This window comes from Sceloporus occidentalis, unplaced genomic scaffold (assembly GCF_023333645.1).
Source record: "Sceloporus occidentalis isolate IW3139 unplaced genomic scaffold, rSceOcc1.0.p SCAF_1, whole genome shotgun sequence".
Taxonomy (NCBI): Eukaryota; Metazoa; Chordata; class Lepidosauria; order Squamata; family Phrynosomatidae; genus Sceloporus; species Sceloporus occidentalis.
In genome coordinates this window covers 133,369,571-133,491,466 of record NW_028316981.1, presented here as the reverse complement: position 1 = coordinate 133,491,466, position 121,896 = coordinate 133,369,571, and the positions used below count along the sequence as shown (strand labels likewise).

Genomic DNA, 121,896 nt, shown 5'->3' with positions numbered 1-121,896 from the left:
AGCTTCAAGTTCTGTCTTTTCATATTTTCAGTATCAAAATAATTTTCTTTCCCCTTCTCAGCTGTTTTTAAACAATCCTTCAAAGATGTATTCTGGAATGAAATGTCTTTTATTCATGATCATCCTCTTATCTTTGCTGTTCTTCAACCTTTTTAGTCTCAGTGATGTGTGTGTGTGTTTATGTTTATTGTGTAGAATTTAGACGGTTCCGTGCCCTCTCTTCAGTGGCCACTGTAAGCAAGGACAATTTTCTTCCTTAAAAGAAAGGAATGCTATGGTGGCAGCAAAACCCCATTCCGCCTTGAAAAAAATTGTAGCACATATATCTTCTCAAAATAATAGCGTGCTTAGTAATCTTCCAGCATCCGTATTAATCTTTTAAGCATGGCAGATCATCTCCCCCGGCCCCATGTCTCTCTTGTAATGCCAATGGCAGTCTTGGAAACCTCCCATTCCTCTTCAGAACACTATCCAAACTTGCAGAAGACAGGTGAGGGGCTTTTCCAGACATTGAAGAGGGGGATTTAGAGAAGAGTGAAAAGCTAGAAGACACCTTTGTGCCTCAGTTCTCCATGACTCAACACAGCACAGACGCCTTGTCCAGAACTATTAGTATGCTGAGCCATTTACAACCCCCAGACCTCCCATGGCCCTACTAAAGCCTCCCCACATAGCCAGTCTGTGTCATGGGGGTGCATGTGTCTACAGCAGCATTTGGTTGTCTCCTCATATCCAGGCACAAAGAGATTGCCTCTGACACTGAATTCCACTGTGGTCCTCTGGAAGCTGCAGTGGCTGAGGCAATGTCTTTGCATCTGGTTATGCAGACGTAGCCAAATCCTGTTGTCCCCCATTGTACACATGCACATGTCCCAAACAGAATATCAGACCATGTGTTCTTTTCTGCCCCACCAAGTAGCATATAATGCTAGAGGCCTCAAGTGTGGAACTAGATCAAGCAAAATAATAGTGCCACCCTAGTCTGCTTTGGCCAGACCTCACCTGGATATACCTGGAATACTGGGTCTAGTTCTGGTCGCTACAATTGAAGAAGGACGTTGACAAGCTAGAACACATCCAGTGAAAGGCGAACAGGATGAGCAAAGGTCTGGAATCCAAGTCTCATGAAGAATGATATAGGAACTGGGTGTATTTAGCTTGGAGAAGGGAATACTGAGAGGTGATATGATAGCCATCATTAAATATTTGAAGGGACATCATGTAGATGATGGAGTGAGCTTGTTTTTTCCCCACTCGAGAGACTAGGACTCAGACTAGAGGAAAAGAGATTCCACCTCAACATTTGGAAGAACTTCCTGCCAGTAAGAGCTATTCACAGAGTGTGGTGGAGTTTCCTGTTTTGGAGGTTTTCAAACAGAGGCTGGATGGCCATCTGCCAGGAATGTTTTGATTGTGTCTTTCTGCATGGCAAGGGGTTGGACTGGATGGCCCTTGTGGTTTCTTCCAACTCTATGACTGGCTGCATATCCTAATGCTTATACATGAGAGTGGAAACGGAAATGATGCCATTTTACTTCCTTTTCACCTCAAATAGCCTTTTAACCTGAGCGCATGAATCATCTAACCCTACCCTTACATACCCAGTACTCTTGTCATCAGATAGAACTGAGCAGATCAATTTACTTTCCTACTCCCTCCTGTTTCCTTTTTTTAAAATATCCTAACAGCTCGTGTTTTAACTGATAAAGAGTTGCACATTATGTCTGACATCTGATTTTCTTAGTGGTCCATGCACTAGTGCTGGCTGCAATCTGCAGCAAATTTCCAAGGGGGGAAAAGAAACACTTGTAGCCAACGGGCACTAATATGGTGCTTGTCCTTGGCATGGTGGGGTGGGGACTGTTGGTTCCCTACAACAGAAAACGTAAGCAGCACTGCCTTAGACTTGCTTCTTTTCAGTACAAGACTGCTGCCCATATCAGGGAAACAGAGGAATTTGGGCTTAACTCCTTCATCATCAGAAAAAGAAAACATAATGCTGGAGCTCTGTTATATAGTTGCTATTGCTATATTGTTGTCACAGTTACATCCGGTGATATCATCCCCAAACCCCTACCTTTTCAGACTGGCTACACCCCAGCCAAAGGATTTCCAAGCTGCTACAGATCAGGGGACTGGGAAATGATGTCCGTAGCACTCTCCCAGTGGGGAGACCCCTCAGGGTTCTGCTGCAACTGCTTCTCTCAGTGCTCTCCACCACTGGAAGAGTGCTGCAGATGGCCTTTCCCATTGTCCTGATCTGCAGTACCTCAAAAACCCTTTGGTTAGGGCACAGTCAGACTGAAAATGCAGGTTTGGGGGCAGGGTCACATTTGGCTACTAATGACCATAAACATGAATTCCAAAAGTTACAAGGTTGTAAGACCTGTTCATAACTGCTGAACAGGATGGTAGCTCCTGTGATTAGGCAGCACTGTGTTGTGGCACCTTTTCCCCACACCTATTTGAAAGAAACAAAAAGATGACTTTCAAGTGGCTAGTTCTAGCTCTAGACAAAAATAGGATGTGATATTCCAGAATTTTCTCTCTCTCTAGGCCAAACTGTCTTCCATATTCTGTAAGTCTTAAAACCTCAAAGGGTCTTTTAGGGTCATTACAAAAATCACTTTCTTCTCCTTAAAGATGGAATTCCATAAATATGTAGAAACTTTATTTAAGGTGTTCCCTCTTTTCATACAAACTGCTAATTTTACCTGAGATAGCCAACAGGACCAATGGAGAACAGTCCATGTGATCTGGCATGGAACTTCATCTCAGTTCACAGTAAAGAAGTCTTCACTAACTTGCTACAATCCATTACCCTATATAGCAGAATCAGAGGTAGCCCTCTTCTAAAGCCCGTGCTTAAATATAAATGTGTTATTCTTCTCTTTGAATCTTTACAAGCTTTATCTATAATGTGTTGTGCTTAGGGCCTCAATTGCTTTATAAGAAACAATAACAGATTTCCAGGAGTAAGCTGGAAATTTGGAGTTTGAACAGAATATCCACTGGTCTCCACATCACAAGATTATCCCTTGTTAATGATTTTCAGGCTATTGTATTTTGCCCAGGAGTTTGTGGTGCAGTACTGGTTGCTGTTGCTTTAGGCATATGTGAAAAACACTGGCAGGCCAGATCTGATGCTGCCTCATGTACCACCCTCACCAGTTGATTCTACAAAGATTGTAAAAAGCAGACTTTACCAAAAGCAAAATGAAAGGAAGGAAAGCGGAATGAATACACGTTAAGAAGTGTGTCTTTAATAACCTCTGTTTGGCATCTTGGGCTGTTTATGAGGATCCAGAAGGTAATGTAAAACACTAAAAATATCATACTATGTTCCTGTTAAGTCCTTTATAGTGTCCCCATTGGTTATCAGTGCATATGAGAAAGCAAAACAATCCTAATTCTTATTAGGAGCTTGTTAGTATCTCCAGCATGCTCTGAAAGATAAACTGGCACTGAAATGTGAATGGTTGACATTGAAACTGCTACTTCTTAAGCTATCCACAGAGGCAGCGTGACTGTGAAACACCACCATGGGAGTTTTCTTGCATGTGTGATTAGTGTCCCAGTGTTTAGCAATGGAAGACTTGGGAACGGAGTCGTTATAAAGTGCCTTCAGCAGCTGCTGCTTTTTCTTAGTCCATCAGTAGACAAAGGCAAAAGGTCACTTGCTTTTGCAATGATGCAGGTCAGTACAGAAGAGAAAAACAGCTTTCTGTCAATACATACCAGCATTATAGAGAGAAGCAGACTGACAATCAGAAGCCTCTGTCACTTCATACTGAAGCTATTCCTTAGGAATGGCCCAGACAAATGGTTTCCAGCTGATGGGAATGTCAGTTACAAATCAACAGACCTGCAACTTCCGCCACCACCCTCTCTACCATCAGACTTCAGACTCTAGGCTGGATATACGCCTCCAGGATCTAGATGTGTAAGGACTTGGCATCCTCTGGGTAGTAAGGAAGTCCCTCCTCTCCATCTGAAGAAAGGTTGGATCAACCCTGCTCCGGTCCCTGCAGTCTCTGTATGTGCTACCGAAGTACATGGTCCTCTGGCCATTCTCATGGAGCAAGAAATCCCTGCTGCAAGGGGACCAGGGAGCTCGAGTGAAGCAGTGCTGGGAAGCACTGGACTGTTCACACAGTGGAGGAGAGCCCTGGTAAAGGCGCCCCCAGTAAATAGGCAGATTTGTGTAAGAGTTCATGTAGGCATACTGCTTGTGCACCACTGTAGAAGAAGCCCTGTGCATGCCTGGGGTATTTTGTAGGCAGGCCTCCCGGTATGAGGGGAGCTTTGTGGACTGTGAATGCAACAGTCGTTGGTCCTTCCAAGGTAGACCATTGGCCTCCACATACTTCCTATTGCATGTATAGTTTGGCCTAAGGGCATTAGGAGAATAGTGATGGAATCCATGGTGGATTCCAGGCACAGTTGCTGGCTTGGGAGCCAGACCAGCTTGAGGGAATAGGTCTGGCACGTCCTCACAGACAGAAGCTTTTCCACAATGCTTCCAGATGCCTAGAGACTTGGGTCTCTCGTGTTGCTCCCAGGATGATCTTGGGAGGTTAGACCTGCGGTGCTGCTTCTCTCTCCTGAGCTCTTCTGTGTCTGAGTCTTTGTACACATAGGGTCTGCAAGTCCTGTCAGCCCTTGGGAAGGAATTGTGCATACAGGCATGAGACAATAAGTGACTTTCCAATTCCTTTCTTTTCTCAGAAGTAGAAGCTGGCCTTGTTACTTGGGCTGAAGAGCTTACACGCCCCTCTTCTCCATACACTAGATGAACATTCCGGTGGAATCTTTCTTTCCCATGTTCTCTGGCCATAGGAAGCTTATACTTCTGCTCAAGGGGAGGAAGCTCCCTAGGAGACCTCACTGGGGAGTGAGGAACAGCACTAAGGTGGTTTCCAAGCGGCACATGGTTTCTGAAAGGTGCCTGAGCTGTGGGTCTCACCAGGTAACGTGGAGTGCTGTTCACAGTGGAACCTGGAAGGACCTTGTCTTCAGAATAGCTACCTCGATACTTCAGTGGATGAAGTATCTGTGGCCGCTCAATTGTCCCACTCCAATTTTCACTGGCTGACACTAAAGTTTGCTGGGCTTCAGGAAGTGATGGTTGAGTAGGTCTCCCAAGTTTCTCACTTGCTTCTACAGTTGCATTGGAGGACTGAGCTGACCTGTTAGGGCCACTGGTGTTCTGAACAACAAGCTGAGGAGTCCTTAAGGAGAAGGTTGTTTGGAGGTTTTCACTCCGGTTTGACCAGTTCTCAATGGTTCGTGTAGCATTCTCTAATGAATTCCCAACACTAGCTGTTGACACCATACTCTTGGCAGCTTGCAGCATCTTCAGCACGTTGGCTTGAGCAGAATTAGCTGTGACATCAGGTTTGTGAACACGGGCAGGGCTCTCCAGATTCTGGACTCCATTAAAGCAACTGTAGATACCCTGAGGAACGGAAAGAGAAGAAGAAACACAGTGACCAACACAAGCAAATGCAGTTGGGGGTGGGGGGAGAATAAATGACAAATAGTATGTAGATAGATCTTGTAGCACCTTTGAGACTAACTGAAAGAAAAAAGTTGTCAGCATGAGCTTTCATAAACTTCCATCTACTTCCTCAGATGCTTTTGGTGGAGTGGAAGCCTGGGCTAACACTAACACACACACACACACACACACACACACACACACACGTCATAGGTATGTGAAAATGTCAATTCAAATTCAAAATCGTTTGGGTATGGAAATGAAATAGCAAATCCAGTTTTAACAATGGTCATTTGTGGACAAAGATATAGCCATTGGATATGGAAATGAGATGGCAAGACCAGTTTGGCCTTGGAAACTAGCCTGCAGGTGAGGAGAATAGATGAGTGTAGGACACCCCCATAAGGATGGGGTCAGATAATTTTGAAATGTGTGTAATGAGCCAGGAAGCCATTATCCCTGTTCAATCCACTTCTGAGGGACTGTAGTTTATGGATAAATTCCAGTTATATTGTTTCTCTTTCCAGTCTCCTTTTGTAATTCTTTTGTTCAAGGACCACTGTTCTGAGATGGAATGCCCAGGAAGATTGAAATGTTCTGACACTGGTTTTTGTATATTCCAAATGACAAATAGATATATCTTTGAAAGCCACATGATGTGGGTGTGGTTTGGCTTATAATCAACTTCCAAATTCATGTAGGACAGAAATTCCAAATTCTGAACGACTTCATTCATCAGTCTGGGGGATAAGAGACTAGTAGAGGTGACAGTGCTAGTTACTCTGACTAGCAGTTACATCATGCAGCCTAGTATATTGTAAATCAGCTGCTTCAGCCATTGACGCTGAAAGTCCAAGGAGGAGATGTTTTTCTGCTAGTTTTTTTTTTTAAAAAGGGTAGGGCATTTCTCTTTCTCTTCCCAAGCATTAGATTTGGCTGGAAGATCTTGATTCCACACATAGGATCTGAGGGATCACACAACAAGGACAGGAGAGTCCCCATGCCTTGCTGTACTCCTGGTCAAATTGATTCCTACCTATGCAATAAACAAACAGCTTTCCAGATTTAGTCAGACTTCAAGTTCTAGCAGTCCTAGCCACCATAGCCAGTGGTGAGGAATGCTGGGACTTGAAATCTGACATATGGAAAGATCCATGATTCCCAACCCTAGTTTAATGGGTTGCCCTACAAGCCCCCTGCCAAAGAGCCAACTCTGAGCTTCTTTTGGGAGAACCAGATACTTTCTTATCTCCATTTGTGGGAGATTTTAATTGTCATCTATTTTTTTCTTATAAAATAGATACATTTATCATTTTGGGACCTTACAATTTTCACTTATTGACTTTTCTTCTGTCCTCATTGCGTTTTAGGCCTTCTTTTAAAATTGTCAAGCTGCTGTCTTTCATTTTGTAAAATGCCATTTACCTGACAGTTCTAAATAATGATTAATAGGATGCAACAAATGAGGTTCTTTAAGAATTCAGATGGATTTAGAAATCCAAATTAGGTGCGAACAAATCCTCTCTCTATTATTTCATATTCACACATCAGATCAAAATTAAGTAGTTTTAATGCATTTTACTTTGAATAGTTAAAGCAGTGGAAAGAGGTGTATATGAGGAAACAGACAACACACAGCCTGGAACAGCAAAGGTAGGAGAGCAAGGACAGGCAAATCAATTCCCTGGTCATTTCTCAGGCACACTTCTAATCGGGAAGAGATTGGGTTTTTATTGGTTTAATTTCAAATACATTTCACACAAATTAAGCATCAGTGATGCATTCCTGTACAAATTGTTCTTAGAAACTGTTCCCTGAAGGTTGGTTTGTCTACATTTATTGTGTCTATTGCTATTATTGTTTATCTAGTCTGTGGTTGTTGTTAGGGTTTTTTTAACATTTATATCTTACTTTTCCTTGAAAGAGTTCAAGGTGGCACAAGTGGTCTTCCCTATCATTTTCCTTCATCGCAATCCTGTGGGGTTGCTTTGGCTGTGACAGAATGCCCACGGTCACCCAGTGAGCTACATGGGAGAGTGGGGATTTGAAAGCCAGGCTCTCAAGTCCTAGAAAGCTGGGGGCCCTCCTTCCCCTCCCATATTTGCATGAGTGTAAACAATCATTTACAGGGCAGTATACAAGTTGAGAAGCCTGGCTTTATCTAAAGTTTGTGTAGAAAATCAACCATCAACCAAGAAGTGCCCTCTTGAGACTGCCCTGTTATCTTAGCTTTGATAAATATGCGCACTTAGGTTTAGTCTCCTGCATATCAGGAGCTATTGGGGGCAGGGCCTTCTTTATTAAAAAGGTGCTCCTACAGAATGCTTCGTCTGGCTAGTGCTTTGCATTTCTCTTTTAAGCTAGGTCCAGTTTGCAATATTTGGGATGGGATGATCATGAGATGCCCTGTAGAGCACTGACTATCATAGACGAAATCATGGTTTTAGGATCACCTACAACACAGCAGGGCTTCTAAAGGCCAGAGCGCTAAGTGTGGGGCAAGATTTGACAGGGCTGGGTTCCTTCATGAGCCCTCATCCCATGAGGTGAGTGCCAAAAGAGTGGCATTTGATGGGGACAGCAGATTATACTCTTAGTGACAGCAACTGGGTTGGAATGGTCATTATGGGATCCACCTCAGCTTCCTTTCTTTTTAATTTTAAAATATGGTATGGTCAGGGCCCAGCTAAGGTACTCTGTTTAATTATTTTACTTCATACTGTTTCCCCCATCTTGTTTAAAATAACAAAATGATACTTATTAACTTAAGCAAATGTACTTAGCAACAGAGCAACAGAAGCAAACTTCTTTCTATTTCATTGGTCACAATGGTGCTACAGTTGGCATTTAATAGGCAAAACTGCTCATGCTCAGAGTTTTTCTTCTGATATCAAGGTTATCAGGGTTTTGTTTTGAGCTCTAATCTGACTAGGAATGTAGAAGTATTTGCAATGCTTGTAAATGGTGTAAAAGAGAAACATTAACTGTGTGTTTCACAAGTGCAGTTAATATACATTTCTATCTAAGTGGGGAGGGAGCTAAGAGTCTGAAATTAGCAAGTTGTACTACCCATTCCACCACCTCAGTGTTCAAGGCTGCATACCTAGATGTGAATTCTTAAACTGACAGCTGGACCTATGGCCATTTTGTGGAACTGTTTCAAATTGTGCTGCCTTCATCTTCCAGTGTCTTACAACACTTCAGAGGAGGCGTCCTGAGAAATTCAACTTGTAGATAGCATCAAGAAGTCTACCTTCTCATCTCTTAATAAATCACATGGATGTTTCATTTCTGATTGCATTTTTGACTGTATTTTGCATTCACCTCTCATTACTATTAGCTTTCTTCACAAGTTAGGAGATTGTACACAGAAAAGACAGACAAAGGCATGTATGCCAATCCTCCAACATCACTTCCCTGTGGCAGAAAGGTGGGGTACAGAGATTGTTCCATCCTTGTACTGGACTTGGGGGAAATAGGTTTCAGTCTTGCATGGATCAGTGTAGCATAGCAATTGCACCTGTGCTTTACTGAACAATTTACCACCACCCCCTACAGACCTACCATATTGCCACTGAAGCCACTCCATGGCCATTCCTGCCTGGAGAAGATCAGGTGGAATCACAGAAGCATCCAGCTATGTTCCCATAGCCAGACACAAAGCAATTACATCATTCACTGTTTGTAATCCCACCCCCCAACACAAATAGCCATGGGTGAGGGCCTTCAGTGACTCTATGGCAGGTTGGAGTGGGAATACCAACTGCAGTGGCCAAAAACAGACATATGCAGGCATAGGGTTAAGTTATGCATGTGTAAGCTACTAACAGGAAGCTAGCAACAGAGTGGCTTCTGAAAATACTAGAGTTGTTTAATTCTAATTTAGGGTCAGGTCTGCATGGGCCAGAATACTCTGGGATCAGCCCGGAGTAGTCCAGCCCAGATCAACCCCAACATCCCCCCATTACAATGCCAGGCGGCAGTTCACATGCATGTCCCACTGTGTCAGCTACATAGCTGGACACCTCGTTCTGACCTCAGAGAAAGCAGCTCACTACCACCATGACTGCATCAGACAGCACAGCAGGACACACTGTAAACAGATTCATGGCATCACAATGGAGGGCTCTGGATCTTCCAGGAAGATCAGGAGCAAAATATGAGGGTTTTAAAAAACCTTTTCAGGGTATTATAGTATTCATCTGGCTGGATGTTCACATCAGATTGTTTCCACCAGAACCAGGAATTGGGCCATGTATCATCCAGAATCACAGGGACATGTTTTGCAGTGGGGCCTAGTTATCCATAGGCTTGCTATCTGTAGATTTAAGCAAACACGGATGGCAAGCCTCCATTTTTTTGTCCCCGATAGTGGTGCAGAAACACGGCTACATCACAATTAGAAACAGACCCTGCTGTCCCCGATGGCAGGACATTGAGGGCTTACCTGAAGTCCCATTGCCCCTAATGGCAGTGCGGCCATGTGCATGCGCTGCTATGGGGGACAATGGGACTTCAGATCCTGCAGTTTTTGGTATCCATGGGGGTGTCCAGAATGGATCCCCCATAGATACCAAGGGGTGTGCAAACAGGGCACATGCAAACAGGGCCTAAGACATACAAATTATCTCACAAGGAACACAGACACCTCCCTAGAAAATGGGAGAGGTCTGATTGCCATTGGCAAGAGGCCCTTACCCTGCTTATAGCCAGAAGGAAATCAAGCTTGTTTGACTTGGGGACAGAATGCCGCAGCTTCCAATACACGAGGTGTTCCCAGGCAAAGACTAGCAGGCTCAGCCCCATGGCCACTAGCAGCATGTAGAAGACTCCTGCCATGTTGTCAATGTCTAGTTTGCTGCTCATCACCTCATTCTTTTCATTCTGGCAGATTCCTGACAACCACACAGTTTCCAGTTTCTGGGTTTCACCTGAGAAATGAGTAACATGCAAATGGACAAAGAAAGAAAGAGGGTGAAATTGTATCCAAGGAATACTTCTATTTAGCATTATATAACCACCCATTCATTGCCCTATTATGTTCTTCTGGAGCTTCACTCTTAACAAGCTGAGCACAGAGATCCACTCCGTTATATGGATTTCAAGAGAAAGAGAAACAGTGTTTCTTTGTGGCTGCTTCAAATATTTTACTGTACGTTTGACTGATGACTTCAGTATTACACAGGGGCTATTTCTCCTCTACTAAGGGTAACTAAATTGATATGTTGTGCAGCAACCAACACAAAACATAGGAAAAGTCCTAAAGAGTGTATCTGTTATAGGATGTCAAGACCTATATCCCATCATTCCCCTACATCCATTTATCCCAGGGTGCGCCTTCCAGGGGATCAGTGACCTCCTCTGACCCTGTAGGACTATGGTGGCATGCACCTCTATTCTTCCTGCTGACACAATGTGCCAAAACCATTTGACAGAAACCAACAACAACAAAAAAATCTTCAAAAAGGGTCCAGTTACACCACCTAATGTGAATGAGGAGCACACCTAGTCATTCTGCCCCACTTTGCCCTCTTGAAATGGCAATTCCACGTTGACGTAGATTCTAGGCCAGTCCTCCCCTCCACTATACCTTGTTTTTCAAAATCCGAAGTTATTCCAAGACACTTCCAGATTTTTTTCTTTGGCATTCTTTTTAGTTTTGGGGGCATTTTGTAGGGCCATTTTTTAGGGAATTAAATTTGCCCCCAGAGCAACCCCTGAGTTAGAGCTTGCATTTAAACCAGGATGTGGCCCTGTAATCATGTGTTTCAGAAGCTAAGGTTAACTATTTAAATCTCATCTCTACACATGTACAGTGCATTTCCACATGCACTTATACATCTGGGGTTGTCTGATGTGGCATATAAGCAGATCTGAACCCTGACAGTGATTTTTTTCCTTTTTCAAGGTGGGGGATGGGAGCAGGAAATCAGCTGTTACCAGTACCTGGAATGTTGTTTCAGCACTTAAGGAACAGTGTGAGAATTATATACCATACCATTGTGACTTCTTGATTGGTCCTTTAATTTGCTGTTGCCCATAGAACTCTATGGCCAATTGGTGATTTTTACAACAACCTAAGTCCTCACTGCTGGACATTGTACAAGGTAGTATCCAGCACCGAATTATGCAATGCCTTTTCCTTGGTGTTCAAAGATAGCACGGGCAGCTTTCTAGGTACAGTATCACACAACCACTGATTAGCATGGGAGCACCATGTGTCTGTCCCTGCACATCCACTGAAGAAGGAGCAGCTTTCATACCCTGGACCGCTAGTGTAAATACTCCTGGAGTTCTTGGCCAAAATGTATTAATAGTCCTTTTTCATTTTTGTACAGAGTCATGTACATCACCACCACCACCATCATCAATACAATCCCATGTGTCCCATTCTCACAGTCTCCTGTAGTTCTGATATCTCATTTAGTCCTGCTATTCATTAAAATATTTCTCCTGAACTCTTCTAAACTCCCAATCCTGTGCCTTTAAAAACAAACAAACACACACACACACACACACACACACACACACACACAGAGCAATCACTTCTTAAGGACTGCACAGTGACAAGAGAGTTTTATTTCCTATTGAAGAGAAGAGAGGGAAATTTCAGGAAGAGAGCACTCTTCAGACACCTGACAGGAGATGTTGTGCTTGATTTAAAGTGAATCACAAACAGTGTGGCAGAACAGAACATCTCTCTGAAACTTCAAAATTCTCTATAATGATGCAGAAACTCAGGTCACAGGCTGGCTGCTTGTTACATAGGGGACAGATGGCTTCCAAGCATATTATAAAAGCTCTCTAGTTTGGCAAGTTCACTTTTAAATAAGCATATTTTGGGATGCAGCATTACTTTCCTGTTTATACAGTCACCCCGCCATTCTCACAGACTTGAGATCCGTAGTTTTGAATATTCACAGAGGGGTGGCCTCCATTAAATTCAATAAGGCACTCCCCTGCAGCACACCTCCCGTAGCATGCACCTCACATGCACTCACTGGCATGCGCCCCATTCACACCTATAGGGCTTGAATATTGGTGAGTCTCCATTTTTGTGTGGGAGGGGGCCTGGAACGGATCTCCCGTGAAAATGGAGGGCCAAATATAATTCAGCAGTAATTTATATGTGAAAAATGCCTGTCCTTTCAACATCCACAAGGCTGTAACAATGAAGGGATGAAGTGAAACACTTAACTGCCAGATTGTCTGAATCTTTCTGAACTTTCAATGACAGCACAACACATTTCAAAACTGAAAAACAGAAAACTGTTAATAAACACAGAAGCACTGCCAGGAAAAGCAGAAAGAGAGGGCACAAAAATACAATGAGCTTTGCTATGTGTTTGTCAGATCACTGTGACAATATTGTTTCCTCAGCTCTGAGAAGACAGAAGTTTGACAGTTCTGTGATCCCTGGAGAAAAAGTAACAGGAAACGGCAATAAACTCCCCTTAATAATTAGGAGGAAAGGATATATTGGGGATGGAGACAGAACTACCTACCATCTCCCAGGAATTGCAAAAGGGCTAAATCAATGGCCCTCTTCCACTTGGAGTCTTTCTGGAGAGCAATGCCATAGCCAGTGGTGGCAAAGACTTTCCCACTGCCAATGGTCACCAACTTGCAGCCTTCATCTTTGCCTGCCATGTAATTCAGCACCGCAGCATCATATATAAAAGCATCCAGCTTTCTGGAATCAAGCAAAGAGACAAAATCAAATTAGAAAACAGTAGCTGTAAGACACACCAGGTAACAAAACATACTGTGTAATAATCCAGTTCAGGAGGTGAATTACAGCAGCCCCAAACACACACTGTTTTACAAGCTCCAGGCCCTTCCAGGAACCTCTGATGCCTCCAGCAGAAAATAATCATCAAAATATGTCAATATATATTAAAATAAGACACATCCACCACCTCACCTTCAGCGTCTTGTTTTGCCTCTAAACCCCAAAAGATATTTATCAAAGTGGAAGTGGATGTCCAGTCACATCTCATTTTGATTTTACCTTTTTTGGTGGTGTTGGAAATTTTCAAAGCTGGTGCAGCCTGCCGTAGGTCCTGATGGCAGGATATTGATTTATGGAGCTTGCCTAGCCCTGAAGCAATCCTGGTTGACAATCTGGCACTTTACAGACTACTCCCATAATCCAGGACCATTATCCATGTTAACAGGGGCTGATGGCTGTGATAGCTCAAAATATCTGGAGGATTTCATGTTTGCTATTCCTATCATAGGATGTCAACAGTGCAGCTCTGATTGTTTAATTCTAGTTTTAATATTGGGGAGGGGGTTGGGAAGGGATCATTTAGTATTTTATTGTAATGTATTTTTACTGTTGTAACTCACCCAGATATCTAGTGATTGGGCAGGCTATAAATAATTTATTATTATATTATTATTACAAGTTGAATTGTACTAGGGCTGGATGGGGTGGTAAAACAAACACAGAGACAAACAGACTGACTGAAACAATAATACTTCTGGCATCTTCAGAAAAAAAAACTCAGGGCACTTTAGCACTAATCTCTGTTTGAGTGTCCATGTGTGCGCATGTGCACAGCCTTTAAACAAGTGAATTTAAAAAATACTTTTAAAATCAGTTTCCCAAACAGAGCTAGAGATGAGGGATTCTGGTGTGGATCTAGTGACACCTAAGCAGCCACAGTCGCAAGGGTGGCCGATGAATCCACCCCTGTGGGGGCAAGTGAATTCACTCTGGAGCAGAAAAGGACCTTGTCCTATGGCCCTGTCAAACTATGCAATAATAGCACTATGATTCCACTTTAACTGCCATGGCAACATACTATGGTCCTGGAATTTACACTTTGTGTGTGTGAGTGCTTAGAATGCCTCTGACCAAACTGCCAATCCCAGGATTCCATAGGACAGAACCATGGCTGTAAGAGGGAAATCATAGTGCTACAACCAAGTAGTATGAAAGGGCTGCTTTCACTAATATTGTTGTACAGGTTCCCCTTTAAAATCAAGGACAGCAAGATGATAACAGATCAAAGGACAAGAACAGAGAGAAGTAAGTAATAAAGTGGATAGAACCAAAGGACATGATGAGAGGCAGTAAGCAGAAATTCTTGTTAAGACAGTATACAGTCAAAGGTGGAAAGAAGCTTCTATTCAGTCACAACAAGATTAGCTGACAAAGATGGTTGAATTTGCTGAGACAGACAAATTGACAACTTTGATTAACTTTGATCCATCTTAACTGCTACCACCCTAGCCTCAGAGGATGCAAAGAGGCAGGCACAAATCTTTGATCAGTTTTAAGAAAAATTGTTAATTGTTTATTTCTTTTATGCATTCTTGTTGGGAACATATATCAACTTTAGATTTTGTTAAATGAATTAAATTGGACTAGATAGCAGAAGTAGAAAATATGTTATGGCTTAATGGAAAGAAAAAAAAATAGAGAGATTCACCCTAGTGATTAGGAATTAGAAATAGCAAAGATTTCCCATGCCTTGGATCAAACATTGATCACAACAGAAACTGCAGTCAAGAAATCAGAAGAAGACTAGGAATGGGAAGAGCAGCTATAAAAGAACTAGACAAGATCCTGAAGTGCAAAGATATAACACTGAATACTCAAGTTAGAATAATCTAGAACATGGTATTGCCCATCACCATGTATGGATGTGAGAGTTGGACAATGAAGAAAACAGAAAGAAAATTTGATGTATGGTGTTGGAGAAGAGGGCTGAGAATGGACATTTAAAAGAAGACAAACAAACTGGTCCTTGAACAGATCAAGCATGAAACCTCCCTATTGAGGTTGTTGTACCTATGAGAAGGCAGGACTCAAAAAAGCCAATGATGCTTGGGAAGGTGGAAGGCAGTAGAAAGAAAGGAAGACCACATGCCAGATGGTTAGACTCAAGTCAGGGAGGACAGGGGGTCTTGGAGATGTCTCATCCACAGGGTCACCATGAGTTGGGGTTGACTTGAGGGCAGTTAACAACAATAAATATCATAGAATCATAGAGTTGGAAGAGACCGCAAGGGCCATCCAGTCCAACCCCCTGCCATGCAAGAAATCCCAATCAAAGTATACCCGACAGATGGCCATCCAGCCTTTGCTTAAAGACCTCCATAGAAGGAGACTCCACTACATTCTGAGGGAGTGTGTTCCACTGTCAAACAGCCCTTACTGTCAGGAAGTTCTTCCTAATGTTGAGGTGGAATCTCTTTTCCTGTAGCTTGAATCCATTGCTCTGGGTCCTGTTCTCTGGAGCTGCAGAAAACAAGCTTGCTTCCTCCTCAATATGACATCCCTTCAAATATTTAAACAGGGCTATCATGTCACCACATAACCTTCTTTACTCAAGGCTAAACATTCCCAGCTCCCTAAGTAATTCCTCATAGGACATGGTTTCCAGACCCTTCACCATTTTAGTCGCCCTCCTTTGGACATGTTCCAGTTTCTCAATGTCCTTTTTGAATTGTGGTGCCTGGAACTGGACACAATATTCCAGGTGGGGCCTGACCAAAGCAGAATATAGTAGCACTATTACTTCTCTTGATCTAGACACTATACTTTTATTGATGCAGCCTCAAATTGCATTGGCCTTTTTAGCTGCTGCATCACATTGTTGACTCATGTTCAACTTGTGGTCTACTTGGACTCCTTAAACAAATATGTATTTGTTTAAGTGATTGCATTTTAATAAAAAATGATAGGAGGGAAAACAATCCTATTAGCAACATTATAGATCCAAAATCTGATCTTCTAAAAATGGTGGAAATGAAATGGAGTCTTCTTTTGCTAAAATCAGGATGCTTTCAAAATTTTGAAGTTTGTTTGCTACATCTGTAGAATAAAATGGAAAAGGGGGAGGATGAAGAAATCAAGCATCACCTTTGAAACTGATTTAACATGAGCTTATTTGGTTATCTATCTACTTCAGTGCTCAGACAAGCATGTTTATCTCTTTGAAAACCACTGCATGTATAGAAGAAAGCCAGCAGTCAGCATATACCTCTCAAGAACATGAAGAAGCCACATGTATAAAGAAGCTAAAGCTGAGTTTCATTGATCTGAAGGCCTCAATGACTGATTCATGGGGTATAAAATTCACAAGGTCTTCCCTAAAAGAGGGAAAGCTCAAATGTGTTCCACATGATCCAAAACATCCCAAATATTGGAGATGTCTGGAAAAAAGATACAAATGTTCTGTATGTATATTATATCCAGAACCTGGGGTATGAAGTGCATTTTATAATGCAGTCAGCAGGTTTGGCACAGAAAAAGCCAGTTCATGTGTGGATAGAACATGGATGCCCAGTTGCTTCTTCACTGGCTTGACTTATCCTCAGAGGGATTTGCAGTGAGAGTGAAGAACTGAAGTAAACCATCTAGTAAACAGTGAGACTGATATTTGATAGAATTCTAATCAGCTCTAAAGTGAAGACTTGCAAAGAGCTATTTTATGTTTAAAGCGCAGGGGGATGGACTGGATGGCCCTTGTGATCTCTTCCAACTCTATGATTCTATGATTCTACACACAACACCAGATAAATTTAACCTTTTTGACACAATGGTCCTATTTGGTGACATGTCAGCCAGTCCCATGAATGCCCCAAGACTTCTGAACTCCCTCACAAGATGCTATTTATTTATTCATCATTTATTTATTTATTTATTTATTTATTTATTTATTTATTTATATGCTGCCTTTTCCTTAAACTAGACCCAAAGATAAACAACAATACAGTGCACCCATGCCATATGCGGGCATACTATGTACAGCTTTCAGCTTACACTGAAGCCACGCGGCAAAAGGGAGAATGGTGTGCATGCCGACGCTGCAAGCACAAACCCCATTATATCCAATGGGGCTGGAGCATACATGCTTTTTGCCTTACGCTGGGGGGGGGGGTCCGGAGCGGATCCCCTGCATAAGGTAAGGGCCGACTGTATAACTTTAGAAACATTACATCAGTAAAACAGTTAAAAATACAAAATCATTAAAAACATGCTAAGCTACAAGTATAAAACCATTAAAAGCATACAAAATCCAACAACCCAATAAAAAGCCTCCCTGGTTACAATTTCATATTATGGGCTCATTATGTGAGGGAGATGTGGAGGAACATTCGGCAACACTAATTGGAATGCTTATCAGAATCAATCTGCAAGAAACAGAATAAAAATGACTGGCTGACAAAAAACAACCCTGTGCTTAATAGCTAAAAGGGGCAGGACCCAAAAACCAACATCATCGTGCTTATTCTAAATTTATTCACATCTCGGTATTTTGGCTAAGATCAAATGTATACTTATTCAAAATGTTCCAGGGTCTTTCTATCACCAAAGTCTATCATGAACTCATTTTGAGACAGATAACCTTGAGGACATCTTGCGCAGGGAAATGCAGAAACTTACCCCATTTTGAGGCTGACAAGGGCATCCTCCACTGAGCGTTGGTTGTATTTCACCATGTGAGAATGCATGTCATGGTAGTTGCTCCGAATATTCCTCTCTGTGCTGCCGTTGGGAACTGTTCCAAACCGAAATGGGGGATACTGATCCTGGGGCTTCTGAAACTGAGACGGAAACCACACACACAAACGTCTGTTGCCTACTCCAGATAAGAAACATCACCCTCTCTTAAGCTCTGCTGATGGATATCTTGCAAAGGCCTATGTGTAGACTTCAGTATCACCATTTTGGCAATAATCTAATTCTGGAAACAAACATCTCTTTAAGCAATTTTTAAACTTTACAGTCTATGTCACCACAGTGTATTGGAGAACAGTAATACAGAATTCTTGAAAGAGAGAAAGCAAAGCTGTTCAGTTACGTCCAGCTTTATAATGCCAAATATTGCTGAATTATTGCATTAGATCCCATAAAAGTGCTTCTCCAAAAGTTAGGACCAGGAAGCAACATCACAGAAAGAATTCCATAATAATACACTATGCTAGTGGTAGAACTTTTTCTAGAGTGCCACAGTGATGATGAGGGAAGCCAGGCCTGTTAATTCTGAGCAACATGTTTCTCCAACACTTTTCCTCCTTCAGGACTATTATTCCCCTGCTTGCCACTACATCCATCTATGTGTAGTCATGCCAGTACGGTGCAGTAACTAAGCTGATTCTAGCCTTTATGTGAAACCAGTTTTGGCTGGTAACCAAAATCTATCAGGTTTCATATAACTGTCATTTATAGAAAGATTCTGCATCATACCTAAGCCAACCAATATAGCTGGAAATTTCTGACAGTCTTTATTATAGAACCTCAGCTATCAGCTATTCCCACCAATCCAATGTTATCAGTTCCTCAGCACATCCCCAGCTTCAGCACTTTACATTTATTACATGACCGCCGCCACCACCAACATCACTCCTCACCTTCTTATCGCTCAGCCCAGAGACAGTATCAATATATTGCTCCTGGATCATGAATGCTGCCAGATTAGCAGTGTAGCTGGCCAGAAAGATGACAGCAAAGAAGGCCCAGATGAGCACCATGATTTTACTGGTGGTTCCCTTGGGGTTTTCAATGGGAACAGAATTGTTAAAAACTAGAGCCCACAATAGCCAGACTGACTTGCCAATAGTGAAGGAAGGTCCCCCGGATTCTAGAAAGATGGAGAGAAAATCATGTGGGGTAGCAGGTTTTCCTTACTAGAAAAAAAGAAGGATGTTTTAATTTTTTGCTTTTGGTAACCAGTTTTTATTTGGTAATGTCTTTAAAATGTTTCTTGCAGAAATTCCAACAACAGTTAGCAGAACTTATTTTGGAAGAGTATTTTTCCCAGTATTTCCAAACAAAAATCTGCTTCGGTATTTAAAGGTTTAGAGGTACAGAAGAGTTTAACAACCGTCAGTACTGAATGTTTAACTTAACAAACAAAATTTAATGGAAGACTAACAAAAAACAGTGCAGGTATGAAATAGAGGATGCAGTCAAGTTCCCAACATGGTTGTTAAGAGGTCAATAAATCTGTTTTTCAATTGCAGTTACAACATGGAATCTAGTTTTCAAGTGTAAGAATCTAAAAACCTTCTGTAGCTGCTCCCTTATAATTCTCTGCTCCCTATCACTACAGGAAAAAGCTTCAAAAAACAAAACATGGGGATGGGGCTTTAATTAAGCAGATCCCAGAATTTCTAGGCATGCTGAAGGAAAGGAAGTGTTGCACAGTTAGAACATTTTGGAGTTTTTAATGTGTCCATTTACCTTATGCTAACACTTATGAGCTTCTAATGTTATTTCTAAATTAAAAATGCAACAATAATAAAACAATCAAAAAGTCTTAAAATCTGAAACAGAGAAAGGGAAAAATGATTTACAAGAGCCAAACTATAGTAGAAAAGAGATAGCAGCAAAGTCTCAGCAACCCACACTCTGCCAGGGTCTTTACAGAGTTGGGTGAAGGTAGCTAAAAAGTATGTCTGTGTGTTTGTGTGTGTATTTACCCTCCAGGCTGTTGCCTGTTCTTTCCTAGTAGTTACTGTTTTCTCCCTGATTTCCAGAATTCTTAGCCTCTTTTAGCCCTACCACCACCAACAGAAAAATTATTAAAGCTGATGGTGAGAAATCTAGATTTCTCTCTGGAAGACAAGGTGGCTGGACCAAGGTGGGAATGTCCACAGGCCAGCAAGATAACAGATTTACTTGTACCACTGAAGGAGTTTTTCATTACACACATGTCAGGACGTGTAAGGTTTAATAAGCCCTGTATCAAGGACAGGGATGGTACGACTGGCCTGGGGCTGACAGCTTCTCAAAGCAGCTGTGAGAAATCTCCCCAGCTCACAAAGACATGAAAGCTGTTAGCAGGAGGCACTGCTCATGGGTTTACAGGCAAGCCTACAAATCATCCAGGCTGATCAGGGCAGCAACTGACAGTTTAGAGACAGAGATGCTGACAAAGAACTGGGTTGTATCTGTAGAAAGCCAAGCCACTTTTGTGCAATGATTTTAAGAATGCAGGTCAGCCTGATCTGTGTTGCACTCATTAGAGAACGAGCCACTTTGCAAACAGGAGTGCTTTTCCTGTGGACTGGTTCAGAACAGAGGCAAGGTTGTGCCATTCCCAGGATATGGCCATAACACCATGTCTAAACATCTTCTATGTGCTTTGTCTGTCAGCCATCTACCAGTTGCAAGGATAGGTAGGCCTCCTGAATCTTTAATGGATGCATAGGAGACAGAATTTTGCCAGGTGATGCACCTTTGTTTGCCATGCATGTGTGAGGAAATCTGCACACAAATTTCTTTTCTCCTTATACAACTATGTAAATGTACAGGAGTCTTGTTTTCATTTCCAGCTAGCTGGTTAATCTGTGCACATGCAGACAAACTGAATACTAAGTCCAACTTGTGTATATACAGTTCCCTTAAAAGACTGCTGTTTTTTCTTGCTTCTGTTACTCATTGATATAAGACTGTAGGGAGCAAAGCTGGATATTTGGAGTACTTGACCAACAGCTCTCCTGAAATCTGAAGGAATGTCTGGATAGTGTTAAGAAAGTCAGAAAATATATTAGTCTGGTAGGTTGTAAAAATGTGACAACCACTAGCAACATGGACTTTGACAGAGTCATCAACACTATTTGCCAAACTGCCCATCACCTGTGCTTCAATGGACAGCTACTCTCATTATCTTCTTTGTGGTCCCTATGCCCATAGAAAGATGATCAGTGGCACAGCACCACAAAGTAGCAAGAAGGATGCACATAAACAACAGTTACACATAAGTGAACACTGCTGGATTGCCAGAGGGTGCTATGGGCATATGAGATGCCTCATTTTATGTAATTGCAAATTTGCCATTTGATAAATGTAATGCTTGAAAAGATCCTAACTGGAAAATTGAGGAACTGGAACAGAATGGGATTCTTGTGGGGAGCAGATGATTTGCCACTGACACAGAGAGCAATGGGCTCACTTTGATAAACACAGACTTTTTGAAGAATTGCTGAAAGCTGCTTACCCTTTGTAAACACAGATGTTCTCCTTTGTTACTGAGACCCATTCACATGCCTGAATGTACCATAGTGGGAAGGAGCACTCTGCCCTCCAAGCTCAACATGTTTTCATAACTTCATGACAGTCCCTCAGCAGTGGCTGCTCTTGGAATTATAGACAAAAGTCTAACAGGCTAGAGCTCTCTGACTTTAATTGCCTGTTCTTTTTGGAATTAAAAGGTTTAGAGATACCTATGACAAAAGATATCCAGCTTTTTGTCCACCCGCTGAAAGGCCCACTCACTGGATTGTTTGGAAACTTACTTACTTTTGCCACTGGTTAAATTCTGATTGTAGCCAACAGGACTGAAATATTCAAACATGAAGACTGTGATAGCAACGACAGTGAGACACATCACAAACATCATCACCCAAACGGCTGGACTGTAAGGTTCTAAAAGATAAGAGGAAGCCAGTCAACTGAGGGTGCCTAAGAAGTTAGGGAAGGCTCATTGATGCCCTCCCAATGTAAGCTCCAATTCCTCCCACTGATGTAGAAAGAAAGGGTGATCCTTCTTTTAATGCCTGTTGATTAACAGCATCTCCTACTGCATGCTTTCCTTTGTGACACTTCCGCACACATTACAAGAGAAAGGCAACAAAAATGCTCAAGTGTAGAATGGCCTTTCCCACTGTTCCGGTCAGTCAAATTTTGGTTAATGGCACCCCTTCCTTTCCCCCCCCTTCTCCACAGTGACTTGGTTCCATTTTCCTCTCACCAAGATTTTAATTCCTCCTTGGCCCGTTTAGTTAGCACTCCATGGCCATAATGTTAAATCCTAATATGCACACACATGCGCACACACCAGTCTTGCATTGGGCTTTACTTCTCAATTTTTTTTATCTCTCATTATTGCAGAACATGGGGGATTGACAAGCCATGGGGAATTGTGTTTCTTGTTGCTTTTATTTACCATCAAGTTGACTTTGCCTTAAGGTGATGCTATGAATGAGATATCTTCTAGAGACTCTGTTATTAACAGCCCTACTCAGATCTTGCAGGTTTAGGATTGTGGATTCTTTGATTGAATCTATCCACCCATAATGCAGTTTTTGTTTCCTACCACCTTCTGCTTTACTGAGCATTATCATTTTCCCCATTAAAAGTCACAATGTCTCATGATATGTCCAAAACACCATAGCTTCAATTTTTGCTTCTATGACTTTCTCTTAGACCCATTTAATTGTCTATGGTATTTATAGAGCTTTCCTCCAGCACCACATTTCAATGTCCAACTTTCACAGCCATACATAGAAATCACATGTAGATGCACATTTTTTTTCATTGAATCACAGAGTTGGAAGAAATCTCAAGGATCATTTTTACTATATAAGCACTGGCACTCACATCTGAATATTAGAAATATATAGGATGATTATAAAGGTAATTATGCTGATGGGTACCAATACAGATTGGTTGCAATGGGGCTATTGAATTCTGCCTCAGGTCTATTCTGAAAAAATGGCAGGATCTGTACATGATTGAGGCCCTTTACAGACTGCCCGAAAAGGGCGGTCTGCTGGCGCCTCCGCTTGCTCTGCAAGGGAGCTGCAGCTTCCATACCGCGGGGCTTCCTCACGGAGCTAAAAGCGGCTTCTTTTTGCGCCGTGGAAATGACGCTGCAAGGTGCCAATGGCACACTCACAGCGTCATTTCCGCCGCACGATGTGCGGATGCTAGGCATCCATGACATAAAAATGGCGGCGCCCGTGTAGAACGGGCGCTGCCATTTTGTACATGCTCAGCACGTACTAGGGTTAGGGGTGTCCAGAAAGGATGCCCCTTTCTAACCCTAGTACATGCCGAACACGTACTAGGGTGCCCGTCTGTAATGGGCCTCAGACAGAGAGAAGCCTTCTTCATGCATTATACTGTGGCTTCTCCTGCTGCTGCTGCTGCTGCTCTTCCTCCTCCTCTGAAAACCCAGTGAATATGTGGGGAGAGGACAAGCTCCACCATCAACCCAATCTACTGAAGAACACATGCAGACTGAGGAAGGGGAACCTGCTGCTATAATGCTCACAGGCATCTATTAATTGCATGAGTTAGCAGGAGATTAGGCTTGCAGGGATAAGTCTTATGCTGCCCTATAGATGTTTTGGCTTACAACTCCCACTGTTCCTCAGCAATCATGTCAGCTGAGGCTTATAGGAGTTGTAATCCAAAACATCTGGAAGACCTGGGCTGCCTAGTGCTTTATTGGAGTATTACAACAGCACTCTCTGATGGCTGCTTAAAGAGTGGAATTCACTTAGGGCCCTTTCATAGTACTCCATAGCACTATGTTAACTACCATGGCTTCATCCTATGGAATCCTGGGATCTGTAGTTTAGGGAGGGACATTTGGAATTCTCAGTTCAAGACTGCCTCACCAATTTAAAAAAAAGTCTTCTCTTTTTAGCTCCTTTCTTTTAACACAACATCCCACACCACCCCAGATTATTGTGCTATAGTGCATCGTTGTTGAATGAAGTGGCACTTTTATACTATCACTCTATAACTCTTAAGAATTTTTAAAATTCTCCTTTAAACCATTAGATCGCTTCACAAACCATGTCCCTGCCATTTAAAACAAACAAACAAACAAACAAACTTTTGGAATAATAATAATAAGTAAAAATTTTATTTATGTTTCCCCACCTCTCCCATTGGATCGAAGCGGGGTTACAGACTCTTTAGAAAAGTCCCAACACCAGTCCAACAAATTATTACAAGCAGCCCCAAAAGAAGGGAATTAGTAGATTCAGAGGTGAAAACAACCTGCAAAACACAAAGAACTACTGTATATCATAAGAATTTCTTAAGATCTATCCGGAAGAGTTCCCTACTGTACCCAAAGCAGAGAGATCCTAAAAGGCCATGGGCAGTAAGTGGGCACAAGGGGGGATATGAACTATAAACTCAGAAAGAAAGTGATGATGGTACTTGCACTAATTTGAACAAGTCATGAGGACATAAAAATCATATTGGGAATTACTTTTTTAAAATATCCCCATTGTTCCCAAGATGAGACTAAACCTAAGCTACATTCCTTCTATTTATAGAAAGTGTGTGTATGTGTTGAGGAGAAACACTGAATGTGTGTGCCCGGAATGTGTGTGATGGGAGGAGATGGGTGCATCCTGCAGGACTGTCAGTAAAATTTACCAGTCAACCAGGAACCAAGGATGAAATGTTTTCTGGCACGTTTAGGAAACCCAGGACACATTAAAAGTGGTACAATGTGAATAGACTCCTAACTCATTTTGATATTTTTTCACCAAACACACCCCAAAGCTACTTGCATGTCCTTATCTCAAGTCTAACAAGGGGAGAGGTGGGATACACCTGTTTCAGTCACTTTTCAAAAGTAGGCACCAAAATATGTGATTAAACTGTGTTTTACAAGACACAGGCAACCGTGAAATATCATTCCCCCATGACCATCTGCTTGAGTATTTAAAATATATTCACCTGTTTAACAGCTGATCTTTCATGAACAAAGGAATAAAACTGAGCATGGTTCCTTTCAAAATAATTATAAAAGGCTTTTCAAGATTTCAGTTTATATTCTAGTCCATATTTGGCTCCGTGTTGTTCCCAGGGTCAACATTTTCACAATATGGAAATCCTTCCACAAGCCATTCCCATTTCAAGACTTAAAAGTAATAAATAAATAATGAGGGAATCAGTTGCCAGATTACAACCTAGAGCTTTGCTTTGTGCATTTCAAAAGGCTGGTTAAGTGGGAGATGTGCCAGCTGCAATTTTACTCACCCATCATATTCCCAGTCCTTTGCTCTGCCTCTTTTCTGCCTGCTGGATTGCACAGTGGGACAGGATAAGCCATGGCAGGCAGGTGATGAGTGGGGAGGAAGAAGCAGGAGGAACCACAGGGACTACATCTGTACTCTCCAACTATCCTGATTTGGCAGGGACAATTCCAATTAATTCTTTGCATTCCCACTTTTCAGGTGGTTTAAAAATGTCCCAGTTTCTCTGTAAACTTCCTTTGGTTATCACAAACTGAATTCAATGTACAAAAGTAGGAGAGGTGAGAGGCTTCCCTGTTGGACAGCTGCAGCCGCCTCTCTTTGCTTGTGGGTTCTTCCACACTTATAATTTTTGCCACTTGGACCACACTCTGTTGTTGCCTGGGCACCAGAAAGCTGTCCCAGTTTTCATCTACAAAATGCTGGCAAGTATGTACATCTCCCATTTCACCTGTAGGTTTCAAGGGGCAGCGAGGTAGAAAGCCAGCTCTTCTCACTGCCTTCCAGAGGAAGGATGGAGTATACCAACTCAGGCTATGTGCATGAGGTGTTCTGCTGACTGAAACCCCACATCTTCCTTCCTCCTTTGCCATGTGGGCATGTTCAAAATGTGAAAGGGGGGAAGTTGCACAATTACAAAAAGGCACATGCTTTTTTAAAAAGAAGAGAGAGGGGGGAGAGAGAATGAGAGAGAGAGAGAAACAAACAAACAGAGAGAGAGAGAGAGAGAGATGGGTTTTGTCAGGTGACGGCCACAGATTGAGTGGGAAGGCAAGGGAAAGCTCCTGCATTAAAGGGCAGGTTGAAGGATGGGATTAAATTAGGTCCTCAAAATACAGCAACCAAGGCCCATTTGTCAGCTTGTCCTTCCCTGTCAGGGAGGACAGAAATTTTTATCAGATGGCATCAGATGCACTTCACCAGCATCTTGAAGCAGATGAGACAGGGAGGAGAAGGAGAGAGGAAGTAAGGAGGAGAACCAACAACATCAGCAAGAGGATCCCATCTCTTCTCCAGTTCCGCAGCTTGCCCATCATACATCTAATCTGCCTGTCCCTATCCAGTGTCTTACATATATGTATTGGCTGACAACTCCCACCATCCCCAGATGGCATGGTCGTCAGGTTGAAGAGTGGCTGATTTAGATAACTATTACAGATGGGACTAGGCAATTCTCTTCTGTTTATTTTTCAATAAATTGGGTGTGTGTGTGTGTGTGTGTGTGTGAGAGAGAGAGAGAGAGAGAGAGAGAGAGAACTCTCCTGCACTCCACACACAGGTGCTACATCTTTTCTAAAGAAAATGGTCAGGGAGCAGAGGGATTGGGATAGAAGAGGGAGCTCTAATGGTTGGACGATGTGGAATATGGAATTAAGAAAAGGGACTTTATCTCCCTCCCAATCAGGGGTCAAGGAGAAATTTATTCAGTTTGAATTTGCACTTCCCATACCAATATATCAGTCAGAACACAAGTTATCTCCAGTATTCATATTGGTTCTCCAATAAAAAGTGTGTGTACGAATCCATAAATTGGGAGGAAATGCAGGTAGAAACATGTATAAGCATGAAAGAACTGGACACAAATGCATTCTACTAGGGGAAATTGCTTGCCAATACATACATTGGATGGAATTCTGTACAAAAACAGGAGAAATATGTATGAAAATGCACATGAACTTTGATGCATAGTCTTAAAATATTTGCAAACAGATGCAGAGACAAATTTAAGACTGAAAACATTAGAACCAGATTTTCATACACCATGAGTACTCCTATAAGATCAAGGTCTTTGGGTACTATGCACCTTCATTTATTTTTATTTAATTTATATCCCACCTTCCTTCCAGTATGGCATCTTTTAATTTAGGAGTATCATTTGCTGTTTCACTTCAGGGAGCAAAATGGCTTGGAACAACCTGATTAGAGTCTACCCAACTGTTAAGGAAGTTTCAGTTTGAAGTCCTAAAGTAAGCAATCATTTGCGATATCAAAAGTCAAAAAGTCCTAAGTCTCAAGGACAACATTTCAAAAATTCTTGGAATATGAGTAGTGTAATGTTTGATCCCTTGTGGGAGATGTAAGTCACTTGCTGAGTACCACACTGTGAGCTTCTAACTTGCAAAATGTAATATATGAGCCTATTTTTAAACTATTGAATGATAGAAAGCTGGATATGTTCCTTCTTACACAGAAACATCCGCCAGTGCTCATTTAAATAGCTATGTGCCAACATTAATTTATCATTTGAGGTTCTGGTACATGTGTAGCTGCATTAACCTATTTTTCCTGTGGCTATTATTGTAAGTAATATGGTATAAACAATCCCCTTTGTTTCTGTAATGAGGTCTTTGCAGTCTCCCAAACCTTTATTCAACCTTGCACTCAGTTGCAATGATAATTCTGTTTCCACTCTGCACCCCTGTTTTTTAAAACAAATATTTGAATGCCTTAAGCTTTTGGTATAGATGATGGTTGGTGCTGAGAAAAGGCAATGAAGTAAGTGACAGCTTTGGTTTCACAACAGGAAGGAGGAGGGTGATGTCTAAGGAAGCCCTGCCTGCATACCTTCGAGGGACTGTCATGGTAGCCAATGAGAAGTCAATGTCCTCACCTGGCATTGAACAAATTATCTCCGAGGGAACTCTGCAGAGTGGAAGCAAATACATCTTTGGTGTAACCCTTCCTTTGATACAAAACCCTAGAACCAAAAAATCTAGGTTTGCCCTTGGCTCAGAGCTCCCAGATGCTAAAACAAGAAAGCCCCTTTCATACATTAAATCCAGAGAGAAAGACCATCCATACAAGGGAGGTGACACATTAGAGCACCTTTGGTAATTTCTATTTCTTTGCAAACATACAGGCAGTAAGCACTCACATTTTAAAATGTGCTTTTAAAATTGGTTTGTTTTTTTAAAACTGATCAAGGAAGAAGGTTCCAAAAGAATTATCCTTTCCCTGCCTAAATGACTATATTGCTTCTGCTAGTGCGAGTGGAACAAAGTGAAATATACACACACTAAGCACTAAACCCTTGCCAAATGTCTTGGCAGAAAGTCAATTGCAATTCCACTTTGAACTTCCAGTGGAGGATCAATTATTGGGAAGGAACTGACAGTCTCAAAGCACACTCTGTCTATCCCCTAATTGCTGTGTATCCCCTAATCTCCTGCCCCCTCATTCACAAACATACAATGTACACCTATTCCCCATCCCAAACAAACGCACAGAAATACATGCATCACTTCCAAGTCTGACAACTCTTCTATTCAAAACTTTCCAGAGATTTCTGTATCAAGAAACTGCCCAATAATTAGTGCCCATAAAGAGACATCAACTAACAATCCTAGGCCATTAACCAGCATCACTCTGACCCAAAGCCATAACAATACAATCAGCTATAAAAATACATTCACATCCCTGTGAACTGCCCTCACAGGCAAATGAATCAATAAAAGAGTAAGTAGCACCACTGCCACAATGAGTAGAAGCTATGCTTAATATATAATAATGGAATTACAGTATATGAAACTTTTTAAAGTATGTGTGTGTTATGGGATGATGTAAAGAATTAAAGGACCCCCGCTCAAAGAAATTTAGAGGACCAACATTAAGACGCCAAGAACCATTGATGAAGCTATAAGGTGAAGCTTTAACTAGTGCGATGCATGGGTTGTTTAGCACTCAGGAACTGAAAGATTTTACCAGAGGGACTGCTAGCAACTTAATTGGCCTGTGATAAAAATGAAATTTAAGTGACAAATTAACTCTTAACATTGCTGATTCAACATCCAGAAGTAATATATAAGTGTTGTTGCATCCCTCTTGGTATCTTTTCTGAAATTGCTCGAGATGTCACGATGTAGTTGATGCATTTGGCAGCTGACAAGTCCAGCCACATAGATGTGATGGAGCAGAACAGTCAGGATGAATGATCTCAGCTACAATTTCCCCCCCTAAATTTTCCCTGATGAGCATGAAGAACTCCATAAAATCATTGATTAAATTGCCCAGATGCTGGCTTTACAGGAAACATTTTGCAGATTTGAATCAAAGCAAGGGGACATATGGGGCTACAGCCAGAAATACTGTATGTGCATCCCAAACTTTTCATTTTGCAGATGGGGGAATAAATAATTGAGATCAGAGGAAAAGAGGAGATTTTTGAGGTCATTACCATCACTGCCTCCAATATTGTTTATGGCCCAAACAGTAACCACATCTTCAAGTCCCATTCAGACTGACCTTTTTGCACTAAAAGGAACTGGAAAGATTCGGTTTCCACCGCCCCCGCCCCCGAATCCCTTCGGAAGCAAATGCTGACTACCAATCAGGGTATTTTAACCCTGAATGCCCTCTCGGAGAAATTGGGTTAAAGTTGCTATCAATCAAATTTACTTCTGCGATCGTCATAGGTGACATTTCCTGCACTCATTGGGCCATCAGAAGTGTGCACCCCCCCTCCTTTTAAAAAACAACAACCAGGTGCCAGTATGAGCATATTTTGTCAAATTAAAAACCTCATATGTGTGTGTGTGTGTGTGCGCGTGTTGTGGGTATTTGGGTCAGTGCAGGTTATGATCTTCCCTTGATCCCGTTTTTAACCTCAAAATGCAAGCTAATGCCATCTCTGCATCCTTGACACCCCAGAATGCCTCATACACATATAATAATAATAATAATAATAATAATAATAATAATAATAAATAATTCCTCACCTCGGAATGCCAGAAAAGGATGTCATGCATTCTTTGCTTTCCCTAGGCTACCCCTGAATTCCTTAAAGACAGTAGCAAAAGAATTCTGTATCAATTTGCCAACTTGGAAAGAGAAACGTTGTAACATTCGCATTGTAGCATTCCCAAAGGAAAAAAGCCTCTTGCAAAGTGCTCTTTGCAGAATTTCCTTTGCTGGAAGCGAGGAAATGAAAGGGAAAGTGAACAAGCAGCTAGCCACATTCTATCTAAATATGTATCTACCTGAAGCAAAAACCATGCGCATAGAATGCCAAAAATAATTAAAAAAAATTTTTTTTATTAAGGGAAAGCTCCCTGGTGCAAGAGGGAGGCTTGCTCCATCCTGTGGCCTCCTTCTGACCTGCCCTGAATTGACCCTTCGTCCTGCTTACATTCTATCTATATATCTATCTACCTATTGCTAAAAACATGCACAGTTTGTCAAAAATAATTTTAAAAAATAATAAATAGAGAAAGCAGCCTGGTGCAAGCTCCATCCTGTGGCCTCTCTCTGACGTGCCCTGAATTGACACTTCGTCCTGCTCCTTCCTTATCCTCCTCCTGCTCCATTATAAAATGCCCTCGATGGCCCCCTTCTTCCCCCCAGCTCCTTCATCCTCCTCCTCCTTCTCTGTCACTTTCTCCAGTTCCCCCTCTGACTGCCCTTTTTTGCCTCCTGTCACCCCGATTCTCCTTTTTTGCCCCCTGTCACCCTTTGCCTCCTGTCACCCCATTCCCCTTTTTTGCCCCGTCAACCCGATTCCCCTTTTTTGCCTCCTGTCACCCTTTGCCTCCTGTCACCCTTTGCCTCCTGTCACCCCGATTCCCCTTTTTTGCCTCCTGTCACCCTTTGTCACCTGTCACCCCAATTCCCATTTTTTGCCTCCTGTCACCCTTTGCCTCCTGTCACCCCGATTCCCCTTTTTTGCCCCATCACCCTTTGCCTCCTGTCACCCTGATTCCCCTTTTTTGCCTCCTGTCACCCTTTGCCTCCTGTCACCCAGATTCTCCTTTTTTGCCTCTTGTCACCCCGATTCCCCTTTTTTGCCTCCTGTCACCCTTTGTCTCCTGTCACCCCGATTCCCCTTTTTTTGCCTCCCATCACCCTTTGCCTCCTGTCACCCCGATTCCCCTTTTTTGCCTCCTGTCACCCTTTGCCTCCTGTCACCCTGATTCCCCTTTTTTCCATCCTTCCTCTGGCTCCTTCCTCCTCTTCCTTCACCCCGATGAAGGGGAGTGAATGCCCTGCCCACTGCCCTCCCTCTGACCTAAATCCCTCCCATGAACTTCCCCCAATCATGATCGGGGGCAAGTTCATATTCGTCGGATCCGTTTTTTTTCAAAAGAGATGGCTTTCCCCCTGATTCCAAATGATGCACACCAAGGGGCATTTGCCACAAAATGGTTGTGCATGCCTCGCATTCAATTATGAGAGATTCGGGGCCAATATGAACTTCACGTGCAAGATTCGATTCCAGATCCGGGGTAAAAGGTAGTCAAATGCCCCTTAGTAAGACTTTCTCTGTGGAACCTCATTAACTACATAAGCTACAGTTCTTCTTAAGTAAAGTGCCAGGTTCCTGAAGATCTTCATCTCAACTCTAAGGGTGGGCAACTGCCAGGTTGCATGGCCCCCCTATATTGCCAACACCCCACTACATCCTCCACTTTTCAAAATCTTTGCCCCACTATTTTAAATGCTAAAAATGCTCTCCACGACCGTATAGGTTTCAATATGGTTTCAGGGTCCTGGTGTTTTAGGCTTGGGACAGACCTGGCAGTTACACCCTGGTTGAAGAAAGAATTCTTCTGGGACTAAAACAGCCCAGATGAAGCCAAAAACTGTGGCAAAATCCCATGACATGTGTGTGAGGGGCATTTTTAGCACCAACAACAATAAATCACCCCAAATGTGATGTTATTGTTGCTAAAAATGAGGGAGTTAAAAATATTGGCCAAGATACTGGTGCCTCACCTAGCTATGACTCTGTAGCTATTTCACCCAATGTTACCCCACCCCCAAAACTACCTTGTAAGCCATGCAGTTGCCCCTTACCCTGCCAAACAAATTTCCAGGTTGCTGAAGTTCAAGAGGACCAACAGCAAATGTTCAGTTATTTACATATAGATGGATGTGTTGAGACAGGCAACCACAGGAGCCTCTGGGGACCAGTGGTACAACCCTGAAGATGAGGTCCTTAAAGCACTTCCAGCTAAAGGGATATAGCTGGTCACATCTCTTTACTCTCCAACAACCCAGAGATGATCATTTTGGGGGGACTGTACAGCCTCAGAGAATAGCAATGGTAAATCCCCTCTGAAGAATCTTGCCAAGAAAACCATATGATAGGGATGACTTTAGGATTGTCATAAGTCAAAAATGACTCAGAGGCACACTACCACCACAGCTGATGGGGGGGGGGGGGTGTCACTGTGTGGTCAGAATTCCAGCCTAGACAATGACTGAAAAAATGGAAACCCACTGGGTCACCTTGGACAAGTCACACACTCTCAGCCCTGGAAAACCCTGTGGTACATTTGCTTAGGCTCGCCATAAGTCAGAAACAACTTGAAGGAACACAACAAAACCAACAGAACAACATATAGCTGGTACTAGTGTCAAAATGAATTTGTTAAGGGCAAATAATACCAGCCTAAATAAATTTCCTTCACTGATGGAATAAACCCATGTGGTAGATAACAGGGTTGTAATGACCATCATATATCTTGACAGCTCTTACTCTCCCAAGCCCTGCTATCTTTCTTTTGTTGTGGGAAAGGGAATAGTTTGGAGCTATATTTCTGATAATATCTCCATGCTGTCAGCCCTTTTTATACACTTTCCATTTAGTGTTTCCATTCACATGACTTTTGCTGCCAATTCAAAAAGCAAGATAAAATGCACTCTTTCAGGTTCATTGTTGGGGTTTTTTTACTCCTGCTTACCTTCCTCTTTCGTTTTTCTTAACCTTTCAAGCTATTTCTTCTTGACAATTTCTGTACCCTATTCACCTGACTGTGCTTTACCTGTGATCTCTGATCAATCATCTAATTCAGTGGTCCCCTAACTGTGCCCTTTAACAGATTCTGCACTTCAGCTCCCAGAAGTTTCAGCCATGTTGGCCAATAGTCTGGGATTCTGAGAGCTGAAGTCCAAAATCCTTTAAAAAGCACAGTTTGCTGACCATAGATCTAGTTATTCTATATTTGTAACTATCAACACTAATTGTCATCTCTAACTGAACACTCAACTTTCTTATGCAAAGGATTATCCGTCCAGCATTTCAAACAGATTCTGGGCATCCTCTGTCTTTAGAGCAAGTCAAAACTACATTTGTTTTTGTTGTCGTTGGTTACTGTTAGCAGTGTTGAAAAACATCTCCCTTTTTTAAAATTATAGCACTGGATATTCCACATTGCCTTCTCATCTTCCAGTTCTCTGTTGACTTTACTTATCCTACTTACATCCACAAAGAGACAAATATGATATATTAAGATGTCCAATACCTAGAGTGTCACAACTCATTAGGTATGAGTCTATCATTATCATTAGGTATGAGTGCTGTTGTTTATATGCTAAAGCAGTAGCACCTGTGTCCAAGATGCAGAAATGAGCAGAACAGGAGAACCCTTGAGGCTTGCAGAGGTACACAAGATCAGTAGGAGGAAATCCTAAAGGAACTGTTGGCCAATGAACAGAGAAAGCCCCTAATCCTGCCTTGTAGGGGGAGGTATCTCCCCAACTCCTGTTCAGACCATGGGTTGCTGGTGCCTAAAGGAAGACAGAACCCCTCAAAACAGCCCAAAGAGAACTAAGCAGGCTCAGAGGAGGTGCGTGGTGTGATGGTGCTGTAAAAGAACAGTTGGGAGAGAAAACAGAATGGGAGTATTGTAGAGAACAGTATGGATGGCTGACTGGAACAGTGAATAGAAGCCCTCCACACTGCAACATTTTATTCATGACTGTTGACATTTGCTCATACCTAGAAAAGCAGATGGTGAGACGGTCCCATTGCTCCTGGCTACCATGACACTGATCCCTGTCTCCACAAAGGGTACAGAGAAGTCTACGATTTGAGAGCGCTCCTCATTGATGGTAAGGGATCCAATGGCCATGTCTGCTCGCTTGTAGTACACCTTGAGTTTTGAGAAACAGAAAGAGACATAACAAATCCTTACACACACACAAAACCAGCACCACACAATAAAGCACAATGTTTCACTCAGGTAGATTCCTTCCCTGTCTCTTGTTGCATCTTGGAGACCAATACCAGATAGGTAGTGCCAGCAGTTGCCTTTTTCCAGGGGTGCACAGCAGAAGCACTGAGGGAAGGTTTGAACATCTGCCACCTTTGAACATCCTATTTCTCCAGTGCTTTCCTTCCTATGTGGCAGCTGCATCCCTGGCCTTTTGCCTCTTGCTGTCACTGCCTCACTAGCATAGCACACCAACAGGAATCAGGTGAGTAATGTTTCTTGAATTACTTGGACTTATTTCTGAGTAAGCATGCATCAGCACTTTGAAGGGGCCTAGTCACATGAAAACCCCAGATAAAATATGTTGCCACTCTCTATTTCACACTTTGATTTCACTTTATAACACGTTGATTCCATTTTATTTGGTAGTTTTGGCTCAGTCCTTTGATATCCTGGGATTTGTAGCTTTGTATTTAAAATTCTCTGCCAGAAATCTGTAAAGATTCACCAAACTACAAATCCCAGGATTCCTTAGGATGCAGTCATGGCAGCTAAACTGGCTGCTCCTAGGTTCTGGAACTCCCTTCCTAGGGAGTCAAGGATAATCCTTCCTCACTGTCCTTTCATCCAGTCAAAGGCATTTTTAATTCCAACTGTTCTTTTTTTTTCAGAACTGAAGATTAAAGGAAACACTTTTAAGAGTGTGTTGTATTACACTAATTGTACTTTTTAAATAATTGCTTTTTAATAGTTTAAATATATGGTTTTCATTGTTTTTAGTGTAGTAGTAGTAGTAGTAGTAGTAATGTATCAAATTGCTATAACTGTGTAGTATGCAAAAGAGCTTAGTCTCAGCTCAAGTGTGAACTCTCTTCTTTGGCCAATCTTGTTTCAAGTAGTACCTCTTCGACCTCTTTCAATGAACAAAGGCAATCCCAAGCTCAAATACCTTTTTTGCTACTTGAACTGTAGCCCAAATGATGCTGTTCCATGCCTGGTGCCAAACATTTGAGAATGTTTTGCTATACCATTCAGAGACCAACTCTTGTCTCTTTCTATCTGCTATACTCCACTCCTCCCCATTGGCACAGCTGAGAGTCAATCCTCAACTGAAGAAATTCCATAACCTGAATGTTTTGAGGGATGGAAAGGGGCTTGGTTGCATCAAAGGACTACTTCAACTTTCCCAAAAGCAAAGAGGAAATGGCTTAAGAATTTGACCAATACTGCTCAGGAAAAAAATGTTTCTGACGCTTGTCCAATTCACTGTCATGTCCTGACTTTTCAGAAGCCTTAGCGCTTCCTCTGTTGTGGAAAAATTTAATAGCTGGAATCCCGAAGCAAAAATAATTCTCATATTTGTGACTGGGGGAAATGTAGGGCTATATATCTAATAATACCCTTTGCTTGATTTCTGCCCAGCTCTGCCTTTTCTTTTCCTCTTACGGATACTTAGCCGTATTTGCCAACACACAACACAGGCAGGCAGCTTAGTGCTGCTCTGCTGACTCACACTGACTTGAAATACATCAGAGGCAGCCAATTCAGATGGATTTATGACTTCTTCTAAGGCTGTTGCAAAGTGGCTGGAGCACACTAAAGCTGAATTTGCTGTAATGTCTCAATATTTCTATTCCATTCCTAACAGCTCTGATAAAACTGTCTTCTCTACTCCCTGGTTATAGATGTCTGCCTGCATCAATTGAGAAACACAAGTTCTAATAGATGCAATGGGATTATTACCAGGGTCAAACTACCTGGTTTGGTAGCCTTCAAGGATTAAACTGACCAGGGTGTTTTGGCACTACACAGTTATAGCACTATAATTCTACTTTAATTGCCATGACAATATCTTATGGAATCCTGGGATTTGTAGTTTAAGGAGGGGCATTTAGAATTCTCAGCCAGAGAGCTCCTGTGGCACCTTTGACCATACTACAAACCCCAAAATTCCATAGGAAGTTGCCATAGCAGTAAAGTGGAATCATAGTGCTTTAACTGTGTAGTACAATAGATCCTCAGCTCTAAATTCCAGTCTGCCACTTCCTCCAGATGTACCAGCTCCCTGGAAAAGTTCCAAAAATATGGGGTCCTTTTGTGAACATGTGTAAGCTATTCTATGTTTATAAATAAATAAAATATTTTATTTATATAAATTAAAATAAAATAAAAATTACAAAGTACAATAGGTAGTAGCACAAAAATCTTCAAATGTGAACCCATTTGCACCCAGCCAACTTAAATGTGAGCATAACAGCCTGTTCATAATGTATTTTACTCAGTAACCCAAGCAGTCTACAAAACATGGATGTTAATGGAAGTTTTGGGAGATTCATAAAGTGACTGGACAAAGTTCTCCCCCTTTTCTGTTTCAGTACGGGCGCCCTATTTAGTGAGAGGCCTGCAGGAAATACACCAGTTCAACTAATTATGATCCAGCCCTGGTCCCACATCTGGACTCTCTTGGACACTGGGTGACCTATCTATTCCTCACATTATGCAAATGGCATGTAGTATTTTAAGAGACTTTGATGTTTGGGATCTCTATCCCCTTACCTCTCCAATCATGCCATTCCAGAAACCGTCCACTATTTTCCCATGCTTCCCATTTGTCACAAGGTAGAGATCATAGGAGAACTTGACAGTCTTGGCTAGCTTCTTTAGGATATCAATGCAAAAGCCTTTGCAGCAGAGTTTAGTATAGGGGTCCATAGGTCCATCCCCACTGAAAGAAAGATATTAAACACATAGATCAAAACTGATTTAGTCCTTTCCTTTTCTTGCTATGGTCATGCCAAGGCCACAACCTTTTAGATAAAGGAAGGGGGACATAATAAACGTTATAAATAAATAAACAAATATCTCTCTATCTCTTGAAACACTTAAGTACCAAAACATTCTGAACCAAAGTCTTGCTACTCAAAGCAACACTATATCTATTGCCTCCATTGCTCTGCTTCAGAGGAGTTGTAACTCAAACGCCAGATGGACTTGGCAGCCTCAGGTACCTACAGTCTGCAGTGCTGCTGTCTTCATAAAAGCACAGTAACGGAGAATCAGAAAGAGATTAGCATGGCACTGAATAATGGCACATCTCCCAATCAGAGGATGCAATGTATTGTAAAATGAGCTGTATAACTTAATCAGTGGCAATAAAGGTTGACGTTCCCACCTTTGTTACCTCATGAGCTGATCTTTCTATGTGATGGCCATTACAGAAGACAGTTACACAGACATAAATGCTCACACACCCTCCAGCTGTCAACATGTACTTATTTCTGTTATTGCACCCTAAGCAGTTGTGAAGTTCTGGAGCAGGGTGTTTGTGGGGAGGCGGGTTAAGGGAATGGAGAAAAGGAGGAGAGCAAGAGTGAATGATGAAAAAAGAGCTCTACAAGCTTCTAGCTTCTGGGAAAACTGATGCAAATGGAAGAGTTGAGGCAATGTTTTATAAGTCACAAGAAACTGACTAAGCAAAGGGGTAACCACTGCAGTAAAGACAGTGTCTTGGTCTTATATTACCCAGCAATTGGTGATCATTGCTAAACTTCAGGAAAGATTCTCTGCTTACCACTAAGTGAATGGCTAATGGGGGGCAGGATCACTTTCAAAGAGTAAGTTGGAAGAAGAGGACATTCCTCCAAGGAATAGAGGAAATATTCACACTTCCTCCTGGTACAGGAAAAGCACTGTGTGCAGTCCTATAAGAAACCCCTGATGTCCCACCTTGAAATGAGACTTCCTTAAAATTTTGCATGGCTTGACATTCATAATGACATCTACAGTCTCAACTATTTCTGAGCCATTCCACGGGAATTTTAACATGTCTCTAGTTTTGCTATGCTAATTTCCCAGAATCATGTTCTTGTTTCCTCTCTGTTCAAAACATTTGTGGAACATGTGGGGGATGGAGTCACGAATCTGATTAAAAGACTGTAGAGACCAGCGTTATACACCGGCCTCAGGGCAGAATGAGCGCCTGGTGTCCACATGATGCATGCCCCGATGCTGCTCTGATGTTCCTGTTATGCCATGCACCTGACCACATGACAGGCAGTATCACGGCACTCCTTTGGCACTGTGTCCAGATGATACAGCACCAAAAGGAGTGCCAGAAGGTGCCGCCATGGCAGCAAAGGAGCCCTTTACATGGCACAAAAAAGAGCTGCTTTTTTGCAGCTTCTTTTTGCGCCACAGAAATGCCATATCAGGGCCACAGCATGTAGTGGCCCCGATCCGGCACTGAAAGGGGCAGCTGCAGGCTATCTCTTAGGGGTGGTCTGTTCAGCCCCTAATTTTGCAGTTAGACAGAATTAGATTACGGCTTCAGTATGAATGTAGAACAGGGCCCCAGTACCTTTAATAGTATTTTTAAACTAAGATGTAGTGTATGTTGTGCCATATGAAACAAGATAACATCTTCCCCCTCATGCACCTTTCAGCTGCTGAATCTCCCTCCTAGCACAGCCATTTCCTAGCTGGTGAAGAGCTGGGTGGTGATGACACAGAATCATCCTGTTAGATCACTATAGCTGGACACATAGCACTGACATCATTCTTCAGTATCGTGTGTCCAGCTATGAGACACTTCTCTGCTGGTCTTCCCCTGGTAGCCTGTTCCACTCAGGTGTTGTAAATAGCACCTAGAAGAGCCTTTCAGAATTCCTGGAAGGAATTCTTGTAACAACTGAGTGCTTTCTGCCAGTTCTCAACTGGTATTGATTTTAGAAGAAGAAAGTAACTGTTCTCTCAGCCAGCAGGTTGGCTGATGATACAACCTTGATTGGAGAACTGCAGAGGTTAGCAAGAGACAGGTGATTAATAGCAATGGGCCGACTTTTCAGGTTGGGTCCCAACAGGGTTTGTGGTGGCCAGCCTTACTGCCCTGATCACTTTTCCAGCTAGCTGCCTCTCAGGAGCAGTCATAGCCTTGAAATCTGCAGGCTGGGTTGCCACACATAGCCTGCCCTGACAATATAATTGATGAACCAGTTCACCAAGCAGCCAGCTAGGAAACACTGCACTTCTAAAACATAGCACTGGGAGTGTGGACTCTGCTCCAGGGACTTTTCATGGTGTTAGGAGTTCCAACTGTACATGCAAGCCAGAGGCATTGTACCGAGGGTAGTAGCCTTGGAATAAAGCTGAGCTCTGGCTAAAACCACCCACAGCTGCCAGTGTTGAAACAGTACTCTGCTTCCAACCCCCAGAAAGTGGCCTTTTCTGCTGGCACACTTACTTCTCTAGGGGTTGCCACCATTTTCTTGGGGTAGGGCTGTTCTACCTTTGACCGATTCAAAGAAAAAGTCAATGAATGAATATTTTCCCAGCATGCAGATACAGTGATAGGAAAAGATGCACTTAACTGAATGTCCTCCTGTCTTGCAACTGTGATCTCCAAGATTCAGCTAGCTAGAAATCACTGGTTTGTTAAAGCTAACTACCTTTTTCTTTGGCAGTACAACATTTTCCTTGATAATCAGCAGTACAAAACTGAAAATCTCCATTGACTGGTAATTGTTTCCCTCAATCAAAGTAACTCCCACTTCTGATACACTTTGGGCAAGGAACAAATGGCATTTCAAACTAACCACTATGATACCATGACCCAGCAGTCATCATAGTTGTATAAAGTTGTTAATGTAATGAAGGTGAAAATGTTTAGATGTAGCAATGGTTGCAGAAGCCTAAATTGGCTACAGCTGGAGTCCAGAGCAGCAGCCGGATGCTCAAGGTCAACTGAGCTGAACTAAATGTAAATATGCTATGTCTTCAGTCTGAAGAGGGATTGGTGTTTATGGTGCATAGCAACTTGTATAGGAAGAGGCTGGGCTTAGTGGTCGCCTCATGGTAATTCTGTATATAAGCAAAATGTTGTGCTGTGGGATTGTGGGAGTTTGAGATAGTTTGGTGTGTCGGTTGGTAAGAGATTTTGTATAGTGGTGATTAGCTCGTGTTATTTGAAACAAAGCAATAAAGCTCTCTTAGGAGTGAACTGCTAGAGAGTGATTCTTTGATCTAGCAGCAGTTTCTCCAGGCATTCTTCCAAGCAAGCCAAAGGCTTGTGTTTGGAGCTTTGCTCTGTTCCTGTGTTGGAGAGATAGCCAACAACTTCATCCATCAGCCACCAGACTGGAATCACAAGAATATCACAGGCAAGGTTCATCACCCAAATATCAACAAAAGTTTATACAAATTCAATTGATTGTGTTATCTAAATTAAATTGTGTCTATTTAGATTCATTTTTCTTCCAACTTCTAATGTGTTTTTAGCATGAATGAATCCTTCAGGTGTTGTCTTTCAGATTCTTGTTCCCTTCCCAGCCCAAGACACAAGTACATGTACAGTGCTGTGCAAATTTACAGTGCTTTATAAATATAATAATAATAATATTGAATCACATACTCACTAGCAATAGAGAGAGAGAGAGATGGAGAGAAATGTGATATAAAAAGAGGACTCACAACAGCAGCATCTGCCAGCCTGGTCTCTTCCAGATGTAGTGGACTACTGTGCCCATCTTTCCCAACTAGCACTGTCCATGTTAGATGGGGTGATGGGGACTGTAAACCAACATGTCCAGAGTATGCCAGATTAAAAGTATGCCAGATTGCCGGTTGTGGACTTTCATGCCCATCCTTTGAAATGAGAAAGTTAGCAAAATGTCCCACACTGATGCTTCTTTTCTTCTCATTCCTCCCATCCAACATGCATCCTACTGTAGGGGGCACAACAAATTTGGTCCTCTTACTTTACATAGACTCTAATAGAAAGGGCACCTCTTCTCCCCATTCCAGATGTCCTCATAAAGTCAGAAGATTGTACCTGTTATGAGGCACTTTCCTCACCATTGTAGTGCTGATGGAATGTGCAGTTCAACAACATCTGGACGGCCACAATAGCCCACCCATGGCAGTAAATTTACTTCCTGGCCAGGTCAGCATACAATCCTGGCATTACTTGAGCCAGTCAACTTGTAACTAGATTGTTTTAAGTGCAAACATCCAGTCCAAGTACTAGAGTGAACAACACCTGAAAGACTCATTGAAGTTTGTAGCTTATTCTTCAGCAGTGGGACTCCCAGTAAAGGAGACACTGGTAGACAACTGTAGGAAATGTCACCAGTGTAAAAACAACTGAGTCTGTTTGCCCCGTAAGCTATGGAGCCATCCTCAGTCACAGCCCAACTGCTGAACTCTCGGTAAAGATTACCTATCATCCCCTTGTCTGAATTCTGGGAAGATGAGGATATGAGGGGTCCATTCACACTACACAATTATAGCACTGTTGTTTCACTTTAACTGAGAAGGCTCCATCCTATGGAAGACTGGAATTTGCAGTTAGGAAGGGATTTTTTAAAATTCTCAGCCAAGGAGCTCTTCTGGTAACTCTGATGAAACTACAAACCGCACAATTCCAGAGGATGGAGCCATGACAGTTAAAGTGCAATAATAGCACTACAACTATATAGTGTGAATGAGCTCCAGATCTCCACTTCTCATCCTGTTAGATCATAAAGTGATAGATGTAAATTGTGCCTGCCTGTCTGCCTTCTTTTGCCTTTTCTGTGAAGAAAAAGAAGGCATATAGATATACTGTACCAGTTAAAACATAATAGCCTGTAAGATGCACATATTTTTCATGGGGAAGGCAACAGATACTGGAGAATGTATATAGGTTTACTCGAAAGCCAGCCAGGGGAGAAATTGTATTGTTTTATAGTTCAAGTAAACCAACTCTGAACATGAATACAGTTATATGCCTTTTCTAAGTTTGCTCCAGAAGTTCCTTCAGTTATCCCATCTCTGAATTCCATTTCCTTTCCCACTTCCCCCTCCTTTACCTTTCAGTGTGGTTAGGCTGCTTCCGGCAGGGGACAGTATTACGGACACACACGCCTGTGGTTGGGTCTGTGTTCTCCACAATCACAAAAGGTCTTTCCTCCAGAGTGGCAACTGTGAGGTGGCGATTGTCTGCCATGGGCTGCAGGAAGGATCCATAGCGTGGCCACACAGGGTATTTCATGTGGATGATCCCCTTCTCCCATTTCCCTACCTGTGCAAGAGCAGACAGTGCAGGAGATCACATAAGAGGAGTGCCCTCGGCAAGTCCCCTACCTTTCTCATCCAGACTGTGAAACATGCCATGTTAAATTGTACATAGTCAAACAGAACATTTTTATCAAATGAAATAGGGAAGGAAGCCAGAGAGCCTAATGTCTTTATTACTTTATGGTTCGAAGACAAACAGTACCATGAAATGGGCCAAGAAAACAAAAGGAAGCAAATAAGATTGCAAGCCAGGATTGCAAGCTGATGGCAACCCTTGCCCTTTCTAGACAAAAACATCTACAGCCTCCCAGCAGTTATAACCTAGAACAATTCACTAAACAATTTGATGATAATGATAGGCCAATGGGCAATGGAGGGCAGTAAACATTCAGCCTATTTTGTCTGGACACAGAAGACAGATGTTTTATTTCTTTCCCCCTGACTGAATGCAGATCATTTTTGGACATTTATTCCTGCTGCAGGGAACTATACGAGATAACACTTATTATTTTGGAAATAGATTTGGTGATATTCGCTTTAAATGTGTTGGATTTTTAAAAGTCCTAGTGGAAATTGGCTGGATAGGATATTTATTTACAGAGACTAAACATAAACTGGATCATAACCTGCAGGCAGAAGGGATTTGGATTTAAAATAGAGAAAGTGGGGAGTGGTTTCCTTTTGCCTGGTAACATTTGCCCAGTTCCATTAACTAGGTGGAATACAACCTAGCCTACTGCTCACCCCAGGTCTCCTGCTCCCCATCTGCCATCTCATTTGTAACCCTGTTATTTAGGCATTGCAGCCAACAGCTGAGTAATGTACTCACCAGCAAGCTTGGGGGCTAGTATTTGAATTGCTTCCCTGGAGAAACCAAACCTTATTCCTTGTCATATGCAAGAGCAAAAAGATTATCTTCATACTTATTAAAATTACTATTCCATTTAATTTTACACTGAAAAGAAAAAAAATGTTCTGCCCTTTTAGAATTCTTTATTTCCCCCCACCTCTGTTGCATCAGAAATCAATATTGGAGTATGCCTAATAAGCAATAGTTAAAGCTTGTGTTTTACTATACCAACATTGCAAAGATAAAATAAATTAATACAATAAAATATAATATAGTACAGTGGTGTTTTATTCCATAGCATGTACAAAATTAATATTGGTTCTGATTTTTTTAAATATTTATTTTTTAAAAAAAGAAGAATACAAACTACAAGCAAAACACAAATAAGTGCAAAACAATCATACATAACTAACGACAAAACCTAATGACCACATACAGACCTACAACCATTTAAATCCACAACTAATAGACTACCTAACAAATAATAAACAATAAAAACAAAATTACAAATATACACATGATAAGAGATATCGTAAATTGTCCTATTCCATCACTTCCAATAATGTTACATTAATGATATTTTTAAAAATATTTTTAAGATTACAGTGGACCTTTGGTATCTGCTGGGGTTTGGTTCCAGGACCCTCTGTGAATACCAAAATCTGTGGATGTTCAAGTACCATTATATAAAATGGCATAAAAAAATAGTGTCCCTTATATAAAATGGCAAAATCAAGGTTTGCTTTGGGGGCGGTGGTGATGGTGGAATATTTTCAAGCTGTGGCTGATTGAATCCGTGGATATGGAGGGCCAATTGTGTTATTGTTTTATTAAAATTATGTGTTGGTTTTCTTTTTATTTGTTCTGATCAAACTGGGGTCCTGATGGAAAAAGAGCACTTAACATGAGAGAAGTTACCAAGACTTGAATTTTCCTGTTCAAAAATATGAATCTTGGGGTTCACAAAGCTCATCTAAAATACAAGATAACAATTATATCTACCCTGCAACACACACACCTTGGATTTTAATCAAGAAATATGTGAAAAACCAATAACTAAAGATAAGGGCCAAGATCTTATTTGATGCTGGCACAATGTATAGCTTTGCCAACATATTTATATACTGGTGGTCCTGAGAATATTGGCTGCTTATTTCCCAGCTGGGCAACTGCAGCTGTACAGGGCCAGAATACATTCCACAGTCAGCCAATGGTCAGCAGCAAAGCTATGCCCTGACACTAGCTGGCTGCCACCTTTGTTAATAATAATAATAAAATTTATTTATATACCGCTATTCCATAGATCATAGCGGTTCACAACAATAATAAAACCAGTTAAAAACAACAATGTACAACAACAATCACAGTAAAACGTAACATCAACATTTATATAAAAGGCTAAAAGGTGGAATACATCACAATTTCAGGGGAGAAGAATGACAGCAAGGTTCATGGGGGGAAAGCCTGGCGGAATAGATAAGTCTTCAAGTTTTTCTTGAATACATCAAGGGAACTGGACATGCGGAGCTCATTGGGGAGAGAGTTCCAGAGTTGAGGGGCTGAAACAGAATATGCCCTCCTCGCAGCAGCATAACGAAAATCTGGAACTGTTAGGAGATGTTTCTCTCCCGACCTAAGAGTGCGGGGCGGATTATATGGGGAGAGGCAGTCCTCCAAGTACCCTGGGCCCAAGCTGTTGCTGTTGCTGTTATTGTATGCTTTCAAGTTGTATGTTGTTGTATGCCTTCAAGTCATTTCTGACCTATGACGATCCTAAGGCAAACCTATCCTGAGGTTTTCTTGGTAAGATTTGTTCAGAAGAGGTTCAACATTGTCTTCCCCTGAGGATGAGAACATGTGACTTGCCCAAAGTCACCCAGTTGGTTTCATGACTGAACTGGTAATCGAACCCTGGTCTCCAGAGTCATAGACCAACACTCAAACCACTATGCCACACTGGCTCTCGGCTGCCAGTGTGCAGTTGGAAAAATACAGTATACAAGGAGATAATTAATATCTCCTTGTACAACATTTTAAAAAGTATTCATACTAACATATGAGTATGGCACCACCCTATGGAATCCTCAGATTTGCAGTTGAGGGAAAGGCTTTTACAATTCCCAGCCAGAGAGTTCCTCTAGTGCCTCTGACCAAACTACAAACCTCAACTACAAATCCCAACATTCCACAGCCATGGCAATTAAAGTGGAATCATAGTGCTATAACTGGGTAGTATGAATGGGCTGCAGGTCAGCCTCCTTGAAGACAATGTTCTGTTACCAGGGCCTTGCCACTCAGAAGGCTCTTTCCTCTAACACTATCCACTCTAATCTATGATAACACAGACCCTCAAATTAAGTTCACTAAAGATGAGCTGAGCATACAAGTAAGTTCATATGCTCAGTTGGCCAATTTTTGAAGACGGAAGCTCCCCAACTTTGAAAAAGTGCTGGCTGAGCAAGGCTTTGACCTGGGATGCGTCCGGGTGGCAGCATCACAGCTAGATAAGTGGTGATTTAGGTACGATAACCTCCAGGGGCATCCTGGATCCTTAATTCAAGCTGGAAGAGGTAAGAGCTTATTTGTTAATGGGATAAGCTCCTGGGAGAGGTTGCCAGAAAAGTATATTCTGACACTGCAGGTGCAGTCATATTTTTGTCTGTACATAACATTCTATTTTTAAGCCCTAACAGAAGTACTGACAGAATAACAACAATCATTGTTATGATACATAGGAGAGCATTTTCACAGCCCAAGACAATCATATCATAAAGAGGAAGTGTCAGTGAAAAGCATTTACATAAACAACATGGCATACTTAATTAACACCAGTATTATTCCACTAATAGCATTTATCTCCTCCAGAATACTTATGGCAGTCTTCCAAACAGAATGGAAAACCAACCAGAACTATTTAGCAACACATAGTTATGAGATAGGATAATTATATTCACATCCAGGGCTTCCAAGAGAAATTTTTGCTAGACAAAGCAAAACTGTTTTTGGACTGGGGTGGGGGCTAATCGCAAAATTGAGGATTTGAGGTCCTCAATTAAGTCTTTTCAATAAAGATAATGGAATGATATGAATTTAAAGTTGTAGTTTTTCTTTCTTTGTAGAAAAATATGGTTATGATAAAATATGAACAAAATAGACAGCTTTTGGTATGTGATTAAGAAAGCATAATTGAACATGATGGCTAATCTTAGGCTATCTGAATATGACCACTAGTAAATTTTTGTAAGTGGTTTATTTCCTGTGCACCAGAATAACTAGATAACAAGATACTTTATACTTCATACAAACTAACAATAATCCTAATCAGCTAAAGAAATGAACTTCCCTGGCTTTTTTTAATCTGCTGAATTTCTAATACTATCAATATCCTTTTCTCTGACAAAGCCTGATTCACTACTCAGCCTTGCTAAATCAACAAGCCGAGTTTCTGATATGCTAGACTTTGAGTGTGAGTCACACATACCAACAACAACAATACTAGCACTGTTTAGCTGTCACAAGCAAAAACCTATTTTCCTCCCTGAGTTTTTGCCACTTGTGAAGACAGAAAATAATTACTTTGCAATAGTGAAGTAACTGGGGGTACAGAGGAATGCAAGTGCTATCCTCTTATTATTCATAGTATTAATGGACTCTATCACAGTCCATTAATGGACTCTATCACAGCAGTTGGGAGTCAAAATATTCTAACATGATCAGGTGAATGTCACAACCCAAAGGCCAACAACTTCCAAAATGTTCTGTCACAGCTGGGCACATGCTGCAGTTCAATATGGGACCATTCCTAAGAGGCAAAAGCCAAGCAAGAAAGAATGAATGCCATTTTCCCCACAGGAGATGATGCTAAGAGCAGGAGGCCAGCCCAAGACATTTTGTCACCTGAGGCTGAACAGCAAATGGTGCCCCTTCTAGCATCCACAAGGCTCTAGCCCCATGTTAAGCTAATTATGTAGCATGAAGTTGCTCCTCTACCTTTTATTTCTTCACAAGTAATTAATGTCTGTAAGGTCACTACCTAGATTGGAACCAAGGTTTGAAGGGAGATTTAAACATTCAACCACCCAATATTCTCCCAATATTCACAAATTAGGGGGGAAGAAACACTGTTGCCAAAGAAGGGATCTTTTTTTAAATTCCCACCTGGGACAAGTGAATACCAGGGGCTCTATTATATTCCACAATTATAGCAGCATGACTCTAACCGCCCTCACTGCCTTCTATGGAATCCTGGGATTGGAAGCACCAGGGGAGCTCTTTGATTGAGAATCTAAGGAGTTTATCACACGGGAGGAACTTCTCTTAATTTCAAATGAAAAGAAAGTGGGGCCAGAATGCATTAACGTGAATTTGCTAGTTCAGTGAATTTACAGTACGTGAATTCGAATTGTGTTCGAACGGACTTCCCATTGCCCGAAAATAGCTTGCCATTGCCCAAAATTGCGTGTGATCACCTCTCACGCAATAACGTGAAACCCCATGATTACGTTCGGACTGACTTCCCATTGCCCGAAATTGCATGTGGTAGTCTATCACGCAATAACATTAAATCCCTGATTGTGTTCGGATTGTCATCAGATTATACTTCCAATTTCCCGTGTCTGATAACGTCCTAAGTGTCCCTCCCTCAATGGAGAAACACAGGATGTAGCCAGGGCAGTTGAAGTGGAATCATAATAGTATAATACAATGTAGTGTGGAAGGGCACCAGGACAGGAGCAGGTGAGAAGGGTTAAATTTCTATTCCCCCTATGCACTGATCAGTGTTTGATACACTTGTGTAAGAAGTAGATGGTCAGCTGTCAAGATGAGTAATGCTGAGACTTCATCAAGTTATTTTGCACTTAAGCCAGGAAAATAAACATGCTCCTCCTCAGCTCCTTGATAGTAAAAAAAGCAACAAAAATATGCCAATATGCTGCTCTTTCAAGACAGAAAATCAGTTGTGTGAAGTGACAGCTTTCCTCTGTTTCATAGAAGACAATGACCTTGAGAAGTATGGGCTAGGCAGAAGAAAAAGACTTGAGAATAGTGATGTATATTAGTCTGGAAATTACATTCAATCCTTGTGGCAGGGTATCTAAACAACTAAAAACAAGACAGTGCTTTATCATTTCCCCTTTATCACTGTAGGGTTGCCAGACTGAAAACTGGAGAGAGTTCCTGTTTTTTTATGGTTATACAGAAGATGACATTTCACCAGGAGAAGCTCGTCATGCAACCAGATAATGAGCAATGCCTGCCAAAATTTTGTCTACCACACAGCCATTAAAGTCACAGGAGCCTCTCCACTTTTCACTCTGGCAACCCTAATTTGGGGCATTTTGAAAAGGCTTCACCATACACTTGTGCATTACCACAGGATCTCAATAGTTTTAGCATTAGTTTTCATTTAGAATTCACCCAACAAGATATCTCCCCATGATGCCCCCAGTTTGTTTTCTACATTTGAAGAATGTTTTTATTGACATGGCTTCAAATTTGCCTCTGGGAACTTCATCTCCAATACATAATTTGCTTAAGACCATTTGCCTTCTTATCGTGTGTCTGTTTTTATTTTTTAAATTCAGTTCCATGTGAGTGAAAGGAAACTACAAAGTAATCTTGCACAAACAAGGACATCTTGGTGCACTCATCCAACTGAGCTATGTGCCCCGTAGCATGTGATACATTACCAAAGCATCGCAAATTAAATAAATTAGTTGTATAACACTGAATAAATGAATTCAAAATTTCATTTCATGGTGCTTCAATTTGTTTATGAAATCAAATTAAATTACCATGCAGATTTGAAGAAAGCTTCATATTACATTTGGAATCATCCAGTTTAAGCCATCCCCACAATGGCAGGGGGAAGAAGCTCCACTGACAAAGGACAACAGGAAAGGACAAAGAGGGTGGGGGGCTCAATCATGCCATTTTTTCAGCTTAAAACAAGGGTGAGAAGTTGCACCTTTCAACAGCCCTCATCACCATAGCTAATAAGTAAGGAGTGGTGTGTGATACAGCAGTGATTCGAAGATCAACACTTTACTGATTCCAGCTGAATAGTATTTCTGCCTGAAGCAAAAGACAAGATGGCAATTCACCAACACAAATTCCACATACAGAAACCAACTGGCCTAGCAGCTGACTCTTGCTTCCAAGTGTTAATGTGTCAGAATCCTCTCTTGCACCTATGGGGAGTAGGCTAGCTTTGGGATCCCAGATGAGGCAATGAGACATAGAGAGGTCCCCAGGAGAGTCCCTCCTTCGGAATGGCTGGAGAGACTCAGAAGGAATGTCTAGTATCTCCTGCTTAGTTGCCTCATTCCACTCCGTATAAAGGCAGAATAAGGCTATATGCTTTCCACCCTTCCTCCTTCTCCCCTCATGCATCCATGATAGCTATCTATTTAGACCACCAGGAAACCTTAGCACCAGGGAGTCCTGGGTGTGTACGGTGGAAGACCCATCTACAAAATGAAGTAGATGTATTTCATAGCAGCTGTGCCTGCACTCACACACACAAACAAATGCATACACACACACACACAGAGGGAGAGGGAGAGATAGAGATAGAGAAAGGCCCTCACCATCTCCCAGAGCCGATGCCGATTCAGTGTAATTACCACCATGGTGGGTCTCACCAAGTAGCCGCCTTCATTGAAGGACAAATCTCTGTCTTCCCAGGTCACATTGAGCAAATGCCTGTTGAGAGTAAGCGAAAACTGCTTTGAGCTGCTGGAAGGAAACTGGAGAGTGTTAGGTTCTCGGTTTTCTCCATGTAGCATCTTAATTTCTGCTGCCTCTGCTACCAAGAGTTCTGCCCATCTTGATCTTTCAACAACCATCCGGGCTTCATAGTTTCAAGCTAAGACTGTTTATGTCTGCCTTATCGAAAGTACATTCCACCAGGGATAGTGAGCTTTGACAGGTTTGCAGCCAATTCCTCCCTTTACTGCTTTTGTGCAACACCAAAACTGAGTGACAGAAGTACGGTAAGCATATTCTAACATTATGTAAATACAATGTTGATTTGGTTGTTTATGTATGTTTTGTATTTCTGGTCTGTGACCATAATAAATTGATTCATTCATCCTACAGTTAGTTCATGTTCTGGTCTTTGCTACTCCAGAGAGTAGAAGATGAAACAATGATTCAAGTTACAGGGGAAAAAAGGTTCCACCTAAACATTAGGAAGAACCTTTTCTTTACTGAAAGAGCTGTTCAACAGTGGAGTCACTGCCTCAGAGGGTAGTAGACTCTCTATCTTTGGAGGTTTTTAAACAGAGGTTGGATGGCCATCTTTAGTTGTGTATTTACCTAAGTTGTATATTCTTGCATGGCAGAGTGTTGAGCTAGATAGCTCTTTTGTTTCCATCCAACCCTTAAGATTTAAAAGTTGTTTGTCAAAAGCATACATTTTTTCTTAAAACAAGGAACAAAGGGAACATGTGACTGGTTTGCAAGAAGAATCATACTTTCAAGAGGGCTTCAGGAATGTAATTCTTCTTTTCAACAGAGTACAGTACTTGGCCTTATCTACACTGGCCAGGATAATCTAGGGGCAGCCTGGAATATCCTAGACCCACAGCTGCCCCATCCCACTCTCATTAGCTTGGCCTCTGTCCCCACAGCAGCTGGCTGCACGGGTGTCCTGTTGGGCCACCTGGTGCACCCACTACCACTGCCATGAGTCTCTCACTTCTGAGGTCAGAACAAGGCAGCCAGCAATGATCACATAATGGGTGCCTTGTTCTGACTTTAGAATGAACAACTGGTGGTAGTTGCAGATGTGCCAAGTGGCCCAAAAGGACACCTGAGCAGACAACAACTTCAAAATGGAAATGGAGGGCTCTGGATCTTCCTGGAAGATCTGGATCAACAGTTAAGATATTTTACTCTGTTTTAATCCTGTTACATCTCGGTTCTGATATAGGATGTGCTGGATGTTGTCTGGACTGCCCACACCATACTGGGGTTTGGGCAGTGTGCCATCCAAACAAGACAATGCCAGAACAGGGGGGAACAGCCCTTTTGCCCATGCAGACAAGGCTCATGCTAAAACAAAAAAGTCAGGTTTTGTTTCACTGTCACTCCATCAAATTCCACAGAGGGAAGCTACATGAAGTCCACACCTTGTTTACTACACCTTGTTATAAGCTAAAACCAGTGTTTTCCTCAAATGATAGGAACGTTAATAATGAAATAAAGTATTTAATGAACCATAGTTGCTATTCTAGCTGATATCCCATTTATGCTGTCAAAAAAGCACAGAGACAAGAGCTCTGACCTCAGGTGGATTGTAGATGCTTCACTAGAGCAGCATATTTTGATCTCCTTGTTCAACAGACGTTTGCCAGATTTTGTGGATTCTGCCTATTTCAGTCTTTTGTTGCCACTGTTATCTAGTTTAGATTGCAAGTGTACCCGAGTAGGACCTGGGTTATTATATGTTCAGCCAGTTTTTTAAAGACATGTAAGAGACTAAGACACACATACATTGACAAGAGATTCAAGCCACACAGGTTGTGTGTTCTCTTTTAATGTATGGGCATCTATAAGCATAGCAGCAAACTGAAAGCTGTAACTAGAGCTATTTAGCTGGATGCTGCATCACTGTCACATTCTCTTCATGGGGAATGAGGCTCCCTGGAGCCACTGATCTCAGAAGGGACGTTGGAGTTTCTTAATGACAGCAAGACTAGGGCTGGATAATTTTGAAACTTTTTGGTCCTTTTAGCCCATTTCTATACACCGACATACCCACATACATATATTCACTACTACAAAGGCCACTTGAAAATTCATACGCATTCACCTGCCTCTACTTTTGTATACATTTATCCAGTCACATATGGGGGGGGGGGGGTGTTCATACAAATTTGTTTTCCCTAATATATGCAACTTTGTATGCCTTTTTTAGTAAAGAGAACAACACTGCAAAATTCAGAAATGAGCAGTAACTAAAGAATAATAATCTAATGGGACATGTATTACTTCAGAAACTGCAATTTAAGTTGGTACATATTCAAATGTGAAACTGAAGCCCTCTTCTGACCAGCCATTAAGGCCAGCCTGGGGGCGGGGCATTGCATCGCTTCCAGATGACACATGCCCTGACTCCACCCCCAGGATGCCATGACACTGCACACTGCTCCACATGGTGTGTGGCGTCATGGCACTCCTCCGGCCAGGCATTCATATGATGTGGCAATGCAGCTGTGAAACCCATTTGAGGGTTTGCAGTTCCTTTTTGCACCCTCAAAAGGCCAAATTGGGGCCATGGCATGAGGTTGCCCCAATTCAGTGCGAAAAGGGGCAGTCTGTAGAGCCCCAACCTCAATTCTTTTCCATTACTAAGCAAGTGGTGGCCATGTTTAACAGTGTTTCTACGTCTCATTTAGATATCTCTCTAGGTTCTGAGTAAATGTTATATTACTTTAAAATATTCTATGTGCATTTGTGTTGGAAAACATACAAAGATGTACTGCAATTAGATCCATTGAATTGTTGTAACTTTTTCACCATATTGCTGATAAATTTCCTCCACTATCTCTTGTGAAAGACTAGGAGCTGATCCTCATATTATTGTTACTAGGAAAGGGAACAGTATATATGTCAATGTTTGGAGGCGACTGAAGCAGTCTAATCTGAAGCTAAAACATAGTAATAGTTAAATGGTTAAATGTTGGAGATAGGAACAGAAATTATCGGCATTTAATAGTTAATATTTGTAATTGTAAATACTGAGGCAATTAAAAATGTGTCAAAGCCCCTATGGAAATTTAACATCGTAAAGGCATAAACAGGGGCCTTCCAGATGCTGTTGAACTGCAGCTTCCATCACTCTTTACCATTGGCTAGGACTGATGACAATTACAGTCTAACAAACATCTGAAGGGCCACAAAGGGACTATCCCTGGTATGACTGCATGCAAAAACAAATGAAGAGATGGAAAACCTATTTTAGGTTAAAGTCCTATGCCTCTAGGGGCTAAATGATGGTATGGCTTTCCCTATCTGCCTATTAAGGGAAAGGTCCACTGACAATCCATCCATGCAAGCCTCCTCCATTTGAGCACAGAAGTCTCTGCTTTCATTGTTGCACCACCATCAAGTGTAATAGCAAAAGGAGGGGGCATGCCAGAGACACATCAGTGGGCAATTTGTGGAGGCTTTGGACTGACAGATCTAAATTCCTTCCAGGACACCATACTGAAGGAGGTGGTACACTTAACCTTGGAGCCGTCATACCTATTTTCATTCCAACCAGCTCACTGCCTTCTTCTACTAGGGCAACATGAATCCAGCAGGGTATAGGAATCAGACAGAAGAATCCCCTCTCCACCTTTTGGATTATTGTGCCTGCTATTGAAAAGATCTAACCAAAATTATAGAATTACAGAATCATAGAGCTGGAAGAGACCCAAGGGCCATCCAGTGCAACCCCCTGATACACAGGAAGACACAATCAAAGCAATACATTGGCGGGTTACAGACCGCCATAAAGTACGCGCTCCGCGCGTACTAAGGTTAGGAAGGGCCGTATTAGGGTTAGGAAGGGTCTTACCTTCCTCATGGCCCTTCTTCCTAGTACGCACGGAGCGCGTCCTTAATGGCAGCGCCCATCCACATGGGTGCCGCATAGCGTCCAGATGTGTCGCAGCGGAAGTGATGCCGTGAAGGCGCGCTTTGCCCCTCGTGGCGCCACTTCTGCATTTTGAAAAGGAGCACCATTTCGGCGCTCCTTTTTCGCTATGCCGGGAAGCCTCGCGGTCTGGCCGCTGGGGCTTCCCTCCGCAGCGAATGGTGGCGGCAGGAAAACGGCTGCTTGAGGGCGGTCTGTAACCCGCCATTGGTACACCATAATATTAATCAAGAATGCAGCTCACTTCATATGACCTCTGAATTAAAAACAGAATGTATAGGGCAAGACAAAGCAGTCCATACCAGTACATGGTTTAGTGGACTACTAACTTCCTATTTCCCAGACAACAAAGTGCAGTGCATTTTCATGGGTTATTATAATTTGTTTTTCAAGTCTCTTAATCCTGCCCCACCACCATCTAGTTTACAGATTGTAAACCGCTTAGAGAGTGCTGAGTTCACTATTAAGCTGTTTTGAAATTTAAATGCTATTGCTATTGCTCTCTGCCACCATCCAATCCATTTTTTCACCAATTCTTACTGATAGCAAAGCCTTTACCAAGGAGGAAATGATCTTCAGACTGCTCCTCCATTGGTAGTCCAATTTATTTGTAGAAGATTAATATTCACAGAATGCTTTGAGGATTGAGAAAGTAACCATGAGAATTACATCCTAGATTTAAAAAAGACCAATGTTAAAACTGCTCCTCAATTATGGAGTGTCACACACCAGAAGTGTTCATTAAAATCTGAGAATTAAAAATGTTTCACTCAGCTAACTTCTTCATACTTTTAAGCATTGCCACCCCTCTGAGTTGTAATGTTTCTGCCTTTCCCTTTCTCTTTCTCTCACTCCTCACTGCTACATGGGGTTGCAAGGTTGAATTCAGGGCTCCTGTATTCGTAAAAGATCCTGGATCAAAAAGAGGTAATATAAGATCCAATCAGGCAGAACTATGATACATCTTTTCCCTCACCTCCAAAATTCACCTTTGAGGTGCCGCAACTACACACACCCCATTTACCGACTGATGGAAACATGAGAGAAGGTGCAGAGAAGACTCCAGCTCCATTCCTATAACTAGAGATACAGCAATAATGACCTCCAAAGCTATATATCCAACTACAGGAACAGAAATGATTATCTGCACCTTGTCTCTCTGCCAGCCAGTAAATGGTCATGTCCGGGGGAACAAGAGTTGGAGGAAGGAGCTAAAATGGCCATGTTAGGAGAGTGAAGGAAGAAACATGACATAGTTCTGTCCAACAGAGCTTTAGAGTAACAAATCAAGCTAGAGGCAGGGACATAGCCAGGATTTTAGGAAGGGGGGGGGGTCCAGATTAAGTGCCACCATTATAATGGGGCTTGGGCGCGGCAGAGCAGCAGCGCATGCCATTCATTTTTTTTATTGGAAGGAGAGGTCCGGACCCCACGGACCCCTTGGCTACGTCCCTGCTATAGGGGCCCCATCCCAAAATCAACCTGGCAACCCTAAAGCTACACTAGAGTCCACAAGGTCCAATCTGCAATGAGTACGAATGAGAGGAAGAACCGAGAAACAGGGGATGCGGCAGAGGAGCAATAACTGGATTCCAGGGATTGTGTTGTAACTGAGAGAGTAAGTAGGAGATCTAGATGGTCTCTTCTGGCTACAGGATTTTACCTGAGGTAACCCTCACATAAAATAAATGAAAGAAATAAGCAAGCTTGGGAAACTTGCTTTTTTGGACTGGAACTCTCATAATCCCCCAGCCAAGAACAAGTTATGGAAATAATGCACTGCCTAATCATGTGAGAACCACTATGTGTTAACATGTGAACTGAGTGCATGATTTTTGTTTCATTACTTATTCATCACAAAGTGTGCTCTTTAATGTTATGGACAATTCTGGCTCACCACAGAATGTTTTTGTAGTGAACACATGCCAGAATAAATACATGTTGCTACCTCACATTTTACAAAATCTAGCAGTGCAATAGAGTAAAATTTTCAGGGCTGAATACTGTTTGTGTGAAAAGAGGGCTTTCAGGGAGCCCCATGTACTATCCCAAATCGTCCCTTTTTTGGAACTGTTCATTTTTTGCTCCCCTTCTTGTCAGAGGTTACAGTGTTATTTCCCCCCCCCCCCCTTCTCTAGTGCTTCAACTCTCATAGAATATAATCCCAATCAATAAGAATTCATGTAGTATGGTGCCATGTGGCCCATCCAATCTGGCAATGTGGTGATATCATTGAGGGCACATGATGCCCTCGTACTGCCTTCACTCTGTGTGTGGATAGGTAACACAGCCCTATTGCCAAGGCAAGCTATACCCTTCATCCTCATCTTCACAAGAGATGAATAAACCCACTTTCATCAGCCAAAGAGATACATTAATGCATTTCTTCCTCATTCATGGGGCAACACTTTCACCCCTTTTACAGCATCCCATAAATTGACAAAATGCAATGCTACATTTGTTGAGAAAGGGTCCATATTTTCTGAACTATCATTAGAATTTGTCTATGAGTGGATTTTACCCACACATGGGATGAGGGAGAGGGACTGATAAGAATACTTACTAGCTCAGGCCACTTGATGTAACAACAGGTCATCACTTTATTTTGAGCATGTGTGAATATTGTTACCATTCAACCTGGTCAGTCTTTATACACTGCTTTATAAATGCAGACATCATCATTGATGTTCCCCAAAGCCACTTTCTATTCAGCCTGGCACTGTTAAATAGGTAGTGTGGTTGTTATTGCTCATATGCACTTCTTCCTTCTTCCTTCCTTCCCCTCCCTTTTCATTCTTTATTTTCTCCCAGTTTCAACATTTAGATTATAGTCTTCTCAGAACACAGACTTGGCTGTTTCTCATTATGTTTTTTGGTAGAACACCTTGAATATCAATTGTGATGTCTGTATATATAAAGCAGACTGACCAGGATGAATGGCACAAATCTCCACACATGCTCACACAGCAGTGGCCTGTTGTTAAATCAGGTGGTCTGGTCTAGTAAGTATTCTTATCAATTCTATTCCTACTCCCCCACCCCAAGGGTAAAGAAACCCACCTGTACACAATTTCTGATGATTCTTCAGAAAATATCAGCTCTTTCACACTACCCAATTATACTGAGCCCTCCACATTAGCTGGATTTAGGGTGGAGGACCCCCAATGAAAGTAAAAAAAAAAACACACAAATAAAAAACCCTACCTTTTTTAAACAAAGAGTACACCTCTGTAGGAATCTCTTAAGTCCTCCAGTACAACTGTATGGTCAGCATCCACTGGATTCTGTGTTGAGCACAGAATTGCACTGGAGGACCTACAAATGCCTAGAGAAATGTTTTTTCCAGCAATTGGTAGTTCCTCCATTGTGACTCTATGGTGAAATTCTGGCAGTCAGAATTTCTAGAGAGAATATATTACTCAAATCATGAATAATCAAATCTGCAAAAGTCAAAGCTACAAATGGGGAGGACTGACTGTATAGCAATCTGATTACACTTTAACTGCCATAGCAGCATCCTATAGAATCTTTCTGGAGTTTATAGTTTGATCAGAGGCACCAGAGGAGCTGTCTGTCTGAGACTTCAAAATGCCCTTCCCTCAACTGCCAATCCTAGGATTTCATGGTATGGACCATGAGAGGTAAAACAGAGTAGAGTACTACAGCTGTGTAGTGTGAAATGGCTCTAGGAAGAATTATCGTGGAGCTTTTCACAAACAGTGTACACCTAAACTCTGCACATGATCTCTTCCCCCACATACCATGAGGTGTTATACATTCTTCTTCATCGGTAGATCCACTCATATGTTCTCCTCTATCCCTGATCACTACTTGTAATACAGCTAGGCAAATATATCACATTTGGAGAATCCTGGTTGTAGAAATGTAGTAATTCCTAGATGGAAAATTTTCTGTAAGTTTTATATCTACCTGTTAAACTGTCCCTCCAAGAACAGAAATTGTCCAAGATTCATTACAAAAGTTTATTGTACATTTGTTTCTAATTTCTGATGGCATCAAAAACTGTGAGTTTAAATCAGGCTACTGTTACCCATGCTGACCTGTAGAAAGTGTTGTTTGCAGGTGCACTATAGGGGTTCTTGTTGTTGCAATCTCTGCCCACCACAGGAAGGTAGCCGTACGTCTTGAAATAACTCTCTGCTCCGAGCGCAATAATAGCCACACCATCCCGGACCTTTTGCCTCAAGCTCATTTTCCAGCTCTCAGTGACCACACTGATGAGACCAATAGGGAAAGAGGTAGGTGGGACATCCATGTTCCCCACTGCCAGACTAGGCACAATCCAAATGTAGCCAGGCCCAATCAAACCAGCCTGCTCTGCCATTTGAAAGAGATATTCTGCCTCTGTTCTTGAGCAGTACACAATCATCACCTGAGCATCAATCTGACGCAGCAACCTTTGGATTTTGGAGTCACTCTCATCTTGAGTCATCTCAAAAGTCAAGACATCCTGGATCTCCCAGCCAAAATAACTGGCATCTGTGAAGGACCGTATTACGTCCAAAAAGACAGTGTATCCTGGATATAGGCTGGTGATAACGGCAAAGGAGCTCCAGTCGTATTCCTCCAAAACTTTGAAGATCACCTGTATCTGCTGTTCAATTGAGACACCCAGCTGTAGAAAGGCAGAGCCAGGCTCCTAGAAAAGGGGAGACAATGAATTAACATATCTGTGAATAACAAGCAAACAGCTTACAGTCCTTGACTTTGCAACTTCCTAGGTGACAATTACTTCAGGGAGGAAATGATGGACACCATCAAGGGCTGATGGTTGTCATTTTGTCTGATCCCTGATCTTTCATTATGATCATTATTTTGGCTGGAAACTTCTTTTTCAGCTCATAATGACTGTTGTTTAATTTTCTTTGAATTTTACATAAACCTTTGTCCCATGATGTGTGTCTGGATGTACTGGCAAACTCAAACACAGAGACATATGTACAGTGGGCCCTCCCCTTATGCGGGGATCCATTCCGGATCCCTCCACGTAAGGGGAAATCTGTGTGTGCTGGAGCCCTATTAGAAATAATGGGGCTTGCACCTGTGATGTGCAGTGGCATGTGCCCCATTACTTCTTCTGGGGCATGCGAGGGGCTTTCTTGGCGCAGCTTTCAGCGTATACTGAAAGCCACATATGCCGCACCCACGTAAACCATGGGCACACTGTACATGCAAAGCAAGAATTTTCATAGTCTCAGTTGCTCAATCATCACTCACCACACAGTCTTTTGAAGCATTCCATTTTTGAAAGCAATGAGAAATGCCACAGACCATAAGTGATTTTCATTTCTTTGAGAATTCAAATTGTTTGAATGCAAAATTTCATACAATGAAAAATTCTCTTACTATCACCATGTCCCAGCCAATCAGCCAAAGCAGAGTGGGAATTCAATCTCACTCTTATTTTATTTTTCTAGTTTTTAAATCCTAGTCTTAAAATACAAAGAAAAAAAAATGCACAGATAGAATGTATTTTGCTAAATTCTAAGTGTTTGGGTACATGTACCTGCCACTATCTTTGTCATCTTTTCATTTGTCTAATTACCTTCCTTCATCTCCTAATAAACAAATCTCAATTTATCTAAAGCTATCTTTTAACTGCTGGGGAGGGGTAGTTGCAGGAACTCATTTGAAATTGTAGCAAAATGTCTTAAATCAAGTCACTGCAACTTCTAAATGAATTATTTATTGAAGAGATGCATAACTGCCTTGAGTCCCTGTATCAGGAGAAAGGCTGGATATAAATGAATAGAATAAATAACAACAACAATAATAACTGTCCCAAAGAAGTTGAAATCACAGATAAAGAGTTTGTAGGAAATAAACTGGTAGTGAGAATGAGAAAGGATTTACTTTGGCTTTCGAGATGGAGGAGGAAGGTATGGGGCTGTCATTTGACAAAACAGGAGATTCCTTCAGAAGACAATGGGGGCAGGCATATAATGCTATTACAACTGCCACAATGAAAATGGAATCAAAATGAACAAAATATCTGTTCAACCCAAGGACAACTTAGACTTTGAAGAAGAACCTTCCTGGAAAACTGAGGCTTGAGATTAAACTACCGTATATACTCAACTATAAGTCGACCTCATGTATAAGTCGAGGACAGGTTTTGGGGCCAAAATTATGGCTTTTGATATGACCTGTACATAAGTCAAAGGTAAAACTTAGGAGCATGTAATGAAATATGTAAAAGTTGAAGCAAATGAAAATAATGCTAAAGAACTTACAAAATTACAGCAGGCATAACTGTTTGTACTCAAACTAAATGCTGAATGGATGAGAGAGTAGAAGGGGGTCAATGCTTCTAGGAAAGATTAAACTCTTGCCTTTCCCCAGGGGATGGATGGAGATATATATATACGAGCTAAAGTACAGTACTTACATTGACCCGTGGATAAGTCGACTCAGTTTTTTTATATACATGAATATATACAGTACTAATTCAGAGTAGGAGGCATTATTTCTAAGGAAAATCTGCAACATGTAAAAATGTCCTAGGTTGACAACAGGTCCAAAGCAACCTCTCCATGAGGGAAGATTACAATACCTGGGGCTCTTTAGTGTAGAAAAGAGGCAACTGGGGGGGGGGGGGCATGATAGAGGTCTGTAAAATTATGGGAGATGTTAAAACATCCACTGAGACTAGACAGAACAGAAACCAATGAAAATGATAATTGTAAATAATGTGCCTGATCTTTAAAACTTCTCATGTGACTTGAGACTGAACCATTTGGTTATGTGTGACAAACTAGTTACTGAATCTTTGATGGCCTGAACTAGAATCTAGAACAATATCAGTTGTAGCTGAAATGGAAACATAACTGGAGGAAAAGATAAACATTTGAGACATTCTTTAATTGACTGTAGTTTGGCAAAATGTCCCAATCAAGATAAAATGCATCCATGCCAGACTAAAGTACATGAAGTTGTCATGTTTCAAATAACACAAACCATAATTATGATTAATCACAGTTTAGGGTTCAAAATGTAATACTCAACTGTTGCTAGTAAAAAATGGGTATGACAGCTTCTCATCTTCTCATGGCCTCCCAAGAAAGTGAGAGGATGCATGAGGTTGATTTATTTGCATAATACTAAACCATAATTTAGCATTATAGCTGACCGAAAGGGCAAGGTGAAGTTTTTCTGTAACAAAACTGTAGATAAATAAAAAACCAACCACAAGCCAACAGTTCCCTGAGAAATTGTAATAAATGCTGGGCTGAATCAAGCTGAAGGGGGCTTCTCCCATCACTGTTAAAATATTAATCACTATTAAAACCTAAAATAGAGTGTTTACAATATCCCTCAGGGAAATTATCCTTTGTGCCATAAAGTATAGCCCTATAAAGTTATAATCACACCTTAATATACTTAAGTTGTCTATTAAAATATAAAAATGAGCTCACATTTGCATGATCTCACGGTTTATATTAATATATTAAAATACCTAAGCAGCAAATGATCTGATCACACAAAAATAAGGTTCCAACTGTTGATTAGATTCAGCTGCTGAAAAAGGTTAAAAACAGAAAAGGAACTGTGTGGTTATTTGGAGGGGAAAGGAAATGCTTTTTCCCCCTAAGAGTAAAACAGTAATTAGAAATGTTTGGACTGCTCTCTTTGTAGTTTGATTATGTCAACATGTCCTTTTACATGAAAGGTTCCCATTTTATTGAGATGGGTAGCTGAGCATCCATCCACATGCACAGTAGTATTTCCAGTTGTCCCCTTGAAACAGTAAACACTGGACACACAGAAAGGTCCCTCCGTGTAATCCATGCAGCATTTGTGACCTGCTGCTGACGCACGTCATACTGAGGAAAGAGGGGAGGGAGGAAAGAGGGAGGGAACACAATATGGTCAACTCTGCATGTTTCTGAAAGATATGCTCTAAGTAAGCCTCCACTGGTATTGTTTTGTTCCTAAGGGAAGGTCTATATTGTGAAAACATTAGACAATTACGACAACTTTCTATTCATTCAGCAGTTATTTGAAGATTTCTTTTTCCTCTTTTTCCTTCTTCTTGGCACCTTCCAGTGCTGCCTCTTTGCTCCTCATGATTGCATGGGCTTTTCTTTTATGCATACGAATGCTAGGCTGCATTCTCACTGTACAATTGTAGGTTTCACTGCAATTGCTCCATCCTATGGGATTCTGGGATTTGCAGTTTAGTGAGGTGCTTAGCATTGTCCATTTTTCTCTGAACTGCAGCAATAGAGCTCTCTAGCAGAGAAGCCTAAATCCATCAACAAACTACAAATTCCAGAATTATAAAATGGAGCTGTGGCAGTTAAGGGGGTATAAAATAGCTTTAACTGTAAAGTACATACACCCTGATTAAGGCAGTGATGGAGAAAAGGTAGGTTTGAGGCCACTTGGAGGTCTCTGGGTGATTTGCAGTAGATTGGCAAAGGTTTCTCACTTTTAACTGTTTGGCAATAGTGGCAGCACTCTCTCTGGCTACAGAACATTAAGGAATGTTTGGCGGAAACAAGTATACTTTATTTAAAAAAGACTAGTTTCTTAGAAAGCTCGGTTCTAGAACTGAAAACAAATTCTTGGGCTGAGCTTGTCCTCAGATGTATCCTTTACCTTTCTTTAATTCTCAGTTTATGAGCTGGTGCAAATACATTACATTGGGACCAGTCAGTCAATTGCGGGTGGGCGCGATGTCCATCTCAACATAGATCCTACAAGCCTGAGATCTGCTTACCCTGGTCAAAAACAAGCTTCATTTTTTATATACCGCTTCATACCGCCTAAGCAGTGTCTAAGTGGTTTACTACTGTAAGCTAATTTACCCCCAACAATCTGGGTACTCATTTTAGTGACCTCGGAAGGATGCAAGTCTGAGTCGAGCTTGAGCCCTTTTGCTGGTCTTGAATTTGCAACCTTATGGTTTTTGAGTGAGTGACTGCAGTGCCACCAGGGCTCCTCAAAGAAATCAGTTCTAGAACTGAAAACAAAGGCCCTATTTGGATTACCTATCTGAAAGAAATGCTACATAGATATTCAGTGATATATAAAGAAGCCTTCCCAGGCATTGCATAATTATCGCTTACTATTTGATGTTCTTTTGGTGCCTGTTTATCGATCCATTTCCTGTATTGCTATGTACTGTATATGCATTATCCTACTTGAGAGTATGTATTTTCCCTGGAAAATGATTAACCATCCATTATGAAGCCAAGCCCTCCCTCCAGTCCATCTGCCTTGGTCCAGGCCTCGGAGGGAGAGAGGAACTGCTGGACCTCTTACCCTTTCCCTCCACCACTCCCTTCTCCTTCTGTGTCATGTCTTTTTAGATTGTAAGCCCGAGGGCAGGGAACCATCTAACTAAAAAGATTGCATGTACAGCGCTGTGTAAATTTACAGCGCTTCATAAATAAAGGTTAATAATAATAATAATAATAATAATAATAATAATAATAATAGTGATGTAATTTGTTCCAGCCCGCCATCACCACAAGTCTCCCTTACCTCAGCTCCTTTGTGAGCTGTTCCTATCCCAGCTGTGCAACATTGCTCAGGAGAGCACCTCCACTGGTCTGATTTCTTGCAGGGAATAGACCAGGGTCCCACAACATCACTTCTCCTTCAGCCTCATGAACTCTCTGGGCAACTCTGCTAATATATCAGGAGGCTGCAGTATGGCATACCAGCAGAATTACTCTGTATTTTTCAGAGTAAAATGGATAGGAAAATCTGTTGGTTTTGCTTTCACTTGTTTTTGAATTTTATTAAAAACCTCAGGTTTCATATCCTGAATATGAAGTGATTTGTGAATTCTGGTGACAGTCATCACTATCATCTACTCCCCACCTTTTCCCCTGGTTAAGTCCTTCAGCATGGAACTGAAATAAATTTTGTCTCCATTTGTGTTCACGAAAGTTAGCAGGCAGAGCTACACACAGCATGAAGAGCTCTATGTTGTACTCGCATGCCATTTGCATGTTACAGATGAAAAATTTATCAGGGCAGGGGGAAGGTAGCAATAGCAATAGCAAGTACATTTGTATACCATTTATCAGTGAACTAGCAATCCCTAAGTGGTTTACAATGTGTAAGGCAAGTTAGCAGATCTAATTCAGTTTTATTACACCAACCTTTAGGGCTCTTTTAAGAGAGGTAAGCTTTGGACCTTGATAGATGGATGGGTCTGTTTCAGTTTCTCTGCTGCCTGAATTTTTTTTTAAAATTTCATGCCCATCCTCAATATGAATTATGTGCCTTCAAGTCATTACCAGCTTATGGCAACCCTAAGGCAAACCTATCACAGGGTCTTCTTGGCAAGATTTGTTGTCAAGAGGTGTGTCTGTGTGTGGGGTGTCATTTCCTTCCTCTAAGGCTACATTTGCTGATTCTTATTGAAAGCAAACTGAAATGAAATTCTCACCCATCTGTACTTTCAGGCAAGGGTGTTTCTTAAAAGCCTTGTTGAGAGCACACTGTTGCAGCACCATGGACAGCAACATCATTGATGCATCAGGACCAAGCTTATGTGCCCTTCTCAGCCATAGCTGTCTGCTGTTAATGATTCCAGGCATGCTTCCCTCCATGGGCCTGCCTATAATATGGGTGGAGGGAGTGAAGGAGTCTTTAACTGTGCCAGGTTTGTACAGGATGAAACTGTCAAGCCATTTACCCTCCCTATACTTAACCTGACCGCAGTCAGTTCCTCCAGCCATTTTAATCCCTTTCTGACATGGGGCCTGAACAGACAGGCTAAAATAAAGCTGCTTCAGGTCACTTTGGAGGTATGTTGTTTAAATGACACATGCATCTTAAGAGACCAGAAGCAGTGTCAAAGCTCTGCTCCAGTACATAGGACAAGAGCGTGGCTTTGGTGTGGCTTCTGGTCTCTTAAGATGCGTGTGTCATTTAAGTAGCATATCTCCAAAGTGACCAGAAGCAGCTCTATTTTGGCCTGTCTGTTTGGGTCCTTAGTTATCTCTGATGCCAAAACCAGGAACAGCCAACTGCATCCAGGTAATTCACCAGAAGCAGAAAAGGTTTCATGGCCTCTCTGCAGTATGAACCTTTCTCCACTGATCCAAGACTCTGCCCTACACTACCCACTGGCTTTACATGTCAGTACAAAGTACATGTGAATGATGGATTCTTCATGGCTGGTTTATCTGCTATTCTGCGTGTGGAAAGAGCAAAATTAGGGACAGTCCTGAATTCACAGGTCCTGAGCAGGTCTGTTGATGCCCAGGGCCCTTAGAGGTCTCTCATCCATAGGGTCTCCATGAGTATACAAAGGGATCTTACAGCACCTTTGAGATTAACTGAAAGATCAAAGTTGGTAGCATGAGCTCTGGTAGACCTGAACCTATTTCCTCAGATACATTCTTTATGTATTTTATTGTTCTGCCTGTACTTGTATTTTTATACTAGGTTGTAATCCCACCTCAATCCACCCGGGAGAGGCGGAAAAAGATAAATAAAAATGTATATTATTATTATTATTATTATTATTATTATTATTATTATTATTTGGTGGTGCACCTAAGGAAGAAGGCTCAAGGCTACAAAAGCTCATGCTACCAACTTCTAACTTTCAGTTAGTCTCAAGGGTGCTGTAAGATCCCTTTGCATACTGGTTTTCCAGAATAACCCATCTTAGTCTTTGTCTCCATAAGCTACAGTTGACTTGGTAACAATTAACAGTAACAAAACAAGTACATGGAACTACTTCAGATACTTGCAACCTCTGTGTGGATTCTTCCATTCCTTCCTCTAGCATGGGATCACCCTATGGTGTACATTCTTATTCATGCCCTGCCATCCACCAATAATCAATATGTAGCATGTGTTCATGACTGTATTTTAAGAGCAATTGGAAGAGGAAGAATTCCACATGAAGTTATGCTGCTGTTTCCACTCTTGGTTTACTCACATCTGATGAGAGTCTAGTCTCTTCCTGTAGTGTCTGCTCTCATGTAGCAAGTTATTATTCTGGAAGATTCTTGTAAGCATATTTTCACAAAAACTGACACAAATCCACTTTACAAGCAAATAATTTGCTTGCAGGGTATGGAGGTAATAACCATGGATTTCTAACCTCCTAATGAATTATCACCTGGGTATTCTGCCACGTTAGCTCTTTTAGATGGCATAAACCACAATCCTCATTGAATGTGAAAATGTGCTACATACACACATACAATTCCACCCAGCCACATGGTTCCCAGGTATGCAAGTCTGCTTGAAAAGGCAGCCACTTGCTCCCTGGCCATTTCAAGGCTAGAGGAAGGTGTGGGGGCACCCAAGAACCATCTGATTGCTGTAATGCAGTGATGAGTTTACAACAGCTTTCTCTCTCCTCTCAGATCTCCAGCAGCACACTGGAGATCCAGAAGATGACTGTTCTTTTCTCCTGGATACTGCCTAGAAATCCCACACCCTTCCTTAGCCACTAAATGGACATGCACTCCTCAATGAACCACTAAATGGCCAAGAGAAAGCATGACTGTCCTTTACAGCAGGCTTGTAATGTGCAGGGGAGGTGCTGTAGAAGCAGCAACACTTTACACAATTATTATAAAGGGGGCATAAACATGTGTAAAATACATGCATGTCCCTAACAGGATTCCAACTATGGGGGTAGCAGTGGCCCAGAACCTCTTTTGAATTGGCAGTGAGAACCCGTAATTAGTCACCTATGGCCCCCTCTACATATTGTTTTACAGCACACGTTTCCCTCCACCTTTTGTTGACTGCAATTCACCATCAGCTGTGTAGCCAACTGTATCAATCAGGAGGGATCATACAGACCAACAACATCTGAAGGCAGAGCCAAAGTTTCCTTTCCATTTTATGTAGTGCACATTGATATGGGATCAAGCACTTATAGGGCCAGGCAAGGACAAAGAGACAGACCCAAGAAGGCTTGTATGATTCCTGATTGTGCCTTGAAGAGGTTTGCCTCCAAAAAGTAACACCCGTGAGAATCCCAGTCTGGTCAAGTAAATAAAAACAAATTGTGCTAGTTATGAATAAGGCACAGAGAAAGTTTACACATTTCCCTGTGAGCACATGACAGTAACTATCTCTGACACACTGTGCAGGAAAGCAAGCTAAAAATAATTACTCAGTGCACTCTCCACCTGTAAGGAATCAAAGTACCCTACAGCAGCCACTGCAGTGTACTTCCAAGTGCCATGAGCTGGTGAGTTAAGAAACTACCACTGCATGGCTGAGATGAACTATGGAGCTGAATTTCCCCCTCACTGACCTGAGTAGCATCCCAATAGTTCTGATGGGGTGAGGATTGTAGATTATGCTTGGCTTTCTTCCTCACAAACCCCTTCTGAACTTTAAAATTCACTGGTAGAGGAAAGACACAATCACTTGTTTGTACTAGTTTAGAATAACTAGTCCAGAAATCAATAAACAGATGTCATGTATTGACAAAGCCATTGGCCACACGCTTTCCCACATACAAACCAACACAGGCCATTTTTCCCAATTTCAGCAATATAAAAGACTCTCATTAGACATCCTATAATCAAAGAAGATTTATCCCATTTCCATTTCCTTGTCCAGACAGTATCAGCAGCAGCCAAAAAATGATAAATGGTTAGCTAAATCACCAGATGAAAATACAGAGTTCTTACACATCACAAGAAACATGCAAAGCCTAGGGGAAGCAATGCTGATTGTCAGGATTTGGGCCCTTGTCCTTCTACATGCTCAGCACTTTTAGATGATCCCCCAATAGTAAAAAGAAACAGTACAACAATGTGCTTAGGAAAAAGAAAATATATATATATATGTAGTACAGAATGGCTAGACTGGCTCAGTTTGTATGGAGTGCTGTAGTATTTAAGAGAGAAAATGTTCCTTTTTTATGTAATAATTGCATTTATATCTGCCTTTCCTCCAAGGAGCTCAAAGCACTGCACTTGGCTCATTCCTCCCTACTTTATTCTAGCAACAACCCAGTGAAGTAGGCCAAGGGTAGACAGAATGACTGGTCCAGGCTGAGAGAGTGGTGATTCAGGTAGTGATCACCCAGATTCTATTATCACCCAGTGAATTTTATGGCTGGAGAGGGTACCTGAACTTGGATTTTCCATACAAACTTTCATTCAGTGGTAATAATGATAATAACCTGAGTAGGGCATAAGCTGTATGTAGGACAAATCATCTAGTTCTAGACCCTTTCTATGGGGAGATGGACCATAATAAAACCTATATCCTCCATCACTTTAACAATGTATCCAAATCATGTTGATTACAAGGTGTTACAAGAGGAGAGCAGGAGCAAAAGGACATTGTGGCAGAGGTTCATGCAAGCCAAGAACTGCTTAGCAAAACAATACAAATGACTCAATTAACTTTATTACAAGTATACAGCTGGCCTCAGACATTTATGTATTATTATAATGATCCTGTTCGACAATACGTCAAAGCCCCTGACATCACCTTCAAGGGGTGAAAGAAATAATAAAAGACCACCTGCTGCCATGTAAGCGTACTCTTGAAGATCATCACCCAAGGCCCTTCTCCAGGTCACCAGAGAGAACAGTGGCAACTGACAGTAGCCATTGCCTTTTCTCAGGCAACTTCTGGTTGCACACCTAATGTTCTGCATTGAGGCACTAGTCTAAGGCTTTCTCTTGTTTACTGAGGCATTTGATGATTAAGTGTTCTGCCTAGCTGCTGAAGGGAGTTAGAAGGCTTTTTTAATTGCTAGATTATTTTGGATGTATTTTCATTGGTTTTCATTTTAAAATAATTCACTGTGATATTTTAACTATTGGGAGTTGTCTTGAGATTTCTTGGGAGATTACATGGAATCTTGAAAAACAAACTTAAAGAAGAAGAAGAAGAAGCAATCGATAGATTCTCTCCAGACTTCAAACAGATCTGCCAGGACCAGAGACCAAGCTCATGCAACTATTGATAAATAAGAGAGGGTTTTTTTTAAGCATAAACAACTTCCTATGGATTTTTTATTCCACTACTTGGCATATAACTGTAATAAATTTAAGAACAGATGGAAAAAAGGAAGAGAAGGGATATGATGGACTAAGGAAGCAAGGAAAATTTTTATTTCATTTCATTTCATTTCATTTCATTTCATTTGTATGTTGCCTTTTGCCCAGAGTGAGAGCCAAGGCAGCTCCCAGAGAGAGTCAATAAAACGGTCACAATATATTTTTAGAAAATTAAATTTTCCATATAAAACAATATAAAATCACACAAAAGTTTAAAAAGATAAATAAAACATCCCAATTAGAAGCTCTCCTGCTTACACATTAGAAGTGTGATTAAACAAAAAGCTCTTTGCCTGACAGTGAAAGGAAAGCAGGGAGTGAGCCAACTTTGCTTTCCACAGAAGGGAGTTCCAGTGGGTGGGAGCAGCCACTGAGAAGACTCTCTCCTGTGTCCTCACCAAGTGAGCCTATGATGGTGGTGGGACTGAAAGAAAGCCTTTCCCTGAAGATCCTAGGGTTCATATCGATAGATACAGTAAGAGATAAAAGACAAGAAAGGAGAGAAGGAAGGATGGGTGTTTATGAATATTGTATTCTGCCCATTTCCAGCCCAGTCACCCAGAATAACAAAGAGGTATCACCTTAGGTGTCAGGACCACAGCAGATCCTCCACTGATACTAATGATAGGTACATGGGTCTGGGATGAGATGAAGTCCAGAATCTGTGCCACAGCCTCTGTGCCGATGTTGTCCTCAAATACAATCCCATGGATCTTTGTGCTGGATAGCATGCCACAGATTTGGGTCAAGAGAGTGCTGGGGTTGGTGTCATTCACTACCACTGTGACTGGATGAATCTCCAAAGGCATGTCCAGGAAACTTTGGTGCGACAGCCGGTTGCGGATGTGGAGAGGGTACAAGGATCCTCCAAAAACTATAGCCACATTCACCACTGGTTCCCTGGAGCTTGGCAAGAAAGTATCCATCAGGACAGCTGAACAGCCCAGTACCATGGACAGCACCAGGATGTTTCTCAGCGCTCTGCCCATGTCCACCATGGAGTCCCTGCAGCCCAGAACAAAGATAAACCACAGTTGGAAAAGGCAAAAGTAAAAGAACCAGAAATGAGGAGAAGGGAAGGAAGGTACATACATTGCTTTTCACCAATAAGATATCAGAGGGCCTTGTCACCTATTTTGCATCAAGAAGCCTGGGTTTGTTACTGAATGTACATGGGATGGAATGCCAATTACAGCTCTGTTAGTAGAATAACTCTCTAAAATACTATTCCTAAACAGCCATTTGCTTCACCTACAAATTATATGTTTTGTTTTATGCTTTTAAAAAACCCTTAGGTCAAGACGTAAAATGTGCAATGTGCAAAAAAAAAAGTGATGTGAGTACAATTCATGTACAATAGCTGCCTTGAGTCTCTATACTGGGAGGAAGGCAGGATATAATTAAACATAATAATAATAATAATAATAATAATAATAATACAATTCAGTTGGGCTCCACAAAGCATTGTTCTCCCCGTACTTTTACACTTGCTCATCTGGTATTTCTACTTCTCATCACATTAACACACCTTGGCCAAGATCCTGTTTGATGCTGTCAGATGGATCAAGGGGAATTTTCTGTCTTTTTCTGAGATTAGCCAAGTAGAGTTAATTCTGTTTTCCTTGAAGACATCAAGAGAGTTCAATTGGGCTGACTGTTCAGTTATTAGCCTGAACAGGCAAGAGCTTAAGCGAGTGACAGATGAGCAAATAAATAAACAAGTGTTTCTGTTTATTCCCTGAGGAGGGTTTCCCCCACTCCTCCTGGCCACCCACTCCTTCTAAAAGAATTTCAAGCAAAATCACCAAATGAACAAAAATGATAATGCCACAGAAACCAGAATGCAAAAGGAACACAACAATCAGAAAGACAAAAGGCAAAAGGTCAAAGGTTTGGGAAATGCAGGTCAAGAAGTAGTGAGAAGGTGGAGGAAGGTCTAAATTTCCTATATAATGCAGAAACAGGGAACCTGTGCAAATGCTTTTGCATTATATAGGAAATTTAGACCTTCCTCCACTTTCTCACTACTCTTTAAAACTTGTTCACTTCTCTCAATGCAATTTCCCTCTGCTGCCATCTTGTGGCCAATTTCCTTTTCTAGAACTAATTTTACTCTCTTTTTCTTTCTTTCTTTCTTGTAGTTGTTGTGTGCCTTCAAGTCATTTTTTAAAAACTTATAATCAAGGCAACCCTATCATGGGCTTTTCTGAGGCTGAGAGTGTGTGACTTGCTCAGGGTCACCTGGTGGGTTGTAATGGCTGGGTGGGTAATCAAACCCTGGTCTCCAGTCACAGTCCAATGTTCAAACCATTACGCCACATTGCACTGGCTATTTCAATTGAGCTTCAGCTTATCTGTCGCCTCTTTGTTTTCTTAACAGGAGCTTCTAGGCTACCCATATTTACTCTTCTTTGTGATCTTAGTTGGAAAGGCTCTTCTAATGTACAACCTAATTAAGACCTGCCCTCCAGCCCCCACCAGGCTTGAGGATAAAATGCCTGGTGCTTTGTACAGCTGACAATCAAATATTTAAAAGGAAAGACTCTCCCATCTCATAATTTAGCTGCTCCATAAATCATCTCAACTGCGTATTACTTCCTGACATCACTGCTGGTAAGATGTCTTGCTACCAGTCCATCACTCAAGGTCCTAAGGCTTCATACACCCCCCACATGCATGCAAACACTTTTGCTACATGAAGTGAAAGATCAGTGTACCACATCCCATCTGAGAAAGCTCTCCGAGCAAATGTAGGGCCTGGCTGGCTGATCCAAGGTGCCACTCAGTCAGAGCCAATTGATGTAGTGGACTAAACAGTAGTCCCAGTCACCTTGTGAACAACACCTGCCTCTTCCAGCACTAGGGGTGGCTCTTTTTTGAGTCGTGCATTCTTATCTTTTTACTCCAAAATATAGTCAAAGCACTGCATATTTTACCATTTATTTATTTAAAATATTTATATTCAATGTTTCTGCTTCTGAGAAGCCCAAGGCAGCTAACAGCACAGTGTTTTTTTAAAAACTGATCATGTAATATTAAAATGCAGAGTCTGATGTACTGGTCTGAGCATTAGGATTCAAATTCCCACTTGGCCATGGAAACCCACTGTATGACCTTGGGCATGTCACTCTCTCTCAGCTTCTAAACAAACCTTGCCAAGAAAACGCTGATAGATTTGCCTTAGGATCACCATAAGTCAACTCAAATGAATTGATGGCACACAACAATAAAATATTAAAACAGCAAACCAGAGAAAGTTGAGGGTTTTTTTTTAAAAAAATCAAGAGAATAAAGATCAGCAGGCCAGCCAAGCCAAATATCTGCTGGAGCAGGTAGGTTTTCACTCAGCATTTTAAATCCAGTGAGGATAGTACCAGATAAACCTCCCATAGGAAGGAATTGTACAGCCTGGTGGCTTCCACCTCAGGAAAGTGATGAATCTGCTCTTAATATTACTCCAGAGTTTAGAGGAGCTGTCCAAGGTGCTGATCCTATTTTGCTGGGAGCTTCATTGCCTTGTATTGCTCTTTTAAAGTGTGGTCCAAAACACATCACAGAAATAATCCAGTTTGAGACTGCTTTAACTGCCCTAGCTCAGTTCTAGGGGATCCTGGGATGTGTACTTTGTTGTGGCAACAGAGCTCTCTCACAGACAAGGTTAAATGTCTCACAAAACTACAGTTCCCAGAATTCCCTAGCAATGAGCCAGGATTGTTAAAACTGTCTCAAACTGGATTATTTCTGCAGTGTGGTTTGGACCTATGAAATAAAAACCCAGAGCACATTCACCACATCCATGACAGAGAGCCACCAGCTGCCACTGAGGCCACTGTGGGTGCTAGTACCTCATTCCAGTTCTTACCAAGCATAGATACTGATGCACACGATATCCAATTCAGTATTTTTAATTTCAAATTTTTCCATTAGAGAGTCATTTTTAAATCTTTCTGCTAATTGTTGATAAAGAAACCAATGCTTTTTGGATATCCATGTTCTTAATGTTCTCTAGTTTCTTAAACATGAAGTTATTCAAGTTATCTTTTGAGAGTAGATCTTCATACCTCAGCCAACTGGAGATCTGAGTTCTATTATAAAACGCCTCGTGGGGTGAAACCCATCCTGGTATTTTAACATAAAAGAGATGTTTTACCTTGAGCCAAACATTAAGAATTGCTTTTCGCACAAAATGATGTTCAAACTCAATCTGGATTTTGTTGCATGACTGACTTTTTAGTTATGCCAGATTGCATTTAAAAAACAAACACTCCCATCTTTAGTTCTTGTGAGAGTACATGAACATATGAAGGGACCAGTTGGATCAGGCCAAAGGTCTGTTTAGCCTACCAAACTATTTCCTACTGTATTCAAGCAGCTGCCTGGTTAGGAGGCCACAATGGCAATAGCTCTCTGTGGTTACGAATGGAGGGTGGAACTCGTGCAGAGAATACAAGGCCATGTTTTTGTATCTCACTTCATTGGCCACAGATCCCAATCCTGATTGGTCATTCCATCAGCCATTTCCAATTTTCTACCCATTTCCTTTGGCAAGATCTGACATAGCCATCAAAAGGGCAAATTTAACCTGTTACTTATTGGAAATGATTATGCAAATATATGAAAAGCATCATCATTTCCAATAAGTAACAGGTTAAATTTGAAAACTCTTTCCTAGAGGGAAGTATATCTCAGCTTGTTGGTCCTATAACTGTGGAAATGTTCACACCTCTCTCTCTCTCTCTCTCTCTCACACACACACACACACGCACGCACGCGCATGCGCACATGCACACACACACACACACAAAAGACTGAGCATTAACAAATGCTTTTATTCCAAACCTTTTGAAAATGAAATTATCTCTCCATAGTGGAAAAATGGCACCATCCCTCTTTTGAATCACTTCCTTCTCTCCCTTCCTGCCCTGTGTTAACACACATGAAGCTAGAAAATCTTTCAGCCTACATGAAGTTAACTGCAATTCCATAAAACCTTGATCCAAAATTCTAAGGCAAATGCAACCTTTAGAATTATGCAATGGAAATATATTTGCAAATAGATTCTGGTTTTGGATAAGGGGTGAGATTCAATTAGCAGGCTGACACAGTATACATTTCTACTGTAGCTAGGTACCCCTGTAGCTAGGAACAATTTGTAAACTTTTTTTTTACTTCGCCGATTCTCAAAAGCAGCAAAGATAGTTACTTTTTAGTCACTTAAAAACCACACATCAGAATGCCACAAGCCACTGTGGTACAAAATACCTTCTTCTCCCAACCACTTAATTGTCACTTCAGCAACCAAAACTGAGCATGAGATGGAAGTAGTAACATGTAGCACAACATGAGCCCACAATTCAATCAGGTGATACACCCTCTCCACCACTCATAATCAAAAAGATTCCCATGATATAGTTGTTAACTGCCATCCAGTCTACCCTGACTCACGACAACCCTGTGGATGAGGCATCTGCAAGATCCCCTGTTCTCCATTGCTCTGCTTAGGTCCTGTAGATTTAGGCCTGTGACTTCTCTGGTTGAGTCTATTTGTCTGGTGTGTGATCTTCCTCTCTTTCTGCTGCCTTTCCTAGCATTATTGTCTTTTCTAATGAATCACACCTTCTCATTATGTGGCCAAAGGATGACAGCCTCAATTTAATCATCTTGGCTTCCAAGGAGACTTCAGGCTTGATCTGTTCAAGAACCCATCTGATTGTCTTTTTGGATGTCCATGGTATCCTCAGTACTCTTCTCCAGAACCACATCTCTAATGAATTGATTTTCTTCTTATCCGCTTTCTTCACTGTGCATCTCTCGCATCTGTACATGCAATGGGGAATACAAGGGCTTGGATGATTCTAACTTTTGTGTTCAGTTGTATATATTTACTCTTTAGGGTCTTGTCTAGTTCTTTCAAAGCTGCCCGTCTCATTTCTAGTATTCTGATTTCTTGACTGCAGTCCCCATTCTGATCAAAGTTTGATTCAAGGAATAGGAACTCTTTAAGTATTTTGATTTCCTCATTGTTTAGGCTGAATTTATGTAATTCCTCCATGGTCATTATTTTTGCTTTCTTTATTTTCAGCATGAAGCCTGCTTTTGCATTTTCTTCTTTGATCTTTTTTAGTAATTGTTCCAAATCTGTGATGTCTTCTGCTAGTAGCATGATGTCATCCACATACCTTAAATTGTTCCTTCCTCCTTATCATACTTTCTCAGTCTCAGAGAAAGGCAAAGATAAGCCACCTCTGAACAAGCTAACCCCATAATAGTTTCACCATATCTCTCTCTGTGTTACTTGAAGTTGCCTGTTGACTTATGCCAACCCACAAATATCATAGGGCCCTCTTAGGCAAGGAATACTCAAAAGTGGTTTTGCCAGTTTGTTCTTCTAAAATACATCATACAGCACCTGATATTCATTGACAGTCTTCCATCTGAGTACTAACCAGAGCTGTCTTAGCTTCCAAGATCTGACAGGATCTGGTGCATTTAGGGTATTTAGGCCCCCGGGTTGGCCTTACGATTATCACAAGTCACTCAACAACAGAGGTACCTCAAATCTCACATTTCTTTTCTCCTCTAACTCACAGTTTGTGGTACACTGTAACCTGGAAAGCACTGGCTAATCTGTCAGTGTATGTAATTTAATACCTTTTCAACTTGCCCATCCCTCATAAAGCTCAGAATGGCATGCACTCCCCTCCCACACACAGGAAGAAATTTTCCTTGCAATATCTCTATGATATCAGTTATACGATGAAAGAATGACTAGATTCATGATGGGGTGATATCTGAACCCAGGTCTTCCCAATTGTAATGTAATATTCTACTAACACTACCATTTCAGCACATTGGTTCTCAATACTACAGACAGGGAGACATCGTGTTTACAGACTCTACTCTGAGTTTGGTGTGTGTATTTGTGTGATATGTTTTTAAACTAGAATTCCAAAAGTCCACCATTGCCAGCTACAAAAGGTTGGCTTGAATAGAGGGAGGTAATGAGTCTTGCCACATCAAATTTAACCCTGTCTTGCCTCCCAACCTTTATTCCAACTCAAAAGCATGTTCTAGAGGACTCAGTAGATGTTCAGTCTCTACAAGTAACTTTCCCAATTTTTTCTCAGCAGCATAATCAGAGGAAGCCTTTCCACTGTTTTTGTTGCTGGTGGTGTTGTATTTGGAATCACAAAGTCTTGCTGATCTACTGCAAATCACCCCAGTGGTGTAGATTCTGGGGGAAGCAAAATAAGGACTTTGTCCTCCCATAAGTATTCTACTCCCTTCAAAGGAAATTTTCCTTCAGTTTATATGTTTCTAGCATTGTAATAACTTAAAAAGTCAGTTGAGCATTAAGAAATACCAGTTGAGATCTCCTTCATCTATGTAACTATGATGACAGAGCTCCACCACTGTAAAAACATCTGATGATGATGCCACCATCACTACCACAGCCAGTTTTGCAGCCTGGCAGTGTTCCAACCCAAATCATTTCCAAGGTGTTGGTGATGACATTTCAGTGCTCTCCCAGTCACAAGGTGTCTTGAGAAGAGAGGCATCTGGAGAGACTCCTTGCAGTCCCACCACACTGCTTATCCCATGGTGACTCGCAACTGTAAGCACATTGCAAACATCACTTCCCAGCACCTTTATTACCAGACCCTTGGAAATGCTTTAGTTGTGGTGCTGTCAGACTGCAAAGTAGGTTTTGTGAGTCACATTTCATCATTCAGAACCATAAACACAAATCCTGAGCAGTTACAATATTGTAAGTCCAGCTTATGATCTTATAACTGCTGAACAGGATGCAAGCCATTGTTTAGGCACCCAAAGAATAGAGGGAAGCAAAGTTTCCAAGGGACTGCCAACACAGCAAATATAAGAGCTCTAGAAGTAAACAATGTTCAATGTCTTCACTCTGCAATGCTAGAGATTTGAGAATCAAAGGAAAATGTAAATGGGGGGGGGGGGAGAAAATTCATATGGGAGCAATGCCCTCACCCCCCCCCCCCCATAGCTATATTTTGCATCACCGAGAGGTCTGTCAGTAGATCAAGAACTATCTTCTGTCCACCTGTACTACAGACAATTGTAGATGACACGACCTCAGTAGAGCACATTGGACCAGCTTGCCTTCATTTTTCTTTCCTCCTGCCCTCCTGCAATCTAAACAAAGTCATTGAAAGAAGTGGGAATGGATTCCACCTCTTCTGATTCTCGGTCTGAGATGTTACTTGCACTTTTTCTTCAGAGCCCATATAATGCGTAATCCGGTGCTGTACTAAGAGAACACAGGGCTTGCCAGGTGAATGTCGAGAAAATTACCATGCCAGCCTGCTGCTGAAATGAAAAGTGTTGAGATGGATGTTGGGGCTAATAAAGGGAGACGAGGAACAAAATGGAAGAAATGAGACGAAGGCTTCTTTCAACTATGGCACCAATCACAGGGAAGGACAGAGACAGGAGGAAGGCAGTTGGGAATCTACCCAGGGAACAAAAAGGTCTCCCTCATGTGCCAAAATAAATGGTTTGGAAGGAGCAAAGGTAGACAGGATGAGAACACCAACCAGTCCCAAACCAAGATGAATTAAATTGGGACAGAAAGTCATGAAGAAATTTGCTGTGACAGCTAAGCTCAGACATGACAAGATTTGTGCAGTTGAGAGAGAAAGGGGGGCAGAGAAGGTCATGTGGAGGTTTGAACTAAAAAAAAAAAAGCAAACATCCCTACAGTCTCTGATATTTACAATCAAACAAGTGAAATCAGAAAACATGTCTTTAAAAAAAAGTCACTTGTACCAAATGCAAAAATTGGGAATTGAGAGTGTCATTGCCAAAAGAGTGGAAGGAAGAGGGTGATATGAGCCTTGGGAGGGGCATTATACCTGCCAAGAATGGGAAGCGAATGAAGCTTGGAAAGGTAAGCATACTAGAGTCTTCATAGTGCAGATACAGTTAGAGACATATGAATCTTAGACCACTGCATAATATGAGCACAGCAACAATAAGCCTAATAGAGCGATGATTTTAAAAGTTCACAGAAAAATGCAGGAGAAATGTACATTTGATTCCCATGAAATTAATCCTTGCTCTTCTTCCCTGCAAAGGTTAATTAAAAATGTTTAAAAAAACAAAACTATAACAACAACAAAAATAGCCAACTTGTTTTAGAACTGCAAATACAGTATGCAAACCACAGTACTCTCCCAGGCATGTAGCTAAAGCCACATCACAAAGCAAGACATCTGAGGCAAATGAAAAGAAACAGATATTTCAAAACATGTCTCCACAATCATAAGGTTTAGAGAAACGGTTCTCCATCTTTAGTGCTCTAGATGTTTAGGAATTCATCTCTCAGAATCCCTGACTATTAGTCATGCTGACTGGAGCTTCTGGAAGTTTAAGACAAAGATTGAGAACTACTGAACTACAACACTGAATTTTTGTTTTTAAAAAGGACACTTTTATTTCATTCTCTCTCTCTCTCTCTCTCTCTCCTCACACACACACACACACACACATACACAGAGAGAGAGGAGGGAGGGAGGCATGGACATCACGATTACATGGAGTGTGAACTGCACCAGATGACACTCTAAGTAGGGTGACACCACTGCTTCCCAAATGTTGATGGTGTGGGATGAGGTGTGGCTTGGTAGGCAGAGAAAGGAGAAGCTTGCTTGCAGTCACTGTCAGTGAGTGAGGCGAGCATCTCCTTCTCCACTCACTAAGCCTTGGTGGCCATGGACTCCTCCTACCCTTCCTCTGCCTCCTATTTCCACCAAGCCAGCAGCCCTTCCACACCTAGAAGAGGCTGCCAGGCAAATGGGAAAGTGAATCAGAGGAAGAAGAAGAGGAGGCATAAAGGAGGCAGAGACAGCAAAAACATGAAATTACCACTGGCACTTGTACTGGTGCTGCTACTGCCCTTCTCTTTGGAGGTCATCGTTGCCCCAAAGAGACAGGCAATAGTGGTGGCAGAAACATGGAGTTGCTATTGCCACTGCTTTTCCCCACATCTTTATTCATTTCATTTTGTGATAATTACTTAAAATAATTTTGTTTGTGGGAGGGGTGTTAAAAAATGATCAGCACCAGGTGTAAAACATGCTAGGTATGCCACTGTAGAGGGTGATATGTGTCCCATGTGTTTCTTCAGCTTTGAACGAAAGAAATGATTATTTATCCTTTAATCTCTCACTTTTTCACCTCCCGGTTTCTGAATGGTTAATTAAAACCCTCTCCTCTTCACCCCTCTCCTTACTTCCCCATCCTCCTTCATTCCATACCAGGTGTCCTTGAACACTTGTGTATTCTTTTAAATGATGCTGTAGAGCAATATTGCTTCTCCCCGCTTCCTTCCCTCTCCCCTTGCAACTCCTGCTGTCCCTGTGCTGTCAGCTGCCATAGCACAGCCTGCCTTCCATTTCAAATTAAGAAGGAAAAAAAAGATCTTTCACAGCCTGATAGGCACCTTCAGTTCCATCAACTCAAAGATTAAGCACCAGTCGTAATAATAAAAAATTTAAGACACTTCAAGGGAAAGAAATTAGCTCTAACTACTTTGGAGAAAGAAAGGCAGCTGTTCAAGCTGCCAGTCTTGGGAAGACAGGACACAGCAAAGTTTGGGAAGGGGCTCTCAAGCAGAACAGGCATGCAGACCCTAAGTGAGTCGCACAGGCATTCCCCTGATTCCACCACAAGGTGCTCCTTTGGACCTTATCACACATGGGGGGTTTGCAGCTCAGATCCACAGTCACTCCTGTTCTAGCAATGCAAAGCGTGATGTTTTTTCACACCAGATCCAGAGTCACTCCTGTCTAGCAATACAAATTAAGGTTAAAACATGATGTTTTACCACACCTGGTTGTCTTTCTGTTGCCCTTCCGAACTGAGGGGGAAGCGAAGTCAGTTCTATTCCAAGCAAGTCACATGATGCGGATTCAAGCAAAGTGGAGTGAGTGCACATTGTATTACCACACCGGAGGGTTCAACTATTCGAATCAGCACCCTTGCACATGCTCAGTGGGGCTCTGGATGCTGTCATCCTTCCCTGCCCCCTCCTTAGCTGTCATCTTTCATCGGGGTGAAGAAGCAGTCAGGGGATGATGGGATAGATGGCAGTTTGGCAGAGAGGGTGAGATGGGGATGCAGAAGCAATCGGGGGATGATGGGATGGATGGCAGGGGGTCACTGGGGCCAGGACTGGGATGCAGGGGATGATGGGATAGCTCGCTGGGAGTCCCTGGGGCCAGGATCGGGATGCAGGAGAAGGCAGGGGATGATGGGAATGATGGGATGGGTTGCAGTGTGGTAGAGGGGGCGAGATGGCATGAAGGAGGAGGAGGGGGATGAAGGAGCAGGACACAGGGTGCCAAGGAGGTTACATCAGAGTGGTTTTCCACACCAGACCAATTCTGTGAAGTCACTTTTTTCCAGTTTTACCAAAATGAGGGGTCACTTTGGAATCACTGCGGAAGCACCTCGCAAGGAGCTCCCATAGGAAGGAATAGTGTCTGATAACACATTCACTTTATGACATGAATGTGCATCATTGGAAGTGCAGTCACGTCGCAACTGAACCAGAAAATCTCCAAAAAGCTCCGTGTGATATACTCCTTTATGACTGCTGGGAAGAAATGTCCAACGTAGAGTGATGTTGTCTATAGCAAATGCATGGAAGTAAAATAATCATGGCCGTGCATCTTTAAACACACCTGGTGTTGCATTCTTGGAAGCTTGATTGACATGTGGATACATATGTGTATGTGCATATCTTATGTCCGCACACTTTATCACAATGGCTGTATAACTAGAAAACAAACAGATCTTGCACATGGCTGGATAATGCTTTAAGAGGCACTTTAAGAGACAAGAGACTGGATCCAGTATCTGCCTTCCTCTGGTGCATGGGCTTTGGTCACAGAAGACACCGGATTTTTAGAGCTTCCCCCCTCTGGCTCTGCACCACAGTTCATCTCATGCACCAGGGTTCCCTAAATCTCTGTCTAGCATTTGCAGAAGGCTGGAAGGGCTGCTACTGCAGGATAAATGCCTCATTCCACCATTGCACACAGTTACATCTGGACCCATTTCAAGGACTCAGAGACAAAGAATGAAGAGTCCTCCCCAGTCAAGTTATTGCCCTGTCTCAAAATGACTCTTTAGTGCAGGGGTGCCAAATCTAGCAGGCAGTTTTCTGCCCCAGAAGCCTTCATGGGAACCATACAGTTCATTCAAAATGTTGAAACAAATAAACAAAAACCTTAAAGTAGCCAGAAGTCCACTGAGGGACACATGTGGCATTTCACCTACCCATGTTTGTAGAGATCAGTTAGAGGAAAGTGCCCTGGCTCTGTCCTGCAGAAATGTTGGTTTTGTAATTTGGTGAGATACTGAAAATTCTCTAGCAGAGAATTCTAAGTACATAATCAATTCCAGTATTCTGTAAGATGGAGCTTTGATGTTTAAAGTGGTATCAAACTAATATAACTATGTCATGTAGAATGAATGTACACTCAATTATTCATTCACAGACAGACAAGCAATCTTACATTTCATAATCCTAATTATTTTCTGTTCAAGAAAATGTGTAGTAAGACTATATACCATGCCATTTTAAAATTCTAATAAACTCTAAAAAGTATTTCAGTTTTCAAGGGAACAAGCTTGCAGTCAATTAGAATCATAGAATCATGGAATCAGAGTTGGAAGAGACCACAAGGCGCATCCTGTCCAAACCTCTGCCATGCAGGAACTCACAATCAAAGCACACCTGACAGATGGCCATCCAGCCACTGTTTAAAAACCTCCAAAGAAGGAGATTCCACCACACTCAGAGGGACTTGGGTCTTTCTATTACCTTTCTTTGACTTTTCCATACTAGACATCTGGAGCCTATCAAAGCATGTTTTAGATCTTAATTTCCACAACTATTCTGAAAGCATGTAGGTTTGAGGTTGCCAAAGCTCCCTGCCTCCACTCTGGGCCCTCTTGTGGCCATTTTTCTCTTTGGTAGTGCCATAACCTAACAATCAAAACATCAACAGTCCCAAAACAAAATAAATGGAGGAGGGAGGTAGTCATTACTTGAAGAGCTAATTTTGATACCCATGTGTGTGATTAGTGTTATTATATAGTTTAGTCCCACAGTGGCAATAGACTTTATTATGTCTCCAGAAGTCAGGCATTTTCTGTTCTGTTCTGTTTTTATTTGGTGGACTATATAGTTCTTGCCTCACTTTGTAATATATGTGTCCCCCCTCAGCCTTCCCTACCACTGGATCTGTTTCTCTATCAGTTGTTAATAGCAATCTTGCAAGCAGAAAGGTAGCAAGCCAAGTTGTCTCAATCAGTTCATCTCCATGCCAGGCTGCTGTTAAAAAGCATCAGAGGAAGATCAATAAACACAAGCTGGTAAGCCCAGTTCTCCCAAGCGGTTGCTGAATGAACTCCCATCCTGGTCTTAATGTGCACTTCATCCATCCAAGTGTGAATGCTAACATGTGACAAAGGAAAATCACATTTTAACAAGCAAAATTTTGCTCGTGATGGTAAATGTGATGATGGGGTTGGACCCAGTGGGGACTAATTTTGCCCTGCAATGCTGTGCTCCCAGTCTGTTGCAACTATAAATGCTGGTTTCATCTCCCCTCCCATCTCCTCCCCCCCCCATTTTGTTTGCAAGATGTCAGCTGCTAGCAGGAGCCTTGGAAAGACTGGCTGTAATTAAGCATTGGCTCTCCAAATGCTCTGCTGCTTTGTGGCAAAAGAGGCATGTCTTGCTGAGTGGGCCCTGGCTTCCTGGGTTTTGTCCAAACAGATGCAAGCAGTGATTTCAAGTGCAACAGGCGGAAATGCTGCATTTACTCCCTCGCTCTCTCCTTCACTTTCCCCACAACAACCTAGAATTCCTTGTGCACTTGGTACCCCTTCACTTGGGATAGTTAGCACCTCTCTAGCCTGCAAGAGGACTATGCACAAGGTTAGAAACACTCCATTTTCTAAGCTGATCATGTTAATGCATGAGAAAACTTTGGATAACTTTAAGAAAGAGTAGAAGATGCTGACTGAATACATGGAAAATAAGGGAAGTTCTGTTATGGGTTTAGGTTTTTAGAAGAGTGATATACAGTGGAGCCTTGTTATATGCTGGGGTTTGGTTCCAAGATCCCCCACGTATAACAAAATCCATGGATGCTCAAGTCCCATTAAATATAATGACATAGCAAAATGGTGTCCCTTATAAAAAATGGAAAATCAAGGTTTGATATTTGAAATTTATACTTTTTTTTTGAACATTTTCAAACTGTGTATGCTTGAATTCGAGTATAAAAAAATCCGTGTATAAGGACCGACTGTATAGAGGATTTGTATTTTAAAAAAATGTTTTATACTTTTATTAACTCCTTGGTAAGGACTCTTATTAGTAGTATGATTGTATGATTTAAATATTATTTTAATCATTATATTAACTTTTGAATAAACAAAGTGGAGTTAGATACGTAAAAGAACCAGTTATGCTGGAAGCCATTGTTTCCTTGGTCCAAAACACACCACAGAAATAATCCATTTTGAGACCACTTTAACTGCCCTGGCTCAATGCTAGGGAATCCTGGGAATTTATTGTAGCACCAGAGCTCTCTGACAGAGAAAGCTAAATGACTCACAAAACTATAGTTCCCAGAATTCCCTGGCAATAAGCCAGGACAGTTAAAGCAGTCTCAAACTGGATTATTTCTGCAGTGTGTTTTGGATCCTTGTCTAGCATGTATTTTGAGGTTTTGTTTTGTTTTTATTCTTTTCTGTGATTTAGAAGTGTTTTTTCCTTGTATGTTTTTTAGCTAAAGGAACAGTGCACATTTGTTTCTTTGCTTTGTTTAGTTGTTTCAATTTAAAAAAACTTGATTTTCTATTAAGTTTGGGTCCCACCCAGATCCATTCTATCTTTGACATTTTTGAAGCTCGCATGTAATCACAGAATCATAGAGCTGGAAAAGATCCCAAGTGCCATCCAGTCCAAACCAATTCTGCAGTGGATGAATCCAGCCTCTGTTTATAAACCTCCAAAGAAGGATACTCCACCTCTCTCTGAGGCAGCCTATTCCACTCAGCACATTCTTCCTAATGTTGAGGTGTAATCTCTTTTCCTGGTGCTTGCACCCATTGTTCCGGGTCCTATTCTCTGGCGCAGGAGAAAACAAGCTTGCTCCATCCTCAATATGACACCTCTTCAAATACCTAAACAGGGCTATCATATCACCTCTTAACCTTCTCTTCTCTGAACATACCCAGCTCCCTCTTTTCACAGGGCATGGTTTCCAGACCCTTCACCATTTTGGTCGCCCTCATCAGGAAACGCTGCAGCTTCTCAACATCCTTGTTGACTTGTGGTGCCCAGAACTGGACACAGTATTCCAAGTGATGCCTGATCAAAGCAGAATAGGGTGGTACTATTATTTCCTTCGATCTAGACACTATACTCCTTTCTTAACTTTTCTTAACTACTGCATCACATTGCTGACTCATGATCACCATATTATAGGCCAGCCTTTTTCTTGAAGCATGGCCAGTGGTAAGGGATTGTAGTGTAGAACATCTCAAGGTTCCCCATCCCTGGCAGCAAGGTAAGGCTAGGCAGTGGTAACAGAAGGCTTCCATGTTAGTGGGACAGTGAAACTGCTTTGGATTTAAGTCTGAATTTTATAGGAACTATCAAAAGTGCTGACTCTACTTTGAGGATAGGATTCATTGCCTCAGACAGATCTTTTCAGGTTCCACTGCCCCATTGACATGGAAGCCACCAACTGCCATCAAGGCAAGGGCAAGTATTACTGGAGTGCAACCACCACTATCTCTGGTTGTAAGACTTGTGTGGGGATGACGGAATACAACAACATTTGGAGAACATCAGTTTCCCTGATCCTGGCTTCAGAGAAGCCTTGCTATTTGATGCTCTTTTGTTGTCTGTTTTATTGAATCATTTCCTGTATTGCTGTGTATTTTATATGTATTATCCTACTAGAAAGGCCCCTTCCCCACCACCACTCTCTTCTCCTTTTGTGTCGTGTCTTTCTAGATTGTAAGCCTGAGGGCAGGGAACCATCCAATTAAAAAGATTGCATGTACAGTGCTGTGTATATTTACAGCGCCTTATAAATAAAGGTTAATAATAATAATAATAATAATATTAATAATAATAATAATAATAATAATAATAATAAACAGCTTTTACCAGGGAGCAGTATAAAATAATAATAAACTATACATTACTGGCATCTATAGCCTTATTCACTTATTCAGCCTGAATGTGTGAGGGTGCAAAATGATTAGGGAGTTAATCATTAAAGCCTCCGCCACCACATGTCCTCCATGCACCAGTTCCTCTCCCTCTGTTCCTGACCTGTGTATGTTGAGCATTAAGAAGCATCCTAAGTGCACTCAACTGATTGCATGCTGAAGACTTTCTACAACTGAGAAGCCTGGATTGTCTGAATATGCTCTGAAATATTCCTCAATTGTCTGAAACCTGAATTGTCACATAAAATATGCTCTGAATCCCTCTTTAGGCTTCTGTGGTCAAACTGCAATAGTCAGGTACAGAGGAGAAACTAGTGTACTCAGGTATATTGTGGCCAGGGCCAGGAAACATAATCCCACCTCAGTTCTATGCATTCAGACCTGGCTGAATAGATGGGCCCTTTTCACATTCCCTATAGTGCATTTTCAGTCGTGTGACTCCAGTGGATCATCTTGTGCCTTTAGGATCCTGAGCCAGGGAACTTCTCTCGTACCTGTGTCCAACCCCATGATGCAGCCATGCCAAGTGAAAGGGAATCAAAGTGCTATAATTATGCAGTGTGAAAGGGCCACTGAATAGGAACAGTGTGGGGCCCAAGCTCCATAGAAAATAATGAGAAAACACAGACCTCAGAGGGGTTGTGGTGATGGTAGTGTTGTGGGGATCTTGCCATGCTATGTTAATCTGTGTATCATTTAAGTGCAGAATTGAAACACTAGTCAGTAACATAACATTAAATTGAGAGATGACATAATCCAAGCACTCAGTCCTATCGACTCAATCCAAGCACAGAACAGGTAGGACTGTGATTCCAGCTCTGAAGCCAGCTACCTTGTTTTGCTGGCTAAGGATTTCACATTTTTGATTTCCCTACCCCTCCAACAGCCATTCTCTGGGGTCTAGGGCCATCTGAGTTCCCTGCCCCACTCTTGCAACTGGAGAGGCCAGGTATAGATGCTGGGAGACATTCTGCATACCAAATATTGTGTCCCCACACTATGGCACCTCCCATTATTCATGTTAAATTTAATTTTGTCCCCCATCACAATTGTGCTTCCTATGAGGAATGGCTTGTGACAATTAAAAATATGGACAAAGGCTCTTTGCAATAACTTTTCTTCATATTATGGACAGCATTCCTAAAATACTTCAGGGGAAAAAAAACCCCTACTCTGTTAGAAATTATGAATGTGTCACAACTCGACTTGAGAGTTTTGTCATCTTAAGTCACCCTATCAATAATGGCTCATACACAAATCCTAGATCAGCCTCCTCCAAATCTGGTCCTGCTTGCCCAAAATGTGCTGGAGTACAGCATAACTGGAGATAAAGGGAATTGTAAACCAACAAAATAGACCTAAGTACCCTAAAGGCACCAGATGCCCTCAGATCTTGGAAGCAAAGCAGGGTCAGCCCTGGCTAGTATTTGGATGGGAGACCTCCATCACATACCAAGTACTCCAAGCTGTATTTCTGAAGAAGGAATTGGCAAAACCACTTCTAAGTACTCCTAGCTTCAGCAAAGCCTATGAAATTCATGGAGTTGTCATAAGTAGACAGGCAACTTGAAGGCATGTACACACATACAATCCCAAGACATCTGGAGGGTACCAGCTTGCGGGGAGCGGAAGAAGGAGAGTCATATTAGGCAACTGAATGTTCATTGTAAGTAGTGATCCTCTCCCAATCAATGTTCTTTAAATGATTCTTTGGACTGTTAATATAAATTGTATTGGACTTGATTAGTTCTAGTGCTGATTAAAATAACATATCGCTTAGGGAAGGCTGGGGATCATGCAGTCTTCTAGATTTTGTTGGACTGTAATTCCCAGCATACTTCATCATTGGCCATGTTGGAAACTGATGCGGAATTCATACCTCTGATACAGATATTCATGGCATTTCCTTGTAATACCAAAGGTGTTCCCAGCATAGGTACTAGACTACATCTAATTACAATCTTCTGGCAGCATAACAGCAACTTGTGTTGGTGACTTTAGCATAAGCAGATGACACCTCCGTGTGGATTTGGTGTGTGTGTGCGTGTGTGCACCCATTTCTATTAATTTCTCATGAGGGGGGTGTTGCTGAACCACAGGAGCCTCCAGGGACATTATCAGACAAGGGAAATTGGAAGTATAATCAGATGGGGGGGGGAGCTTCTGGAAATCCCAGGTTATGTTTCTGTACAAACTGATTCCAAAGTTCTCCACATTACCAAAGACTTCTCTTTCTTATTTTTCAGACTGATTCCAAACTGAAATATATCTGTACTTGCATATGTGTTTCTCTTGTTGTTGTTGTTGTTGTTGTTGTTGTTGTTGTTGTTGTATGCCTTCAAGTCATTTCCAACTTACACCAGCCCTAAAGCATACCTATCAAGGCATTATCTTGGCAAAATTTTTTCAGAGTAAGTTTGCCATTGCCTTTCCCTGAGGCTGAGAGAATGTGACTTGCCCAAGGTCACCCAGTAGGTTTCACCACTAAGTAAATACAATTGCTGTTTCCAGGACACGGATTCAATAGAAATCAAGTGAGGGAAAGAGGCATATTAGCACACAGAGAAAATGATCCTAATGCTTTAATAATACTACTAAAACACTTCAGCAGTTTGACTATAACTTATGAAAAATAATTAAAAAGACTTAGTAAAAATTGGTGAAGGTCCATTTCAGAGCTATGGGATGACATGGGAGGTGACCTGTGATCAGTGAGAGGGGGAAGGAAGAGAGGGAAGGAAAGAAACACTGGATGTTACAAGAAGGAGAGTGGGTGTGAACACATCAATATGCAGGTATGATGAAAACAAAAAGAACTGGAAAATCCTGGTGCACCTTGAGCTTTTTAACCACCCGAGGGCACCACTGTCTCAGTAGAGGCATTCATCATTATCAGTAGAAGTAGCATTGCATCTCTTTTCCCCCTAAAATTTTTGTTGCGCTGATCAATTCTTTGGGATTGTTTCACTGATATTGTTTCCACTGGCCATTGAAATCCACAAACACCTGGACAACTTCAACAAGAAAGAAGAAACACTGAAAGTAAACAAAGCTTTTTGTGGGTTTTTTGGGCTATGTGGCCATGTTCTAGAAGAGTTTCTTCCTGATGTTTTGCCAGCAACTGTGGCTGGCATCTTCAGAGAAACATCAGGAAGAAACTCTTCTAGAACATGGCCACATAGCCTGAAAACCCCACAAAAAACTATGGATGTTGGCCATGAAAGTCTTTGACTAAACAAAGTTTAGCTACCAATCCTGAAGAACACCAAGATCAAGACTCAATTCATGCAAAGAAACACCACCATGGAGTTTCCCTGCAGACAATGGATTGCTAATTAAGCAGACACACATATCCTCTACATATCCTCTGACCCTAAGCCCTTGCCATTCAACAACAGACCAACACACAAGTTAACACGTAAAACACTTCTCAACCAAACCAAACCAAACAGCTTCATTTATATACTGCTTCATACTGAGCTAGCAGTGTCTAAGTGGTTTACAACTGTAAGCTAATTGCCCCCAACAAGCTGGGTACTCATTTTAGCGACCTCAGAAGGATGCAAGTCTGAGTCAAGCTTCAGCCCCCTTAGCTGGGATTGAACTTGCAGCCTTGTGGTTTTGAGTGAGTGGCTGCAGTACAGGCATTTAATCACTGCACCACCAGCTTCAAGGGTCACACAAGTACATATACCCCACATACTTCCATGCCACCATCCTGTGAAGATGCCAACCACAGATGTAGATGAAACGTCGGGAATAAACTCTTCCAGAACACAGCCACATAGCTGGGAAAACCCACAGAAAACTATTATCATGGGTTTTTTTCCCCATCCCAATTAATAATTCCACAATTTGTCTCCTCGCATTTCTGCTTCAAAAGCATGCTTGCTTTTTCAAAACTTCCTTTACACACATACATAGATGTAAGTTCCTTCAAGCTCAAGGGTACTTACTCCAAAGTCAATGGGTATAAGATTGGAGCCTTCGTTGTTTATTGTTCTTTGGTGATGGAATTATTTATGCTGACATATAAATTTTACTTAGGCAAAGAAGCGGCCCAAACACACCTTAAAACATTTAGGACTGTTTGTGCTGTTTTTTATGGTTTAATCATGAATATGTCCAAGAGGACCCTTGCAAGCAGGAGTGAGAATTTTGTAGCCCTTCATACATTGTTGGACTGCAATTTCCAGCGTTACTGTAGTGCTAGGAACTGCAGTCCAGTAATATTGCCAAGTGATTTCCACCCCTGCTTCCAGAGATGTTCTTGGATGTATTTATATATTTCAACTGCCACAAAAACCCAATCCATCTTGTGTCTTTTAAAATTTGTTGTAGATGCTTTTTATTTTATATATATTTTTTCTTACATCTTATATGTCATAATAAACAATTAGATTGCCAAAAAACAATACACTGACTTGGGAGCAGGTACCAAGGTTGCATTGATCAGAGGGGTGGAGTCAATGGCCTGGGGGGCGGGGGGGGGGCTTCCAACTCTATGATTCTATGACTCCCTGGTCTAATATGCACTGAAGAAATGATTCAGTTTGACACCCCTTTAACTTCCAGGCTCCATGCTATGGAATCCTGTGATTTCTAGTGTGTTGTGGCACCAGAGATCTCTGACAGAAAAGGTTAAATATTTCACAAAACTACAAATCCCAGAATTCCACAACACTGAGCCATGGCAGTTATTGCTGTGTCATACTGCATTATTTCTGCAGATTAGACCCATGTCTCTTTAGGAGAAACCTGCAAGAGATGGGTGGGTTGAAGCCAACTGTCAAGCCAAATGTAGGCAAGCTCAGCCCCTTTCTCCTTTTCCATTGCCACCTTGTCAATCTCTATCTCTCTCCGCTACCCATTTGCTCACATGTCAGCCTGGGACCTGTGATCATCACATGGAAATGGTTTGTAAAATTTAACAAAAAGACATATAAGATGACACTGGAATTTCCATGCAATCCTGGGGCTACAGGTTGCTCATCCCCACTTTAGAGACTCACCACTCCTAGATTAGATAACTGTTCCCCCCCCCCCCTTTGGAAGGCTCTCTGATATGTAAGCAAGAACCTGACAAAATCAGAGCTTGATGGAAAACAGATAGGAAGCTTTTGATATCCCAGATTTACATTTTTAGCAAAAATATAAGAATAATATTTCATTCAGTTCTCTGATTTAGAAGTGTCACATGACATTAACAATCAAGCACCTTTTGTACATGTTCAAGTCTCTGGCTCCTCCAGTTAGAAGAGCTTCCAAGTGCTAGAAAAGTTTCAATAAGGATCCCTGATCTTGGAGCCCTTTCACAATGCACAGTTATAGCACTATGATTCCACTTTAACTACCATGGCTCCATCCTGTGGAATCATGGTATTAGCTGTTCAAGGGGCAACATTTAGACTTCTCATCCAGGTATCTCCTCCTCTGGTGCCTCTGATTAAACTGCCAATCCCAGGTTTCCATAGGAGGCAGCCATGGCAGTTAAAGTAGAATCATAGCGCTACAATTCTGTAGTGTGGAAGGGCTAATGCACTCATTGCCATTCAGAGGAGACAGCATTAGGCTTGTTGAACAAGGCATCTAACCTGATGCAAGGCAATGTCCTTGGTTTCTACAAGGTAAACAAAATGGCTGTGCTGAGCCTTGAGGAGCTTTGAGGAGAAATTTGAGAAGCCTGAGTGGCAAACAAAAAAAAAAAGAGAAAACAGCTGGGATAATTCATTCCTCAGTCATAACTATGCAACAACCTTGATGTAACGAGGTCATGATTAATTGATGTGAGAAAAAAACAGTAAGATTAGGAATTAGAATAAGAATGACAGCAAACTTTGTCCTGGATGTTTGGTGTGCTACACAGTCTTTATTCTCCTCTTGGCTCTTTGGAGGCTAAAGAGGCTCGTAAGCAGCAGCCACAGTTGTTCTTCTGCTGGGGCGGGGGATGCAAAGACCTTGGCTCCATAGCACAACATCACCACCACAGCCATCTGTTCAATTTCTCTACGATCCTTCCTCAGAAGAGAAACGGGGCAGCTAAAAACGCACAAACAACCACTAGTTATTAGAAATCACCTCTCACTGTTTCCATTGTTTTGATAACAGGGAGGGGGAGAGAGAGAGAGAGAGAGAGAGAGAGAAACTCTGAACAGACTCAGATTCTGCAATCGGGATGTCACTGCTGTTATAATACAGAAGGCAATTGCATTTCTTCTGATGACAGATTTTTTATGAGCATAAGGAAATGGTGCTCTTCTTAGCAGCATGAGCAAAACTGGATCTGCCAGGGTGGGTGGGTGTCAAAGTGTTATAGGTTATGGGGTAGCAACTACACGGTTGAAAGGAAGACTGGGTTCCAGAAAAGGGGGGGAAATATATGATACTGCAGTATAACTCCTTAATACATGAGTAGAAATGTGCTTCTTAGGGGTATAGCTTTAGGGGGAAATAAAATTAGGGCACTGCCCCCCAAATAAAAATCTCTACCAAAAAAACCTTTTTTAAGACCTCAAATTTCTAGGACTGCAGTAACTTAAAACTTCAGCTGATCACTTAGAAATACAGTTTGGATGTGCAAAGAAGTGCCAGCATGGCATAGTACTTTGAGTGTTGGACAAGGGGCTCTGGAGTTCAAGGTCCTATTCCCAGGTCAGCTATGGAACCTACTGGGTGACTTTGGGCAAGTCAAATGCTCTCAGCCTCAGGGGAAGGCAAAGACAAACCTTCTCTGAACAAATCTTGCCAAGAAAACCCCATGATAGATTTGCCATAGAGTCACACAACAGAAGGCATACAACGACAAGAACCAACAACAACAACCAAAGGAAAGGGGCAGGCAACGTGACCAAGGTAATGTAAACACAGCTAATATTTAGTGTCACCCTTCTGCAATGCTAGAAATTTGGGAAAATTTCATGGAGGGGGTGAATATTTATTTGAAGGGCAAAACCGTCATCATTCCCCCCCCCCCACTCCCCACATAGCTACATTCCTGGTGCAACTATTGTCATATATGGCTTTGGGGCTTTGTACAGGTATCTGGTTGGCTGCTGTGGGAAAGAAGAGTCTGGGCAAGGGGGCCATTCATCCTGTCCAGCAGTGCTGTATGCTTTTATGGTGCTGCTGCTCTGTGCCAACTCTCAGATGTGTTGTGGCTCAAGCCAGAGGTGGCTGCTGAATCTTAGCACCTGCTAGATACTATTAATCCTTAATTTGAGAGGAATGGAGAAGGCATTAAAGCTATAAAAACAGAAACACTACTTAGCCAGAACTAGAGATCCTGGTTATTATGATCTCTACTGGAAGCATGATATTCTTTGAGGCAAGAAAACATGGCACTTTTGTGTTCACACATGAACAAACATACAGAGCAACTTCTCTGCCAATTAGGACCTGGCCCTGAGTCTCCAGTTTTGATGGCTCATCTCCAGGCAAGAAACAAAGATTCAAATTCTCCAATTTTGGTAGGCTCAGCTCTAGGCATGAGGAAAGGGCAGGGTGCAAATCTCCAGCTCTGCTAGTAAAACAGCATTTTGCAACAATTTTCAAGGATTCATTCTTTTACTGCTGCAACTTGCAAAGATTCTCCAGGAATCTATGTAGCTTCCTCCTTTCTACCCAACTGTAGTGGTTACAGGGTTCACCCTCCACTCTGCTCTGCTTCCACTCTCTGGCTAGAAGCAACTAATCTAAATTAAATGTTCCTTATCCTACCTCACATTGTGATATAGGAACAGCTTCTTTAGCTATGATTTCTGTCCTAATTGCCAAACAAGAAAGTAGAAATCATAGGGCTTGGGACAATCCTGAACTGACAACGCTACCACAGACCCACCCACTCTCTCACTCAGGCTTGTAGGAGAAAGAGTCTCTCTTACAAGCTTCCTGTGAATTTCCAAGTATTTTTAGTTGTATAATCAATAATTCATGAGCAACATGGCATCATCTACAGATGAACAGAAAAAGAGGGAGACCAAAAGTATCTTAAATTTATTATTTGCCTGTTTTAATTTCTCCTCAAGGACATTTAAATGCATTTTTGGTAACACTTTGTCCTCACCTATGTCAATAAATAGATAAGCTTTTTGAATTGGAGCTGAAGTGTGACCAACACATGGAAACCCCTGTGCCATGCTCCACAGTCAGTCGAGATTCCACAGGAAGAGTCTTTCACATGAGATTTTGGATGGATACCATTCCCACTCCCACCTTCAACACATGTTCAGAGACACATCTGAATAAACCCTACAGTTCTGGCAGATTTAGCACTACAGATAAGAAATAGTGATGAGGAAGATTCAAGGATCCATTAACATGCTAGACCAGTTTTGACCAACAAAGCAACTTTGTTGTTTATTCACAGATATCCTGCTTTTTTCCAAACATAGAAACTCATAGAATTAAACCAATTACAGTTAAAAGCATTTCTTGTTGGACCTCAAGTCCCATCAGCCCTAGCCAGAATAGCCATTGGTGAAGGAGGATAGGAGTTCCTGTGGAGTAACATCTCGCAGAGATTCCCAAACTTTGGTTCTCCAAATATTTTGGACTCCAATTCCCAGAATCCCCAGTCAACATAGCCAATGTCCAAGAACCCTGGGAGTTGAAGTTAAAAACACCTGGAGGATCAAAATTTGGAAAAGAGCATCCTAAACAATTGATTGCATATACCAAAGCTTCCACAATTTTTCCTTTCGCCTTAAGTTTCTTGTGTTGCATCGAAAACTGATCCCAAGGACACTATAACACTTGGGAGATCTGCTTTAAGGCCTGTTGAGATTGTCTCAGGTGGCAGAATTCAAGAGGCAAAAATCCAATTAGAAAAACTCGAGAGGGGGAGTATAGTCCCTACCTGGATCTGGGAGGCTAAAGAAAGGATCAACAGGACTTCATTTGCATGTGTTCATTCACAGCTCAGGGCTGATGCCACACTGCAGAATTAATGCAGTTTGACACCACTTTAATAGCCATGGATCCATCTTATGGAATACTGGGATTTGTAGTTTAATGTGGCACCAGAGCTCTCTGAGAAGAAGGCTAAATATCTCACAAAACTACAAATCCCAGAATTCCATCTAGAGCATCCTAAACTATTGATTGCATACAGTGGACCCTTGTTATATGCTGGGGTTTAGTTCCAAGTTCCCCCGTGGATAACAAAATCCGTGGATACTCAAGTCCCATTAAATATAATGACATAGCAAAATTGTGTCCCTTATAAAAAATGGAAAATCAAGGTTTGCTATTTGAAATTTATACTTTTTTTGAACATTTTAAAAATGTGGATGCTTGAATCCATGTATAAAAAATCCGTGTATAAGAAGGGCCGACTGTACCAAAGCGTTCACATCTTTTCCCTTTCGACTTGAGTTTCTTGTGTTGCATCAGAAGCTGATCCCAAGGACACTATAACACTTGGGACTTGAACAATAGCAGTTAAAGCAGTATCAAGCTGCATTAGTATTGCAGTGTAGATGTAGCCTTGGTGACTCGTGGTAGTTAAGTAAAGACTAGATGGCCATATGACAGGGATACTGTCAAAGGAGGATTTGCAGTACAAGATACTACTATAGTTGTATCCTACACTGCAAGTACTGCTTTGAGCATGGGATTGGATTAGATGACTTCTAAGGTGCCATCTGATTCCAAGATATGGAAATATATCTGAGTAGGACACACACATGACACACACTCCATTAGATGTAAGATCTACTTTCAGCCAGCTCTGTATGGGGAGCTGACTGAGGTTGGAGGAGGGGATGCTCAGAAATTCAAATACCATTCTAGAAATCCCTTTGCATCTCAGGCAACCTGTTTGAAAACAATCAATTCTCCTTCATGCTATTTAATATGATATTCCTTTCATAAGAAGGTGTATTGTAGGCATAACAGTTTGAACACTGGCATTCATTTGAATGAAATATACTTGAAACTATTCAAGTTAGTTTCAATGTGGTCCCATACCAGTTTTAAGACCAAAATGGATATTACCTTGACAAACATATGGGCACAGCTGTTCAAACAATTAATAGTGAATTAAAATGCAAAGGAGGGAGAAAGGGAGGGAAATGCGAAACACTTAGGACCGACAAGAGAGAGGGAGGGTTGTCAGGCCTCTCTTGCAAATGCCCCTCTAGCCCCATAAGCTATCTTTCCCCAGTCAAGGTCATCAAGTTTAGGAGCTTGGTTGAAAAAAGGGGACAAAGATGCAAGAAGAAGATCTAACACACACATATACCACTGCAGAGGCTTCCCAGATTCTTCATTTCAGATGCTTCCCAGATACCCCACATCTATGCAACAAGAAGAAATGGGCTTGGGAGGCCACACAGTATTTCATTTGGTCATTCAAGCTAAAGTGTGCACAAGAGAGAGGAAAGTACAGAATGCAACTTGTTAGTGTCACAAATCCCTGAGCATATCAAATATGGAATAAATTTTTAAGTTGGGGGAAGCTAGGATAGTCACACTACAATCAAAATAGATTCCTTCTTTCCCCAAAGAAGTCTGAGAACTATAGCTTTATTTTAAGGGAGCTAACAAATCTCAACAGTCTCACCATTTTCAGAACCCTTTGGGGGAAGCCACAGCAGTTAACTGGAGTGAAATTGATAGAGATTTGTAATGCAGATAGAGAAATATTTCAAAGTCTCCATTATGAGATGTGAATGCAATTTCAGTGCTTACGTGCAGACGTGCTGCTGGGACACAGCCATAGCTCCATGCTAGAACAGAGACTGAATGTGCAAAATGTCCCAGGTTCAGCAGTATTTCCGGGTCTGGGAAAAGATTCCTGCCTGAAGCCCTAGACAACTACTGCCATTCAGCATAGACAATAAATGGTCAAATGGACCAACTCAGGCCAGAAGGCACCTTCCTTTGTCCATCTGCTCCAGTTCAAACAAGACCCTGGCAAAAGGTCACCCTTGGCAGATCTGTTAAAGATTTGCTTTAACTCTTTTGACCTTTATCTAAGGTTTGGTGCACCCTGGTTCCAATCCAGCAAGGCATTTACGTATGTGCTTAAACTGTGCATAGACTTCAATGGGATTATTCACAGGCATCACGTTAATAATCATACTTGAGTGCTTTGCTGGGCTGGGGCCAGACTGTTCACCTCTTCGCTTATTGCTCCCCCTGCCACCCCTGAATCTCAAAGCAGCTTCTAAACCTGAAAGCAAGGTGTCTTCTTAAGAAAGATCAATTCACCTTGTTTTATAATACAACCATATTGGAATTAGGAGGTGGCATCTCTTTTGCTGCCAAGTAGCAATATACACATACACAATGGCCAAGGACAGAAGAAGAGAATGAGAATGACATCCTTGTTTCCAGATAGAGAATTACAAGAAGTGAGGTTGGCACAATGTTGTGACGTTTGCTGAAATCCAGCCAGGGCTCTTCTACCCTTCTCACATTGCAGAGTGCCCTATGACTTTTCCTGACAACAAGTAGCTGCCAGAACAGAACTCAGGATGGGGTTGGGTAGGAAGGCACTTCTGACACCACTTTGGTACCTCCTATTCTGACTCAGGAGCACTTACTGACCAGCCCCATGACTCACGCTCAACTGAAACACCTTGCACATACAACACTATGCCCACAGCCCCTCTGTATCTCAGTGTCACCTCTTTGCCTTATTTCAAGATAAAGAACCTTGATTTTAGGAACTGTATCACTAACCTTTCCCCCCATGATGCTGGAGGTGGAGCCTCAGGGAACACCTGCTCATAATATTTGGTTCTAAACCACTGTAATAGTCAGAACATTCCATATCTCCTGCCCCCCCCCCCCAAAAAAAATCATTGAAATTATAGTGTGTTGAAAGTATACTTGAAATCCCTAATACTCAACTACAAAACTATAAGTGTCCCTCCTTCCAGGTGTTCTCCAAAGGGACAGACTGCCTAAGTCTGCATTGTAGATGTGCCCTCAGTGACTACAGATTTTTGTTGTTATTTTTCCATTAGAACCTAAATTCCTTGAAGGCACCAGACCCTGTCTAATCGTGGAAACTAAGCAGGGACAGACCTGGTTAATACTTGGATGGGAACACCCAGTGCTGTAGGCTATATTTGAGAGGAAGGCAATGGAAAACCACCTCTTAAGTATTCCTCACCTAAAACAACCCCATGCTGTTCATAGGGTCACAATAAGTTGACAGGTGACAAGAAGGCACATATACACATAGAATCATAGATTTGGAAGAGACCACAAGGGCCATCCAGTCATCATGTCAGTTTTATCATCAAGTCAGTTTTACCTTACGAAGATGAATGGACATCTCCAAGAGCTCTGATCATCACCAGCCCTGTTCAGGTCTTACAAACTCATAGAATCTTAGAGTTAGAAGGGATCACAAGGGTCATCTAGTCAAACCTCCTGCCATGCCAGGAATACATAATTACAGCACTCCTAAAAGAATCCATCCACTTAAAGATATTCAAAGATGGAGACTTCACTACCCACCAAGGCAGTCCATTCCACTGCTGAACACCTCTTTCAGTATATAAAAAAGTTCTTCCTAATGTTTAATGTGGAATCTCTTTGGTTCCATCTTCTATATGACATCCCTACACATATTTAAAATAAATACCGTGGCACCTCTCAGTCCTCTTCTCCAGACTAAGCATACTCAGCTCCTCCAGTCATTCCTCATAATTCTTTATTTCCAGACTTTTGATCATCTTGGTTATCCTCTGAACATGTTCCAGCTTGCCAATATACTGCTTGAAATGCAGAACTGGACATAATATTCCAAATGAGGTCTGACCAAAACATATTAGAGTGGGACTACTCCTTCCCTTGATCTGGACAGTATACTCCTGTCAATGAAACCCAGAATTGCATTTTGGCCACCACATCATACTGTTAACTCTAGTTTGTATTCTGCTAAGACTCCTAGATTGCGTTCATGTGTACTGCTCTCAAGCCAGGTGTAACCCATCCTATATTTGTGCATTTCATTTCATTTCTATTGAAATTTATTTTGTTAGTTTTGGCCCAGTTCTCCAACCGGTCAACGTCATTTTGAATTCTAATCCTGTCCTTTGGGGTATTAGCTATTCCCTCTGATTTGGTGTCATCTGCAAATTTGATAAGGATGCCTTCTATTCCATCACCTAAGCAATTTTCAAAGGTGTTAAATAACACCAGGGCAAAGACAAAACCCTGAGGAACACTAGCCACCCTTCTCCATGATGAGGAGCAATTCTTGGTGAATTCTCACTAGTTTGATCCTTCAACCAATTACAAATCCATCCAGCTATAACACTGCCTAGCTCACAGTTCACCGGCATGCCTATCTGAATATCATGAATGATCTTGTCAAAAGCCTTACTGAAATCAAGATGCACTATATGCACAGCACTTCCCTGATCTACAAAGTTTGTAACTCTATCAAAAAAAAGGAGATAAGATTAGTTTGGCACAACTTGTTTTTGACAAAACTATACTGGCTCCTGCTAATCACAGCATTTCTTTCTAAATGCACAAAGACTGTTTTAATTATCTGTTCTAGAACTTCTCCTGGTATTGATGTCAAGCTGACTGGTCCTCTTTTATGCCCTTTTTGAAGAGGGAAACAACATTTTCTCTCCTCCGAACTCCTGTGCTCCAAGAATACTCAAAGAATATTGACAGTGACCCTGAGATAACATCTGCAAGTTCCTTTAGTACACTTGGATGCAGCTCGCCCTGCCCTGGAGACTTGAACTCATTTAGAGTAGTTAGGTTTTCCTATATTACCTCTTTACCTATTTTGGGCTGCAGTCTGCATGATTTGTTCCTTACTGCATGATTTGTTCCGTTTTCACCATATAGCACTGTTTTCCTCTTGGGAGAAGACTAAGACAAAGGTATTAAACAATTCAGCCTTCTCTCTGTCCTCTGTTAGCATTTCACCACCTTCTCAAAGTTTTGTTCAGAAAACCAGATTTTCTGTGCAGGAAACAGCACTTTCTATGCAGAAAATTATAAAAATATAATTTCTGTGCAAAAATGTTGTTTTCTGCACAAAACAACCATGTTCAAATTTTGCATAGAATAAATCTCAAACTGCAAAGATAATCATCGGTCCAAGATTCTTCTCATCAGGGTCTCTCAGTACTGGAGGAAACACATTTCTGATCATTTCTCAAATATTTTTTTCTAATATCCTTCCTATCTCTCCTTGTGAGTCATCGCTAAACCCAGCTGGTTCAGTGGATCTATCTAACTGAGGCTAACAATAAGATTGAAGCCCACATGTTTTGGACTCTAACTATGGGTTCATCTACACTGTAGAAATAATGAAAATTGCAACTTTAAGGGCCAGAATGAAAGGGGTGTCTTGAAGCCGCCTCTGCCGAAGACGCCTTGGGACTGTGGCAAACACATGCTGTAATCCCAAAGGCACCCTCCGCTGCCAGCCCAAATAAAAGCAGAAAAAATCTGCTTCTTTGTCAATCTAAATGATATTACGATTATTGTTTTTTATTTCTACTTAAAAATATAACACATATTGGAATATACACCGGAATTACTGGGAAAAGTATGTCAAAATATAAAATATAGTAAGAATAAAGGCAAGCAAAATTTAAGGAAAACCAAATATGGACAGATTATTTCTTTTCTTTAATTTAGAAAACTGTTTAACTAGACAGATAAGAAAACACTTGTGAAACAATGCAAGAAAGGTCCTAAGTTGAAACTGCTGCATAATGAGATAAATGAAGTAAATGAGGGACATAATTAATTGAAGTAGAACAAAAGATACCTGGGAAATTACAAACATTAGGAAGTCAATTTTGGTGTGTGAGAAAGAATTATAGATTTGAAAGATCAAGAAAAATTGTTATATGTGTAATGTAATGTGTGGTAAAGTTGTAATGTCCTGTGTTTTTAAAGAAACTTGTAATAAAATGTGAATAAAGAAAAAAAACACAAAGATGGTGGTTTATTGGTTAAATAGGTGGCAAAACACCATAATTTCTTAATCTCTCCCTGCCCCCCAAATTACAGCGTAAACTAGAGAGGTCTCCTTAATGGTTCCTCCCAAGTAGGGTTGCCATAAGTCTGGACCTCCTAACCGGGACAAATGTAGGACAAATGTAGGACAAGATTATCAAATGTAGGGCACATTTTTAAAAAATAGAGGACATGCGAAAAAAATTGATTTTTTAAAAAAATGTTACTATAAATGCATGTTTCTTAGGCATGATCAAAATGGAGGACATTTGAGCATTATTCCTAGACAGATGACAGAAATGTACTTTCCCTTTCTGGCCACCCCCCCTCCTTCCATTCCAAACAGCACATTTGGGCATTGAACATGGCTTTACTTAACATGGCAATCTCTTGCATATTTCAGAGGCTTATTCGATAACCAAACTCTTTGGGTTTCACACTGAACATGCTATGCATACTGAATATGTCAAGGTGGTTTAACAAGAAGTGGGTTTGCCCTCGGATTCAACTGTACTTCTCAGAAGTGTGTACTTGGTCAAGGGACTTTGGTTTTTCTTCACTGCACATGAGTTTGTAAAAATCAGAGCAACTTACATTGGCCGTGCCTCAGAAGCTGGCTCATTTCATCATCATCATCATCATCATCATCATCATCATCATCACTATCCTCTTCCTCCTCCTCCTCTTCTTCCTCCTTGTCCTTCCTCCCTCCTTCCTTCCTCCCTCCTCCTCCTTCCTTCCTTCCTCCCTCCTCCTTCCTTCCTTCCTTCCTTCCTTCCTTCCTTCCTCCCTCCTCCCTCCTCCTCCTCCCTTCCTTCCTCCCTCCCTCCTTCCTCCCTCCTCCTCCTCCCTCCTTCCTCCCTCCTCCTCCTCTGCCTCCCAGGCCCAAGCGGAGGAGGAGGTGGGTGGCTGCCTTGGCGCGCTCCCCCCCCACCCGCGCGCCAAGGCACCAGGCAGGCAGGCAGGCAGCCACCCACCTCCGCCTCCGCGCAACTGCACTAGGCGCTTGCCTTGGCGCTGGCAGGCAGAGGCGGAGGCAGAGGTGCGTGCCTGGCTTGGCGCTCCCCGTCCACGCGCGCGCCAAGGCAGCAGGCAGGCAGCCACCCACCTCCGCCTCAGCCTCCTCCTCTGCCTCCGCCTCCGCCTCCCGGGACCAAGCCAAGCACCTAGCGCAGAGGTGCACAACACGGAGGAGACGGTGGGTGGCTGCCTGCCTGCTACCTTGGTGTGCGCATGGGCGGGGAGCGCCAAGCCAGGCAGGCACCTCTGCCTCCTCCTCTGCTTGGCGCGGCCTGCAACGGAGGAGGAGGAGAAGGAGGTTCGCCTCCTGCGCGCGCCCGCACCCTCCTCCCCACCTCCCTGCCACCCTCCCCCGCCTCCGTTTCAGGCCAGGAAGCGCACCGCCTCCTCCTTTGCTTCCTCCACACGGCCACACGGCCTGGAACGGAGGAGGACGAGGAGGTGGGTGGTGCGGCCATGCGGGGAGGCGTGGGAAGGTGGGTTGGTGCCACGCGGGCCCCGGGCTGGGGGCCAAACCGGACCAGGACTGGGAGGGGGCCCCCAAAAGCGGGTTTGTCCCGGGGGCCGCCGGGTTATGGCATCCCCACTCCCAGGCTCTGGAACTCCCTTCCTGGGGAGCTCAGAGTAGCCAGCTCCTTTCAGGTAAAAATGTTTTTTATTCTGATATGCTTTTGAAAACTGAATGTTTTTAAAGAAAGGGCTCTGAACAGAGTGTTGCATTGCTTTTAACTCCAGTGGTTTTAAATTACTTTTTATTATTAATCCCATTTCTTGAGAAAGGTGAAGTATAAATCAATTTATTTATTTATTTATTTATTTATTTGTTTGTTTATTTATATCCTGCATCCCTCAAAGTCTAAAACAGTCTAAAAAACAAAGTACAATTAAAACCTACAAAACTGATAATTAAAATGGTATTAAACTATTACAATATTAATAATGAATAAATATTAGTTCATTGTTCATTTTGTTTTTAATGTTATTGACAGTTTAACTACATTTTAATGATAACTTTGTGTTATGTTTCAGGTTTTTTGATTACCCCAAAACTGTATTGTGTGTTGTTGTTTTTTACAGTAATTTGCAAGCTGCAATATGTGAACATGGAAGGTTAAATAGGCCAGATTGGGACACAGATGTGGGTGAAAATTTTAAAGAATATGTGGAAAATATATGGTATGTGTGGGATAATAAAGATTTGGAGGACTAAGATTCAGACAATGGAGGTTACACCATTTTGTTGGAATAGTTCTCTGTTGAGACAATTGGGGGCCCATTTTTGAACATCTAAAAACAGTCCAAATATATGGACACATGCATCATTTAAATAGCATACCTCCAAAGACACCCGAAGCAGCTTTATTTTGGCAGTCTGTAACAGGCCCTGGATGTCAAGTATCATTAGTTATGTAGCCAAAATGGGGCCACAATACAAAAAGCAGGTATATCAGCTCATTTGGGGAAACCCCATATATACATATGTGAGTGACCCTGTGTGTATGTGTGGTGGTGCTGTTGCTTGTTGTTGTTGTTGTGTGCCTTTAAGTCATTTCCAACTTATGGTGACCCCCAAGGTAGACCTATCACTGGGTTTTCTGAGGCTGAGAGAGTGTAACTTGCCCAGTGGGTTTTCATGGCCAGGCAGGGATTCAAATTCTAATCTCCAAAGCTGTAGTCAATGCTCAAATCACTACACCACGCACACTCGTGTGTGTGTGTGTGTGCATGCGTGTGTGTGTTGTATATAAGTATGCATATGTATTCGGGAAATCACCTGAACAGTCTAGTACTGTAAGAAGTGGACATGTTCAATCATCACAGAATACTTGTTGTCTTTTATCTTTTTGGGGAGGAGGTTGGAAGAAGCTTTCCTAGAAGCAGGTGGATGGCTGGGCCTTGGAACACAGGTGCTCCGCTGTGCAAAATGTTCTTTCAGGTCCTGATTATTTTGAGTACATTAATTGGCATGAATGGATATCCTTTTTTCAGTTATTACCAGTTCAGTTAAATATAGTAGCCTACTCAGACACCCAGTGTTGATCTAATAGTACTAGAACTAGTAAAAAATGAAATAGATTCACTAAATACAACAAGCCCTCTCTGCTTGGGGCGGGGGATCCTTCACCATACATACCTGAAGAAGATATTTGCCCATTTTCCATTGACTGTAACTTAATTAACCCACCCAAAGTTCAGTCCGAGACACTGAAGCTTTTTGATATTAATGTATGCCTTAAAATTGTTTCCAATTAATGATGGTTCTATGGCAAACCTATCACAGGATTTTCTTGGCAAGATTTGTACAGAGGGGGGCTGCCATTGCCCTCCTCTAAGGCTGAAAGAGTGTGATTTGTCCAAGGTCACCCAATGGGTCTCCATGGCCAAGTGTGGATTCGAACCTTGGTCTCCAGTCGTAGTCTAATCCTCATACCACAACACCAAATTAGCCTGTAACAAATAGCAAATTACTTGTGATTGATCTGTGGTTGTGTGTTTTGGGAGAAAATAAGCTAAACTTGTATTATGATTGTAATATAGGGTGAGATAACTTCACTCCTTTTGCAGTGTAACTACAATGGTTTTAAATTCTGTGTTGTACTACTACCTTTGTTTGGCGAACTAAAAAGGTTAAGAATTCTATGGAAGGTTATTATCAGAACATGGACAAATTGGAATTTGTGTTATAGTCAACACTGCTAATCCTATGTAATGGACCCAGTGACTTTAATAGTTAAGGATCACCACAATTCCTAGGTAGAGTTTTGTACCGCAGGCTGGGAGCTTGAGGTACTCTAATGGACTTCTTAAACTAATTTAAAAACTGTTCTTGTGTCTCCAAGCCTTTTCCAACTTATGGTGACCCTAAGGAGAACTTATCACTGGGTTTTTGTTTTTAGGCAATATTTGTTCAGAGAGGGCTTGCCATTGCCTTCCTCTGAAGCTGAGAGTGTGTAAATTGCCCAAGGTCATTCCAGTGGGCTAAGTGAGGATTCAAACCCTAGTCTTTATAATCCTAGTCCAATGCTCAAACCACAAACCACTATACCATGATGCCTCTATTTAATAATAAACCACTTTGATTTATAGGTTTTTTGGGCTTTGTTCGGACTATTTGGCCATGTTCTAGAAGACGGCCACATAGCCCGAAAACCCCACAAAAAACAATGGATGCTGGCCATGAAAGCCTTTGACTTCACTTTGATTTACTTCTAAAGCACAGAGTGACTTATTCAAAAACATAAGCATAACGAAAACTAATTACTGGGGAAGAGGTCTAGAATTTTAAGTAATTTCTAAGCTCTACTAGATATGTAGCCCTTTAATTCAAGACCAGTGAACATAATATGGACCTAGGAAACTTATCAGCATTGCCTAGGTTGATGCTGAAGATTTTACTGATTATTTTAATTAAGCAAATATGTTTTACTGTATTATGTACAATTTTTAAAATTTGTTTCACATCTAGTTCCAAGTGAAATGGACCCAAACCAGCAATTTTCCTCCAGAAATGTGAACCGTTTCGTTAATCAGTTCCAAACCTGCACAAAAATGAAGAGGGCATCAATTTAAGATTAAACACTGTATCTAGCCAAAATTGTTTCACAAAATTGTGTGTTCTTGAGCAAAAAAAAAATACAGCCATCAGTAGTGTTTGTTTGTATTTGACAGGAATACTAAGGTTTTTGTTTTGGGTCACATTCGAAACACCACAAGGACAAACCCTTTAATTATTATACAGATTTTGAGAGGGATTACCTATTCTCCTAAAGGCTGCTGTGATAGATATGATCAATCACCAAACATCCCACAAAGGAAGACTTGGCCCAAAATACGTAGGTTGTTAGAGGGTGGCCTGGGTGGGCTGCAAAGGAAAGTGCCCAGCCTGCAGCTAAATGCTATCTTCTCTCCCTGAAAATATCCCTGCGTCCATGTGGAGAATGGTGATGGTGAGCAGACCACTGCAACCCAGGTGCTTCACTTCACAGGCAGCTAAAATAAAATATATATTTTTTAAAAAATTAAAAAGTCAGGAGGGCAGGTGGCCCACAAAGGAAAATGCCTACACGCAATGGCACATTTGGGCACCACACTCAGCTTTAAAGCTAAAACAGATAAAAATTAGGGATGCGGGTTTTCCAGAGGTTTGGTTAAAAGCGAACATGTTCAAACTGTTCCACAAGTACAGCTGAATCCTGTGTCCTGCTTCCTGTTGGGGAAAAAAAAGCTTATCCTTCTGTAGCATATGCTTTCCCTTCACAAAGCACCATGGTCCTATCACATCATGCATGAATAGGGAGCAAGACCATCCAGTCTGGAATTGTTCTGAACCTTCTGACCCATTGGTGGAGATGCTGGGAGTGGTCAGATTGTATGGATCCTTATGTAATATAAACATTACCACCTGAGAGTTTGTGATTAGAATTACAAAAAGGAAGGTATGTGATAGTTCTACAGAGGAACCCCTACCTACTTCTTTCTCAGCTTCATGGGACAGCCAACTTAGACAAGAGACACAGAGAATGTGCTGCTTTATAGATGCTATGTGACTGCTTGTAGCTACACAAGTGCTAGAGCCAATGGGAGCTGCATCCCATCCAAAGGACAATCCCTGCCATGCAACACAACAAAATCCCATCAGCCTAAGATAGCAGCTAGCTTTAGATTGGAGACCTGTTCAGATCCCATACCTGCCACATATACAACCTCAGTCCCTACAAACAGGAGTTCAAACAGTGCAAACAAGAGTAACAAATATGTGGCAGGAATACACAGTGGAAAATGAAGCCCAGGATTCATGTGTAGCAGAATGAGGTGCCATTATCAATAAGAACCATTTCAGACTGGAGCGGGGGGGGGGGGGGTGCATGAATGTCTCATGTATAAAAAATTCAATTCAATAAAGATTAATATAAAAAAAATTCCATGCAAGTAAGAAAATGAAGATGTGAGGAGAAGAGCTCTAGTTGTTAATGCTGGTGTTATATTTGCAAGGAGGTTTTTAAAAAATAAATAATTAGGAGAAAGTTCACTAATATAAACCACCCTCAAACTTGCAATTGAAGAGTTACCATCCCTTGTTCCACTGCAGAACTCAACCAGCATCTCATTCTACCGCATACAGAGGCCAGCTTGAAATACTGTTCAATGAACCATGATACTACATATATGGTGTACAAAGATCATATTCAGAATGGACAGCTTAATATCTCCTTCTTTCTAGGTTACCAACTGAAGCAAGTCCCAACAAGTCTGTCGGGAAATTGTTTTTGCCAAGAAAATACCTTTTGCTCATAAAGTCAGCACAACCCTGATTCCTGGCTAGGGTTAACATAATTTCACCCCAGATTCCTAAAATGGAATTTATTTCTGCATAGGAAATGTCACAAGTCCCATGTACACATGAGTCATGTGTGAAGAATTATTATATCGGCTATACTGCATCATCAGTTGCAACAAGCAATGAACACTAATCACACATAACTCTGCATGTGTGTGTGTCTCTGTGTTAGTAATTTCCAAGGAAGCAATGTGACTCCTGCAACGTTTTATCGCTGTGATCCACTAGATCCCCAATTAGGTCAGGGAGGAGGGAAATCCAAAGGCAACATAACCAGGAATTGCAAACTGGTGCAGACAGTGGTTGCTGTGGCTTCCATGTCAATAAGTTGGTGAATCTGTTCTGGGTTTTAGTCTAAACTTTAGAGGAGCTATCCAAAATGCTAAACCCAAATAGATCCAGAATCTTGGATAGTCCCCTTGATGTTCAGACTAAACACCAAAGTAGAGTGGGCACCAATGTTAGCATCACAGCCACCAGTTTCCATTATGTACAGATACCAAGAATCTGAGGCTCTCAGGTGAAAAATATGCAAGGATAAGTTATCAACTGCATCATCATCATCATCATCATCATCATCATCATCATCATCATCATCATCATCATAGTGTACCTGGGAAGAATCTATTTCCATCAGTCTGCAGGATGCTAGCCTGCTTACAATGGGAAATCCACACACATACACACACTCAGAGTGCAATAACAAAAGAGATGCAGGGCTCATTTAGGGTGAACACAAAAGGGAGCAAGGGAATAAAGAGAATATTTTCCTATATCAGTCACACATGAAAACACATATAAGTCTGTTTTGAACACTGCAACTGTGTTGCATTCAAACAGAGAGATTAGAACCAAGAACACTATTTTCACTGCTGTGAATACGTAGTAGTTAGATTTCTTTTCAGATTTGCTGGCTTGCTTTTCATCACTCTAAATCTTTCTGTTTTTCCACCCACTTGACTGTCTCCTGCATTTGTAATATGTCCCTCTATAGTTGACTAGATGGAGCACGGGGACTTCACAAAATGAGCAGTCCGCTTCTCTGAAGCATTTTGCTGCTGGATATCTCCATGAAAATGACTTGAGACTGAACATGTTTTCCCTTTGCAAAGCATGGCAAGGAGTGGGGTGTATATTGAAATCACTGGAGGTCTGATACTCCATGTATCTAAATAGCATTATTTTGGTTTAAGTCTTAAAAAAAGGTTGAGACCTGAAGAATTCCAAGTTCCATCAGGAAGAGTGTGGCCAATTTACTTAAATGAGCACACAGAGAGGACGCATGGCTAGGGCTGCATCTGCACTGAAGAAATAATGCAGTGTGGCAATGCTTGAACTGTCATGGCTCAATGCTGTGGGATTCTAGAATTTTGTAGTTTTGTGAGATATTTAGCCTTCGCTGTCAGAGAGCTCTGATGCCACATCAAACTACAAATCCCAGGACTCCATAACATGAAGCCATGGCAGTTAAAGCAGTGTCAAACGGCATTATTTCTGCATTGCGGATACAACGTAGAACTGCAAATAGGAGGACATACTGACGTAGCCCAAAGGGAAAAATCAAGCAAAAGATGCCTGAAGATGAACTGTGGCAAAAATTGGACAAAGTTTACAATATCTAGAACCGATAAACATGAAAGCTAGGGCTGAATACAAACTATCACTTTTGGGTCCAGATGCTGATGAGACCTCCAATAGAGACATTGAAAATCATTCACACCTAGAACTCTTGTATATGCTTTGTTTCTGTTCCCTTGGTCACATTGTCTTTCCCTGACACTTTTATGTTATGTAATGCTAAAATTTGGGGGACTGACAGAAATATTTCACTTGGGAGAGCAGAAATCTTATTGGGGGAGCAATGCCCTTACACTTTTGGGTGCCTGTCTGCAAGGGACTCAAATTATAAACTGACATCCTTAATTGAATGATACGTTACAGGTATGCTCCTAATAGAAGTGTTGCCAGACTAAAAAGAAACATGAAGATCTAAGGAAGAAAGAGCTACATGCAGTTGTATGACAGGGCCAGGATGCCATTCTGCTGTCCATTTTCTTCCCCTGTTAGTTCTGAGCCATGGCAGGTGGCTGCACAGCACAGCATCCGTTCTGCCAGCTCTCCTCTTTCCCCAGGAAATACAGGGCCTGGGGCTGAGTGAATATCGTTTCCCTGCCGGCTAGTCCAGTTTTTCTGCATGCTGCAGGGTCCCCCTCCCTCTGAGGGTACTTTTTAAAAGTGTATTAAAAAGAGGGAGGAAATACAGCCTCTGTAATCCATATTTCCTAAAGCTCCCCAAATAAGCATCACATAAGTACTTATTTAGGGAAATTATTTAAAAGGGAGATTAAGGGTGGAATGGATTGAACAGTCACTGCTGCTGTGCTGAGGGTGATGAGTCTCCAGGGTAATTTCAGGCCCAGAGCTCATTCTTCAACACGGTTGCACTTTGGGGCAACAGGAAAGAATTCCAAAGGACTTTTTGAATATAAGCAAATGTATATTTATGACTCCCTTCTGCAGGAAACAGACAAGCAGTCCAGTCCTGACTCAACAGGCATTAGAGTGACGTTTGCTATTGGTAGTGGAAGAAGGAAAATATTGAGGAAGCACAAGGAAACTACATATATGCTGTTTGCCGTCAAAAACCCAAGATCTGTCTGCTTCCAAAAGAACAGATGATGTATTGGAAGCTCAAAACACCAGCCTGCTATGTTTTGCAGTATTTATGTAGCTATTTTATCACAGTTCCTAGTATGCGCATGTAAAGTCCTGTCTGTAGAGAATATGAGTGCATTTGGATTTTTAATGTTGTTGTTATTAATTATTGGACGGCTGTAGGCAGTCATAATTTTGTTGGTGCTGTTGTCGGTTTACGTTTGCCACTGTGCAGAGTGCCTAAAGAAAGATGTATGAGGCCAAGAAGGATACAGAAACAAAGAAACATCACTATAGATAGAACAAGCATTCTGCAGAAAGAACCTTCCAGGAAGTTCTGCACAAACTCCATTGGCCCTGCATTCATTCAAGATGGTGCTTGTATGGGAGAATGTCTTGGTTTCACACATGAGCACATACACACATAATCTCTGGAAGGGGTGTTTAGTTGGCATTTACTCAACTGATCTGAAAACCCTAGTGGAAGAGTGCCTGTTTTGCAATCAGAAGGTTCCAGATCCCATCCCTGGCGTCTCCTGGTAAGTAAGAAAGGAGAAATGTCTACATGAAAAACCTTGGAGAGCCACTGTTCAGTGCAGTTGGCATTGCCTGGCTCAATGGACTCCACAGTTTGGCTTTCTCTAAGGCAGTTCCCTGTGTTCATCTCTGGCTCATTACCTCCCTGACTACATATTTCAAGCAATGACAGGTGGCTCTGATGGACAAAGCTTCACCTATTTGTCACTCTCGCCTTGTTTCCACCAGTATCAGCCTCCAGGTGAGGCACACGGATGTCACTGGAAATCCATCAACTCCCTTAAAATTTGGAGTGAAGAAAATACATTACTTCACACCTACTATACCTAACATTAGATCTGGTCCAGCTAAATTTACCAGCTTTAAAGTCCCATAGAAGGAGTGGCAGGGTAAGGATCCAAGTGCAGGTTAAACTCATTGGCATCAAGGATACTCTGATGTGACTGGGAAGGGCTGCATTAACAACAACAAAGGAGAGTTGTTAAACATCCCTTGTTATTATGGCAATGCAGAAAAAGTAGCCAAACCAAATTGAAGAGGAAGTAGTAGCATCTAGAGTTGGGAGGATATCAAGTGGTGTGAATTTATAGGTGGCCAAAGGCAGAACAAACTGTGGAATAGATGGGGCAGGGAGCAAAATCTACTTCTGCCACTCACCTAAGAACAAATAGGGAGGGGAGAGGTAGCAATGAAATTGTCCCCCTCAACACACACAAAGAGGAAATAACTACAGTTTCCTAACACTGACAGCCTAAGATATGCTGATGACACCATACTATTTAGCAGAAAGCATCACAGACTTGGAACAATTACTAAGGGAGGTCAAAGCAGAAAGTGCAAAGGCAGGCTGAACAAAAATAATGACCGCATAATGACTACATAAATTGAACCCAGGTAAGGAGGAGATCGAAATAGTGAAAGAGTTCTCAGCCCTTAGATCAAACATTGATTGGAATGGAGTTGGCAGTCAAGAAATCAGGAGGAGACTAGGAATGGGAAGAGCAGCTATGAAAGGACTAGATGAGATCCTAAAGGTTAAAGATGTACAACTGAGCACTAAAGTTAGGATCGTCCAAGCCATGGTATTCCCCATCAGCATATAGGGATGCGAGAGCTGGACAGTGAAGAAGGTGGATAGAAGGAAAATCTCTGAGCTGTGATGCTGGAGAAGAGTGCTGAGGATCCCATGGAGAGCCAAAAGGACAAACAAATAGGTCCTTGAAGCGAACAAGCCAGCAATCTCCCTGGAAGCCAAAACGATCAAACTGAGGCTGTGGGATTTTGCACACATAATAAGAAGGAACACTCATTAGAAAAGACAATAATGCTAGGAAAGGTGGAAGGCAGTAAGTAGAAAGAGAGGTAGACTGCATGTTGGGTGGATGGACTCAATGAGGGAGGCCATGGACCTGAGTTTGCCAGGTGGAAAGACAGCAGTGGAGGACGGGGAGCTTGGAGATGCCTCATCCACAGGGTCGCCAGGACTTGGGTCAACTCCAAGGCAGTCCACAACAACAACAACAACAACCCCCTTCTGCCTCTACTTCGCAGACACTCTCTCTCCTCCAGCCCTCCATATCCTCGCAATCTCCCCCCCCCCCCCAGGTCTCTCTGCCTCTTTCTCCTGAGGGACTTCTGGACAGAGACTGAGTGAGGCTGTCCAGAAACTCCTTTTTCCCGCCTTTTGAGGCTGGCTAGAATGCCTCAGGACCGTATTATCCGAAGGCATAACGTCGGTTAATTGCATTATCGTTACGTAATTCTTCCCTTTCTGCTCTATTCTGGCCTTTTCGCGCAACAGTTGGAGCCGCAGAAGGAGAAAGGGGCGGAGGGGGAGAGGGAAACAGGGGGTCCACACTGCAGAATTAAGCCGGTTTGGGACCTCTGTGAGTGCCATGGCTCCATGCTATGGAATTCTGAGGAGTGTAGGTGCCACAACAAACTACATTCCCCAGAATTCCATAGCATGGAGCCATGGCACTCACAGCGGTCCCAAACCGGCTTAATTCTGCAGTGCGGAAGTCAGCGGGACAAGCCTCCCTCCCTCCCTTCAGGGCTCCAGCTCAGACACGCAAAAAGAAGGGAAAAAAGGAGGGAAAAGGCAGCTTAGAAAGGTCGCCTCTGGATTAACCAAAAATAAATGCCAAGTGTCCTCCTGCCTCATGCGATGTTACGCAAGGTGCCTAGGCGAGAGACCCGGCGATGGAGCCCCGGGAGAAAAGGGCGGGAGGGGGGGCTGGCACTCACACAAACATAGACTACCCCCGACCCAGCCTGGACCCGGAGGGCAGGAGATGAGGAAGGGTTTCGCCCAGGGAAAAGGAGGGAAGAAGGGTTGGGGAAAGGTCTTTTCTTTTTCTAAAAACGATTGTAATAAGGAGCGACAGCACCAAAAAAGGGGGGTGGGGGTGGGAAAAGTTCTCCCTTCGGGGGACCATCAGTAGAAATCCACATCATAGAGGCAGGGTACTAAAGCGGGAGATTTCTGCAGTGCGGATGCACTCCCTCTCTCTCTCTCTCTCTCTCTCTCTTTCACAAAAAGGGTCTTTTTTAAAAGAAAGCAAATAAACCAAGAGCGAGGGTCCAAAATGGGGGGTGGAGGGGACCAAGTTCTCTCTTGGGGGGAATATTCAGAAGTTGGGAAAGCGGGGGGGGGGGGGGGTAAAAGGGCCGTCGTGGCGAGGGAAGGAAGGAGAGAGGGGCGGGAAGCGGCCGCCGTCCCCGCATTGCCGCCGCCTGAAGTCGGGTGACATTGGGAAGAGGCAGAGGAGAAAGGCAGACAGGCAGGCAGGCAAGGAGGGAGGCCAGGCCGGGGCTACTTACTAGTGGGTCCCTGGGGTGTCCGGGGGCTGCATCCCCTGCGCTGCGAGGCAGGGTCCTGGGAGCAGGCAGCCAGGAAGGGGCCCGACCAGCCTCCCCTCCTCCTCCTCTTCCTCCTCCTCCGGCTCCTCTCTCTCAGAGGAGGGGGGCTGCAGTCCTGGGCGTCCGGGAAAAGGGGTCAGCAGGAGCCCATCTTCCCAAAGAGAGGAAGGGCTCAGGGGCAGCTGGGCGGAGGGGCCAAGGCGTCCTCTTCCTCCTCTTCGTCTTGAATTGCCCTTGGAAAGAAGAAGAGGAAGAGGAAGAGGAGGGATGCAGCAGCAAGTGTCTCTCCCTCTCCTTCTCCTCCTTCTTCTTCTTCATGGCCTCCCCGAGCCATCCATCTCCAAGAAGCCCCTAGACAGCCAGGAGGCTGGAGCTGCCCAGGGCATGGCAGCCGGGCATCCCTCCTCCTCCTCCTCCTCCTCCCTTTGGCTCCTGCTAACCCTGCCTGAACCCTCCCGCCGACACTCGGCGCCTGGGCCCTGGGCCAGTCCCAGGAGGGGCTCCGGGGGCTCCGATTAAAGCCTGGCGGGCAAGGAGCCCAGCTCCAGGGAAGCGGGGGAGGGCCACTCTCCCTCGCCGCCTGGGCAGCGCTGCCGGTCCTTTCTAGACGGCGCAAGTGCCTTGGCTTTGCTTTCTCGCTGGGGAGGGGGTCTGCTCAAGGGAGGCCCAGAAGTTGAGGAGAGGTCCAGAGGGCGATGCCCGGTGCTTCTTGGAGCCAGGACCCGGGGCAAAAGAGGACAGTGCTAGCGGAGAGCCTCGAGGCGGGCGTCCGGCGGGGACCCTGCCTCCCAGGCGCCCCCCGCCTCCCCCCAAGGCGGGAGGAAGAGCAAGAGCTCTCCCTGGCCCTTCGGCCCAGGCTGGTGCCCCCAGGCCGCCCCCCTCCGGTTCCCCGCTGCCATCCTGGGCTGCTCCCCCGCTCTCTCTGTCCCCGACAACAAGGGCTTGGCCTCCCTCCAAGGTCTCTCTCTCTCTCTCTCTCTCTCAATCCCCCTTTAAGAGCCCTCGGACCCAGGACCCCCAGGAGGGGAGGGGAGGGGCTTGAGGAGGGGAGGGGAAAGGCGGGAGGGAGGGCCTCCAGCTGTTGCTGCCCCCGCCCCCCCCCCGGGGTCACGTGGGTTGGTAAAAGTGGAGGGAGGGGGCCCTTGCCCCATTCTCCCCTCGCCAGGGAAGGCAGTGGGGGTGGTTGGGTGCCTTCAAGTCCTTTCAGGGTTTTCTTGGCAAGCTTCTTCAGAAGGCTGGGTTTTGTTGGTGTTTTGTTTTGCTTTTTTTGGCCTTGCCATCCTCTGAGGCCGAGAGAGTGTGACTCACCCAGTGGGTTTCCATGGCCAAGCTGGGATTCGAACCCTCCTCCAACATTGAAACTATTATCCCAGGAAAGACTTCTTTTTGTGGGCCTTCCTGACTTATGGAGACCCTATCCCAGGGTTTTCTTTCTTGGCATGCTTTTTCAGAGAGTTATTTTGTTTTTGTTTTGTTTTGGCCTTGCCATCCCCTAAGGCTGAGAAAGTGTGACTCATCCACTGAGTTTCTGTGGCTGAGCCCTGGCCTCCCAGGGTCCTCCTCCGGTGCTCAAACTGTTATCCCAGGAAAGACTTCTTCTTGTGGGCCTTCCCTTTCAGACTTATGGCAACTCTCTGAGGGGGGTTTCTTGGCAGATTTCTTCAGAGGTGGTTAACCATGGCCATCCTCTGCAGCTGAGAGTGTGTGTCTTGCCCAAGGTCACCCACTAGGTTTCCATGTACAAGTCAGGATTTGAACCCTGGCCTCCCAGTGTCCTAGTCCAGCGCTCAAACTGTCCGACCATGCTGGCCCTCCAGGAAAGACTAGGAGACCTCAAAGAAAGTGGGGCATCAATGGCCCTTGAGTCCTTTGGGAACTCCACTGAAGCTGGAATATGACAACATCCATGCTGCACATCCTCAGGCCTAGAGCCGTGGGGCAGGGAAAGAAGCCATACTGGAACATCAGGAGCTCAGTTCTGGTTGGTTTCCTCTTCATGCCCCTAAAACTAAAAGCTCCAAAGGTGTTCCCTAGGGATTTAGCCCATGGACTGTTTTCACCACTGGAGATATTACTCATCCACAGTGGTTCTCAACCTTTATTCTTCCAGATATTTTGGACTTCAACTCCCAGAAGCCCAAAACAACATAGCTAATGGGTAGGGATTCTGGAAGACAATGTCCAAAACACCTGGAGGACCAAAGATTGAGAACCACTGAGCTGTGGCATCAAGAAACCCAAGTATAGTCTTATTGTTGTGTGCCTTCATCATTTCTGACTTATTCAGAGACCTATTGCGGTGTTTTCTGGGGCTGCATGACCCAAGGTCACTGAGTGGGGAATTGAACCCTCGTCTCCAGATTCGTAGTCCAGTGTTCAAACCACTGTGCCATGCTGTCCCATTAGCGTCATTGACATTGCTAGTGGTTTGCTAACTTCATAAGCAGAAATAGCCCTACTTATATGAGCAAGAAAATGCCTAGCAACTTTGCTTTAAAGCAGAACTCAGTGAACCGTTAACTGCCCCCTCTCATTTAATTTAATTCAGATGCTTAATATTTTAAAACTTTGTTGAATAACACATAAAACTTATTCAGCTTTTGAATGCTGAATTGCACGTTTTTATTATGCGGGGTAGAACACAAAGAGGAGCCCCTTTTAGATGATGATGAGATCTTTATTAGGAGGCACTGGACCACTTGCAGCCACATGATAGGTCCTACTCCAGCATCCTTTCAGTGGCTAGAAACAAATCCAGAAGTGGACTCCTACCAGATATATCACACAATCCAGTGAAGATTAGCAGCTTTTCAGAAACATCAACTCACACTTGCCAAAAGAGAGATGCTGAACAATGCAAATTGTATCACTTCCATATTCATAGAATGGGGATCACCAAAAGAAATACCATGGTGAGCAAAGTCCTCATTTGATGTTAGGATTTACTCATCAGCTGGGGCTTCCACTGTTTAGAGACCGAGAACAGTCCTAGTAGACAAGTGCAAACACAGAATAACTGGAGCTTGCTGGTAATTCAATAAACTTGGTGAACCTTCTATAAGAACAATTGTATGTACATCCCATCACATAGAACAGCTTTGAAACCACTCATCAACACAGACATACACACATACAAACACACTTTTTCTCCTGTTTATGCACAGTTGTGAATAGTGCTGGAGGGATGTGCAACCACTTTTAATCTGAATAGAGTTAGGCATTCCAAACCATGTCCAGTTTTGTAATTCAGATGTAATTTCAGACATAAGGCTAACATTGCCTTTGCTGGAGAAATTGGTTCCACCAGACTCCTTCTTTCCACAGAGGTCACCTGCCAGCAGCCATTTTGTCAAGCTGGAGCAGAAGGAATGATGGGAAACAGTGACACTCCATTGGCTCCTCTGAGAGACCAACTACTTCTGGCTCCTCTTCTTGCACTGTTTCTAGTCTTTCTGGTTGTGACTACAAGTTTATAACCGAAAACTAATGGTTAAGGGCCTCCTATCCCTCTATCCTTCTATATTGTGCCAAGTCATTTTGAGCTTACGACAGCCTTAAGACAAACCTATCACGGCTTTTTCTTAGCAGAATTTATTCAGAGCAGATTTGTCTTTGCTTTCCTCTGAGAGAGTGTGACTTACTCAAGGTCACCCACTGGGTGTCCCTGGCTGAGCAGGGGTTTCAAACCCTGGCCTCCTAATCCAGTACTCAAACAACAGTGCCATACTCCCTTTTAAACTTGAGGGGAACAGGCTTCTAGATCTGTGTTTTCCAGTCTGGGGGCCTTTGTTTCAGCTGAAGAATGGAGTAAAAATCCTTCAATTAGCACAAAAGCCTTCCTCTGATGAAAATGGTTAATGGGGGAAAAAGCCCATCGCCAGCTTCCCCATGGGGCAACAGGGAAGAGAGATGCCTGTCAGATCTCGACCATCTCTTTCTCATTGGTCCTCAGAAGGAGCTACAGCATATCTCAACCCTCAAAATGTCTTTCAGAGGTTGGGAACTGTGCCAAAGCTAAAGGCACTGTTCCACAAAGCTACCAATGTGCTGAAATCTGATAACGGTGATCCAAAAAGGCCAAGAAGATAGCACGTAGAAGAGTTCGCACAATTGTTGAGTATAAAGAGGGTTTGGCTCAGAGCAGATTCTGAGATGAGAGACTATCACAGAGTCCTTGGAACAAAAGTGAAGTGAATGAGCAAATGAATAAATAATAATAATAAAAAAAAACACCAGAACTAGTTTCATTCCAAAGCAGCTTTGCCATGCAAAGGGCACGCTTAAGGCTAACCTGACATTCTTTAGGACTCCATTTTGTGCAGCTGAAAAGTGAGATTAAATAAAAACAATACAGATTATAACTCTTTCAGCAGGAACTGTGTCGCTAGACATTGCAGATCACAGGAATTGCTGGTGCACCTGCTATACTGGTATTTGCACAGAACCAGGAGCCATGTTGGGTCCTTGGTGTCCAGTACTGTAATGTAGTTACAGCATTGCTTGGCTGCACATCAGCACACAGTCCTCATAAAACCAGCTGTTCCAGTACAAAGAGTGGAGTAGTGTAAATGCTGCACTCATCCAGACAGTCTCCACCACTACTTTGCCACTACTTTACCATTTCTAAAAATGGAGGCCATTGTGTTGACCTGTGTCAACTGTGTTGGAACTGTTTTCATCTCCCCCCCCCCCAAAAAAAAAAAAAGTAAAGCTGGAGGATCTCAAGATCAATCTGTCCCAAAATTATTTGCATTACAACAGGGACAGCTCACAACAATTTACTGTTAATGGGGAAATCCATTTGCTCCCTTGCCCCCCAGCTGCTCTGAGGAATGCAGCTGAACTCAGAAGGAATAAAAAGATAAACGTGGGATGAGGACAGATTGCATCATTGTCCCAGCTAAGAAAAAAGTCCCAATGCTTTGTGGCTGCATCCACACTGCAGAAATAATCTGGTTTGACACTACAAACTACCATTGCCAGCATTCCACAGCATGGAGCCCTGGCAGTTAAAGTGGTGTCAAACCAGATTATTTCTCCAGTGTGGATGCAGTTTATATGATCTCTGGCTCCAATATACTACTGGATATTAATTTAGAGTATTTAGAGTATTTATACCCTATTTATAACATAACCTCAAGCATCCAAATAAAGTACCTTGGGAAAATGCCAGCAGTTTGGGCTTGCAAACTACAGAAGAAAAGTCCTAGAAGTAGGCAGTTTTTTCCCAAGACAGTGCTAAAGACCATGTTTCCATAGGTGGGTGGGACAGAGAGGTGAGTTTGTCGGTGTGAAACTTTGGGAACTGGATGGGTGCTATGAACTCCATCTTGTACTTCATCCAGGAGTCTATTACAGAACAACTAAATAGCTATATATAGCTCAGGCATTTAAGGGTGCCTATCTTTAGCACTGTAGGCCAAAACTTCAGACTTTGGCATGGTGACAGGGGTCCTATTGTTGCCAAGAGGAAGTGGGATTGCTGAGCAACTGATCTGGGTCTGCAGTGAGGTGCTGGCAGGTCACAATGTATAGACGCACACATTCTTGACCTTTGCTCAGATTGAAAGGAACTGATCGCTCCTCTAGGGAAATGCTGCACTAGGATTCAGGAAATTTGAATATGTCTCTCAGCTCAGGCCCTGCGTACCTCAGGATCAAAGGCATACCATTTATGCAAACTATCTAATATGAGAATCTTTTACTCATCAGTGTATAAATTAGAGTGTAGAATATTCTGGCAGAGCCTGGAATATTACATTTTAAAGGCAATTCCTTCCTATTACTTGTTGCAGGGTGGGATGGGGTGGGGGTGGTAATAGCCTTTTGCCCCAAAGTAACTTGTGACATGGCCTCTTACTGACATATTGCTAATGCATCACTTTTTTATTTAGGTAAAAAAAAAACTGAACCATAAATAGCCTAAAATCTTACCAAATTATTCCAAAAAAGTAACATTTTAGGAACAAAGAAGATGTTGATAAGAGTGATAACATTACTTTTCTTGAAGTGATGATGTTACCAGTTATCACCTCAAAAAAGAAATATGTTGCACGTGACTTTTTTTTCATGCTTTACTTCCAAAGCTATTCTGATGGTTAGAAAGAACAAACCCATGCAAGTGCAATGGGCAAGATTTCTGTTAGTTCTGTTCTGAACTTTAAGATTTGATGTTTCCATTCTATTTCTTGGGTGCATCTACACTGTAGAAATAATGCAGTTTGACACTACTTTAAGTGCCATGGCTCCATCCTACAGAACCCTGGGATTTGTAGTTTAATGAGGCACCAGCACTCTGGCAGGAAATGCTAAAGACCTTATAAAACTACAATTCCTATGATTCCATAGGATGGAGCCATTGCACTTGTTGAGGATTTTGAGCATTTTCCATGCAGTCTTCACAATGGCCTGCTTATAAAGGAAGCAAAACAAATCTGGAGACAAAATCAAGAGAATCTAAAACCTTCAAATCTCTCCCAAGGGGGGGAATGGGGATGGTATTCACATTTGCATGTGCAAATCAATAATTAATGCTAGTTAGTGGATTATACCCATCCACAGAGACCTTGGGCCGTTTCACACTACACAGTTGTAGTACTATGATTCTGCCTTAACTGCCATGTCATGGGATTTGCAGCTTTGGGAGGGGTGCTAAGGATACATATCCAAAGAGCTCCTCTGGTGTCTCTGATCAACCTACACACCCCAGGATTCCATAGGATGCAGCCATGGTGGTTAAAGGGAATCATAGTGCTATGACAGTGTAATGTGAAAAGGCCCCCAGAAATTCATGTTTTCAGCTATTAAGATGAGGAAGTCTGTAAAGTACAACCCTTTGCATTTTTTTTCAAATCAGAGATTCATTTGGTGGGCGTCCATCCTCTTTGTTGCTTGGCCTAGTCCCCATCACTATGTGATTCAACCGGAAGGGGAAAATTTTCCCAAATAGAAAATGATGTCATAACTCCTGCTATCTTCAGAGACCCACTGAATGCTGTAAGATAGTCACAGCTTACAGTGTCAAGTCTTTCTTAACGTCTGCTCATCCACGTCCCAGTTGCCTTTTGTTCCTAAATATTAAAGTCTTCCTGCTTACATTTATACATCAGAGACCAATAAATGTCAGCATCTATGAGTGCAGCCTAAAGGACAACAGTGTAACAAATGCAACCTAAAGCGATTGTCACATAGCTATCTCACATTGTCCTTAAAATAACAAAATATCAATGTTTGCACAGCCTCAGCAACATACAAATATTCTGCTCTGGACAAAGCAGATAAAGCAAAACATATAGAGAAAACAGATAAAAAAATAGCTCTTCATGACACTTGGAATTTTGAGGAACTGGAAAAGGTTCCTGCTGCCATAATAGGCCTGACAATGTCAGTTTACTATCTATAATCCAAACTATTGGCAACATATAAGTAAAATTCAGAGACATAGCCATGTTAGTCTGGAATATCAGTATGCAAAGGGATATTGTAGGACCTTTGAGACTAATTGTCTAAAAGAAGTTGTAGCATAAATTACCATAGACTTGGATCTACATTTCGGACAACCACATCCTGCAAAAACAGAAAATCACACATATTCAAGCCCCCCCCCCCAACCGCAGGCACACACCCCATTTCAACCCCCTCCATTCACCTCCCACGGATAGTAAGGGACGCGGATCCCAAGTCTGTGATAACGGAAGGAGGACTGTACATTATATAGTTATACGCACTGATGTGCTCTGGATTTTTAGTAAGGAATTTAGAGAGAATTTATATGTAGCTGCTAGATAAAGCTATATAGTAATTAAGACTGTATATGCATGGTGAGAGTACACTTTAATATAGATATGTATTTTTGTCCTTTGTAATGATGCCAATTACAGCAGAAACCACTATATACAAGATGAGCTTTGCAATTCCACATATTAATCCGTCTACGGCTCAGGCAACTCTTGTTTCCAGTTCTGGGGCTAATTCAGCAAGATGTCTGAGTTCAGAGGTTCCACTGACTTTTAATTAGGAGTGCCAACTATGGAAATTTTCAAAAACAGGCTTCCTTTAGTGCTCAACTCTTAATTAAAAGTTCAACTCAGCAAATGTTTCTATGTCTGTGTATTGCTCTTTAGGCTCTATGGGCTAGGTTCCAGTTTACAGATATATACTGCAAAAACAATTACAGTATTGTAAAGGGTTTTCCAATTTTAATCAGATACTTTCAGAAACCTCAGCAACAATACAAGATGTTTCATAATGGACTATGACACATAGACACATTTCCCAAGTTCCATGCTCCAAGTAAGGCACCAGTGCATAATTTGCTTGCAGATATCTTCAAGATCTTCTGATCAATGGCTGTTGAATGTAAACCATAAAATCCTAAATAAAAGCACAAGACAGATACATGTCAAGAATCTACCATTCCATTACATGCTACATCAATAAATTAAAATCCTATTATCGAGTTCAAGGTGACAAGTGCTTAATTCTTCTTCTGTGACAATCCTCTCCAGTGTGTGTGCACTGTTTCTCTCTGAGCTAAAAATAATTAAATTATAAAAAGTGCCAAAATCAGCTACAGTACCAAAATATTGTCTAAAGAACATTCCAGCGGAATTTGAAGATCATGTAAAGAACACATTTGCACTACTATGCCTAACTGAAAGGGAACATGAACTCTTTGTTGCAGCCAGGGATGTTATCAGGTAAATATCCAAAAAGGCGCTTTTGTTGTTGCTAACCGCCTTTGAGTTGTTCCTAACTCATGACGACCCTATGGATGAGATGTCTCCAAAACTTCCTATCCTCCACTGTTCTGTTTAGGTCCTATAAATTCATAACCATGATTTCCTTAACTAAGTCTATCCATCTAGCATGCAGTCTTTCTCTTCTTCTACTTCCCACCACCTTTCCTAGCATTATTGTCTTTCCTAATTAGTCAAGTCCTCTTCTCGTGATGTGGTCAAAGTACGACAGCCACAGTTTGACTATCTTGGCTTCCAAGGAGATTTCAGGTTTGATCTGTTCAACGACCTATTTGTTTGACTTTGGGCACCATCTGTAGCTAAAAGGGGAAAAATGCCTAACTGAATGACAGATGAAACTTTTCAAACAGTTAAGTACAGGTGAGAAATAAAAGTAAAGTGGGACACAAATAAGGTCTGAATCCTGAAGGCTATCTGTTCAACAGCTTGTAAATAGATATGATGAGAAATATTATAATAAAAATGCAAAGCCATAGAAGACAACATGGTAGAACAGGAGATCTCTTCCACAAATCAAAATGAAATTTAAACCCAGAAATGGATATATATGACCAAATGAAGAACATGTTAACAGGACAAAATAAAAAGATGAATAATGAACCGACAATTTTAGAAATGAAAGTGGATGCCCTTGAGAGAAATCAGTAGCAAACCAATACAGCTATTTCATGCTCCAGAGATGGAATCCATTCAAATTCTCACAGAAGTTT

The 121,896-nt window shown here is 42.1% G+C and overlaps 1 protein-coding gene across 1 annotated transcript; it reads right to left on the bottom strand.

The window, feature by feature from the left end:
• Positions 1–2,855: 2,855 nt before the first annotated feature.
• Positions 2,856–112,846, bottom strand: GRIN2C (glutamate ionotropic receptor NMDA type subunit 2C). The gene is made up of 13 exons (XM_089536785.1): positions 112,389–112,846; positions 69,349–69,772; positions 57,791–58,389; positions 49,672–49,786; positions 42,024–42,235; positions 36,736–36,904; positions 33,966–34,119; positions 21,765–21,890; positions 18,872–19,101; positions 17,904–18,064; positions 13,006–13,193; positions 10,199–10,431; positions 2,856–5,458 (listed from the first exon to the last, which is right to left on the bottom strand). The coding sequence occupies exons 2-13, from the start codon at positions 69,763–69,765 to the stop codon at positions 3,896–3,898; spliced, it is 4,167 nt and encodes a 1,388-aa protein (XP_089392911.1). The 5' UTR covers positions 69,766–69,772; positions 112,389–112,846; the 3' UTR covers positions 2,856–3,895.
• Positions 112,847–121,896: the final 9,050 nt, after the last annotated feature.

Bases quoted from the DNA above. Each gene is read 5' to 3' on its own strand.
- GRIN2C (XM_089536785.1), bottom strand. From the start codon at position 69,765: ATGGTGGACATGGGCAGAGCGCTGAGAAACATCCTGGTGCTGTCCATG. The intron at 34,120-36,735 runs GTAAGGGGATAG...TCAAAACTCAAG, and splicing joins GGAATGGCATGATTGGAGAG to GTGTACTACAAGCGAGCAGA. The intron at 5,459-10,198 runs GTAAGGGCCTCT...TCCGTTCCTCAG, and splicing joins TCCTTCTGGCTATAAGCAGG to GGTATCTACAGTTGCTTTAA.